General features: G+C 51.2%; 5 protein-coding genes across 20 annotated transcripts in view; 2 read left to right on the top strand and 3 right to left on the bottom strand.

Moving 5' to 3' along the window:
- Positions 1–21,559: 21,559 nt before the first annotated feature.
- LOC122386636 (zinc finger protein 287-like) lies at positions 21,560–64,704 on the bottom strand. The gene is made up of 8 exons (XM_043376014.1): positions 64,221–64,704; positions 53,882–54,020; positions 51,505–51,660; positions 47,631–47,918; positions 47,225–47,394; positions 38,695–38,860; positions 24,295–24,378; positions 21,560–22,367 (listed from the first exon to the last, which is right to left on the bottom strand). The coding sequence occupies exons 1-8, from the start codon at positions 64,416–64,418 to the stop codon at positions 22,213–22,215; spliced, it is 1,356 nt and encodes a 451-aa protein (XP_043231949.1). The 5' UTR covers positions 64,419–64,704; the 3' UTR covers positions 21,560–22,212.
- Positions 64,705–72,673: 7,969 nt separating this feature from the next.
- On the bottom strand, positions 72,674–82,718 carry LOC122386650 (exostosin-2-like). Of its 3 annotated transcripts, none has more exons than XM_043376047.1 (11): positions 82,580–82,718; positions 77,971–78,517; positions 77,421–77,618; positions 76,768–76,945; positions 76,198–76,393; positions 75,643–75,812; positions 75,206–75,389; positions 74,747–74,913; positions 74,041–74,184; positions 73,722–73,850; positions 72,674–73,573 (listed from the first exon to the last, which is right to left on the bottom strand). In XM_043376047.1, exons 2-11 carry the CDS (start codon positions 78,510–78,512, stop codon positions 73,349–73,351), a joined length of 2,133 nt encoding a protein of 710 aa, XP_043231982.1. In that variant the 5' UTR covers positions 78,513–78,517; positions 82,580–82,718; the 3' UTR covers positions 72,674–73,348. The 3 variants fall into 3 exon arrangements, with proteins under 3 accessions (XP_043231982.1, XP_043231981.1, XP_043231980.1); XM_043376046.1 differs by lacking the exon at positions 82,580–82,718 and adding an exon at positions 80,363–80,470; XM_043376045.1 differs by lacking the exon at positions 82,580–82,718 and adding an exon at positions 79,351–79,570.
- Positions 82,719–83,427: 709 nt separating this feature from the next.
- LOC122386651 (CDAN1-interacting nuclease 1-like) lies at positions 83,428–89,985 on the bottom strand. 4 transcript variants are annotated; one of them, XM_043376051.1, is made up of 7 exons: positions 89,946–89,985; positions 88,404–88,432; positions 87,959–88,179; positions 86,708–86,989; positions 86,302–86,435; positions 84,307–84,412; positions 83,428–84,014 (listed from the first exon to the last, which is right to left on the bottom strand). In XM_043376051.1, the coding sequence occupies exons 3-7, from the start codon at positions 88,153–88,155 to the stop codon at positions 83,804–83,806; spliced, it is 930 nt and encodes a 309-aa protein (XP_043231986.1). In that variant the 5' UTR covers positions 88,156–88,179; positions 88,404–88,432; positions 89,946–89,985; the 3' UTR covers positions 83,428–83,803. The 4 variants fall into 4 exon arrangements, with proteins under 4 accessions (XP_043231986.1, XP_043231985.1, XP_043231988.1 ...); XM_043376050.1 differs by having other exon boundaries at positions 87,959–88,176; positions 89,946–89,962; XM_043376053.1 differs by lacking the exon at positions 89,946–89,985 and having other exon boundaries at positions 87,959–88,176; positions 88,389–88,433.
- Positions 89,986–103,154: 13,169 nt separating this feature from the next.
- LOC122386649 (calcium permeable stress-gated cation channel 1-like) lies at positions 103,155–124,189 on the top strand. 10 transcript variants are annotated; one of them, XM_043376034.1, is made up of 19 exons: positions 104,565–104,604; positions 109,478–109,864; positions 110,637–110,719; positions 113,272–113,310; positions 114,103–114,243; positions 114,497–114,688; positions 115,722–115,910; positions 116,543–116,750; positions 117,072–117,263; positions 117,531–117,653; positions 117,978–118,120; positions 118,675–118,825; positions 119,151–119,344; positions 119,676–119,864; positions 120,228–120,364; positions 120,760–121,040; positions 121,299–121,428; positions 121,695–121,852; positions 122,546–124,189. In XM_043376034.1, exons 2-19 carry the CDS (start codon positions 109,649–109,651, stop codon positions 122,606–122,608), a joined length of 2,829 nt encoding a protein of 942 aa, XP_043231969.1. In that variant the 5' UTR covers positions 104,565–104,604; positions 109,478–109,648; the 3' UTR covers positions 122,609–124,189. The 10 variants fall into 10 exon arrangements, with proteins under 10 accessions (XP_043231972.1, XP_043231978.1, XP_043231979.1 ...); XM_043376037.1 differs by lacking the exons at positions 104,565–104,604; positions 113,272–113,310 and adding an exon at positions 103,155–103,324; XM_043376036.1 differs by lacking the exon at positions 113,272–113,310 and having other exon boundaries at positions 104,555–104,604.
- A 9,026-nt stretch (positions 124,190–133,215) lies between these two features.
- The window catches only part of LOC122386652, a 30,601-nt gene continuing 26,013 nt past the window's right edge, over positions 133,216–137,803 (top strand). For both annotated transcript variants that reach the window (XM_043376055.1, XM_043376054.1), the window contains exon 1: positions 133,216–133,433. In XM_043376055.1, coding sequence (XP_043231990.1) covers positions 133,423–133,433 — 11 coding nt within the window. In that variant the 5' untranslated portion in view covers positions 133,216–133,422. The remainder of the gene's footprint in view (positions 133,434–137,803) is intronic.

Genomic DNA, 137,803 nt, shown 5'->3' with positions numbered 1-137,803 from the left:
AGTGTGCCCCCCCCCCTCCCCAGCAGGACACGGAAAACTCAGACCACCAGCACGGCACGGGTTAAAAGTCGTAGATGGGCACCGCTACCCTAGCAAAAGATATTAGGAAAAAGGTGACCTCCATTAACTGGTGCAGTCCTCCTTCTCCCGGTGATTCCCCCTCCTTTTTCTGGAAGCGTCTCACTTATGCTGGTATGCCTCACTTCCCGGGGGCGCCCAACCTCTGCTTGGATCGCCTAATCCATTATGGAGAGACCCACTTTGCTTAAGTCGCCTCATTTCTTCCTTCTAAGAACAACCAATTTGCTGTGGGCGGCCCACTTATCTGGGACGCCCATCTTCTGCTAGAAGTGCCCCTCTTCTTCCTGATGCGTCCCACTTCTACTACGAGTGCACCTTTTCTGTTAGGGCGCCCCTTTGCTGCTGAGGAGTCTTTTCTACTGTGAATAGGATGGCCCTCTCCTGTTTGGCGACCCCAAATTCTGCTGGAGGCGCCCCACTTCTGCCCAAATTTTGGTGGGGTGCCCCTCTCTTACAGGGGGCACTTCTCTTTTGCTGGAGACGCCACTCTTGTGGGGGCGCCCTTCCACTGCGGGGAACGTCTCTCTTCTGCCAGAGGCACCCCTTTTCTTCTTATGGGGCTCCTGTTTTTTTTTTCTGGGGCGAGGCGACCCTCTGCTGCTCGGAACGGGGCACACCTCTCCTTTTACTGGGGCACCGCCCCTCTGCTGGGGTTGCCCTTCCGCTGTCGTCAGTGGCGCCCCTCTTGGTAGAATATACTCCTTTTCTTTTTGTAATGGGGCGCCCCTCTTCTACCGGGGGCGCCCATCTGCTGCTGGGGCGTCTGACTTCTGCCGGATATTGTCAATGGGGCGCCCATATCCTGTTTGGCGGGCCCAACCTCTGCTGGAGGCTGCCTATTTTTGATTAACTTTTGCTGTGGCGCCTCTCTTCTGCTGGGGCGCCCCTCTTCTGCTTGGGGCGCCCGTCTCCTACTGGAGACCCCTCTCTTCTGCTGGGGCGCCCCTCTTCTGCCAGTGGCACCCATTTTCTTATTATGGGGGTCCTTTTTTGCTGGGGCGCCCAGCTGCTGTCAGGGCGCCCCTCTTCTCGGAATGGGGGCGCCTCTCTCCTTTTGCTGGGGCGTCGCTCCTCTTCAGGGGGACACGTCTCCTGCTAAGGGTGCCCTTCCGCTGCCAGGGGCGCCCCTCTTGAACAGAAGGTATTTTATATTCTTGTAACGAGACGCCCTCTTCTGCTGGGGGCGCCCATCTGCTGCTGGGGTGACTCTCATCTGCTGGGAATAGGCAATTGGGCGTCACTCTCCTGCTTGGTGAGCCCAACTTCTGCTGGAGGCGCCCTATTTCTGCTGAACCTTTGCTGTGTCGCCGCTCTTCTGCTCGGGGCGCCCTCTCTGCCGCGGGATATGGGCGCCTTTTTCGGATGGCGGGGGGGGGGGCGGCCGCCCCCGTCGCCCCCCCCTGGATCCGCGCCTGGTTGTGGAATAACAAGCAAAAAACTTTTGCGGAAAGGCCGCTGGCCTCTCGCTGGAGCGTTTCCGACCAGTGTGCGTTGGTGCGACAGATCCACGCGCGTGTTTGGCTGGTGTCACTGTGCATCAGCTGTTTGCAATTCGTTAACGAATTAAAGTGATCAGTCAGCCGAAGTGTGTAACGGATGGTATTGTTTTTCTGAGTGTTACGCTAAATTTACGCAAACACATTTTGGTGATTTTTTGCATTTTCGCCTGCCAAGCGGGTCGTTTTCTTTACACAGTCCTTCCCATCCAGCCACTGTAAGTTGTAACATTCCATTTCTTTCTCTCCTCCGGGCCTCTCCATTCCAGCCTCTCCGCTCTCCACCGTTGCCGACCTCCCTCCCCTCGTTCACGTGCGTCCGAGCGTGGCGTCTGGCGACCTCCCCGGCCGGGTGGAGTCGCGTGTTGTCGGCGTGTACGCACTGTTTTTGCGCCGCCGCCCGTAATGTGACTTGTTTTATAATGAGCCCGAATTAGAGCAAACACTCGCTGTGGCCCTCTTCAAGCATGCAGAGGAGCGAGGCGGCAAAACAGGCGGCGTTCGCGGCCGGCACTCGATACGACAAAAATGGACAACAACCTGAGAGGGGGTCACATGAATCCGGTCACGAAACTGCATTTCTGTGCTCAAAAGACTGCGTCGAATGATGCTAAAAGTTGGTAATTTTTCGAATCACATATTTGAAATTAGCTAGAAGAGCTGAACATGACTGCCATGGTATTCATGCACATTTTCCAGAGCTGTTCAACGAGTTTCTTTGTTTGTTTTTAATTCTCTCCCACCCGGGAATGACAGGCGGGCGGGGTGTGACCCATCGACTGCGGGCGGTCCCCGTGGCATTAAGGACATTGTTTGATTGGTGATACCTTAAGGTGTGAAAACACCTCGAGGACAGCCGTTAATGGGGTGTAAAAACAACAGCGCTGGGACCAAATTGCAAAGTCGTGTACACTCAGCAATTGCATTTAAACTGTTTGTGTTATAGGTAGGTACTGAATGAATGAATCGCTACACGTCCGCAACGGTTGTTTATTTTCCCATTAAACAATAGTCAGCAACAGTATAGTGCCAGCCAACAACAGAACAGACATTGCTGCATTCCTGCAACTTTGCTTGCTTGAACCTGTAATGGTTCAGATCCTTACAGATGGTTTAGAATCCAGATTCATTGGCCTTCTCAAACGAGCTGAAAGCCAACGGTTGCGGTAATCGCCAGTTGCGATTTGGCGATTACCGCAACCGTTGCGTAGTGCTTATTTTAATAGTGTAATTGTTTGAGTTATTTTGATCTTGAATAGTGGTAAGCGTTGATTGCGAATGTTCCTCACTGTTTTGAAATGGTCGCTCATCTTTGCAAGCCAAGCTTCTCCTTTGTATGGGTGCGCTACAAATAAAACAATTAATATTTGTTAGCTACAACCAAGGCCGTATATAGGGGTACAACACCTAGTTTGGATTTTAAACGTGTTCTTTTGGGATACTATTCAACTAAATGTGCCTACTATGAGCATACGTGAACGGCTTGCTGAGTTGCGGTTTTGTTATTCCAGTTTTACAGCATCATAAGTTACATCCTTTTCACATGCACATTAGTTATTGCAAGATAGACTATAATTTATCGGTAGTAGGTACAGTTCCACCGGTTTTCTCGTAAAACAAAATCTCTTTTCAAGAGGTATTGTTCTTTCTGATAACCATATGCGCAGGTAACACCCAGGCCATTCCAAATGGCCCCCGAGATTTATGCTGTGGGAACATTGTCGGGAACAAGCGGCAGCCCTATTTTGTGGTGGCGCGCATTGAACCATTGCCCGTAGGTAAGTGAAAGCAGCCATTAACCCATCACCGGGCAATTGTTAACCAATCGCCATGAATCGTCCGGCCACGCGTGCATCGATTGGATGACGTCACCGAGGGTATCGGCCGATCAGACTTATGACGTAATCAGGGGTGCGTAAACAGTGATAAAAGAATCACCATCTCACTTTTTGTCTCAACTTTAGCGACTGAGTAAGCAAACAAAGAGCTGATTAGTTCAGTGGTATTGAACACATCTTGTCTTCCTTGTCTCCGATTATTGCCATCCCAGAATGGGCTTCTAAGCCTATTTAATTCAAGCATTTTGCTTCTAATTGAAGCGTTGCTTTTCCCTATCTTAGGTATGTTTTACGTCACAGCCCAAACCTCATTCTTCTTCGTTTCAGGGATTTGGGGCAGAGGATCAAGAATATTGTGACTTGAATCGACATACAGTCCCTCCTTTTCATTGGTGGTCGCTCTCCTTGTAATTACAGTAGTGCTCATCGACAATGAGTTTGCTGAATGAAAGCTAAAACAAATATAACAACACCGGTTTTTAACAGGCTTTTGGAATTCCGAATACCAAAAACTCAGATAAAGACGCCTCCCGGTCCTGAGGCTGTATTTCTGCGATCGGCCCACCCGTCTATCTTCATTCAGGATTCGTCTCAGGACGCTTCCGTTCGTGGTCGGACGTCGTTCTTCTCACCATGAGGCGGCCATCTCGGCTACCGCTGGCCTCTAAGGTCACGATCCCACATCCATCGGCCGGCCCATCGGACTTCCGCGAACCTCAGAGCCTCGCCAACGCAGCTCTGCACACCAAGAAAACCGATATACCTTCCACACAAACAATTATTCACAATTAGCTGGCATTAAAGGCGCAGCCGAATAATCGCGCTCGGAAATTGGAACCAATCCCCGTCCAATTAACGAGCGAGCCGTGCTCGGCGGGGAGGGACGCCCGCGGCCGTGTCTCCGGTGCACGGCGGGTCTGGTCGGCCGTACCCGGCCCGGGCCCCCGGGCGAGCCTTCTCCGCAGCTGATTGCAGAGTGCCGAACTCACAACGAGCCGCTCTCAATGGCCGTTTCTGTAATTGATGTGCTCGGGTCCGCCGGTCGCTCCGTTCATGGTTGGTTTCACGGGTGCGCGAGCGTTACAACACACTGGAGAAAACCCGGGTAAGTGGAACTAACTGTGGGGAAAATTGGGCACATATTGGTGAGAGGAATTAGTGATGCGTAGGGTCATTGGATTATATGGTGCATGAACAGGTCAGGTCAGTGGACATTTTCATTAAGTTTTGACTGCACACTTTTCGGTAGTTAGGCATGCTTGACATGTTAGGGGCGAGCCCATACTTTCACGGGTGGTGGTTTGGAGTGTGCCTACCTAGTACCTAGTCTAAACAAAGTCCGTTTCTTCTGATGATATTCAGCATTGCAAATGTCTGACCGAGAGGCCATGGAGCTGGATGCCGCATTCCATTTTAACTATAGAAACGCAGAGGTCAGCTGTTACGGTGTTTTTGCTGACACCTTTGCGTGTAAAAAGTTCATGTTCCTTTTTTTCTTGTTAAAGCGTTAAAGTCACATCATTTATCATTTGGTCTTGTCTGGATAATGGCATGCTGAACATAGTTTTTACCTGCCATGTTTTTTTTTATTTATTTCTGCAGTCCTTGCATCCTGTGACCTGTTTCCTCATACTCGTATTTCAAATTATAATTAGCATGTAACCAGAATTTGAGGAAATCATATTGATGGCTCATCCATGTGGGTGAATGTTGTCTATTTCTGCTCTTTATCACAGCCAAACTTCTGTCGGTTTTTCAATTCAAACATTTTGCACACTTTCCCGATGTTTCCTTGCATTATCATTCTTAAAAAAAAAACTCCGAAGGAAGTAGCATATTGCCGTCTCTCCAATCCTCCCACCCGGCCGATCTACGCTCTCTGCAGCGCTCCGCATCCCTTCCGTCCAGCCGTGTGGTCTCATCCCGGGGGCCTCCAGTGCCGTCCGCCGCCTTGCTGACACCAGTAACACCACCTCCGGCGGTTGCTGGGCAGCCACGGTATCATCACCGCCGGCGGTCTCTGTCTAATGGAAACGTGCCGCCGCGCCGATGACGGTCGTCTGCCGGTCGCGGACGGGCGACGGCGCGCGTCCGACCGCGCCTCCCGACGACATGAGCTTCATTGAGAGCGCCGCCCCCCGGCGCGGCGGCGACGAGCGCGGCTTTGTGCGCGCCGCCCCCGGCCGGGTGGTCGGGCCACTCTGCCGGCACGGCCAATCAGCCTGTGGACCGACCCTTTCACGCGGGAGGCGCGCGAATGTGACCGCTGGTGGCGGTCGGCGCGGCGGCACAGCGGTAATGGCGCCGGGAAATGGGCCGGAACGCGGCCCGGTTCTGCATGGAGCGCCGCGCTGCCGCCGTGATTCGGCCACGGGACGCTCCACTGAGCGCGGGACAGGTGGATTTTTCAGCGGCGGCACACCCACGTTGCTGGTGATACGGGGTCATGGTTCATGGGTGGCGGCCATTGATCCGAATTGTGCGCTGCAATGCTGAGCTGATCGGACGTGCGTGGGGTCTGAAAGGCTGGTCAGGGACAGCTCTCAGTGACAAAAGGTTGATGGATGAATCTGTCGAGCAAACGCATTCTGGAGCAACGCTGTCAAATAAGAAACCGTAGACGCGGCCCTCTGTCTCTAAAAAATACGGACATTGCCTAATGTGTAAACACCAAACACAGCACCACCTGTGTAGTTTTAGCACTGAGACGTGTGCACTCGACAGACCATCACCGACTGTCTAGTGTCCACCTCATCCCCGCACTTCTCCAGTCTCCAGCCCTGCTTTAAAGTGTCTCTCCGTCACCGCTCAGCCGCCCGCCGGGTCACGTCGTCGGCGGCCCGGTCACGCTCCTCTCTCGGCCGGTGGTCATTACATCCCGCGACAAATCACCGGCCGTGTCATCTAATGTGCGGCCCGCCGGTGTCGCCGCCGTGCCCATTACGGTGGCCGAGAGCAGGGCAGCCCGGGGCCGGCCGCTGGCGCCGCTCCGAGCCGGTACCGGTGCCGGTGGTGCCGTTGGTGATGCTGGTGCTGCTGGTGCTGCTGGTGGTGAGATCAGTGTAATGTCCGCGCCGGTGGTGATCCCGGCGCCGGTGCCCGCGGCCCGCCGCCGGCCTGTTCGGGTGCGGCTCCCGGCTGCCGGCGGCGGCTCCATTCATTCGCTGCTGCGCGGCACGCCGGTCGCCGGTCTGAGCAGCGGGGTCGCCGGGTCGGTCGGCGCTGCCCGGTCCGAGCGTCCAGCCTCAGCGCGGCCGGCTGGCGCCGTAATTGGCCGCGCTAATAGTGAATGATAGCGGTGGCGGCCGGCACCTCTCCGCGCGGCGCTGCAGAGAGGCGCCGCCGGATTCCGGCGCTGCAGCGTCGCCGGGCCCTCTCCCACGGTAGCGGGCCGGCCGGCTGCTGCTGCTGCGCCGGGAACAGCCCCCGCCGGGTCACCGGGGTCACCGATTGATCCAGCAGCCGGCGAATTAGGCGCGGCCGCCGGCGCCCACCTCATGGCCCGCCGCTGCAGAGCTGTCGGAAACACTCGTTAGGCGACAGACAGCCGACGAGGGGTCACGTACGTCCCCCCCCCCCGCCGAGGGGGTGAGGGGGCGCCGACAGCTGGTCAGCACGCGCCGGACGGTCCAACGCGCAGCCGCCTCTAACGCACGGCTAATTCGTGGATTTATGGGGCTGCTAGACCAAATTGGTCCAATTTTGGTCAGACATGTTTCGTGATATCAAACTATGCGCAGGAGATTTAGGTGCGAAAGTGAATCGGTTATTGAGTGAGCTGGGGCGCCCCCTGTGATGGATTGCGATGACTTCCTGAATGGAAGTGGCCCCTGCATTTTAAGTGGGATTAATTGACCTCAAGTTTGTATAGCAAAATGAGATATCAGACAAACTGCTATCTAATTATATGCAAAGCGAGTAAACGTGTACTGACGGCTAATTTTGTTCAACATTTAGGCAATAAACTAATATAAAAGTGTCACGAATCAACATCTATTGCTTGTTGCTTAAACATTGTGTAAATTGAGTATCCGGTGTAGACACGTGCTGCTTCAAGGTTCCCTGGTCAAACGTGTACGGGTATGGCTCGTAATACTCTCTATCTTCATAGATCTTTGTATGATGTTCCCTGAAAGAAATATCATTTGAAATACGTCAAATAAGCTTGTCAATTTTCTTGAGCCAGACGAGTGCTTGAAAATTTTTAAGAATGTCTTGCATCATTAGACATTAATGCATTAAGCTGTGGGTGTAACAGATGAACAGTGGGTGGTTAAGTGGCAACCAAGTCAGAAGTCGTACAGAAACGGGTCGAAATGAGACGTTCGGTAAAAACATCCATCCACTCACACGCTTGAGTAAGGCCTCGTTTTTCGATGAAGCTGAACTCTGGGGAATAGAGCCTAGCGTCCTCGGATGGACGACCGGTTCATGTGGCTATGAGCCCTCCATTCAATCTGCCCTGCACGTGGCGTCAAAACTAGCCCGGTCCGTTCTCGGCAGCGGGCGCCGTCGGCCGCGGCTCACACCATCCCCGGGCCATTCGATGCGCGATTACATCTCGGCGCCGGGATTGGTTTCGATACCCAGCGGGGTAGCAGCGCTACCGACTGAGATGTTACACAGCTCACCACAGATGTTATCGTGTTGATGGTTTCCGGCGCCGTGGAAATGCGTAACTGGGCGGCCACGAACGGTGCGTGATTCCCAGAGCTCATTTAGTAGTGGGGTGTTGTTGATTGGTGTCATCTTTCTTCCATCGAATAACAACGCTGCGGAACAATATTTCAATGTGGGGTTATCAGAGTGTTTTCTTTTTGATAATAGTTACTGCTATCATTTCAGTAATTGTCTTGTTTAGATGGCCGAAAATGTACTAAGCCATTGCAGAAACTGGATATGAAATCGGAGTTGGCACTGAATCGAATTGATCTTTTTAAAAGGATTGCCATCCCGGACTCTCACGTTTCGATAACCGACGCCCGCGCCGGACCCGTGGGAAGGTGCCTGTCCGATGACGGCCGGTTGTGCCGCTTGACTGGCCGGCGGTGACCGGTCGGCGGGCCCGTCAGCGGTCAGCGGACCGTGCTGGGGTCAGCGGGGTCAGCGCAGTCTCCGATCGGTCACAGTTGGGTGCCGCCCCCGTCCCAGCCGCTGCCCGCCGCCCCCGGCCGCCGCCCCCGGCCGCTGCCCGCCGCCCCCGGCCGCCGTCCGCCGCCCCCGGCCGCTGCCCGCCGCCCCCGGCCGCTGCCCGCCGCCACCGGCCGCTGCCCGCCGCCCCCGGCCGCTGCCCGCCGCTCCCGGCCGCTGCCCGCCGCCCCCGGCCTCTCAGTCCACCGTCAGCGCCGAGACGCCGATTTGGCCGCGACCGATGGCTCATTTGGCAGGTTTGATGGCTCATTCGAGGCGATGATGGGTGTCTCCTGCGTCCCACTTCCTGACATGATGCTGAGATGATATGGATGCGCATGAAATATACGCTCATCTTTGCTGAGGGAAGATTTTTGGGTGTTGCTGACATGCGGGAGTTCTTGATCATTCAGGTCACATGTGCGCTTCGTTGATGCTATCTTATGTAATGCATAGCAAACGTCTTTCGGATGGGACGCGACTTAGATATAAAATTGTGTAGATGAGCTTACCTAGAAAGACGAATCGACCGATGGACAATTATAATACCCTTTGTTTTGGCGGCTGGCTATGCTGGCATTGAACCGCGTTTTTTTACAATCAAGTTTTATAACGCAACCTTGGACCTCTATATACAGAGGTCTATGGCTCGACGTTTTTATCAAAATGAAAACACAAAAGCAAAATTTTACAACAGAATCGAAATGTGAAACATGGACGTTTTAAATTTGTCTGTGAATAAACGTAATTAAACGTTAATTACGTTTATGCCATAGACCTCTGCCTATATGTTCATGCTGTTTTTGATCGGCTTGCTTCTTGCGGTGAAATTGCTTATTCTAATTGAATTTGACCCACGACAGCACACATGCTTTATACTCGCTATTTATTTCACTGATTTTATTCTTCAGAATAACGTTTCATGAAGAAATAAGTACCACTAAAGTGTTGTTTTTCTTTTTCCAAAATTCCGATCGCTAAATATATCTTACTGCAACCCAACACAGCCGGAAATAAATTGGTGTGGAACCGGACCGATCGCACTTTTTGGTCAGTGCCGACCGCCGGCACGGCATTAGCTAATGAATGAATGGGTTGGATGATTAAATGAGTGAATGGATTCCCCATACCCGTGCTGCTTTTAAGCGTATGATTACCATCAAAGAGATATGTCGGTTTGCTTTAATGTTTTATACGTTTTCGCACCGTTTCCAATCCCTAACTACATATGACATCTGCATAGTGTGTATCCTTGGGCATGTGTTTATTCTTTCATTTACTCCACTACTGCCAGTAATTCATGATTGCCCAGCCATAAATCTATCCGTTAATATAATGTAATGTAACATTAGCGTCGTGGGTTAGGCGGGAAAGCGAGTTATTGTCAAATCATTCACGGAGTGTCACACATATGAAGTTTCTGTCCCCTATCCATTATTGTCGGCTTGTTCACAGTAATTTATAACGGCATAATTGTAGAGTAATGGGTAAGATAACGCAAGAGATATCAGAAGCGATGAAGTACGTACCTGCGCTATGTTATTTAAGAGGCTTGTCAAGCCAGGAAAATTATTAATATCCATATTTATGAGCACAGCGGTAGTCTGTCTTGATGTTTGTGTTTCGGTACTTTGATGAAGACAGGCTGAGCTGAAAGCATCCATCAAATTTGAGGTGATTCACTTTCCGGTCCACAATGCCTAATTTATTATTTTTTCGGGAGGAAATAGACCTGTCGTATGGTATTTGAAAGTTTTTTATTTATTTAATAACTGAGTTGGTTAGTCGACTCATCTCACTTCTACATATCCACTTTTCGAGGCGCCTCGGCCCTCACTTTTAAACTACGTGTCACCAGAGTTCTTATCTCACGCTTATCGTGTTAATAGAATGGTTCACCCTCATCTGTTTCTCAGCGTCAAAGGCAGCAATAGCAAACGAGTGTTATGGATGAAATCCGACTAGTCACAGCTGAGTTACTTTCTATTGGCAAACAGCGGGAGGCTCGCTGTATGCGTTTCGCATTGGTTCGAATTTTGTATGCCTTTTGGCAATGAATTTTTCACTTTGTCCAGCTCTCCTACGTTTTGCCAGCTATCCTTCTTCCCTCCCTTTTCCTCGCTCTCCCTCACACTCTGTCTTCCCATTCGTCTTCCCATTCCTTCCTCTCTCCTTCCCTCGTCTCTCCCGCGGCGTCTCCGGCGCCGGCGGCCCGTCCTTGCCGTTGGCAGGTGGCGCCCTCCTCTGCACCACCAGCCTCCACCGTCCGTCCGGCGCTCCCCAGCCGTCCGCCCGCCTCTCCGCCCGCTGCAGAGCCGCATGAATGGAGCCGGGATCCCCGTTACGAGTCGACCTCCGGCAGAATGATTGTCGCCGGGCCTCGGGCGCCGGCACTGCCGCCGGGTGTGCCAGCAGAGAACGGCGTTAAATGCGGCCTCTGCACGCACCGGCTACCGAGGCGCTGCCGAAAAACAGCGGCCTCTGACCGACCTCGGCATACCGCGAGATGGGAGGAGGGCTGGAGGCGAGGTGGACGGAGACGGCGACAGTAAGAGGATGAAGATGGTGACAGGAAAGGACAGAGGCGACAGGGTGAAGTGAAAGTCAGGAATGGATACCGGAAAGTACAGGGCAAGGAGGGACAGTGGATACTTTTCTCAAGTATCCGAAGGTTGGGACTTTTTAATTAAGACAATCACTATTCTTTAGAATTGTGATTTTGTATTGAAAATACCATGCAGAGCGATGGTCAGTGGTCTGTGACATGTGGATTGGCTAGTGGGTTGTGGAGTTTCCAAGTGAGTTATTTTATTTTCTGTCGTGTGAAGCTCGCTGGAAGTATGGTGACTCCTTACATATGCTGGTGCAAATGCACTTAGTGCTTGCGGTACAATTCGTATGTAATGTGCAATGAAATCTTGCACCCTGAAAAATGGTGATAGCTTGGCGTCGTCTAAGTAATAATGAAGCGATATGTTGGTTCTTTGTTCTGCCCGTCATTTGTAGTTGGTTTTATCACGGAAGGTGAAGTTCGGCTCTTTTTCTTCCCACCTGTCTTTTTGGAGAACGCATGATAACCGTAAAAACCAAACGGAAAAATCCACGACAGTCAGTGGAGGCACACTACTGAGGTGGACTTTTGTATACGTGGACAACACTTCCAGAAAGAGGCACCGACGTGCCACTGATATTCGCGGAACACAGGCTGGTACTCGCCGGGCCCGAGCTCGATACAAACCAAACCAGTGTGGCATACGGATGAATGGGGAAACTTAGTCGGCCTGCCTTGCAAGACACTGAGTTTTGGGGGTTTCCATCATAGTGCTTAGGAATTATCCGTGACCCTTGTATCTTACGGTTCCCTCTCACACGTCTGTTCAATACGGTAAGATGAGCGAAAAATGGCAAAACTTGCATGAGTGGGTGGTTTGGTGTTTTTCAAAGTCGAACTTGACCTGTCTGGCAACTTTCCATGGAAATTAATGCAATGTTTAAAGGGACCCTCTCACCCTAACAAAAGGTAATGAATTGGCCTAAAAGTGATGTACTTCCGTGGTTCAGAAAGAGTGAAAATGAATATTGATTAAATTTATCCAAAAAAAAATATTCACTAGCTTTTAAGATATTAGACTTTTATTATTGATTATCTTTTTAGTGCCTCCGCTGTTCCTATGACGTTATTTGGAAGCAATAATTTGTATTTTAAAGTGCGGCAGATGTTGCGCGCAAGGCAGTATATGCCACCGTAGAAACAATTGTCTTTTACCAAGGTTTTAGTGTAAGATTTAAAAGTCGCTTGATCTGCGCTGACGTCAGAAAGTCCAGTGGGGCATTCAAATGCATTAACCCCAAAGAATCCGAAAACTGCAGACTTTGAAATTCCGAGTTAAAGCATTTCTCGATGTTGTGAGTGTCCAAAACGGTGATTGCAAGCCAAGTAATTGCAAACGGTAATTGCCGGCCAATTTAGCTATATAAACTCGAAACTAATGTTGAGGTGGAATGGTCACTTTAATCGTCATTGAATAGGCACCGAAAGGTTAGCAAATGGACTTGGACAGCAATCGTATCATCATACACCATGTTGTGCTGTTTACTAAGCAGCGATGCTAGATTCTGACTTAGCAAACCCTCCGACTGGTTAAATATTTTCTATGATTGACATTTTTTAGCCGGAATGTACTTTAAAATTCTAATTTTAATTCACGTTTCCTGTATAAGCCACATCTATATTACTACTTGGGGTGGGTGCGTCCGTCTATAGCCGAGGTCCCGACATGGTGACCGCGGGTTTCAGGCCGGAACGTTGGGCCTAGTTTGTGCCATACAAATCACAACTATGCAAAAAAATATACAAGAACTGAAATTGAGTCGTATTTCATTCATCGTCAAACGAATGTGATTTGATGAATTAATTTACAAAAAGCAGACTTGCGTAACTAATGAATATAGATTGACGAAGATTATGACGGCTTCATGCGCATTATGGTTTGGACACATGAAACAGCTTTTGTACTAAATGAACTGTTCAGACCAAGCAGACCACTTGACAACTCGTGCTTACTTATAACTTAATGCGCTCCTTCACCACGTATTTTTTTTTTAGTTTTTGCTTGGAATAATGCAATTTTTAGCTCAATTGCGGAATAAATGCCCGATTGCGTTTCAAAGAAACGCCGCTGTCATCTTTTGTCTGAAAAGCATAATTTGTACATACATAATACATACGGGTGTTCAGTATTTTCGCCGATTAGTAGACATTATCGATTGTGTTTTATAAATGCCGAATGTAACCTTGTCCTAGACAAACCACAGAAATACCTTTTTGTTCCGATAATGATCGAATGAATGGGTGAAACCGTAGCGATAATAATACACCCTTCCTGTCCATTTTGGCAAATAAACACAGGCCGTGCTAATATCCCGAAGAGACGGGGGTACATAAAGGTGGTAGATTCTGACATTCTTATTACTACCTGACCAGAAGCATTCCAGTCGGAGTTTTTTCCCAGGATTTCCTTCCACCCTAAATTCTATGGCAACTGCAATCATTACACGATAGCCGGCCAACTTGTGTCCGTTCCGTAATGGAGCCGGGAATTTATAAACACCCGGACAGTAAAGAAGCGACCCTAATGAAAGGGTAGCGTGAACCGTATGACAGCCAGGCGCCGCCGATCCCGGGGTAATCGCCGCGCCCTCAATGGCCAATAGTTAATAATCGCACTCAAATGTGTATAATCAGGCGGGGGGAGAGCGGCCGAGACTGGCGCCGGATGCTGGCAGCTTCGTCTGGGGAGGCGGGACGGACCCGTGCGACCGCGGCCCGGCCCGGCCCGGTCCTCTGCGGCGGCAGCGGGGGCCAAAAACGGACTCCACGGGAGCGACGGCGAGAGAGAGGCGGCATTTAGACCTCGGACTGGTTAGAGGGATAGTTAGAGGGGCGGGAGAGAGGATTTTGACCAGTTAGTAGGGCCTACTGGGCCTGACCCGAGTGATGTCCACAAATAATGTTGCAGCAAAAACTCGCCGCACGAAAGGCAGTGGGTACCAATACACTGTACCTACAGTTTTAATTTTTGAAATAACCAATTATGTAATGCTGATCACGAGCTGATTAATAATAAGTTGAAGCTTTACGACTCTTCATTTTGATAAGATAGGTAACGCGATGGATCTCAGCCGCGTTCTCAACTTGAATGTTCTTATGGGCATCACAATTCTCAGGTATATGAATAAGTCAGAATTTTAACTTGCCGTACCACGCACGGTATTTTTGAGAGCCAATTTGTTCGAAAGGTCCCGATCGAACCGAGCTAGATGTTGAATGTGATCGACATATTTTTATCTTCCTACTTAATTTCGATCCCTGGAATGATTTGCAAATTGCAGTTAATCATTTTTTAACGATGAGAACAAACTCAAAGGTGGTCACACTTGCATGATTTAACTAGAGACGTCCTAGCTTTTAATCACCCTGATTAATATCATCATACCATTACCTACCGGTGTTCCTGCGCTGCTGCAGCCCTACGATCCCCAAAATGCACCCACCGGGTCACGGTCCCGTTATTTTCGCTCCTGTCCACCGGTGACCACTGCTCCCGGTTGGTGTTTACCGTCATTATCCACCGGCGGTATGCGTGTCCCTCTAACGGCGTGGCTGTCATCACGTGTCCATCTCGGGTCAGCGCGCCGGGCCCTGTCGCGTTCCCGGGTCAGCGCGCCGGCGCCGCGCTGTCGTCACCTCCCCGGGTCACGGGTCACGTGCGCCGCCAGTTAGGGTCGGGTCAGAGGTCACACGCCAGCGGGCCTGTCGGCGCCCGGGGCGAGCGCGACCCGAATTAACCTCTGCGAGCGGCGGCCGGCCGGCGGCGGAAGCCGGGCACGCACTCTGTTTACTCGATAATCGGTGGAGACTGGGAAGGGTCGGGTTGGATACACTGGGAATGCACAGAAAAACGGGAGCTAGAATTAGGTCGGAGATGTTAGAACGTTTTTCTTCTTTGTGTGATGGAATAACAGCAGGACTGCACCTTATAATTAAGTGTTCGGTGCCGTTGCTATATGTAGGTATCGTAAGTTCCGTCATCCGTGTTTCTAGTGCGGTCTCGTCCTGCTGCCGTTGGTCACTCCGGTATCATCGGTAGGCACTGGTCACTTATCCCAGCATCAGGCATCAGTACCTAGCAATGCGTATCCCAGCATCAGGCATCAGTACCTAGCAACGCCCCATAAACGGAACCAAATATAATAATTTGTGTTACATAGGTGCACTGGATGAAATGAATAGTAAAAGTGTCTTCGAATTCACTTTCGCACCGTCTTTGCTAGCGCGTAGGAGCATTGGAAAATGTTATATTCCTCTAAGGATTCCAGGTCATCATAAGCGCAAAACTTGGACACTTTGATTTTACACTTAACTGGTCGGCCTCCACCCAAGCTGTCTCCACAGGAGCTCCTCGTCTTTCGACGCATACAGCGGCGCGTCTGCGGAGACTGGAGACGGCGCGCGTCACCTCCATTGGATCCATGGCGGCCGCTAGCTCCTCAGCCATGCCCATCAGTTGCTTCAGTGTGGTCGAGGCAATGCCGGGAGTGAGAAGGTTTGCCTCGACCACACTGAAGCAACTGATGGGCATGGCTGAGGAGCTAGCGGCCGCCATGGATCCAATGGAGGTGACGCGCGCCGTCTCCAGTCTCCGCATACGCGCCGCAGTATGCGTCGAAAGACAAGGAGCTCCTGTGGAGACAGCTTGGGTGGAGGCCGACCAGTTAAATGTAAAATCGAAATGTCCAAGTTTTGCGCTTATGATGACCTAGAATGCTTACAGGAATATAACATTTTTAGACGTTTCTCAGGTCTTTCAAAAAGCACATTCGGCGAGAAAGACCCTGTATCTAGCAATGCGGCTCGCAACGAAGAAACAGGAACGTGCTTAAAACTTAAAGCCATCGCGTGGACTTCGCTGACGAAACTCAGGTCATGCATGGATCACTGATGTGATTAAACTGTGCGAAACTTATGTGTTCGAAGTGAATGGAAATTGGACATTTAATTGTTTCTAACAAAAGTATGTATCACCATAATGCAACCGCTTTTTGCCTTCACAGTGCATTCAATTCACGATGGATTTGAATTGGTCCTTTGGTACATTTTCTCCCATTTATTTACATTTTAATACTGAATTGACATGCATCTACGCCACTGTCTACGTTTATACGTTTTCCCGTCCCGTAGTGCGTATGATAATTGGACTTCCTGGGTGACGAGAGACCGAGCCTGAGTCGCTATGTTACAGGCCGTATGAAAACTCAGTCCGTTTGCAAACGGCCTGGCCCGATTCAGGCCGTTTGCAAACGGCCTGGACAGCCCAGTCAGTATGCAAACGGACTGAAAAGTCAGGCCGTTTGAATACGGGCTGAAATTCCAAGCTGTATGCAAACCGCCTGGAATTTTAGGCCGTTTGCAAACCGTCTAGGCCGTATGACAACTTCCCAGACACCAGGCCGTTTGCAAACGGTCTAGGCATTTTGAAAACAATCTGGTCTGCATGAAGTTACAGCTGGACAATGTTGAGTTCGTTGAAGCACGACCGTTTCATGACATTACATGGCACCATGAAATCCTGAGGTGCATTCGGCATCCGGAAACATATTGTCACACGGATATTCTCCGGCGGAAAATTATTGTTGAGCGCCTATATTCAGCATGTCTCGTTATCGCGATACCGTTCGTGATCCCCGATGATTCTCGCTAGTTCCTGAAAATTCTCCCTGATTTTCCCGATGACGAATTCAGGCCTGGTCAGGAAGAGATTAGCAGAACTGAGACCCGGCCCGTATAGCGCCCGGTCGACCCGGGCTTCCCCCGGACTTCAAAATTTCGCCTTCCACCGCATTGGTCAAGTATTGCCGGCGTACGCCACCGGCCAGCCGCCGGCGGTCGACCGGGCGCGGTGAGGACTTAATGTGAACCAGTGGCGCGGGGAACTTCTTCCAGACTGGGGGGGGGGGGGGCTGAACCATAATAGAGATCAACCTAGGGTACCTCCAAATCCAGTTTTCTCACCGGTTTTAGGCCACTTATTTTTCAGACCTTGGCCTTTTAAAAAAAACGAAAATATTTGCAAGAAAGTCAGGTATTCCGTCTCAGTTGAGTGAAGAAGCTACCACTTTGACAACCTGGAATAAAGGTCTTAATCTGCCAAATGAGTTGCCGAGCCAGTGAAAGAGGTCGATTTTTCACTTACATGCTTTCTTCCTTAATGACCCACAACCCCTAATTTGGGCAGGACAAGCTGCCCCGACGGTTCCTGACCAGGCGCGTAACCACGAGTCTGAAGTTACTGGGGACCACATGGAGGGCCGCGAAGACAAAATATGATATTTCAGGATCAGCCTTCGCCGGAGTGTGTGTGTGGGGGGGAGGGTGGGGGGGGGGGGGCGTTTTTGGCCACACCTGCCAGTTTTTTTTTTTGCGCGTGTGAGGAAAACCGCGGCGCGCACCGCCGTGAAACTTGGTATAGCTTATAATACCTCAATTTCGCATCGTGTGTGAAAAAAATTGACCCCAGGTCACCTAAGGTCAGGTCACCAGGGCAAGTTATGTAACCATGCCTCTAAAAACTTTGTGACTTTGTCATTCCTATAGTTTACATCCCAGAAGTTTGAAACTCGAGCTTTTACTTGAAGAAATCAGTATCACAAATTCCCGTATACCTATCTCAAAGTTTTCACATCGGTGACCTAATGTCAGGTCAATTTTACGACCTCTTCATTATAGGTCATTGGAAGAAAATTGAAATGCTTTTCTTTGGCCGAAAGAAAACACATTCAAACACCGTGACACAGGTAAACATGACACACTGAACTGGAAAATTGCACCTGTGACCGCTCTATGCCCCCCAGCTCATCTTAGGTCATGAAACATCTCCAACAGTTTTTTACCACAACTTTAGGTAGAACCATGCTAGAGCGCTGAAAACATGAATGTGTTCAGCTCAACAATACCAATCAAATGACATGCAATATGACCTAGGGGCCAAATTTTGAAGTTGACACAGTTCATTCGACGCGTCTCGACGAGACAAATGCGATGCCGGTAAAATCAGCGTCGTACAAGTTTGAAGTCCAAAGCTATGATGCAAAACCCTTTTCCGCAAAAACGCCAGCCTGGAAGCTAAAAAGTTGACCGTAGGTCAAATCTGATAGTATTACTCAGAAAGTCCTTTAAAAGCGCTATCGAATGCGCTTTTTTCCGCAGCATTGCAGCTCTACTGGTTCCTGACTTATGCGACGACTTGTGAAAAGTTCACAAAATTAGGAACAAAATTTCGTGAAAAGCTTACATTTGGTGACCTGTAGTGACCTCAGCGATGACCTGATCAAAAAATGATGAAGGTAATTCGGAAAGATACTGTAGCGAGCTATCTGTTGCTTTTTACCTCGTCTTTCTAGCTTGCTTACTTTCCGAGATAACCTGGTGTGGCCAAAAAGCCCCCCCCCCCATGGCGAAGTTGGTTGAGAGGCCGGGCGCTGGTTAAACAAAACATCCATGGTTATGTCTTACATTGGCTACATAATTACTTACTCTTCACGTCGATTTAGAGACAATATTTCACTATTTAAGCAAATTGAGGTCGTCAGTTTTACTGGGGACGGTCCCCAGTAACCCAAAAGTTACTGGGGACCGGTCCCCAGTGTCCCCAGTGGTGGTTACGCGCCTGTTCCTGACCTCATGAAAAGTTGTGGGGCACCGCCGCCACGGCCCCAGAGCTGTGGGGGCAAGCTTCCCCCACTGCCCCCTCCCCCGGTTCCCGCGCCTATGTATGAATCTATGATATTATGTTGGTGGATTTCCGATTTCGATTCCTCCAGCTGAGGGGGCTCAAATACATTACGAGCCCCCCAGCCGAAAAGTTGAAGGGGCTCATCCCCCGCTAGCCCCCCCCCCCCCGGCTCCCGCGCCACTGATGTGAACTCAGATGTCCATTGCGCGCTCCTGCGTTTTACACCGCAAAATAATCGGTGAGTCTTGTAGTGATACGTTTCACCAGACTTCACCAGTAGTGGCTTCACCAGGCTCCATCAACTGGATGGCCGTACACAGGCGGACCGTGGACTTGTAATTTGTATCAGTAGTAATATTGTCGAAAAACGGCCGGGCCGAGCACCAGCACAGTAAGAAAATGTTCGACGTATGTAGACGAGTCATTCGGCATGGAATGCGCAAGCATTCAAATGGATGCAACCTGATCATCGACCAACCTGGATCCTCATCCATTAAGTTCAATCTTCAGAGGCTGTTGTACTTCGCCAGACCGTTTGAAAACTGACTAGGCCGTTTTCAAACTGTCTAGGCCGTTTCAAACTGCCTAGGCCGTTTTCATGCGGCCTGATATTTCAGGCGGTTTGCAAACGGCCGGCTTTTTCAGGCCGTTTTCAAACGGCCTGACTGGGCCAGGCCGTTTGCAAACGGACTGGGTTTTCATACGGTCTGTAACAGCTATACGGCGCTCGATATGAGGATGGGGAGTGGGGATGATCTGCGATTGGTGAGAGCAGCTGCAGCAGTTGAAGTCAGCTGAGTGGATGGGCCGTGTCTCGCTTTGATAGGCACGTCAAACTTTGGCAGCTAAATTCTCCCGTTACCTGGAATCGCACGATCGGACGGTAGAGGTCGGGGTCTGTGCACCAAGCTGTGCTTAGCGAAGGCTCCGGCTCTGTCAATCAGTTCATTCAAACATGACGAAACTTATTTCACTCATTCCTTCACTCAGCCCTTCAATCATTTCATGCATAACTATGAAAACAAGGTGTGTATATGAATGCATGCGCTATGCATGTGTTACCATCATGGACAATCCTCACGTGGCGTGGCGATTACAGATGAACTGCATCGAATGGCAACAACCCGAAGCGACAGTTATGTGTGCCTTCATTATCTTAGCATCTTTGCCATGAACTTGAAATTTTCCGTTTACGTATCTATGACAGAATTCGCTTTACACTCGCTCGTAATCATTGACTTACTCGTAAGCCTCGATTTCTAGCAGAGTGACAGTCAAATGTTCATGGCAGCCTGGTCTGGCTCTCCTTTCAATATATTTATGAAAATAATGTCTTTGAGGCGAGCATCAGCGATAGCCTCGACTTTCAACGTCACCACTCGTTCGAGGCATCCATTAGGTGCGGTTGATACCCTATCCATGAGTTTGTTATGGGTATGCTGACCAGCAGCTCATGACAGCACACCTCTGACATGTCTGTCTCCGAACATGCCCGTGTGAACAATGAGCGGCGTTCGGCGCCGTGTCCGTCGCCTGACTCCTCTGTGGTGACCTCTGACCCATCGCCTGACCCTGTCCGGTGACCTGTGACCCACACAGAGTGCTCCCCGCCGGGCCTGCCCGGTGGGCGGGGGCAGTCGGAGGCGGGGGCGGAGTCAGCTCCACGCTCCGCCCACTTCCTATGTGAGCTGTGCCCTTCAACTGCAGCCGGCTGTGGCTCTGCTGCCATATTGTAATAGAGCGCCGGGCTATCTGCAGACCAGCCCCCGGCCGGCATCTTTATGGGTGGGCTCATTAGCATGTGGAGTCGGTGTGCGACTCGGAATGGATAGACGTGGTTAGATGCTTCCGAGTAGCGCCATGGATACAGTGCAGTGAAGTAGTCTTCTCGAAGGTGGTAAAATTAATACGACATTGTATTTGTTAGAATTCTGGAAAAGCCATGAATTAAGTTCATGCAAAGCTTCTGGTTCCATCAACAGAACAACTCTTGATGGTTGTTTAACAGCGATCTCAGTATCATATTGGGATGATATTAACATCTGTGTTCCTTTTTTTTCACCAGACCAGTGGTGCTGACATTTCTCTCTAATGTGCGGTCCATGTGCGGTCGCCAGTATTTACCTACACGTACACAATCTGCTTAATACCCATTCATACACCCAAAGATAAACAATGAATATCGCTGCCTTCACCAGATTCGTTATGCTAAATTAGTACAAACAACGTTTTTTGCCGTTTTGTTTTACATGTTTTTGCCGTAGTGTACACAATACACTGTAAGACAGCTGCTAACACGAGAGTTCCTTAGCTCCTACATCACAAGAGCTTTCGACTTAGGCAATGGATTTTACCGACATGTTCTCGTCTGCCTATTCTGCTGTCGATTTCTTTATTATCCTATCGACCTGTTTGAAAGCTCACGGTTTGATCATAAACGAACAATTGATGTGGTTGCCAAATGTTCATGACGAGCCCAACGAATCCAGCTATTGGAAACACGAAATGAGCCTCACGTGAAACTGGAACGTGCTAATGGCCAGATGATCCTATGTAATAAATCTGATGGGAGATTACGGCTTATACGTGCGTGCTGGAGTAAAAGAGCTGTTTAGTCCGATTACGCTTTCATTCATACGCAATGCAGCTGGCGTCTCTCATATATCGTGTGTTTTTCTTGTAAGAGTTCGACCGACCTACCGACTTATTGACAAACTCTGTACTTTGTCTGATATTTATTTACACGGACACATGCGTGAAGCGACCTATTGACTAGACAGGGCAAACACATTATTACTCCCACGACTTCAACCAGCAGAGTGATTGAACTATCCTCGCTATCCGATTTAAAACAGTGACTATGTCAGTATCACGCATATCAATATCGCTACAATTACACAACAGCGCAATAGAACCTCAAACTAACAACATGTCATCACTGTTATGGCCGCCGTGGAATTGTACAACAGCTTCAGCAACTACAGCAGCCAGAGCAGCTTTAGCAGCTACAGCAGCTTCAGCACTGTGACGCCCCGGATGGTGTCCAAACTTGGCCAACTGTTATTGCACAACATCTCGGGAATGTCACTGGATTGAACACGAGCAAAACGCGTCACGAAATAACGCCGAATCGCGCTGGCGTCGGACAAATACGAGCCCAGCCCGACGCTCTGCGCCGCGCCACTTGAGTCTAGTTCATTTGCCACCCCGCTTGCGAAGGGATGAAGTGAGCCTTCGTGGGCCTTTTGAGTTTCCGCGGCTCAGAGTTGCTTTTGAGTGGCGTTTGGCACACTATTGGCGTGTGAATGGTGTCAGTCTGGCGACCAGTCTGACCCGCCGGAGGTCAGTCCCTGCCCGGGGCGGTCTCCCGGTGTCTCAGACGACGCTGATATCGTCGCAGGGCGCCGGTTCGGGGGTGGGCGCGGAGGCGGGCCCGGCGGGGCTCTGGAGACAGCCGGAACAGACGCCGCCGCCTGTCAGCGGGCCGCAGGCGGCGCCGCACTGGAGACATTCCTCGCCGGTGGTCTCACCTGCGGAGAGGGAGCACGACATGGTCAGACGCAGGTCACACGAGGTCACATACGAGTCACACGAGGTCACACAGGACAAACATGATCACAAACGCAGGTGTCACATAGAGCGACCATCGCCAGTCGCGTGATGGACTACAGAGCGAGTAACAAGGCAATTGAGACACGATCGGACGTGTTAGTTTGTGGGCAGGTGCTTCCCTTTGCGACACCAACAAATCGATTTAGATTGGCTCGGTAAATGTCCCAGTTTGGTTAGTGATCTCTGCGTTGACCGCTACCGTTCTGTATCCGCCCTCCCCGCGGCGGCTGCGGTAGCCGTGTTTCGCCGCATCCCCATACCCTGCAGTCTGCACCACGATCATCCCCACCCGGTGATCTTGCACCGTTCCGACCACAGACGAGCGACACCGGCCGACCGCAGAGCACCACCGCGTCCTCTCATTACCCGCTCTCTCCCTCCTCCCTCTCCCCCCTCCATCAGCGGCGGCGGAGGCAGGGCCCGCCTCCCGGCCGCCTCCTCAGCAGCGCCGCCCGCTCGGCCCGGTAATTCCAGGCGGCCATCCAAGGCCGCTCTCGGCCGGCCCGGTACGTGTCCAATTGAGCGCCGCTGCACACGAGCCGGCGCTGATTTTACCAGGCCATCAGCCGGCCTGTTTAATATTCGACGGCAGCAGCAGCAGCGCCGCCGCCGGCGCTCCCGCTGCTGGCTTCACTGATTTATTGAGATTTTAACCGATCCCAGATCCCGGCCCAGGGCGCTTTCTCACGGAGCCCAGTTGCATAATTACGCTCAAATACGGTTTCATTCATTCACTTAAATCATTAAAGATCCAATGGCCGTCAGTGGTGTATCGGCGGTCGGTGAAGCGGCGCCCGGCCGGCCGCCCGGGCCGTGCTCGGGGTAATTACTGCCTGGCCGGCGCCGTGCCCGCCGCTGCCGAGCGCTCCCGTAACGACCGGCGGCCACGCCACGGCGCGCCGCCCTGGTCGCCGGCGGCGGTTCCGGCGCACTGCCGCTGATCAGCTGAGCGCCGCCGGTCAGCTCATCGGTAGCGACGCCCGGGGGTTGGACAGAGTGCCACTGCACTGTACTGCCCCCCGGCCACCCGCCCCGCCCCGCCGCGGCGGCCGGCGCCGGGTCTTTTACTGCCCGTCTGTGATTATTGTGGCTCTTGGAGCACCGGTTGGTGACCTTGCCGATAAGATGGAGATCGGAGAGGCAGCGGTCGGCCTGAGCTGCAGAACATGATAGTGTCGTATGTGCTCTGTGCAATGGAGCATATGTTTCTAGTCAACAACAGACGTAACGGTTTATCAGTTAGAGAAACGCGGTGTTGCCTTGTGCGTCGCTGGGTAAGGTGATCATCTACGTTTGTGAGCTTGTTTGACGTTTGTGAGAAAAGGTTGTCCCAAGCTAAAGTCAAATTTCGTTAGGTGCATCTAGCGACATTCAGAAGACAAAAAAGAAAAGTGATTGTTTTCCATCCCCGTTTTAATTCGTATAGTTAGGTGTGTCTCACGACATTCCGAATGTCCCAAAGTTTCGTATAGGTATACTCTGAGAGCCGATGGCCTGATAATGGTTCAGCGGAATATGAACAGCCGTCTGGGACGTGTGACCGATAACGCTGGGCACGCCAGCAGCGGGAGCAGTCGGGAGCGGACCTCGGCTGCCGCCCTCTGCTGGGTGGAGCTGCCATCGTCACGCACCCATCTGGAGGCGTCAGGAGGCCGACAGCGACCCAGGTGTCGACGGCGGCACGCGCGGCGCCTCACGACACGGGCGGACCACCGGTGGTGAAACGGCAGAGCATTTTAAACAGTCTGCAATAATCGCTGCCACCAGCTCGACTGTTTCCAAGGGATACCGAGGGTGGCTTTCTTAGTAGCGTATAGCTGCTGAGTTGCCGTTTATAGGACTTACCATCGTGTGTTTTCAGATGAGCACGCAGGTTGCAGGCGAGCGCGAACTTTTTGTTGCAGAGGTTGCAGCTGTGCGGCTTGTCTCCTGTGAAGAGAGGAAAGTTGGGTCAGTATTGATAGTCGATGCCACAAGTTGCTTTGACTGCATGGTGACTATGTCTGTTGCATCTCAGAATAACCGTTTCCGCAACACGGAATCATCTCTTACAACCTGTACTGGCCAGTTGCCACTCTCTGCCGATTTTGATGTGTGGTCTACGAGTTGCGCCTGTCTGCACTAAGCTGCAGGGCTGCCGGGACCCACCGTCTCTGATTCAGGTTTTGCTCAATCCGGAATCCACCCTTACCACAACATGGCTAATTCAATTCGTCCCTGCCCCTCACCAGCCGACCTAAGCCGTTCGGGAGCGTGTTGACGCTCGTTCGCTGCGACTCTCATCACTATTACTGCACGCCCTATTGAATTATTTCACGCGTTACGGCGATAGCGGCCTTTAACGGCGCTGTTTAATGGTCTGGAAAGGTGGGGGCGCAGGCTTTATGGAGCTGCCAACGATAAGACGAACCTCAAGTGCGTGACCATTAACTCATACCTCGTATCTCAACGGAGGTGGGCCATCCCTGCAAACGTAGAAAGTGGGCTGCTTGGGGTTTAAAGTTGCTGCTACATTCAAGTGAGATTTTGAATGGAAAGAAATCAATTGGAAAGTATCATTTTAAAATAATTGGACCACACGCCTTTTTTGTGAAAAGTTGCTCAGTAGGCGGAATTTTACTCACTCTGACCTTATTTTTTATCAATGGATGATAAGTTTAGGCATATCCAAAATGCATAAATTTCCACTCGAACTTTGGATAGCGATTACAGCAATCGATGCATATTGCGCCACCCTTGCTGGGAACAGTCTGTTAGCTATTGTTGGGCCCAATGACCAGCCTCTCTCCTGACGGCCGGAGGAGCGTCCGGGTCAGATGCGCCGGACGTATCTAATACCTCTGGGCTCTGAGCAGATTTGAACACCTAACGAACCATCGGCCCATTGGGATATCTCCATCGCATTGAGCAAATACCACTCCCGTCCCACCATCCCGAATTCGCCTAATTATTTTCGAGCAGCTGGAATCCTCATGGGAACTGAGCGCGCGGACTGGGCGCTGCCCTGAGGATCGCCTTTTTATCTCGGTGGCTCGCTCGGCGCTACCAGGCTCCCAATTAAAGTATGACACAGACGGCTCTGAATCTGGTCGGTGGACAGAGACAAAAAGCCGGCCGGGTGCGTAGCGCGGTAATTATCCGCAGCTGATCTAATGGAGAAGCTGTGCTCGCTTTGGACGGACGGCCAGATACGGACGGACAACGACGGACTGATACGGGATGGATGCGGACGCCAGACAGATTCGGACAGAGGACTGATATGGAAACAGGACCAGATGCAGTAGCCAAGGATGGAGGATGTATGCTGGCAGCTGACGCGCGGGTGCATCGGAGATGGCGGCATGAAGATTTCATGAGAGTTCCGAAGAAGAACGTTTTTTTGAAGCATTAGTACAATCGCTTCCGGACCCTTCACGGCTTAATCGTGACAGTCCTTCATCTCTTCTGGCGTGTGGAAACCTCCCATTGATTTAGAAGTCCGTGCATCCTATCGCCTATCGCTTTCGCCCATTATGAATGTGTCGTTCCCGACTCCGTTTTGAGTCCTCGGGTCCCGCTACCGTCACGAGTCGGCCGATCATGCCTCGCTGCTGTCTCTTGGACTATTCCAAAACGACCCCGCCGCCTGTGAACTACCATGCCCTAATGGTCGCTCTGTCAGTTCATTAAAGTTCCGTCGTGCGCGATGCCGAGCGCTCCTCCATCGTCTGCCCTCCGATTCATTAGTGCATCCGCCGGCCTTCTACGGTCGCCGCCAGCGCGTGCATTTAGCGGCGCGGAGGTGCGTGCTCGGCGTACCGAGATGCCCGAACGGTCCCGGTGCTGCGCGCGACGCTCCCAGACTGCTCGTCAGGCGACCCGCCATACGCCACTATCCGCCCACCTTATCGGCACACTCTTAAAACACGAGAATATAATTATCTGGGCCAAATGTTATGGATTTCTGATGTATTTCGGTGGCAGCTAGACCGATAAGACATTCCAGGGTTTGTTCGGGCTTTATAATTGGGAGCAGAAGCAGTGATAAATTGGACGATTGGGGCGCTATCGGTCGCCGGGGCTCTCTGATTGGAGGTCATGAGACGTGTCGACCACCGGCGTCCCGGTCGGGATCTGATGGCCCGGTCACCGGCCGGCACTTACCGGGAGACGGGTCACTCTGAGGAGCGGGACCAGAGGACCCGGCCGGCCCCTATCGGCCGTCATTAAAGGGGGCAGACCGAGACCCTCCGAAACACTGCTGTGGCATTTGGATTTGGTTACACAACCGCATGATTGATTAATGATTGTGTCTGTTTAATTTATCTAATCTGATGGATATTCAAAGTGATTGAATTTAGTTTTAAAGTGCAGCGAATTCTTTTCATATCCACAACGATACTGCTCTATTTAGGTTCTATGACTTTTTAACTAGAGGTCTGGTGACGTTTTGGTTATACTTTATCTGTTTTTAGGTTCATGTATCATGAATGAATGTCGTCTACAATCAGATGCAAGATCTTGCGCTCCTAGCCAGACGCCGGACGCCGGGCGGTGCGTCTCAAACCGGCTGTGCCGACGCGGCACTGAACCTAAACAGACCCAGTTTTTGTGCAAACTCAGCATGTAATGACCGCTCATAGCGCATGGTGACTCAGGTATTATTATTGGCTTTGGTCATAGCCGGTTATTGCTATGCATGTCTAGTTGTGCGCGCGACTTTGAATGTTACGCATGTCTTCAAACGTCATAAACCAAGCACAGGGGTTTGTTAATGTGGCGCTTGAATTGAATTTGTGAGTGTTTTACTTAGAATGTGTGACATCAAGAAAGAAAGGCTATGATTAGTTTTCTTGCGGCGTTTAAAGCGATGTCTCGGCTATGTTTCTCTGAGCATTTGAATCTGTGCTCTAGTTGTTTGGCGTTTGAAGTATTGCTCCAGTTTCGTCTTGTGCCCGCCGCCGTCTGTCGCAGAGTCCCGATGGTCACTGATGACGCGGTCATGTTGACCCATTACCAAACTATGCGAGAAGAATTGTTGACCGTCGGTCACACCGTCCTGCCTCTGTGGACGGTGACCGAATGACACGCCACTGACCGTCACCATTCGTCACGGCGTCACGGCGTCACACGGCCACGTCACGGCGTCACACGTCCACGTCAACACGGTCCGTGGCGTCACGCGGTCGGCAGGAGCTCCTTCCGCAGTCATGTTCGAGCGGCCGGTCGAGATTTATGGCCGGGCCACTATCGTTAATTGGCGGCGAGGAATGCCCAAAACAGAAGAAAAACACACTTGTCAATTAGCTGGGTGATCAGGGCAGGAGCGGAGCGGAGATCGGCCGGCGGATAGGCCACCGACACGTGAGGGGACGTGACGATACCGAGAGACGGGACTGGGCGGGACAGGGTACTGGGAAACGGGACAGGAGGTAGAACGGAGACGGGACAGGGTGGGTGAGGGTGGGTACTGGAATCGGGAGACGGGTCGGAGACAACAGGGTGACTGCTGATAACAGGATACTAAACGCACGGCACAGGACCTGACCTCCTCTCTGTTTGGTGTCTTTTAGGAGAGTTTCTTATTGCGGGCATTCAAGAACGCTGCGCTATTGCAAGCGATTGGGAGGAGTTCAGTGGTTTTGGGAAGAAGTATGTAGTACTTTCTCCATTGGTGCATCTGAAGTGTGTGTAATTTAATAAACCTTTGCTACACCGAGAGGCATTGAAGTACGTGTTGGCTGTTGAGCCCGTCAGCCACGCCGTGATGCTTGTTCCAGCTCGGAGCGGTTTATTTACGGCAGGGTTATTGTTAATTGACGCGATGACATTGATTCGCCTGCAGTGATGCATAGCCTGCATGTTTCGCTGCACAACACGCGGCAAATGAGGGAACTGCTTCGGAGCGGCTGAGAATAACAGCACTATATCCAAGATGCATGTGTTCATTATCTTTGATATCGTGCCATCATCGGGAAGCATGAAGGTGTATTAATGAACTATCTATCTGCAACAGACGTCCGGCCAAAGGATTTCGCCAAAGTGTTGCAAGCAACATAATCGAAATAACCGAAACGTGTTCAATTAGCCCTTCCTGTTAACTCTAGCAAACGCTCATGAATCTAGCGTCTGGGGAATGGAAATGAACGAGTCGTGATCACAGTTGGCGCTTGCTTCCAATTACTCAACCCTGCATTTTACTGATCGTATTTCGTCCATAATTTTTACCGACTAGGCTCTGGCAGCGGTCCTGGATTAAATAAACTTGCATTACGGCCTTGGCTCGCGGAGTGTGACCGTGACACTTTGGCCGTCGGACGCCCTTTGACGGGCGATAGAAATTGCCGCGTGTTCGAGCTAATCGTCACCATTAGCCGAGGCCTCCGCGCACACGGACCACGGCACCGCGCCGGGCGGTGGCCGAGCTCAATTAACCGGCCGCCGCGCGACTGATTAAGCGAGGGGACGGTGGTAATTTACCGGTTCATTTGTCAGCCATTATGAGCGGCGGCCGCAGTCGGCCGGCCGGCCATTAGACGCGACGTGACGCGCGGCGCCGATCGCCGCCGACGCGCCGAGATGGCCGCATAACGAGACCTCGTTTCGGCGCACCGCTGGCGGAGGTGGACCGACATGGCGGACGCTAGGACTGACTGAGGTCACATCAGGTCAGCTCGGGTCGGCTCAAGCTGGGCTATTGAGAACCCACAGGACCGAAGAAATGTTCACAAAAGGATTGTTAACTGAGTGTGTCTGGTAATGCATTGCTGAAATGATTGTAGGCAGCTGCAACTAACCACACATAGACCACATATGCCGCTGCGTCCTGCCTAGCTCTATCCGATGACCTGTGCTGTCGGCTCCGTGCAGCCCTCATCAGCTCGGCGTGGTCCGCCCATATCCTCCCGTCGGCCCCAATATCCACTGAGCGGGGAGTGGCGCCGGCCGGTGGCAGGCCTCGGTCAATCAATTAACCGGCGGCTGCTGAGTTCTAATGCAGCTCGGTGGCGCCGCCCGTGCCCCGCCCTGCCGCGGACGCCCACACCCGCATCTGTTATGATTGGTATTTGTCGGTCGATTTATCAAGCGGTATTACCACCATATGGCTCGGTCTGGCTCGGCCGCCGCTCCGTCGGTCATTACGAGCCACTTCTCTCTGGATCTGCACGCTCGAGCTACCGAGACCGGTCCGGCCCCGCGCCGGCTGGTAGCTCTCAGCCGTGATATATGGTCGCCCAACATGAGAGCCAGTAGTCAGCAACGTGCCGCCCGCTACAAAAGCGGCGCATTAACCGCCGTGAGGCGATGGCGGCGCGTTCGTCTCGCGCCGGTCGTCTGCGTCAGATAAATCAGGGCTTATCTGTGGCGTCGGCCGGCGCGGGGCGCCACGCACCCGCACATATCAATGAGCGGGGAGGGGAGGGGAGGGGAGGAGGTGGGCCACCGCCCCTGCCCGTGTCCGCCGGGGGCCCGCGGCTGCCGGGAGGGGACCCGAGGCATGTAAAGCTGAATCCCTGTCTTTACTGCTGATCGCGGATCATCTCCTTATCTCCGTTACAGTTAAGAAGTGATCGTGTTGTCCCCTCTGCCGTTGACGGCCCACCCGGTTTCCCCGCTCGTCTCAGTGCAATGTTGTGCGCAGCTGCAGCGATCCGCTGTGACCGATGCTCCCGTCTGAGCGCTCCGCTCCGCTGTCGGCACTCAGCGGCGCCGCCCGGTCCGCCGAGGATCCGCGCTCTCACACGCCACGCTCATTGAGTGCCCAGAGCAGCAATGGAAGCCGACAGCACCAAAGCGGCCGGTCCGGGCGCCGGCCGATATTTTTACGTCGGCTAACGCCTCCTGATGAATGGTTCCAGCCCATTTCAGGCTAGGTGGTGATTAGCAGCAATATTCCTCCCAGTAATGATGGCTCAGAGCAAACATCCAACTTTTTTATAGGCTCATGAGCAAATAAATGAGTGCCACTAGCTTCTGACCGGTGCACTACGCGGTGTAAGCTCCTCCTTGCCTTCCTCTCCGAACATCGGAGATAGCCCAACGACTGGGGCGCACTCGTAAAATCGCACTAAGTGTTGTTTACCCCACAGAGCTGGAAACAACGACAACGATAATAGTTCGGTAATGATCTGGCTCGCGCTCGGACCTCCCGGGCTACACGTGCGATTACGATACGATTACGATACGATTACGATCCGCTAACGCCGCTGTTTGTTTAGTGGAGGGTGCGCGGCTGGTGGACCAGCGTCGGCTGCGGTCCGCGCGCGGGGTCTGCCCGCCCCTCTGATAGCCGGGCCGCCCCTATGATCGGGATTCGGCCGGCCTCGGTGGCTATTTCGCTGTCGGCCGGCCGTGCCGCTGTGCTGTCGCCCGGCCGTGTAACCCCTTCATTACGGAGAGCACCGCGGTCGGGCGCGCGTGCATTTTTGTCCTCCATTAGGCCGCTGTCGGGGACGTGGTGCCACATGTAATGACGGTGGACATTGTCAGAAGTCATGGAACCGACCAGAGCCGGCTGGCCGACTTATAGGTCTGACTTTGGCGCTGACTCTCAGGGTTGTCGCTTTGTCTTATTTCGACACTTAGCGCTGTTATTTCATGATGTTTGAAAACAACGCGCTGTTGTTGTTGGTATGTGCACGCGTGCGCTTCTGTTTTTGCTCCCGGGAGTTTGTGAGAGTCAGTTTCCGGTCAGCCACCACTTGGCGTCTAAAAAGCGCCGACTCGTCTGCATCTCGGCCGTAATTGGCGGCTAGAATCCGCACTTATTTGGCACAGAGTCGGCGCATTCATTACCATACATCTCGGTAACTGGTCTCATTAATTGGCTCTGCGCCGGCGGTGTTATTAGTTGCGGGGATTTGCCGGGCAGATACGGCTCCGAGCACGGCCTGATGAACTCTGTAAATCGTGCTGCACACAGCGTGCCGGATAGCTGTCTTGATTATAAACTATTTACGAGCGGGCCGCGCATCGGCGCTACTCTCGGAAACATACATCCTTGGAGATGCTAATTTGGGGTCATGGAGTGATCCCAATTACTGAAACATAACGAGAAGTTCTCTCGTGTGCCCCGACAGATATGAGCAGTTTGTTTGACCGAAATGTTTCGTGAATGGCAGTCACGTACCTAATCAAGTGATTCTCTGAATGGAGATAGTGCGTGCCAGTGTGCGTCATCATTTACCTGCAACCAGAATCGTCCCCCAAGGGAAACGAATTTTACCTGCGGATGGCGTGACCGAATAGAAATTAAAGGCGACAACGGACATTTTTAATGGCATCGACAGGTGATTTCACCTTTTGTTTTGCATCCTTGACACCAAACTACCCGTACGACCGGCCGACCGCCTTATATCTCCAGGTCGGCGGAAACCCTGCGGCGCTTCTGCACGTGTCCATTCATTAAACTGCCTGCTTTATGGGCCGTCTCTGTCTCCTCTGCCCTGGGGGCGGCCCTCGACCGTTCGACCGTAGAGGGGCTATCAGCGGTGGGTCCGAACCGCCGGGGTTCGGCTGGCACCGGGTCTTGGAGTCCAACCATCAGTCCACTGTCTGTGGGAAGACAGTTGACAACACTTGGCTGAGTGTCAACTCGCCCAACCCTCTCAGCAGCTTCGTGCCGTCTCTCTGTGCAGACCTGATGACCAGTCCGCGTCTGTCAGTGACCGACTCTGCTATGGACGCCGCTGAGTAGCTGGGCCCGCCCGGTGGCTGCCCCGGTCTGCCCCGGGCCCGGGCCGCTCCGTCGTCCCGTCCGGGCCGTCTGGCCTCTGATTGCGGCCGGCGCCGCCGCCGGCTGCCGTGCCGGCGCAGCGGCCCGCCGGCCACTGATGAATGGCCGCACTGCAGCCGAATACGACACTCGGAAGGGCCGTCGGCGGCAGCGACCGGCCGGCGGCTGCACCACGCGTGCTGCGCGGACGAGCCGAGCGGGGCGGCGGCTGATGGCGGCGGAAATGCTGAGGTTGCTGCTGCTGCTGCTGCTGCTGCTGCTGCTGCTGAGACTCCCGCTGCTGCTTTTGCGACTGCTGCTTCTGCGGAGGCGGCGGCTGCTGCTACGGAGGCTGCAACTCGTAGCAGTGCATAGGCTGCAAGTAGAGGCTACTGCTACTGAAGGCATTCTGTCCATTGTTAGTGCTGTTGCTGCCGGTAATACGCTATTGAGACGGGTAATGATCCTTGCTGCTGCGCAGGCCTCAAACAAGCGCTGATGGTTTTCATTTGATGCAAGGAACATTCTGATGAACAACTGTGGTGTTTGCCGCATCGTCACGTACAATATGAAAGCCAAATTGACTTTTCTTGCTGTGTTGTCATTCATTAAAACGTGCAAACACTCGTATTAGTCGGATGTTTGCCCGCTGCTGTGGAATTTTCATTCATAAATCAACATTAGCTGCAAGGCTGCTCTTCTTGCTACTATAATTACAGGCAAGTGACCTCATGCTCCTGATACATCCTGCAGAGGGGCCCAGAGGCCATGTTTCAGCTCCTTTTCATACCATAAATCATTGCGTTTCATTCATTCATTCGCTCATTCATTTCGACGGTCAGTTGCGTAATGGGTATATTGACTTGCTTTGGCGTGGGTGGGTTCTATGAAACGCACTTCTCGGCGTATTCTAAATTCACGGAACTAATATATCTCATCATTTTCCTGGCTTCCTGGCACACACTGCACACCCGTGCGGTGCTGCTGCTGACTGATTCGGTCTCTCCGTAGATCCGCAGTCCGCCGCGGGGCCGGGCGTTTCACCGATGTGCCGCCCCGCTCCGCCGGCGCACACTGGGCCGATCGCCAGGTCTAGCACGACATGGGTAAAAAAATCGAACTTTGTGGATGTGCAATGAAACCTATACCAATTTGTTCAAAAATGATCATACTACATTGCTGTGGTCTTTGTTTTCCAACACAATTGCTATTTCATGGCGAAAACTCAGCTTAAACACGAACTTCGGAATCGTTTGGACCGAACTCGTCCCCCGCACTCTTCGACAACGTATCTTTGATCCACGAAAACAACCACAATTTGAGGAGGAATTCCATATTTATATACATCAAACGATAGCTCCGGGTCTGCAGAACACACATAACCACATGAAAATGGCGAACTCTTACTTGGTTATGATGTATTGGCACCGCAAAGATTTAAAGACGAAAATATAATTTCACATAATTGATGTCACACAAAAATAGACTTTTAAAAAAAGTACCGCAGAGTACCGCTTCGAAAATCTCGCTACACGTCAATGATTCATTGCACTACAAGATCCAACAGTCATTTTTTGAGACTTTTTGCGACTTTGGATGTAGCAGCCAAACATCAACCCGCGCCGGACCGGTGCTCGGCGTCAAACGCGCCGGGCCGGGAGGTGTTGATTGAACACTCCCCTTCTAACTCGGCTCTTGGGCCACATAGCGACACGTAGTAAGTGGCATTCGAAAGAGCGCCCGAAATTCCAGATGGAGTAATTAGTCATTTCTAGGTCAGGTCAAAGGTCACGTCACCAGAGGTCATCAAAGGTAAAATGTTGCATATATCAACATTTCTCGAAAACCGGCCCTTACCTCGGGGACCAATAGAGCTACACCGTTGCGGAAAAGTGCATTGAATTGCTCTTTTAGCGGTCTTTCTGAAATAAGCCCTCAGATTTGCTTAACCCTCGCCCCTAGTGGTGTTTTTCCAGCCGCGAACGTATACCGCCCCCCGCCGTTTCGCCCCTGATCGAGCTAGAGCTTCGCGGAAAAGACGAGCGTGTTGCCCGTGACAAGAGGAAGCTGATAGTACCCAATTGTAAGGTCCTAGGTCATCGGTTGACCTTCCAGGTCAGGTCAATGACCCAAAAGTCGGGAAAATCGGGACCTGTTAGAACGTCGTAAAGGGTGGCTGCTATGGGTTTTTGGGTGCTGATCAGGAATATAATGTTATTTACGATCATAGATGATGTCTTCATACATTTAAGCCAGGTCGGGTCAGGTCAGGTCAGGTCAACCAGTAAGGGTTTTGCCGGGTATTTGCAGTAGGTGGCAACCGCCTCTGACAGCTTTGTAGCATGTTACGAAGGTACCAAAGCTACATAATAAATGTTCAATTGGTTGCTAGATTCGAATTCAGCTCCAAAAACTAGCCTACAAACATGTAAAACCCGAAAAAGTGAACCAAGGTCATCAAAGGTCAATGACCTGACCTGACCTTCTGGTGATCTTGACACCCACCCTAATGCATGGGAGCAACATAATATCCCATGTTTGAACGCTTTAAACCAAGAAAAGACTGCAAACCCGCGGCTAATGCGAGCCGACATACGCTGAATCGCGATTCCGGCCAAACATGGTCTCGAAAGAAGGTCACAGGTCAAAGATCATTAAGGTCAGGGTCATGAAATTTTCAGGTTAGCTGTAAAAGTAGTTATCGCGAGGGTACTGAAAGTTTCGTTGCGATCGGCCGCTTTTTACGCGAATTACTCGCGAAAAAACCAAGGGTTCCGTTCGAAGATTCAGGCCCTGTCGCGCTAGAATGGCATATCGGCCCACTGTGCGGCGGCCGCCGCGGACCGTCCACCACCACGGGAGCCCTGTTCGGCCCCCGAGCCGCCGTCAGCACGCCGCCGACGCATAAACAAATGCATCATCTCCAGCGGCGATCCCATTTGCTTTGTTCCGATTGATTGTAATTGGCCGGCCGATTGGAGGGCGCCCCGTTTTCTCGACGTAAGTGTGCATCATGCTGTGTCCTCATAAACAGACGCCTACTTCAGAAGGACGGTGCCGCGGGCCGGCCCCGCGGATGTGATAGAGGCCCTCTCTCCTCACTCACCCACTCTGTCCGGCCGCTATCAATGGCGAGGAGAGATCAATGGGGTCGCGGGAGATTGCTGCGGTCTGCACTTATTCACGACGGTGGATTGGATGGCTAACTAAATTCTATGGGATGCAGTGTTCAGTGCCTTTGGACTGCTGCAGTTTGAATGATGAAGTCACAAAAATAAGTGTTTTAGTTACTAACCATGTGTCGATAGTTAAGTCGGCGCTTGCTCTAGGCGATTTGGACATATGTAAAGTGCTACGTTTCTGTGCTGTTCTGCAGTCTCCAGTTCGCATTATGTACTGAAATGCAGTCACCAGCTAGGTTTACGTGCTGAAGCGCAGTCTCTCGCTGGACGTTGGCTGCCCCCGCCAAATCGTCATTGAATAGATTCCAGTCTGTAAACTGGTGATCCATTGGTAATCACTGGTGACACGTTTTCTGGTTTTAACAGCTAAAATTGGTATCATTACTAAATTAAATGATTAATGGTGTTTCAAAATCGTAATGATCTTATGTGGCAAAATTTACAATTTGCAAATCAAGGAATGGCAATTGGCTAACCACCAGCCTTGCTACCGAGTCCCGCCCCTCTGCTGACCCAAGCTGCCCCACTTCTTTCCTCTGTTGACCCTAGGAGCCCGCCACTGCACTGTCCGCTGCTGTCCTAGTGTCCTACGTAGCTCCGCCGCCGCCTCCTGTGACCCCCAAACGTCCCTTGCCCGCCTCCTGTGACCCCCCACCCGTCCCGTGCCCGCGTCCATTATCACCCCGGTCAGCCTGTCACATCCCATCAGCGGACCGGCCGACCGAGAGAGATGGTCCACGGGCGCCCTCAGCAGCCCTCTCCCACGAGAGAAGTCGCTCATCTATCACAGCGCAGGGCGCGATAGGGGCGTGTGCACAAACAAAATCAGTCCCCCGACCGTGGGAACCGACCGGGGTAATTAGTTTTTCGCCGCATTGTAACGGGAAGGCGGCGCGATCCCGTGTTTCGCCGGCGACTGTCGTGGGGTGATGTATGGAGGCGATGGTGTGATAATTGTCGGTGGCGGGTGGCGGCTGCTCCCGGGGAGACGGGTTACTGTCGCGGTCAGAGATCTGTCACGGGAGATCGGACGGGAGCTGATAGGGATGGCACTGACCACCGGGTGTCGCTCGGGTCACATCATCAGCGAATAGGTCGCAGTGCCACCGATGTATGTGTCTTTATTAGCTCTATGATGTCACCGCTCCCTGGAGCCAAATCCCTGAAAAGTGTTTTGTAGGCGCAACTGATTTCTCATTTCCGCAAATTGCGTTTATCTTCTTCTGTCTATCGAGTTCCTACTTCTTTCCCACTTAAGACAATTTCATTTCACCTACCGGTGCGGAAATTCCATCTCGCACCTCCGACAGATCCACTGATTAAGGATCAATGACTGTCTCCTGCGCACCTCATCTTCTTCAATGACGCCGCCGGCCCCCTGAACGGTACCGAAATCGTTTTATGGTCTTACCCCTGACCGTGCCGGCGAGCGCCACCCAGTCTCGATTCAGCCGGGCCGTACATCAATTTTCCACCACATCACAGAGTGCTGAATCAATTCGAGCGCCGCGGGCCGGGAGGCTGCGCTCCGGGACCGTCTCGGCGGGCCCCTGCCGTCCGGACGCCGCTCTTGCTCGCCGCCACCGGGCCGTCATTTCTCTCATATCCAGCTCCGATTAATCACGGCTGCCGACGGCATCTGTTTGCCTGTGAGTGTGACTAAGTAATCTATATTCACCGCGTGATATTGGAGAGAACAAAACGGCCCGGTGAGTGCGCAGTTTGGAGCATTGTGTTCTCCAGCGAACCGTCGGCAGCCGCGACGCTTTTGTTTTCGGCGCCAGAAAATTGATATTGTACTCGGTGAGGTCTTTTCTCAATCACGTTTTTAGAGCGCTTTTTGTGATATATACGCACCATTGTTCATTGTGGACGTCATGAATCAAATGCCTAACGCCTGTAATAACATTGTCTCTCGCGACACCATCCGAGCCTGGGAAATAATTAGTGCCGGAGAGTTTACATAGTTGTCTGATACGATGAGACGAAAATATCCCGAGCAGCGTCGTTTCAAATCTACTATACGATTTCAAGAAGTTGCCCTGGAATTGAATCACCCAGTTTTCCTTACTCTCTCACACTATCACATCCACATTCATTGTTCGACTTTCTTGACATAATTCCCATTTTGGAGAACTCATCTTCTAAGGCTTAAGAATCAATAATCTAGTTTTCCTTAATTGAATTCATTACACCTATCGCACCAGATCTCAGTAATCCCTTCACACCCCACGGCTCATGACGTGGTAGTGACAGCGCGTCTCTCGGACCCTACCCTCATCAGTCGCCCCCCGCCGTCTCCGGTACGGTACAAAAAGACTGCCGCCCCGCCGCCGGGCCGCCCCGTCACCTAATGGTAGTGACCGCCGCCGCCGCCTGGGCCGTGTCGTACCGGCCTAATGGAGCCGGCCGACACGACCCCCGCCGGGACCACCGCCGGGGAGGCGGTCGGAGAGACCGCCGGGGGACAGCCGGGGAGGGTCTCAAGGAGGCCGGGCCCACCGCCGGGGAGGAGGCCGGGAAGGGTGATGAGACGACCTCCTTGCTTGAGTGGAAGGATGGGGACTAGGACGGATCGGCCACAGTCGCTGAAGGACCGGCTTTCTAAAGATCTTTGGAAGACGATTCTGGTTTTTGACTGTGAATACATTGATAGAAAAATTTGAGTTAGCCCGACAGCAGTTGAGTAAATATAAAAAAGCGATTGTTGTTTCCAATGCGCACTGGAATGCAGCACACAAGAACAGTTATGTAATAGCTAGATTTTTCATTGTATTCTTCATTTCTTGCCATCTTTATCGTCTCACATGCTTGTTCTGTCTATAAATAAATTTCAGAGTAACTTCGTGTCCCGCGGTGATCGCCGATACGCCACCATCCATTCGAGGGGGCGGGGACCCGGAGTGAGGTGCCCCCTGACGTAACACTCCAGACGGCGGGTCTGATCCGCCCAAACGGTGGCCGGGTGCAGCTATGTCGGCGATGATATCGTCAGCTCGCCACTGCCACCGGAGTGGCGATGGCGGCAGATACTGCAGCCGTCCACCGCCGCGCCCCAGCCAAACATGCAATTCCAGTTGTTCTAAACGCTCAGAAGAACTAAGCTAAAGTGGCCTCTAATTTAGCTGTCCCACCAATTATGAGCGCAGATGGCGACATTAAGACGTTTTCGTGGCAAATGCCGGCTTAGGCGGTGGTATGTTGCCGCTGGCTTGGCATTCATTCTGCAGAGCTTCTCATAGTTAATGATGGACAATGGCCCGGCGTTATATATCATAATGGACAGATCTTAGGGACACAATAATTAATTTTGTGGAAAATCTCATGCAGTATAACCCTATGGCCAGTATTCTGACAAGGCCCGCTCACCTGTGTGCAGAAATAGGTGGTTCTTGAGGTTGGTCTGCTTGGAGAAGCCGCGGCTGCAGACGTGGCACTTGAAGGGCCAGGAGCCGTTATGGACATACATGTGGCTCTTCAGGTCACCCGGAGTCGGGAAGGACTTGGAGCACAGCTGGCACTTGTGCGGCTTCTCCTGTAACACAAACGTCACCAGATTCAGCATATAAACCACACTCTTGCACTGCAGACATTACGAGCACGGCCCCAAACCACAAAAGGCGGCGTGGTGCTCTCAATAATCAGATCAGTATCGTATTTCAGGCTGTGTGGTGTAAGTCTGCGTGCGCCGGTGCAGCCGCTGACACTGGCTCGGCGGGTTGGCCCGTGAATTACCCGGCGGGTCGCGGCGCCGGCTGAGCTGAACTGCAGCGACCACCCGTCGGTGATTCAGCCGAGGACAGGCGGTGTCACCGCCGAGACCTGTCGCGCTGCTTATGGGGCGGTCGGTGGTCACCGGATGACAAGGTCGTCCATTCGACAGAAGACGAGCAGCCGGATGGCCCATCCCAGTTCGCCATCTCCCACATTGCTGTAGCCACAGCTGCTGCAGGTGATCCTGGACATTTTGCCTGTTCCTGTGTGTAAACCTGTGCTTTAGTTGTGGTAGGTTCATTTCCAACATTGTCCCATCCCTTCATACTATGCCTCGTATCATCCCTTTCCATTCCTTCCCGTCCCATCCTAGTCCCTCTCCCATCTAATCCCATCGCGGCGTGCAGTGGGGCCATCAGGTGTGCAGTATGGCAGACAGAGCCCGGTCAGCTGATATATTGACCGGCGCTGGCCGGCCCCGCCACCTGGTCTTTAGCTGCCGTCCGCGGGCGGAGGGAGGGGGCGCGGGCAGACCGCCGCTGGGTGGCCGCTGCCTCCACAGAACGGCAGGACACGGCGGTCAGACGGTCACTCATTAGACCACCTAACGCCGACAGCGCACGAACGCAGGTGCTGCGGGGAGCGGCACTGGTAATCGGAGACGATCACCCCGCCGCGCGGCTCATGCGAGAGGAGCTGTCGGTGCGGCCGATGATTTACGCAGTGTCGAACACGATGTCATTGCAGTGTTCTTCCTCTGATAATAGAGCACCGAGTGTAGCGCGCGTGTATTCCGTTTACCGGAGATGACTTGCTCTGGGGCGCAGCGCTCGGCGGGCCGGATCGACCATTCATTCGGCGTTGTCCGCCTGCGGTCAGTCCCGAGGGACCCGGTACACGCAGTAATTACACTGCCGGTGATGTGTAACAAGAATCAGCCGGCCGTTATGCAGCCGCCGCCGGTCTTGCGCAACCATTCAGGACAACAGGAAGGGCAGGGAGGGACGGTTGCGAGGCTGGGTCTCTATGGGTCCGATGTTTGAAATAAGCCTGGATAGTTCTTGACTTATTCAGAGGGATTTATGATGTAGGGATTTGTAATCTGGCTCACAGCTCGTCTGATCTCTTTGTGCAGGGCGTGCCCCTGTTCTGAGATCTCAGTGTGGTCAGTTGATCGGCGCCGGCCGGCCCTACCCTGCCGCGCCGCGCCGCTCCGCACTGCCCTCCGCACCACGCCGCGTGACACCGCGCGGCGTGGCGCGGCGCGGTGTTTATCGGCGCGCTGCGGTTTTTACTGCGGCGCCGCTGTAGCATATGGGTCATTAATGGGCCGGGCGGAGCCGCACCACGGCCGGCCCTATCGGCAGCGGCATCGCGCGCCGCCCGGCCGGGGCCGCGCACCAGAACAAATTGAGACTTCTTCCGATAGGATATCATTAGTTTTTCTGCGGCCGAGCGGCCGATGAATATGGATTGTGGCGCGGCTGCAGGCTCTTTGGCATTGGCCGCGCCACCGCCCGGCCCATACCCGCCGCCGGCGGAGTGGAGCTGCGCACGCACCGACACAGGCTGGGCTACCACTGGCCTCTGCTGGCCAGGGCGGCGGATAAAATGGTGATGTGATTTATCCCAGCGTCTGTCAAATGTAATGTGTCATTATCAATATTTTTGCGCCAGATTGAAGCTCGATTTCTAGCAGCAAAGCTACGAAACTGTAAATCATTTTAGCGCATTGATTGCGTCACCAGTATCAGACCCGGGTCTGATTCACCACAACTCTGTCCGACAAAAACAAAGGTGCCCGCTCGGTATTAATAACGTTTCGCCACCCGCCGCCGCCCTCACCTGGCCCGACGCCGGGCGATGCGGGCGCGTTGCGTCGTACCGGCTCTGTTGTCGCCTCCCTCGGGAGGGAGGGGAACAGGGGGCAGCTGCCACCGTGATGTACCGATACCCAGGTGTGTGTCGGCTCCGGAAGGCCCGGGGCGCCTGCATGGGCGCGATATGCGGGCGGGGCGCACCGCTGATAGCACGACACCCGATCCCAATCGACCGTTCACGGAGCGCCCTGGCCAGACCGCGAGGCGCTGGCCGCCCGCCGCCGATCGGCGGATAGCCGACAAAGCTCCTTTGGGGTAGGCTGTCTGTCGTCTGAGCTCCTCCGATGAGCCAGCGCTCCTCTGAGGTACAAGTGGCTATATCCCTTCAGGATATGCATAGCTGGGAAAGCTCCTTCAACGACAGCTGGGGTAGAGCCCCTAAGAGATGGCAGACAAATCTCGTTCGCACCGAATGCTTAACTAATGTTTGTTTATTAGAGGTCGACGGCTTGTCGACGAATAATGATATTTTGTGTGTCTGAATTTTGTTGATTGTCGGCTGAGATGACGGATGCAGGCAATCCCACAGGTAGTGGTTAAGTCAGATAGACCACTTTGGCTGGACATTTCACAGTAAATTACCGGGGCTGCTGGTTCTGCACCACTAACCGCCCCTAACCGTGCCGACATCCGTGACCCGTCCTCTGGTTTGTCCGGGGTCGACCGTGACTAACCTAAACCGCAACTCGGACCGACGCCGACCGCAGCGGTCTCTGCTCGTCGCCACCGCGCCGTTTTCGCCGCGCACACGCCACTGTTTGCCGTCGTCGCTCGTGCACTTTCGCTCGGACATATGGCGACTGGCGAGTGCGGCCGGCCGGTGGCCGCGCGGACGCCAGTCATGCTCGCAATGACCGTTTGATTGCGTCGGGAGGCTGCGCCGAGATGCGGCGCGGCGCGGCGGCAGTGGCGCGCCTGTGATTAGCCGTGCAGCGCGGTGACAAGATCGAGAGAGGCCATTGTGGTGCGCCGCTATACGTGCCCGGCGCGCATACGGAGCGGCTGCCGGAGCGGCGGCTTACAGCTGGGTGTGTGTGATACGGTTACGAAATGCCGATCGGTGGCGAGACTCGGACGAGATCCTAAGCGGAAACTGATGATGAATGACGATGTCCTTATGAACAAATGATGATGCATCGTTCAAATAAATCAGATAATGATGTCTGATGTGCAGTGCACTGTCAACAATCAAGTACTTGGTATTGTTTTAAACACACCACTCGTGTACAAGAACAGTACCGCTTTAGATCTCGACCATTTGGCTTTGAAGTTGCTCGTTTTCTGGTCCGTTCAAGGGTTATTATTCGGCTGCGTCAGATGGTGCTCGCTGGTCTAGATCACATCAATAGCCCCCACCCCAATAGCCGGCCCCGGTTTTCAGCGCTGAACGTTTTATTGTCGTTTTATTGCCGCACTGGAAACGTCGGACAGAACAGAAGGGGTGACGAGCAGCCGATAGCGGCAGAATACTGGCAGGCGGTGATCTGTCCGCCGGGTGATCTGCAGATCTCCACTGCGACTAATTGGCGAAAGGGGTTCTATTGTTTCCGAAATCACTCAGGGCAGCGCGTCATCTCTAGATCTGGCCTTTGTTGCGCTCGCCACTAACTGCGAGTGTTTTCGGCATTGTTCAGACGTGAGCTTTAACTATACGCACGTGCGACGTTTGACCGGCGCTTGGAATCTTCGCCCACGTCAACTTTATCCATCCACCGATATACGAGTTCGCTGACAAAGTTACCTCCCGCGCCATCTGGCGCTGCCACTGTGCAGTGAATAAATACCCTTCATGACCAGCCAAGCCGTGCTGCTGAGCTCTGCCACCGAGCAGAGCCGGTAGCCAGTAGCCGGTCGCTGGTCATCTCCCGCAACCATCAGCCGTGCCCTGCGGCCGGCCCTCCGTCGTGACCCGGCTCCAGCGCCGCCGCTCGTCCTGACATTACCGGCTCAGCGAGCCGCCGCCGGCGGCAGTGCTCAGCCCACTGCCCTCCGGCCCAACACGCCTAAATGGACGTGATTTATCATAGAGCCAAACAATGGGCCTATTCCGGCTACTGTTGGCCCGATCCCATAGGCCATAATAAATTCCAGACAATAATTTCTCGGCGTGTCTCTCGCAGCCCGGAGACAACAGGGTGGCGTCCCATAAGCACCGTGCTATCACCGTAATACTGAATTCCGACCAGGGATCTTGTTTTCCTCGCTTTGTCTTCCTTCTCGATAGCACGTGCTCACTCACCCTCCTTTTCTTCTTTTGTTCTGATCGCTCGTTCTCTCTCTCTCTCTCTCTCTCTCTCTCTCTCTCTCTCTCTCTCTCTCTCTCTCTCTCTCTCTCTCTCTCTCTCTCTCTCTCTCTCATCTTTCTCTTTCCACTATTCTCTCCCCGGTCTTCGCTCTTCTTCTCATTCGCGCTGGCGATGTTATATATTCAGACGGGACACCCCTGAAATGAACATGGGAGAGACTGGTCGAAGATGGCGTTGAATGATGAAACTGGAAATGCAACTTTTCGGTTGCATCATTTAACGTGTTTCCTTGCTCTCGTTTCCATTTCATTTTCATCTCCTTGCTACACTTTCCTTCTTCACATCTTCGCTCTCTCATCCTCAGTCTTCTCTCTCCTCATCTCTGCGCTCGTCTTGTCTTCTCCTTCTCCCCTTGCATGCAGAGCGGACACGCAACATTGGTCGTGTCGCGGACAAAGCGGCCCTGCTCTGCGGGCGCTGTCAACCTCGCCCGGGGCCCCTCCCCTCCCGTCCCGGTTCAGGTTCTATTGGCAGTGACTGGTGTGGCATGCCGTGGTCGGCCGTGCTGTGCCTCCGGCTGCCGTTCGGCCTACTGTGGGGTGGTAGTGGTGGTGCAGATGGGGTGGAGGCAGTGACTCTGACTCTGCAGCTACTGTGGGGGTAGATGAGGGAGGGAGAGAGAGAGAGAGAGAGAGAGAGAGAGAGAGAGAGAGAGAGAGAGAGAGAGAGAGAGAGAGAGAGAGAGAGAGAGAGAGAGAGAGAGGATGGGAGACATACTGGCAAATGGGAAAGAAGGAAACAGACAAACGTACAGATAGAAAGCGAAAAAGAAATAGGAAACAGTTCGGCAAGCACCATCACTATCAGGGCAATGTCACCCTGTGGACAGACGGACAGTCGGACAGGCGTAGCGGAAAGAAGGGATGTGAAGCAGTACGGCAGGCATTACCAACAGGGCGCTGTAGCCAGCTGCCGGCTGCGGTCTCCTCGCTGCGGTACTGTCGTCGCCGCCCGCGGCCCCCGAGTCGCCGGGAGAGCAGAGCGGGAATGATTGGCCACATCTAGAGCAGCCGAGGGCGGCGGTCGAGGGCTAGCAGTCGAGGGCGGGCGACTATCGGACGGCCTGCAGCGCGGCCGGCGCGGCACGGAACCGCCCGCTGCTGACCGGCGGAGCACAGACAGCGGAGCACTGGCCCCATAGCACCGGAGCACAGTACCGTTCATCAGAACACCGGAGCACTGCACGGGAGCAGGATCACGTCATCGGAGCTCCGGCACTGCAGTTACAGGAGCACCGAAGCAGAGCACCAGTGGACTCGAAGAGCACCGTCTCACGATATCCGTCGAGGTATATCCGCTCCGTTACTTCATGACAGTTACCAACCTGCCGAGCTGCACCGCCCTCCATCCTTCCATCTCTGCAGGCCCGAGCCAGCGGAACGTGGACATACTGCAGCATCACCGCGTCCATCGGCCCGCGTCAGTTCCGGCGCAGGTGCTCCCAATCACCGCGCAGACTCGACCGCAGAAGACAGGCGATAACAGCCCCGCATCCAAACGGTAACATCTGGTCGCCAATCGGTTCCGCTGCAATGGGCCCGCTCGGCCGCCCAGAGTGGCATTTACAAGTCAGTTGTGCAGCTTCTGGTTAACGTATTGCGTGGGTTTGGGCAGTTCATATTGGGAGTGGTGAGGGGAATCGGAGGTGATATTTAGTGATTAGTGGAATTACAGTACGGGGAAGTGACCGATAATGGTTACACGAAAACTGTACAGATTGTACATTGTAATTGCATGCTTTGAGTGGAAAAATATTGTTCGGTGTCACTGTGTGGTTGATGGTGACTGGTTCATCGGCAAGATCTCATCGGCTGTGCTAGGTTAAAAAATAAAGATTGTTCCGATACCTAATCAGGAAAATCAACAAATGTAGCAATATTTTGCAACTTGTCTAAGCTCCATAGTCCTGTTATGACAATTGTCACAGTTCATTTATCACAGTCAAGAACTGTAAGAACTCTGCAAGGAAATATTTTCCTCGAACGCTACTTCTTAGCGCTACCTATCTACTCTCAGAAGCTGAAAGCCACAACAAAGGTACAGAAAAATCGCCGCGTACATTCCGGCTGTGAATGAACCGCGCTATATCTGATAACGCGACCCGATTGATTTCGCCACGCGTCTGATACTGTCAATCATACCCGAGAACAAAGTGCTGTCGGATCGGTCACAGACAGGCTGGAAAGAGCGGACTGAAACGAAGTTCAGAATTGTCCGCTTGTTTGAAGTCGGCGGCTGTTGGTCAATTCTGAATAGCGTCGTCATATAACGCCTTGATTGCTGTCCCTAAAACTTGCTACGATGCTTGCAAACCGATTACATTGTTTGCTTCTTCGTGCAGTGATTTGGATATTGCACCAGATGACTAGCAAACTGACTCGCTGCAATTCCTGACTGACTTGATTGCTTGACAACTTTTCGCTGCTTTCTCAACACCAGTTGCTTCTTCCTGCCAGCCCGGCTGCAGCAGTCATCTCCCCACCACCATCCCGGTTTACCCGTAACCATCCTAGTGTGACGACCAGTCGCGCTGCCATCTCAGCCCCTCCCGTCGCTCCGCCACGCACGGCAGCCCCCGGTCAGTGCCGCCCGGCCGGTCCGCTGCACACCGGCGACCGGCTATCTCCAGCCATCCGTGGCCGCGCGTCCACCGGAGAAAACCGACAGGCCAACAACAGGCGGCCGAGACGTGTCCGCTGTCTCCCGGCGACACAATGCGCCGCGCTGACGGAGAAACGAACGTGCAATCGGTGCGCGCGTGCACCATGCGACTGTAATTACAGACCGGCCGGCGGTGGCGGACGAAACGAGTGAGAGCCGGGAGACAGGCTCTCCAGGCCGGCTGACGGGTGGCGAAGTCAGTGGCGAATTCAGTGGCGAACTCTGCGGAGCTGCTCCCTGCCAGCTTATTTGATGCCAGCCTGACAAACTGATACTCATTGCTTTACCATTTCACCTCCCAGAAAGTTTGTTCCTCCCGGCTAGCTCCAGTCACTGCGCGATCGGCCGTCTCCCCAGTGGCTATGCATCCCTTCTGTTGCTGAGGAGGTCCCCAATGGTTAATTCAGACACCTTCTGACAGCCCCTGCTCCCTGCTGAGAGTCCCCACCCCACTCCTCCCACGGTTAAGCCCTCGTCGTCGGCTCTCACGACCGGTGAACCCTCCACCACCGCCACCGCCGCTGCACGTGCAATATTGCACCGGGTGCAGGAATGCGGTGTAGGAGCTTCCTGGGAGCGGCCCGCCGCGCCGGTGGGGTCGCCGGTGGCGCTTGTGCAGTACCGGGAGCACATTAGTCCCCGCCGCAGGAATGACTCGGTCATAGGGTGATCGGAGGAGGGCTGATCGGGTGAAGGAGTGGAGAAGGCCAGGCGGAGTGAAGTGGGAGTTGGAAGAAGTGAAGTTGGATGTATTTGTTGAGCTGGGAATGTTGCATTGACAAGGCAAATAGGGTACATGGGAAAAGTGCGGATTTATTAGCTCAACCATCGACTGGTTGAGCTAATAAACTTAGCTCAACCTGATGCAACTTTGATGCAGCTTAGATTACAAGCAACTTAGATGCAGCTTAGTCGAACTAAGCTGCATCCATTCATCTGCAAGGGAATTTCTTTTAATAGCTCCTCCATTTTTTCCGCAATATTGTTTTCATGTTACGTAACAAGGTGACCTATGCTTTGCGATATTTTATGTTTTCCTCCTTGTTGCGTCCTCTAACCCCTCCGTCTGGCCCGCTCCGAGCAGCACCGCCGCCCAGAGGCTCTACGCCGCACCATATTTCCCTTCTGCAGCGCCAACTAATCGGAAGCCAAAACCCATTAGCCCATCAACACTTACGACGCGGCCCGATGTGCTTACCGGCCGAAATTGCCGGCCAGTTGAGCCCCATTACTGGGCCGGTTAGCTGTTATTTTCTGGCGGCGTTCCGCGAACCCTGCGCCGCCGCGGGCCGCGCCGGCTGACCGGGCGGCGCCGCTGCCACCGTCCGGTCTCCTCACCTTGATGTGGGTCATCTTGTGGTAGTAGAGGTTACTGGAGGCGGTGAAGCGCTTGCCGCAGACACCGCACTGGTGCGGCTTCTCGCCGCTGTGGATGCGCCGGTGCGTGTTGAGGCTGGAGCTGGTGCTGAAGCCCTTGCCGCAGACATCACATACGTGCGGCTTCTCGCCTGTCGACGCAGAGAGGAAGAGGCATCAGTTTTGGCTGTCATGGTCTGCGGACATTGCTGAGCTCGCGGAGACTGCTGGCTTGCATTTACTAGAGATTCGTCCTCCTAGCTGAACGAAGTACACATGCACAATGTACAGCAGCCATGCATGGCTCCCGTTTATCTAGCCATCTTAAGAATTTCTTTGAATCCCGATAGCTATCGCCTCATCAGCCCCTCTGTGCTGCCCGTCTCACCTGTGTGCGTCCTCATGTGCCTCTTGAGCAGCGACGGCCGGTCGAACGTCTTGCCGCACACGCTGCACGGCAGCATGGTGCGCTCGCGCGGCCGGCGCGGCGCCGCCACCAGCCGCGTCGGCTCCGACTCGCACAGAGAGAGCGTTGACGCCGTCGACGTCGGCGACGCGACCGACTTGCGCTCCTCGGGCGCGGCGATGACGGGAGGTGGCGGCGGGGGACGGCGCGGACTGGCGGCCCGCTGCCGGTGCCGGGAGAGCAGGGAGACTGACAGGTCCAGAGGGCTGTCTGTGGAGGGAAGGGGTGGCATGTTAGAGTGACAGGGAGTCAACTGCACAGTTTTAGGGAGATGGGACAGCGTCAGCAGGGTGGCAGAAAGTCAGTGGAAGACGACCACTTCAAGCTGAACATGTCCTCGCTTTTCCTTTACTTTGACGAATTGTGAGAAATGAAAATGGTGTCTTGGAAAGCGTGTGACGTGTTATTGATCAGTGGCATTAAATCGACTGGTCAAGCTGTTCAATTATTCGAGAATAAGATTTTCGTATAGGTTTTTGTCAAGTTCAAGACTAAAAAAAAACTATGACGCAATTACCCGGAAGTTGTGCACTTATCAAGATAACTTATCATTTCTGTACGCTTCAATAGGTCCTTTGCTGACGCAAATTGAGGTCTTATCCGTCCTTAACAAAAAACGTAAGCTAAAATCTGAGTCGTCTCGAGTGGAATCATATCTACAGCACATGTTTTCCGATTAGGCACCGAATTCAATAGCATTGCAATGTGCTACCTCAAGGAAGAAACGCTTAGGTATGTCACTGATGAACAAAAATCCAATGTCATTTGCCTAGCGTATTGTTACCTTACGACATCCAATCGGTCAGTACGTCAAAGACGGGGATATTCCGGTCGGAGTCAGTGGTCACCCGGGGTCGGTGAGGTTCACTGCACGCCGATATCGGCCGGGGAGCACGTGGGAAGCGGGCCGCGGATAAGCCGTCCGTGGCATACCTCCGGCCGGTCTCATTACATCGGCAACGAAACAGCATTACCCGCCGAATAGCGAGCCTTTTTATCAATTAAACATATTGCACAACAAACGGTGGTTAGTTGGGATAACGTATACTTTTCCTACTGCTAATGCAGCTCGGATGTCCGGGATGTAACTGGTATCAGTGGAGTAGCGACGATAAACCATACTGAGCCCGGGTCCGCCCACCGACCCCTGCCCCCACCTTGACATTTGCCACTGCGGGGCCGTATTGCAGACGTGGAATTCTAATAACTCGCTGGGTTCCGTGGCTGGCTTCCTGTGTGGTGGCTGTGAGTGGCGCCGGTCGCTCGTTACCTGCATTCCGGGCGGCTGTTGGTGCCGATTTGCGCCGGCGACGCCCGCCGATGGTGACCCGACCGTGACCTTTGGGTGCGAGGGTACCGGCGAGCAGCCGGTGGCGGCAGTCGGACCCTCAGCAGCTCGCCGCCGGCGCCGCCACCGCCACTGCCAGCGCGCCGACCGGGCCGCTTTTTACCCGTGATTAATCTACCTTTTTACTCATTGTTAATTAATTCTGTGCCGACTTTGAACCCGACTGTGAATCTGAGCGTGTTTTTGCGCCGTGTGCCGGACGGGTGCGTCGGCGGTCGGCAGAAAACCGACGGCCAGCGCCGGCCGCCGACCGCTCCACACTGGGCCGTCGACAGGGCGGCGGACGCGGCGCGACGGGCGGCGCGGGTATCGCACGCGGGCGCCAACACACCGGCCAGAAAAACGACGGAGGGACCGCGGCGCGAGCGGCGCCGCCCGTGCCGGGGCCGGGGGAATGTAAATATTGGTGGGAGGGGTGGGGAGTGGGGCACCCGATGAAAGAGGTACTGGGAGCGGGACTTGATGGCGCTGACCACTGAAAGTTGTGGATGGTGTAATAAAAGATGCATGCATAATGCATTGATATAATGTTGAAATGTTTACTGACCGAGAAGAGGCTTCAAACAGCCTGCAGTCCGTGACATGCTCGCCCTTATTGATGTCACCTCTCGATGCGATTATACGACACTCACCAACGAATGAGCCCACTCGAGCATAAACCACGATTATAAATGAATGAATTTCAAAATGGAATGTGTTACCACCTCGTCCTGGGGCTCATGTGTCACGGCGGTGCATTAATCGGAGCGGCGATACGGCTGCAGTGGGCCGGGCGCCGGTGCAGGCGGACACCGGCCCAGCGCCCGTCACCTCTCTCCCCGCCGGTTTATAGCCGCGCGCCGGGGACCGCGCCGCTATCGTCACCGATCGTGCCGCATTAAACTCGCGTCACCGATAAATCGCGGCCTAAGCGGCGCGGACTCGCTGCTGCTTGCTCGCTGACGGCTGGTGCTCTCGGCGAGCTCTCGGTGAGCTCTCGCTGCTCGACTGATCTGCGCTGGGTTTGATCTGCAGCTCACTGATTCTTTTTCATTGAAAATAATATGTCTCATATTCTACTGATTATATTCTGACTTTCCCTCTTTCTCCCAGGATTTTTTTTTGCGGTACTCAAGAGTGCTCTGAATGACATGGCTCTGATTTGCCGCTCTCAGGTCAGTGTTCGGGTCATTGCTTTGGTCAGTCCGCTCAAGGCACCCAGCATCCCGCGCACCCGAGTTTACGACCCGTGCCGTACCATTGAGCTCGGGTGTAGCGCCCGGAGGAGCGGCCGGCGTCAGCTCGCATTGCAGCCTGCCTGTCGGTAGAGAGACCGCCGGACGGTATGGAGCAATGGAGGAGATGCGATGGCCGAGTTCAGTCGCAGTTTTCGCCGCTGAGTTATGATGGCGAGACTCGGCCAGCGTAGCGTGGGCGCTTGTGTTATTACTCATTTGTAATTGGGTCTAACGGTCGAAGAGTCTCAGTATCTGACTAGGCCGACCAGATGCAGCTAACCTGGCGCGTTCTCATAGTCCTCTCCACTCAAGATTGAGGAGGAGGCGGGCAGAACATTGCGAGTCCTTTCCATTCGCAGCTTTGGATCATCTCTCCACTCAAGTTACCTAAGCAAAATCGGAGCACCACCATACACTCTGCAGAGTCCATATCGATGGCCATTAATCAGCCTCGCGCCGGTATATTTCCTCCATTACAATGAATGACTGGTGTATCATCTCTTAGCCATCAACCTCTCGGTCTAACAAATCACCTACCGTTCCCGATCACACAGTCGATGATGGCGCGGCGGCCCGCCCACTCGGCCAGTGTGTGTGTTTTATGACGCCCTGCGCTGGAACATGAGCTCTGCTCTGGTAGCGCCCATCCATCACCGACCGTGGGGTCACGCCCAAAACGGTACAAATTGGCTCCATTGTCCGAGCTCTGGCGGTGGCCGGCACTCAGCGGGATCGGTCGGTGCACGGAGGGTAGAGAGACGGTACCGCCCGCTCCGCAGGGGCTGTTCACTAGAGGTAACCGGGCAGGGTGGCAACACCGAGTCACCGAGATCGGTCAGCGAGGTCAGACCGATCGGTCAGAGAGGCCAGACCGATCGGTCAGAGCGACTGGCGACGGTACCGCCCGCTCCTCAGGCTGTTCAGCGGACGGTGGTACCCGGGCTGAACGAACGAGAGAACGGTTCGAGTGACCGGCCGACCGATCTAACGCTGGAAGGGCCGCGAGACATAGGGACTCTGAGCAGAGCTTGAGCTATATGTTCGAATACACCGCGTTAGGAAACTGAAGGGACAGTTGTGCTTGTGTGTGTCAGACAAGTGGAGAGGAAAAGGAAGAAAAGGTTAAAATTACAGTTTAAAAGTTAGTGAGATTCCGGCCACTTCAGACATAAGACCATATTGAAAGATCCACATCCCCGAAAAACAACCATCCATTACCACAGTAACTTACCTTCAAGGATGGCATACATGGTCTTCTTGTAGAGCGAGTGTCTCAGGTAGGCGACTGCTGGCAGGACAAACTCCTCTTGTGGCGGCTCCGGAAGGTAGAACACCACGATCTCCGAGTGTGCGGCGATCGGTCGGATCACTTCGTAAATGGGCTCTCCTGCGGGGAGGTGGGGAGCGTCAGAGGAGGCGCGAGGGGCCCCCGCAGGCGGTCAGAGGCAGCGCGAGGGACCCCCGCGGGCGGTCAGAGGCAGCGCGAGGGATCCCGGTCAGAGGCAGCGAGAGGCACCCCCGCGGCCGGGGCGGGCGGCCCAGCGGTCGGTCAGTTCCGCCGGCGCCCGCCGCGGCAATCACAAACGTGCGGCTCATTGAAACGGCCATCAACCGGGGTGAGATATATGCTTTATCTATGCATGCATGATGTATGCACGTGTTAGCTATGGATCAATGGCTAGCCGTGTCATTAAAAATGATCAAAGTCATATCGGTGATCGGAGCGGGAGAGGGCGGGTTGATATGACTAATGAGCTCCACATGTGACCGCTGCTAGAGGGGCCGGACGCGGGGTGCACACTGGAAACGGTTTTATAAGTCATAGATAACGCGAACGCCCATTGTTCAATGCTCATGTTATCTACTAAACTGAGTGATTCCCTCCCCTAGCGGCGTCGTTTCTGAGAACGTGTTAATGAGCATCGCTCGCTCTCAAACCGCCAACCATCCCACAGCCATCATAACTCCAGTCTACTCCGAACCGAGCCGCGGCGGCCGCCGTTCTCGGTACGCTCTCGTGCTCCCATCGATCACAGAGAGGCGGCGGCGGCGGCAGTGACTCCTCGGCACACCGCTAACGGCCTTGGTCGGCCTCCGGTCCGGTACGGCCCCGCTGCAGCGCCGCCGCAGGAATCTCCGCCGCGGAAACCATTACCGCACCGACTGAGTCACGGCAGACGGTACTGAGCAGACCGGCGTGTGAGGTCCTGACCGGTGTGGCGGCGGGGCAGTTTGCCGCTGATGATTGGCGAGACGGGCAACACTCGCGACCTTTGCACAAAGCTGCTGGCAAATCGGTTCCAACACTTCCAACAGACGCGCTGGTGATCACTTTTGGTCTATATAGATACCGCTGTGAACCGATATGACATCTTGTGATCACTGACGCTCATTGGGAACTCCTGTTGGTCATCGATGACCCATGATGACCCCTGATGACCCCTGATAACCTATCGCGGCCTCTCGCCACCTGCGATGACTCCACAGGGAAAATCACCAATGACGCGTGCCCAGTGTGTCATCAATTCGCGTGTGCACTGATCGACCAATTCAGCGCACGTGCCCAGCATTGCTCGAGCTGTGCGCGAGCACCGAGCGTGGCTCTGCTTCCGATGCCTATCGCCGCCATTGTGGCCGCTATTTTTGCAGCGGCTCGGAGCTCGCTGACAGCCGTCGAGGCTCAATGGGTTGATTGGCGATCGGTTGCGCGGCTGCAGCTCTGTACAGTTCTCAGTCGGCTACCGGCCGCGGTCACTCTGCTCGCGGCGAACAAAAGCGGCGCGTCCAGACAATATTATCGTCGGATCGGCCGACGGCGACAAAGGCTTTCCGATACGACGGCGGGACGGCCGGGCCGCGCCCGACGGCCGGCCGGCAGCGGTGCGTCTTTTTGCTGCGCACCTCGAAGCGGCCGGTACGCGGAACCGCGGCGGCCGGAGAGAGACCGGTGCAGCGTAAACGGCCGGTGTGACAGGGAGGAGACAAGACTGCACCCGACAGACAGACCCGGCTGTCCGCGCCCGACAGCGAGTCGGCATTGTCCGAGCAGCCGCTATTGGCTGTCAAAGGCGCTGTCAGTGCTGGAAGCGCTGGTTAGAGGAATAATGCTCCACTTGTTGCAGTTGGAAGACCGCCGAGGCGAATGATATGTTGAGATGGTAGATAACTGGAGCGCACAATTGTAGTCAACAGTCAGCCACGTCGTGGTTGAGCAGTGGGCACGCGTTTAATTTATGGCTCCCATCGTTCTCATTATCAAACATATCATCTTGAGTAGCAGCACAACGCGATCGTATTTTCCTTATTCCTGTTTGTAAGTGTTCGGCAACAGCAGCTTCCGTTTTCATCATGCTAAGTAGCGTCTTCCTCTTGTTTTTCATTAGCCAGATAGCTCCTTTTCTACCAATGTTTAACTTTTAATTGCTACCCTTTTCCATGTTTTTCAAGCGTGTCAATTTCCCTAGAGCCTTTGAACCACAGCGCATTCCTGCTAGCATCTCCGTGCTAGCCCACCCACTTCCTTCCTTACCATAGGAGCTAGGTTACAAAAACAAAAACAAAATTAGGAAGGCATGCATGGTTTACTCCACACACCCTGTCGTCCTCACCTCTGAACCGGGACCCGACCAGGTTGACGTCTGGCGTGCACACGCTCGTGTGTCGGATGAAGCGCACCCAATTACAGTGGCGCACACGGCGGCCTTGTACCTCGGCGATCTCGTCATAGCAGCCGAACCGGTGGCGAATCTGAAATGGAATGACATAAGTGTCACGAGACTGATCGGCAGGCATCACACATTGCTTCACACGGAGGAATCAGAATGGACTGGGGTATGACGAGATTGTTTGGATGTGGGGGACACATCTTGCCAACATTTGTGACTGGTGATGCTGTGGTTTACAAAACATCCTCCGCAATCCGTGCCTATAAGATCACCAGTAATCACACATAATCACAAACCAGCTTACATCACACATCAACAAACCACGAGCCACACCAGTCTTCAGACATCACATCCGAATCAGCTGCGCCCGGCTCAGCCCTCCATCCAACCACCTGGCTGTGCGCGCTGTCAACGGGCGGGGCGCGGCCGCGCACTGCGGATGGCCGCCCCAACATGTTGATCAAGGTGATCTCTGCCAGCCTGCCGCGAGTAACGGGCCGTCGGCAGCCTTGAAGTAGCCGTCAGTGGTTGATCGCCGGTCGGCCGCATGCCGGCGACATCAGTATCGGCTCTGCTCCCGGGGCGTTATGTACGGCAGCGTCCGGGCACGTTTCGGCTATCAATGTCAACACTATCGCGGCGGCGCTGTTATATATGTCGAACACCAGCGGTGTTACGGTCGGCGCTGCGGCCGCGTCCGTTATTCGGTGACATACCTGCCACATAAGTCGGACGGCGGTCACTCGTAACTCGCTATCGGAGTGCGGAGGTGAGGGGCCGACAGCTGCGCGCGCTGGTGGGGGAGGGTGGGACCGCGCTGGACCACAATGGACCGTATCGGACCACAGGGGACCGTATCGGACCATAAAGACCAGGGACCGGCCAGGGTTGTCACTGCTCAGGCACTGGTGGTCAAAGAAAAGCCGCTTGTCTGATTAGTATCGTATAGTTTCTGCACCGATCATGGAGACCTTCCGATCCTGAATGTGCTTGTGTCGCCTCTACTGTGGTTTAATCTCTGGCCCCAGCTCCCATCCTGACTCTGACGGCAGCTCCGGCGCTTGTGTGCTAAGCATCGAATAGTTTCTGCACCGATCATTGAGATCCTCTGATCCTGAATGTGCTTCCGTCGCCTCAACTGTGGTGTCATCTCCGACCCCAGCTCCCTGACTTTGACGACAGCTCCTCCGGCGGTGGCCAGGCGGCGCCGTCCCGTCGGCTGCCCGGCGCGTCCCGACCGAGTACCGTGCACGAGCCGCGCCGGACCGCTCAGATAGCATCCAATTAGCGCACGGCCGCGCGATGATAATTGCTGTCGGCTCCAGGTCGGGCATACCAAGCAGTGCCACGGCGGCCGGCCGGCCGGACGGCCCTGCCCTGGTCAGAGGTAGCGCCGAGACACAACGGCGGTCGGTGCTGCGCTGGTCAGAGGTGTCTCAGTACCGCTGCCGCGCGGCCCAGGCAGAGACTCATGACTGGAGAGGTAGTGCCGTGAGCCGGTCTAGGTGTGTCAGGAGAGGAAGTTTTTCGGCGTGACGCAGCCCAGGTGCGAGTGGAGAGGTAGCGCTGCGACCCGGTTAAATCCAGGAATGACCAGTGTCGTATCGCTGCAGGTCAACGCACCGTAGGTGTAGTCGGCTACATGGAGCAGTCGCCCTACGACAGTCAAATTGTCGCACTTGCTGGCTACGAAAAGCAGACCAAAATTATCGCCCAGTCCCACTACTAGACTCCTTGTTCCTATTGTGAATCAACATGAGCCCCACTGAGCCCTAGCTCCCATTGAGCCCCAGCCACTGAGCCCACTGGCCCCATTGAGCCAGTGCGGTGCCGTAACCGGTACCCTCACCTCCTCACCGCTAATAGAGGGGACACCCGCCGCGTGATGGGTGTCGTCCTAACTCAGCTGCCCGCTGAGAACCCGGAAAACCAATTGGAACACTGAGTGGATTTAGGACTGAATAATGTCCCCGCAGATCGCACAGCTGACAGGCAATGTTAGCAGAGGGTGGGTGTATAAAGCAAACACAGCACGGTTGGGCCGGTGGGAGGGCGAACGTATGCTAATTTAGGGCGATACAAACTACATATGTAGATGTCGAACAGACTGATAACATGCATAGCGATTGTGAATGGTTGTGTGAGTAGCAACAGATTATAGATTGAAACATCGAGTTGATTCAGAAATGTTCTACAGTCCACACGACAGCTCAGCTGATCCAAAGTATTCTGTCCAATGCTCACTGCAAGATATTACTGATCCAGTATTGCATTAGAGCGCAGCAACTGAACATATTCGTGTTCACATACCAGGCATAGACCACGGTATCTGAACTGCTCACGCTCATACATCACACCCTAAAGCGGAGGATCAGACCCAGCGCCCTGTTAACCCTGCGACGGATGGCTCGGACCAGCACCTTTGTAAGCTGACCTGAGCGGTGGGCAGTGAGGGCCATTAGCTGGCCGATGAAGGGCCGATAGCCGACCGGTCGACTCCGGTTACACAGTGAATGGGACGGAGACGGTTAGCGGGAGTGGTGCCGTATAGCCACTGACCGCCATATACCTGCCCTGTGCAGGCATACACCCGCTGGACGGCGATATGGGGTAGGGCTAGGGAGGGCTGGGCTTTGGGTGCGCGATCCAGACACTGGGGCGATGTGGGACGCGGTCGGTCATGATGGGATGTGAGAGGGCATGGTGAGAAGCTGTGGGACATAGGCTGTTGTGTTGGAGTGGCGTGGTAGATTAGGTATATAGCCTCTTTTATTCAGAAATGGTGAGTCCATGGTTGAGTGGAATCTTGACCGGGCAATAATATCACGACTGAGCGGGGGTGAGAAAAAGAGACCGTGTGTCACGCTTGGAGCTGTCAATGGCGGCTGCATAGCCAAGGGATCTGATCATTGGGCTGTTTCGATTCATGAACTATAGCTGCTAGCTTGCAACCAGGTACTCACACGGTTCCCACACCACTCCAATGAAATCATCTCCTCGGTACAATAACCGGTGCCGTGAATGCAGCCGCACCGCCACCCTTTGACGGCTCCTCAGTGGAGCCACCTTCCCACCGGCAGGTCACAATGGCTCCCACCGAGCGGAGAGGCCGGCGGCGGCCGATCGCCGGCCGCCGCGCCACTGCAACCGGCGGCCGTCTGTGATTTAATCGAGTGACGCGGCCGTTTCGGCCCCATACTGTCCCGGTGCCGGCCGTAATAATGCACAGATGGTATCGGGCGCGGCGCGTCTGAAGTTGGCCGCCGCCGCCGCGCCCCCGCTCAATGCCGGGCCTGAAAAAGCCGACAGCGCCGGCCGCTGCCGACGCCGGCCCTTTATTGTAACAGCGCGCCATAATAGATTCCCAGTGTCGATTATCGTAAAAACCGGCTACCATCTCGCGTCTCGGGCGCTCGCAGCGGTGGGACGCCGGGAGGATAGACTGTGCCGCAGTGCCTCTCGGGCTGCCGACGCTGGGACCAGAGGACGACGCTCGACTCCGCCTGGTGACCCCCGGGTGACCTGCGAGCTCTGTCGAGATTATCCCAAACCCCGCTGAGGGCAGCCAGTCTGCCACGGCCTGACCCCCGGCGCCGCCGCACGCTCCTCTCAACTGACCATGGTAATTGGATAGCACCGGCGCTTAAAGGGCTGGGCCGCTTCGGGGGAATGAATCAAGAGAGGAGTTCAAAGAGCGCCGGTCTGCGCTACCGTGGGAACCTGGAATGGGGGCGGGACGCGTACAGCATGGAAGCGTGCCTTTTGTGCGCCCGGAAAATGAGATAGTTTCTTGTGGGGAAGATGGAAATGCCGAGCGGCCGAGGGAACACGCACAAAGCTTTGCTGTGGTGAAGAGAAGATCTTGTGATGATATACAAAGGAAGAGAGTATGGTTTATGTTCATTGCTCGCTGTTCTACCTGTTGCTCCCGCCGTCATAAATAAAAGACATGAAAGTGGCGCTGAAATATGGAATGGCACTGTATGTTTTTACAATGACATTTGTGATATCATATTTGATGTGCGACTGATTTTATGCGTTAAGAAACGCTGATCGGTGCGCGGTGTTGAAACTTTCATCATGCATAACAAGTGAGCTTACACAATTTGTATTATATCAACATGGAGCCCCAGGTGTTTGCACACGCACTTGAATGTGTTTGAGATAAGCTATTGCTTACGGTAATGGCCATTAGTGAAGGTGTGGCACTAAGGGCACGCCATTAACAGCTTCATTCCGTTTGTTTACCTCTCCGCCCACCGCTAACGGATGGTCCGATAAAACCGAGCGCCGCGGCCGGGCTCGATAATGCACCGGCCGAGAGAATTAGAGCCAATTAGATCATGCGCTGCGGAGATCAATGGTGGCGCCGCCGCGGTGTACCGCCCCGGTCGGCCGTCCTGGCGCCGTGTGTGGCCGGGCCGGGGATCGCGCGTGCGCCGGCAGCCCGTCTCAATGTCCACCTGCGGGCGCGATCCGATCAAATCGCGACGGAGAGGCGTTTGATGCGTGGCAATTTGGGGTTCCGCACGAGCCGCCCCAATGATGGCAGGTGGGTGGTTGGGTTGGAGCTGGTGGACGGAGCAGGATATGTAAGAGCAAAGTGGGTGCGTGAAGTGGCGCTGAGCCACGAAAGTGACCAGACGGAACAAGACAAACGGAGAAGTCGCAGTGAAGACACTGAGATGACATTTAGTGGAACCATGGCGTAAAGTCACTTGGCGAGGCGTTATCCCTCCAAGATGCTAGCTTCGAGCGTCAGTTTAGAGCACGGTATCTCTAGTGTTTTGGGGCGTCAGCTCCAGGGCGTCCCGGTACCGGGGCGTCAGGGCGTCATCCCCCGGGGGCGTCAGGGCGTCATCCCGGGGCGTCAGGGCGTTATCCCGGGGCGCCGGGGCGTCATCCCGGGGCGTCAGGGCGTTATTCCGGGGCGCCGGGGCGTCAGGGCGGGGCAGGCGATCGGCGCCCGATGCCGTCCGGCCGCTCCGATCCATCTGGCGCGGGCATCTGCCGTGAAATCGGGCTCTATTAGCGGTGTGTTTTGCTGACCGGCCGGCGCGGGCGCCGCCCCGGCCCGGCGCGCGGCCGCAAGGTCGCACCGTGACGTCACCGGTCGGCGGCGACAGCCCTGCTGCGTGGGCGTCCGCCTCGTGAGTGGTGACCGCCGCACCAGGTGTAAAGAGGCCACTGCCTCTGGAGTGCTAGGCGCGCCCGACGCGTGAAGGTTGTTAATGCCGGCTGAATGCTGTTTGTGGCCCGTATCTGTCGGTAGAAAATTGCTCTCCAACTTCGTTAGTTAATCGCTAACGGTATCAACGACTGTCGGCGGCGCGTCTTGTTTGAAATCGAAATGATCTTTCCGCTGTGATTGTGATTGGTGATATGTAGCGTTCGATTAATAACGCCGGACTGAGCGCTTATCGCTCATAGAAGTCATCAGCCGATCGAGTGGAATATTTGTTTTGCCGAAGGTCGGATGACGGCGGTCGCTCCCGTTTGTCAATGACCGGAGTGTCTGTGCCTGACAGATGACCGGTGGGCCAGATCAACTCTCATTGATCCGCCATTATCGAACAGGTGGCGGCGGACAAACAGTCTATCGGGACCCTCAGAGGAACCGCATGGGGTACAGATCCAGTGCAGAAGCTGCACGGAAGGTATCGCCCGAACGATAGGCATGCAACGGATTATAGCCAAATGTGCTACAATCCAATCATCCGTGAAACCGCGACACTATCGTTAAATCGGCTGTGGGCGGCTCAAACAGCCCTTCGCGGCCAAGAATTTCAACTGTTTACTGATATTGAGAGCAGATTCTGCACGTTTCGGGTTATTCGATGAGCTCATATTCCGCCGTACCCGATGCCCACTGTGCATGTAGTTTCAGAACGGGCCAGCCTTCGCATGGCCACCTGACTAAACTCACGAACTTCCCATCGTATAATAACTCAATCTGACACCCGTAGCGCCGTCAACAAAGCCCTATTTATTTTCGGCCGTCCATCTCCGCGGTGGGTGTGACTATCGTCACCCACAGCCACGCTGGGAGCCCCGCCCTGGCCTCGCACGCTATTCTGTCCGCCGCTCGGGCCTCCCCGTGTGAGACGGCGCGGGGCGTGGGTCTCCCTCCCTCCGCCTCCCGGCCGGAGTCTGCCCTGTGCTCTGTCCAGAGGCGAGGGCCGCGGTGACACGCGAAGGGCACGCCACAGGATGTCGTCTCTGTCATTGGAAATCACGCCATGTCGAATGTGACTGACGAGCTGAGTCTCACCAAGCCACTGCGTGAGCTCTGTACCAGAGATAACGCTCTCCAATTGTCCAGCTTGGCGTCTCTCTTTGGAGTCTTTCCCGAGTCTTTCCCGTGTTTTTTTTTTCTCAGTCTTGGCACTAAGAAACGTTGCAGTTCCGTGGCGGGGTTTCGCCCAGCTACCCACACTGAGCAGTATGGGGCAGCCCAGCGCGGAGTCAGTCACACACCCGGTTAATCACCGCGCCAGAGGAGAGCGGTAATCGACCGGCCATCTCCGGTTTTCCCGACGAGACCCGTCCGATCGGCACTGGCTCGATCGGAGACGCCCACCGCCCGCCCCCACTGTTAGACGAGCACGAGCGCGAGCTGGTTCCTTAGGTGTGGTAAGGCTTCTGAGAAACAGAGAGTAACTAACCAGTTGGGAGTATGAGTATTCACCCCACTGTAAAACAAGCCCACGAGCTATACCGGTGCGGTGGCTGTGGTAGAGCTACTGAGAGACTGAGACAGAGTAGCTGGTCATTGTTACTCTTTCAGTGCTCACAGTGCTCCTTTCAGGTGCTGAAAGTGTTCTGCTTTAAAGTGCAAAAAGTGAGTGGCCGACAGATGCAGAACAAACTAAAAACCAGTAATATTTCCTTGTCAGACGTCGGAGAAATGTCTGAAGACAACAAAAGACAATATTGAAGACAATATGAGGTTCTGAATAAATGATTCCAAAATTTTGTTAGCCATAAATGCATTGGAGAGTCAATGGATGAAATAAGCCCCCTTTTTGTTCGTTTTTAGTCTTTGTTAATTCAAGCCAGAACAATATTTTGTCTTCCATGGTTAGTGCCGATGAACCTGACGCCTGCACCGAATGATGGAGGAGTAAACCTCACAAATTATGTTATCGTTATCTCGTAGATAGATACAAAACATCTGAATATGATATGGTCCTGGATAAAGTAACCTTAGGCACATAAAATATGAATAGATTACGGTCTTCTTTTCTGTAATTTTGCCCAAAGCTTCCAGTTACACAGCCAACAAGGAGCTTGCAATGAGCTTGTGTTTACCATCCCTTAGTGTAATTGTGTCTATATGTAATGTGACATACCGAGATGCGTGCATATGTTCAGCTGTGATGTCGATCATTTGCGAATTTACATGGAAGCGGAAGCAGAAAGATGGTTTTCGACGCTGATTGGGGCATAAAATGGATGCTCGTACTCCCCCCAAAAGTCCCATATCCAAAAAATCTGGATTTCGCTTCTTTTTGCTGTGAATTAGTGCTTTTAAAGCTGATGTTGTTTAGATTTCTTTCTTTGCAAGGACTGTGACAAATTTTGTGTATATTTTGGAAGCTGCGGGAGTGACAGATACCCCAAATCTACCTTGGATCCCTTTCTACCAATATGCAATGTGTTCTACAAATATCTTACGATTTTAATCTGAATTTAAAGTAAGATGTGCTATTGGCACTTTTGGTGATAATCTAATCGAGGAAGGCATCAGGAATACGATTTGACAAATGTCATGATGGATTTATGAAGACACATATTGAAAATATATGACTTGTGTCATCATTTTTATATCTCCTCATAAAGGCTGAAGCTTCTATATTGTCCGATTTTCAGTTTTATCTTCGCTGCAGCAGCGCAGTCATATTATTGAACAAGATTATATATTTTGGAGAGCACCTGATTGAGTTGACATTTCTATATCCAGTTGTCACTTTAATTTTGACCTTTGACTCCTGGAATGAGATGTGTAATATTTTGATATAACTATTTCATATTTATTCAAAGTCGCAGAAGCATTTATGTACCACATTTATGTCCTCTCATTATTTGGTCGATTACTCACAGCAACTCATGCAACAGTGTTCGCTTGTCCATGCTGGACATTCGGCCTCGCATCCCTGTTTCCACAACTAGTATTATCTAATATCTATTATGATAACACCATGGAATAGCTGGAGACGAGCGTCATCGAAGGAAATATTGGCAAACTTACTATCGGACCTGGACACAGATTGAGACAAGAAGTGAGACAAATGAGTCTTGCAATATTGGAGTGTCCCAACTTTTACCTTTTGTAACGACAGATTGGCTTGATTATCTGATACAGTATAGGGAAAGTTCATTTGTTAACGTCTCACTTCTGCTTCAAGCTTCATCAGATACGATTGACGCGCAGTGCTTGATGTGGACCTATGCTCAGAGTGATGTACGGTCGATGACAAATCGATGAGCTTAGTTTCCTATCAAATGTTGGTGTTGGATTTCAATCAATACCTTAGCAAGCTGCCCATTGACCTCTGAAAATCGACAGACTGGGTGAACGCGAAGACATTGCTAAGACAACGCTAAGATCGCATTGCTTAACCCGGCAGTTGCTGGGGTATTTCGCCACCCACCGTTTGCTGGGGAGGGGGGGGGGGCGTTAAACGCCCCCAGTCGATAACTCGAGAACCAATAGGCGCAGCGAAACGCACGAGGCGGCAAACGAAAGAGCGCGACGAGACGCTTCAAATGAGTACTTTAAAGTTGAATTTTGAGGTCACAGGTCGGGTCAAGGTCAGGTCAAACACCTGAAATCGGGCTTTCAGTAGCATTGACTTTAGGACTTCGCAATGGGCGCCTCTCGTCATAAACTCTGTCAAAACGGTGCACAATCCATCATATAAGGCCTACAAGAGTGTCAGCTCCATGTAGGGGTCAGTCAAGCATAGGTCAGGGTCAAGGTCAGGTCAACCGGGTAGGCACATATCCCCAAAAATCAAAACTGATATTCGCAGCCTGTGACACATGTTTTATGGGTAATTTGGGGCGTAGAACACGATGGTGACATTCATTTTATCATATGTGTACGTGTTTGGCTCAAAATGTTCAATTTAATAAATTCATGTATCATGGTCGTGAAGTAGTCACGAGAAATTGCCAAGATTCAGTTCAAGATTTTGGAAATGCGGAACGATAATCAATAATCGAAGATAGCCATTTGATTGTTCATGGTATTGGCAGTCTAATGGCGTTTACGGCATGTCTGTATGTCTATTCTGTGATTTTATATGATTTTTTTAACATATGCCGTTTTTGGTCGAAAACTCAGAAATCATGACGTCACTAAAACCTCGATATCTCAAAAATTTTCCGACCGATTTTTTTGAAACTTTGTCACAATACACTTCATTCCATTCCCTACAGGTACCCAAAATTTGGCGCGCCTGCGGCGCGCCGTTTTTATGCTATGGCCCGGCGAAAAAAGTGGGGGCGTTTAACGCCCCCCCAGCAACTCGCGGGTTAAGATGAAATCAGTTCTAACTTTCAGCTGCTCAGGTTTTTGAAGAAATTGATTTGATAGGTACATATCCATAATATGGGACTTTCATACATCGCATGTAACCAACTAAAATAATTACTTAGCAGCATTTTTATATTTTATCATGAGATATTCAACTTTGGACGAGTGGCATCCAGGCAAGTCATCTTTCCTTTATGATATCTTCACCCTGCATGTTATTTGTTATGATAGGTACATAATTTTCGAGCGATTCTGAGAAAACCCAGTGTATCTTGAGCTGGCGCGAGTGACACTGCCTCAACAATCGAGCGATCCTCTTGGTCACATGCTCTGCATATTCATAAATCACGATAGAACTGCTACCCATAAAATCACAAGGGTGGCACATATTCAGACTACTCAGCTTTGCCATTACATCTGTATCACACTTACAGACTCTGTTACAAGCCAGACGGATGTGGATGGGGTCAGAATTTTTGACAGACGCGAATTGCTGCTAGAGGGGACCGCAACCAGCCGTCCTCCCAAGGAACTCAGACTTCATACACATCATATTTGTCAGCATCACAGCACCTCTGAGCTCTTATTTCAGGCCACAGAATCACCACGTCTTCTCATCAAACACTCCTCTGACCACAAACCATTGAGCGCTTAGTAGCCTGCATGAGATAAAGCACCAAAAACTTCAACATACAACCACAACTCAGTTCACCCTATCTTTCCCCTCTCCCTGGTACTCACATCAGTCGGGCTGAGGTAGCCGAGAACATCCAGCGTGTCCAGCCTCACGGTCCCCTGGAACGGGTACACGCGCACCCCCTGCGGTATCCGCGCGTTACTCCAGACCTGCACCTGGGTGTCCAGCGTCTTGGAGTCGCCGTCCGCCGGACTGGTCACCACCAGGGAGAACTCCTGGGGCAGCAGCACACACGTCTCCATCGCGCTGACCTCCGCGCGCGCTCCGAAAACCTTCAGCGAGTCCCGTGCGGAGCGACGGCGCGACGCAGCAGCCTCCTCGCGGCGAGCGTGACCACTGGCAAGGCGGGTAGCATACAGAAGTCACCGAGAGCCAATAGCTTACGGGCAAACGGGAGCAATCAGGGCAGCGCGCTATCTCGGCGCCGGCGGACAACAAGGGCCTAGGAGTGGAGGCGGTGGGTGGCGAGATGTGCCCTTGTTGCTCGCGGAGACATCTCCGCCGCCGGAAGGCCGTCTTTGATAAATCACCGTGCTCTGTGGCTAATCAGGTGTAAGGCACGCCAGCCGCCGGCCAATGGGAGCCGACCGGGAGCGGGCGGTTGACCAATCAGCGCGCTGCTCGGCGGCCGGCCGGCCGGCTCGGTGGCGGAGGGCCGGACTGCGAGTGAGCGCCGCTCGCCGGTCCGCGGCGGCCGGCCGGCGCTGTACCGCACCGGGACAAAGTGCTGGCATGATCGGGCACTTCTGGTCCGCCGCGCTTTGTGTGCCAACAACGGGCGGCGATCGAGAGGACGCGGCCCGAGGACCGCCATCGCGGCTCTCTGTCGCCGGTGGCGTGCCGGCATGCTAATCTTATCAGCTTTGTTTCATTCCATAATCAGCTTGGCGAGTATTAGTCACACTTGGAGAGGTGATTGGAGTTATAGAGAGCTAATACCTGCCTGAATAGCCAGGAGCCTTGAACCTGTCGTCAAGCAGCGCGTCTTCGGAGATAAATAGAGGAAGCTGGTGATAAGATTGAACGGAAAATAGGGATCCACGCGATCTGGGAACACTGTAGAACTTGTTTAAATACTGCTGATGAGAATGAAAGCTACAATATCTATTACGATGATGCTTCAAAATAAAATGCAAGCATGACGTGCGATTTAAAGTGATCACGATATTCAAACTGACGATATCTTGTCACATACATCGACGTAGTTATAGTTATAGATATCGACGCAGCATAAATATTTCAAAGCGTGCCTAATAGTTTCGTAAAAATAGAACATTTAAAAGAATTAGACGACGTAATGCTTACCTACGCCTCTCGCATAGTGGTTTAGCCTCCCTATTGATGAGGGACATTGCTGGTATCTTTTCTGAAAACCTATATGATTATTCAAAGCGACATTATTATACCAAGCTAATCCACGAGAAAAGAGAATGCAATATCTCATTCCAAGCGAAACCATTCCTGGGAAATCAGTAAGCCATGAGCCCGCTCAAATAGCAACCCGATCAGACCGGTTCGTTAACGTTTCAAATCCTTCCCATCCCTCCGTCCACCGTGCGATTACGCGGCATCATTAGGCGAGCAGTCATTACATCTGCGAACGGGCTCTGCCTCCTTTGCATACTGACCGCCTGGCCGGCTGGCTGACACGGGGAGAGGTCTGGATACCCGCCCTGGTACCGGGTGGGCACCGTGGACAGATTTAGAGCTGGGGATAGGAGCACTATAAACGCCAGATGAAGGCAGATCGACACAGCGCCCTGGTTCGTTTACCAATACGGGAGGATGTGATAGCTGGTCGATTGGGCCGAGGTGGGTCGGTTCGGGTCTGCCGCTGACACGTGGGGTCGACTCTGGGTGGGTGGGTGAAAGGAGGTGATGGGTGCGGGTCGGTGGGATGACGGTGGGTTTCAAACGTGGTTCAGCCTGGCGGAGGGATGGTGGCGGGTCCTACTTCGGGGACGAGTCGAACCCTGGACCTGTGTAGCGCCGGTGGAGAACCAGTGGCAAGACAGGTAGAGCCTGATCCACCGGACTGGGACTGATGAAGAGCCGATGGAGGACAGATGGAGACCCAGGTAGAGCCGGCTGAGGATCACGCCACTCGGTGGACCGGACGGTGGAGTGACCGTGATTGGTCCGACCCCGGTCCGATGTTGGACCGTTCGGTGGAGAGACCCTGATTGGTCCGACCCCGGTCCGGTGTTGGGATGGGATGGGATAAGTGGGATACACGATACCAGATCCACGCTATACAGACTGGTGGTCGTATATCGTGTAACCGACACGCGATCCCCGACCTACGGATGAACAACGGCGCGGGCCTGGCCGAGGTCACGACACGCGAGTAAACGAGACACCTCGGACTTCCGTATAGGAACGACGCCATTTTGTTCACGGCGGTTTGAACAAGAAAAGGATGAGAAAAGAATCCTGATTCAATACAAAAAAGACGAGTTGCTGAGGTACGTACATACCTGAGGCTGACTGAAGCTCTAATGCTTCCACTGAATTGCCGCGACCTACGCTCTGTGCACTGTGTTGTGACTTGTGCGGCGATTCATGCCTCCATTCAAATAAATTGCTGCGATTTCTCGATTAGCTGATCACTGCTGCAATTAGCGGTGAATAACTTCATCGTTGAGCAAGCTACCACAACATTTTGTACTGACGACATGCTAAGGTGCAAGCCATTGATGCGATAGATTATCAAAGAGAAGAGTCTTCAAGTTCTATGCTGTACTTCGTCGCGTTCTGTACCGATATGGGTTAAGTAATCACGCCCGATTTTGACCTGTCCGAACTATTTCATCAATACAGTTGCAGTGTACCTAAGTATATAAAATCGCATTTTAATAAAGTATGGGGATAGTACCTATTTGTAGGAAACATCTGATGTCCAGCAACCATATCAAAAGCCATCCTCTTTTTGCCCCCAGTAACCAAACTCAAATATCGCTGACACGAGCTCGATTGCGGTTGAAACACTTCCAAATGAGCTGCACCGAGTCTTGCAGGTCTTATCGCGTCATCTGAGGATGGTGCGTCCTGCCCGGCTCATTGAGCGGTGGTAAGTGCCGCTAAATTATATCGCAGAGGGAGCCCTCGTTATCACGATCTATGGGTGATGTAAAGGACTGCAGTCTGCAGGGAAGTATGGCACCCGTACCCGCACCCATGCTTGTAAGCAATACCTACTTCAACTGTGGCAAACACTGATAAGAACCCTTTTTCACAATGATAAAATTTTGCAGCTATCACTAGCGATATCATCGTTATCGTCCCTGTGATGCACTGGCATGTCATGAAATATTATATCTCATCACGCATAAAAGTGCGCCAAAATGGCACCTCAACTCTCAGCTCCGCCGCGCCGCCCGTGTTTCCGCAAGATCTGGAGACCGCAGCTGCTCACAAGAACATATCACTCGCTGTCACAGTCATTGGTGCTCCTTTTCTGTGCGTAAATGGAGTCTCCGCTCGAATTGGTGCTGCGCTCTTATGTAATAATGCAGTCTCCGTGCGTTATGGGACCCCTTGTTTTATCGCGCCTGAATGGGTATACTGTGCCGCATGATTGATATGTTCTGCGGCACAGTATGCGTAAAAGTAATAAAACGACGAGACTGCATGGCTTCACAGCAGGGTATCACCACCCATTGTCCATGAAGATTGAAGGTTTCGACGTCGCTTTGTGAAGTGATATTGTGCACGGTATATGCATTGCCGTACTCTATGCGTTAGTTAACTATATACATAATTGATGAAAGGGCTACTTATTTCGAGACCACCAGTAGAGCCCACTTCTTCAATAAGTGGTGATTTTACCCCAATAATGATGTGAACAAGTACGAGTAGGTAGAACAATAAAATTAGCATCTCTACCTTCTTTTCCCTTTATACGCTTCCACTTGAAACGCTTTTTTTTTTTGCATAAAACATTTCCTCTATTTTGACTAAAGCAGCACAAAGAAGTTCAAAACAATGACAATACCAGCCCACATTTCCTCGCACATTACCCTAGATCCCCTGTCGGCCCCTCCAATCCCAGTCACGTCTCTATTGGGCTCAAATCCGCCGCCCCGCCGGGGCTGCGTCCCGCCGCGGGCCGAGGCACGTGCAGGCGCGTCTCGTGGCCACCGCAAACGACTTGATGACACTCGGGGCGGCGGCGCGCCGGTGTTGTCCGTCCGCGCGGCGACACACGGCGCGGTCGGCACCAATCTGGCGCACCAGTCACCGTGCCGCGCCCTCAGCGCCGGCTAAATGCCAACCGTAAAACGAGTCGCGGCCGGGCCGGCCTATTGGACGGCAATCCAGGTGAGTTTTGTGTTTTATGGCGGATGTTTGCCTGGTGGCGCGATAGAGAGGCGTTTTGTTTAGTTTAGGGCCGATAAATTACCAAACATGGCAACTGGAGGCGGCCGGGGGCCGGCCCATGTCGGCGCCGCGCCGGGCCGGCCGGTCGGCTGTCTCTGAGAGGCGTCCTCGCCGGGACAGGAGCGGCGCACGCTCCAACTAATGGCCTCTCTGAGGGCGCAGGCCTCTCTGAGGGACCGCAGCGCGGGCAGCGTGGGCTGGAACACGGTTTGAATGTGTCTAAACACAGCCCGGAGCCGAGAAGCGTGCTAGCGAATCCATCCACAGCACTAAGCTCTGGTGTGAAGAGTTATCGTGAAGACAATATATGACTGTAATTTTGTGTGCGATACGTGCCTGCGATTGTCAGAAGCGTCAGTAAAACACGATTTTTAAAAGCAATTTTCGTTGTCGATACCTTCATTTCATAGTATAAATAACATGCCATTTTATGGAAACATGTCTCTTCTAGAATCTGATATTTGTCAATCGAGGGAAAAAGGGAAAGTCTTTTATCATGATAAAAATAAGCAATTGCAGTCCACGGAAATGTAGCAGTCCACGCCAACCCCGACTAACCCCGTTAGTATGAAACGCTCTTGATAATATTTTGCATTCAAAACGCCATACGTTTGATAAGTTTTCGAGTGACTCGTTCCTCTGCCATCAGGTCTAACCCGCGCATGACTGAGGGAGACGGCTGTACGGAGCTTCCTCCCATTTTCTTCAATATCTTCTAAAACTCTGACCATATCAGCACGGACTTTCAGGAATTTCGGCTGCACACTTTGACACCTTGTGCCTATGACGGAATGTCGTAGCTACATAGGTATAGTAGGTCAGCTGTAAATGATGTCAGAGTGACGTCATGTTCAGTCGATAATAGCCGTTCTCACGACTGGCTATCCGGCGATTGCACCTGATTTGACCAAATCTGCACCTAATTTCTTTTACAGCAAATATCTTCATTTTATGAATTTATTTCAGTGTTTTAATCGATGATGCCCTTTGATAATATGACAAAACAGGCATATAAGCAATTAGTGCAACCCTAGCTGATAGCTGCTAAGAGACACACTGAACCTGATTTGACCAAATCTGCACCTAATCTGTACCAGATGTGCACCAAATGTGTACGAGATGGCCATCGTGAAAACGGCTATTGTTGCGAAACATGGTTCTTCCGCCTCTTCGGCAATCACTCTCAAGAGCACCTTTTTAAAGTTAGCACCGATTTCTTTGCACGAGATGACAAACGTCACAGCACTTCCAAACTGCTTTGTTTGATTTTCAAATTTTGGAAATAACCTTAACCTTCCAGGCGGTGGGGGGGGGGGCATTTTTTGCCCCCCCCCCCGAGTTTTTTCGATAGGTATATCTCCAGAGCCACTGCGCTGATCGTTACCAAACTTTCAGTACCCTCCCGTCAATAGCTATTGCACATTGTGACCAAAAATTTTCTCCAAAGGCTATGATAGGTTGGCCGCTAATGACGTCAGAGTGACGTCATTTCTGCCATTTTCGGCCCAAAAAAAGGTTTCGCGGGAAGAGCTGTCAGGTCTACAGCTTTAGAGATACAGGTGTTTCACCATAAAAGGTGTAGAATTAAGAGGGCTACAAAACTGCTATTTCGGTTTTTCGAATTTTTTGGATTTTGACCCAAAAAAATCAAAAAATAGATTTTTTAAATATAATAGCCGAAAAAAAATGAATTTCGAAAAAACGGAATATATGTAATAGCCCCTACCGCCTTCTATCTACATACCAAATTTGAGATCGATACCTCCTTTTTTAGCCAAGTTATAGCAAAAAACTGTTCAAAATTGTTGACATCAAATTTTCAAACTCAATTTTTAGCAATTCTATACCTCGTAGCGCAAAACAAAAGACACCACTAGACTCCCCGTGACGAGTTGCATCGAATCAATACCCATTTTATGCAAAACTATCAACGGTGAAATTTGACTTTTTTACCTGACCTTGACTTGACCTCCACCAGAAAGTGACCTAAACCGTATCTGATGGTCTTATTACCAACACCATTGAGTTGGAAATGAAAAATTGCCCATAAAACATGCATCGCACAACCTTAGTAAAGTTGGGTTCATGTGGTGACCCTTGGTGACCTGACCTGTGACTGACTTGGTATGACCAGTGACCTCTAATAGCAACATATGTACTAGACAACTGACGCCCTATCGCTGATTTTCGACAAAATGCGTTTTACTCGGTGTTATAGCGCTTTCCCTAGAAGACCCGTGAACGGTGAAACATTTTATCTTTGACCTGACCTGTGACGTCATCGGTGACCCTGAGTTCAATGAAATTTGGTTTCGCTGGACAAATTTGACAGGGCTATCAAACGCCGTTTGAATTTTCCGGATCCGTTCCGTAGTTTCGGAGATACGGGGAGGGGGGGCAAAAAAAATGCACCCCCCCCCCCCCACCGCGCCGCGCGGAAGGTGGCCGGGAGGCCCACCGCCTGCCAGGTTAATAATACAGTGCCTAATAACTTTTGATAAATCGTGCAAGTTTTTTAGACTCATGTCTTATCGGACTAAGTGCCGCCGCCACTAATGAAAAGTCATTTGCCGTGCTTGTTTCATTATTACAAACGCAAAGCAGCCAGTTTTTCTACGTCAATTACTGTAACCGATGACACTTAAACACGACAATAAATAAGCCAGAATACAAGCCACAAAAACCATTCGTATGACCCCATCGCTACAAACTGATGGAAAAACCTGCCCATAGTTGTTGAACGTTACGTGACACTCATGCACCTAGGAACCGAATTACACATAAGGTATCCTAGCCCTCTATGCCACCAACCCGATCGTGGGATAAATAATATCAAGGAAGCGTCAGTGACTCGACTGACAGCTCACAGAAGACCGTATCCGGATGAATTTAAATTGTCAATTTAAATTCTTAAAACTATTTAATATAGGCTCAAACAAATAAAAAGAGCCGCACGAAAATTTTCCGGAAAAAATTGTCCGGGGATTTACCGAGACAGCAACGCATTAGTGAGGATGCAGTCGTAACATTATTGGAGACAAAATGCTCGTAAGGATGCGACACCCTATCTGGAAAACTTTTAGACCGCAAAGCTCAACCAAAAAAAAGTTATATTTACATATTATCCACCGAAAGTCCCCTGAATCACTATGCTGCTGGTTCGATACGAGGAATCCGGTTCGAGACCCGGCATGCTCGTCTGCGCTTTCACCTTTACCTCAGGTGCTGTTTCTCATAGACGTAATATGGGAATATGCATGCTAAATCGATTTCAGGTAGTCAGTAATCTAACAGTTTCAGGACCATGGGATGCGAGAATGGGAGTTTATCGACCACCGTTTGGCGTTGTTGCGCCGAAGTAGCTGAGCTTGTACCATTTGGACGGGATTATTCCAATGGGACGTGTCACCCAGCCACGAGTAGGTCCCCAGGGTGGAGAGGGCGGACAGAGTAGGTAAGCTATCAAACCGTCGAGCTTGTTTGATCTATTCTGTAGAAATCAAGCAATGTCCTTCTAATCAGGCCTTTTCAGAGCCGAACGACACTCGCTCGAAGCGTTTGAGGAGCAAGGCACAGTGGCATCGAAACACCGGTACTTTATAATCACTTCCATGAGCTCTTGATTTCCGGCATTGCCTTACGCTAGAAACTTTACATAGTATATCAGTTTTTGCGACGCTCTCGCCTCTCATTCGTTGATGCCACCTCCATGATTCGACTTTGTGGATATGGACATGCATATAGCCATATATTGCATATTACAGTGCTGCTACCGCCACCTGGAGGACAGCTTTGCTAGCTAGTTAAACTGAAACCGAGGCCAGAGGACAGCACCAACTGCGATGCCGTGACGAACATTCATGCATGTAGCATGCAGCGTGACATGATCACTGGCTGTGAATGACGTTCGTTTTCTATGTTGAGTGGTGTCTATATCATCAAATGCCTGTCGTCCTGGAGTCAGAGTCTCCACTCCGTCCGATATGCGCGAAAGTCAGTGTTTAGAGAACGTGAAGCATTCTCGCATTTCATTTTTTTATATCTCTTTGTTACCTTGTCGCAGTTTACGTTGGTCGGTTTCTCAACACCGTAATGTCTTATGTGACAAACGAATATAATATTACTAATTATATTTCAATGTCAAATTTACATCACAGAGGGTTATGGCGCCACATCAACAGATAATGGCACACGGTGCTGATAAAACGCCGACCAATTATAAAACATCAATAGGCGATATAAAACAATCATAAGCTCATGTTGACTCTAGTCGGCGCACACAACAGGTCAGCGGTTAGCAAAACTCTTCTACAAACACCAAACTTTGAGTCGCGATCTCCAGTTATCAGATGCGCTGATACAACGCCCGTCCAAAAGCACGAACACTATTGCGAATCTGGCTTAGCCCACACACATCGGTGGTTTTAATTGCGCCCGGACTGCAGTGATTCCATACAAACAGCAACTGTCGTCGAGATCTGCCACTGGGCTCCCACGATCACAGGAATCCTACTGGGTATATACAGGGTTTAGAAGCATACACTATTTCTGTTGGAAGCCAGTCGTCAAAATATCACTCAATTAACTTAGCACACACGTTTTCAAAGATCGTCACACCCACTTAAGAACTATCAACACACACAAGTAACATCTCATAAAACGGTCATGTGATAACAGTACAGCCCTACCTATCCAACACTCAATCCCTGGCGCCACGCTAGTGCCTGACTTCTCCGGGCTTCGCTGCGGACTAAGCGTCAATCTCCAGCATTCGCTGTAGCACCGTCACGGCTCACAGACTTCCCACGTCGTTATAGCGTTTGAGTTTGGCCGGGAAGTCATCCCTGTAGAGTACGGGGTCCGCGCGGAACTGGGCGGAACGGAGCGGCATTCCGCCGAACGCGGACACAAACTGCTGGATGCAGACGGAGCGCTCGATGAAGTGGCTCTGGTTGGCCGACAGGTCGCCGCCGCTGCAGTCGGCAGAGGTGCACTTGAACTTCTTACGGGCCGCCACCTGAGGGGGGGGGGGGAAGTAGGGGGCTCAGAAGGCTGCTGAGACCAGCCGGTGAGGGGTGTACAGAGAATGTCAATGCTGCATTGCAGAAGACATCTGCTAAAAAAAAAATGTATCAGACACTCAACCCCCGTTCTATCATCGCTACCTTGATGGGCGCCTTTCCGGTGATGTTGGCCACCAGGAAGTTCATGGCGATGTCCTCACAGTTCATGTTGTCGTCCACCCAGTCTTTGACGCCGGCAGGCAGCGAATTCGTGTACCGGTAGTTCCAGTACTGAGAAAGGACACACCGCAACTCAATTTTATTACCAATGAACCAGCATTGGAGGAGCATCATAAACGAATTAATCCAACTTTGTCTATATTGTGGTAGAATACCGTATCTTGTGGTAGATAGCCCAGCCCTTGTAGAATATCTTTCCATGTGGTAGATTACCCTACCTTACGGCGGAATTATACCCTACCTTGTGGTAGAACGCGGCGCCGGTGAGCACCATGGAGAGCTCGCTCGTCCACTCGGAGTCGTACCCCCAGCGGCCGGTGACGTTGTTCCACACGTGGTTCCGGGATGGGAAGCCCACGATCCGGTCCGGGTACTCGCGCCACACCTGCCACAAAACGCACAGAACCGAGCGTGAAGCGCGGTCTAACACGTAAAAGAGCCACTGTTGCACGGTGAAAAGGAATACATGGGCACAATGTTATCACATTTGCCCCTGCATAGTTGCTACTGTAAGTCGTACACAGAAAATTCGAAATAAATTGCTCGAAGAACGCAATAGGCATTCAGTAACGCAGTTCTCTTTGAAATAACACATTTCATCAAAATAGGTGTTAGGAAGTGTTTATCCTGCTGTGCATTTGGCACCTTCCCCCTCGACGCGCTGCTGAGCGCGCCTCTTCGGGCCGCCTCCCACTGAACGCGCCGCTGCGACCGACGGCGCGGGGTCACGGCCGCTGCCGGGGGCAGCGGGCATAGGGAGCCAGGGAGCCGCTACGCGCGAGTGCTGCTGCTGCTGCTGCTGCTGCTGCTGCTGCTGCTTGTGGAAGCTCCAATACATACCAAATGGAGACGCTGCCTTTGGCCTAACATAGGGGCTTTGTGGTCCCAAGGGGTATCCAAGGAGGTATTAGCGGTGGGAAGGGGAGCTCCATGGGGTGCCGGCTCACCTGGTAGCCGAACTCGAGCTCGTCCACGGTCAGCATGGTGATGTCGTCGTCCAGCGCCAGCACGCACTCGGTCTCGATCTCGGCGTACGGGTAGAACCGGTTACTGAGACGGTTGGCCGCCGTCCGGATCACCTTCAGCGGCTTGGTGATGGTCGGCCATAGCGACGCTGTGACAGCCGAAACATAATGTAATTAGCAGGTGCAACTAAATGTGATTCATCAAACATTATTGATCAGAGTCCTCAGTCCCAGATGGGTGTTCCCAGTTGCCAACCATCAATAACCAACTATGCTATTGACGCAAGTGCATTTGATAAGCACGAGGATTCGTTTCACCAAAGCAAGGTGATTATGGTCTATGGAAAATGCAATGTAGAGAGAATATTCTGACAGACCACTTGTCGAAATATGTATTGCTGGTATTCAATTAAAAGAAGTAAAGTCTTTTTGGGAACGTACCCGGCGGCGGTTCCTTTTTCTGGTTGTTCCACACGACCAGCACCTTGGTGAGAGAGGGCGCCAGCGCCACCTTCTCTATGATCTGGTACAGGCTGTCCAGTCGGTCATACGTTAAAATCACCGCTGTGAATCCCTGCATTCGTGGCGAGGTGTAGGGAACCGTCAGCGGGTACCCTGGCGACACCTGTCGTCGGAAAAACAAACTGTTAGTTCAGACCGGCTACACAGGGTACAAGATACAACGGCAGTCGACTGTCAAATCTAACGACGTTGCATAACCTAAATGATACAATGCCCAAAAACTATTCTATTATTTTCGCTTTACATGAGCACATGTCTCAGCTCGCATACTCATTATGCCCTCTTCCGTCATCCCTCGTAAAACATCCCTTCACCCGCGTCCCTCCAGACCCGTCACCCCATCCGCTCGGACCCACCATGTGCGGCGGGTCGTTCCACTGCTCGTAGGATCGCGCCGCGTGCGCCAGGATCCGGTCGTTGACGATCTGCAGAGTGGTGAGCGCCATCTGTCCGAAGGTGCTGAAGTACTGTTCGTACACCCAGCGGGCCTGGGCGCGCATCTCAGAGCGCCGCTGCGGGGACATCTCTGCGGGAGTGACGGGACGAGTTAGAGTTAGAGAGGGAGTAGGTGTCAGGCACACAATGATGGAGGCCCGATGCCAAAGGGGCATGGGTTTACAGTTGAAATACGTGAGAAAAAAAAATCCGCATGCCTAGCTACCTCAGGGTACATCACACACAACACAAACAAGCGTTAATGTATAATAGCGTGAGTGCAGCTTTTCTAACTCCCGTCCTAGATGATGACGCTTATGGCAAGAAAAGAAACGGCAATGAAGAAGCATAAAAAGTCAGCTGAATACAAACGCTCACTCTGTTCACTCCTCAGCAATACATCTATAGTCCTCAAAAGCATCCTAACCAGAATCCCTCCAACCCAGCTCGTCCCCGGTCCCTCGTGTCGCTCTCACCTTTGATAATGCCGGCCAGCTCTGTCAGGTCCTGTTCGTAGACGTGCAGCCCGACCCGGGTCCAGTCAATGACCTCGGAGAATGGCAGTACGTACAGATCTGCGGCCACCACGGGCACACAGCCGACCCGCAGCGCGTCCAACAGCTCCGGGGGGCCCAGCTGGGCGCGACGGAGCAGGATACAGAACTCTGCGGACTGGGGGAGAGGGGGGAGTTAGTACAGCGGCTCCGGCGGGCCCAGCTGGGCGCGGCGGAGCAGGATACATAACTCTGCGGACTGGGGGAGAGGGGGGCGGTTAGTACAGCGGCTCCGGGGGGGGGGGGACTGCAGCTCGGCGCGACGGAGCAGCACACAGAACTCTGCGGACTGGGGGAGGAGGGGGGGGGGCTGCTGGGCGCGACGGAACAGGATACAGAACTCTGCGGACTGGGGGTAGAGGGGGAGGGGCTAGTACAGCAGCTCCGGGGGCGGGGGGGGGGGGGGCAGCTGGGCGCGACGGTGCTCCACGCATAACTCGGAAAACTGGGGAAGAGGGAGGGAGATCTCCCAGTAGTCACCCCGTCCCTGACCTGCATCGTCTCCCAGTAGTCGTGCTGCCGACCCTCCGCGTCACACAGTTGGTCTGTGTCCTCCGCACACCTCTCCAACACCAGAGTCCGCCCGGAGACGTCCGCTGCGGCCAGGGAGCGCAGCGAGCGCCGGTACTCGACGTGCAGGTCCGGCTGGGCAGACACCAGCAGGTACCGGCTGAAAGTGAGGGAGGGGGAGGGGGCCAGGGTCATACACGGCGAGCGGTGATACTCGGGGTGTAGGTCCGGCTGGGCGGATACCAGCAGGTACCGGCTGGGGAGGGAGGGGGTGGTCAGGTGCCGCGATCGGCAGTACTCGGGGTGCAGGTCCGGCTGGGCTGATACCAGCAGATACCAGCTGAATTAGTGAGGGCGGCAGGGTCAGAGCGGGATCGGATGCGGACAACAAATGAGACACCAGAGACATCAACTTGCGCCAGCTGGAGAGTCGAAAAATAAAAGGTCAAATGATAATCAAGCATGGGGTGGCAAATCGCGAATACTGCAATTAATTAAATCGCGAAATAATTGAAGTATGATTCCAAGCAGACAGCAAGAAAGTTACGAAGATTCCCATGCACAGAGTACTTGCTCCTGCAGTTTATCCGTGCCTCCCCTACCTCCACCCGAGCTCCACTCTCCTCCCCACTGACCGCGGCCTCTCGGGAGCCGGTGTGTGCGTGTCGTCCGGCTCGTCCTCCCTCTCGCTGGGTGTCGGCAGCGACACGTCGTACTTGTGTCGGTGGACCAGACTGGAGAGCCCGGCGCCGGCCAGCAGCGCCCGACCCAGCCGCTCCTGGCCAGAGGCCGGCCACACGCTAAATACCAGGTGGTTCTCGCCGTCATTCCAGCTGCGGGTGAGAGTGAAACACGCTGGGTGAGACGTTAAGGTTAGGGTGTTAGGTGCTAGGGAAGTTTCAAAATATTGGTGGGCAGCTGTGAGAAGTTGGTTTGATTCATTGGTATGAGGCCTCCCAAGACCCAAGTTGTTGGAAACAAGACTGAAAGGCCCAAATAGTGGCACGACACTGGATGCCTAAACAGAATTCGACGATACATTTCTCGACTGGCTGATTTAGACTGACGACTAACAATGACAATGCTTACTAGCTCTTTGAAGCTGTTATGTTACAAGAAAACCAGAGGCATAGCGCGGAGTTCGGACCCGGCGCTGGTCGGGCGTGTCACCCCGCTCAGACTCACTGCGGCAGCGAGGCCAGCGCTCTGACCGTCATCTCCTCACTGATCCTGTTGGAGAGCGTATCGACAGCGGGCAGCAGCAGGCACGCCTCCTCCGGGTCCTCCGTGAAGAACTCGCTCTCCCGCACGGCGCGCAGCATGTCGTAGTACTCGCGGGAGAGGGGCGCCAGCTCGCTGTGGCGGGTCTCGCCGGCGTACCGGGCGTACGGGTACACGTACACGGCCACGCGGCGCCGGTGCGGCCCGCCGCAGCGGTACACGTTCAGACAGGTGAAGTGGGAGCAGTTGGCCTGGCCGGCCGCCGGCGGCGGGTCGGAGGCGGTGAGACGGACCAAGGGAGCTGCGCTCAGGGTGTCTGCGGTCAGCTGCAGGGCGGCCGGCGTGGCCGGCTGCAGCAGCCCCCGCACCAGCAGCGCCAGCTCCAGCACGGCCAGCGCGATCAGCGTCAGCGCTGCCAGCGCAAAGTAGTGCCGCGCCGGCCAGCGCTGGCGGCGGCCGCCGGCGCACGACCGCTGCCAGGTGGGCAGGCCGCGCGACGACGCCATCACGGCTGAGGGAGAGGGCAGAGGAGGTCAGGGAGTGGCAGAAGGAATTCTATGGCTTTAGGGTTGATACTCAAAGTTCAAACATTCTGATGTATTCATAGAGACTTTGTGTCTTATGCTAGTTATTAGTTCTATAGCAGGGGTGCAGATGAATTCAAGATAACAGGAAGCATTGGCAGTGGTAAGCAATAGAAGCTCCTTACCAAAATAATGCTCTGATTTTCAGTACCTAGGCAGTACCAGCTAGGGCTGATAATCATAAATCTTCTGTCATACCATTAAGTATTAAAATTTTTCACAAAGGCATATACGAGACTATGATAAGTAAGGTGTCTTCCAAGCCATGGTGCACATGACCACAATTCGGAAAGCTAAGCTACGTTAAGTGTAAACTGTAAACTCTCACTCAATTATCAGTTCTAAAAAATGTGGAAGCGAAACAACCAATTCAGTTGGGTGTATTAAAGTGACATGTCCAAAAATTGTGTTTTAAGTGAAATTATTGTCTTTATAGATAGGTGTTGACTTGTTGAGTGCTCTCGCAAGGAACATATTGTTATAATGACATTCATTCATTCGATGACATTCAGTTTATTGACTCTGATACGGTTTCTAATTTGGACGACCTAAAACGGCGTATGGAGTGTACTTTGGAGGTGGCTCTCCGATGGTACACCCAGAACAGGCTAAAAATCAACCCAACTAAGACTGAACTTTTGCTAGTAAAGCCGCAGAGAAAAATATGTAGTGCAAATTTTACTATTGACTTTGGCATTTGCGAAATTAAACCTAGTCACGAGATCAAAATTTTAGGCGTGTTCTTTGACTCTTCACTGACCTGGGAGAAGCAGGTGTCGTTGGTGACCCGCCGCTGCTACCATGTACTAGTCGGCCTATCTAAGTTGAGACATAAGCTACCGTATGAAGTAAAAAAGATGCTTATCGAGGCCCTTGTATTCCCCCACATAATGTACTGTTGTACCGTCTGGGGAGGCTGCTGCGCAACCCAGAGGCGACGTGTGCAGAAGGCCATTAACTTCGCGGCGCGCATTGTAACGGGACTGTCTAAACGCGACCACATTAGCGCAGCTCTGGAAGCTCTCGAATGGCCGAAGTTTGACAAGATGTTGGAGGACCGAGACATAGCGATGCTGCGTAGGATTCTCTCGTCGGATGCGCCGCCATCTCTAGCTGGACTCGTGATGCGTCGCTCTGATGTGAATAGGAGGCTCACTCGCGGCACATGTGGGGATCAGCTGGACCTGCCTAAAATTAGAACAGAGCGAGCCAGGCGTACTTTTCATTTTAGAGCAGTAAAATCGTGGAACGGTCTCCATCGTTAGCTTTCTGGCAAACAAGCTGTGATGTATTTTGTGATGATTTTTTTTTTTGCGCTGCTCACTTTTATTTACTTTGTCTACTTTTTACCCGCGTATTTTGCATTCTTAACTTCACATTTTGCCATCTGAGTATCTTATTGGTACAGACGATTCTCTTTACTTTTATACTGTGCGTCATTCTTATTGATGTGTGTTTTATACCCACTTGTAGTTTTATAGATTGTGAATGATTGTATGACGAGAGCACTGAAAAACCATTCACATGGAGGACTCAATACATGATTGATTGATTGATTGATTGATAATATCTCAGAATGAATGACCTTTTCCTCGAATATTGAAAAGGTCATTCACTCTGAGATATTGATTGTCATAGCATTTATTACTCCTAAATTATAGGCCATCATAACCAAGCGTTTTCATTGTAGTTAATTCAATCTGATTAGTGTCATGCCATCTTACAAAACACTTACTCTTCACATTTACACCAAGTTTCCTGCAAAATCTTACCTTGAAACACTAGAAAATCGATGCAAAAACGCCTCCCTCAGACCACACGAATCCGCGCCATTACCATCACGGTTGTCAGGTGGTAAGCCTCCGCCATGTGGACAAATGCTGCGCAGCAAATACAAAATGTAGTGATGGGTGGGGACCACGAAATAAAAAAAAATGTTCAGATTAAATATTTCGACATTTGATGTAGTTTTCGAGGTTCATGACGCATTGCTTTTAAATGAGTTGTATATTATATGAAAGGGCATCATATTACCTTAAACCTAACCTAACCTGATTTTCGCCTACCGAGCATAATGAAACCTAACATAACCTAACCTAACCTAACCTACTGATTTTTGCCTACCGGGCATAAAGAAACCTAACCTAACCTAACCTAACCTACTGATTTTCGCCTACCGGACATAATGAAACCTAACATAACCTAACCTAACCTAACCTACTGATTTTCGCCTACCGGACATAATGAAACCTAACCTATCCTAACCTAACCTAACCTACTGATTTTCGCCTACCGGGCATAATGAAACCTAACCTAACCTAACCTAACCTAACCTAACCTACTGATTTTTGCCTACCGGGCATAAATAAACCTAACCTAACCTAACCTAACCTACTGATTTTGCCTACCGGGCATAAAGAAACCTAACCCAACCTACCCTACTGATTTTCGCCTACCGGACATAATGAAACCTAACCTAACCTAACCTAACCTAACCTACTGATTTTTGCCTACCGGGCATAAATAAACCTAACCTAACCTAACCTAACCTAACATACTGATATTTGCCTACCGGCCATAAATAAACCTAACCTAACCTAACCTAACCTAACCTACTGATTTTTGCCTACCGGACATAAATAAACCTAACCTAACCTAACCTAACCTAACCTACTGATTTTTGCCTACCGGGCATAAAGAAACCTAACCTAACCTAACCTAACCTACTGACTTTTGCCTTCTGGGGAGAGAGAAAGTTACTTGCAGGAATAGATTGCAAGCAATAGTAAATCAAATATTTTCAGGTTAAGTGGTTATGCATCAGGCTTCAGGCCTTCGGCCTGAAGCCAGATACACAACCACTTAACCTAAAAATATTTGATTTGCTATTGCCTGTAATCTCTCCTAAGGCATTGCCTACGGCAATGCACTGCTTCGCTCCGAGCACGAGGCAACACTTAACCCTACAGGTTGCGTTAGAACACCATTTTCCTCCAAAAATGTTACATTCAGACATTATATATCCGATAGTCTACAACCTTTACCACTGTGTTCTTCCTACCACGGAATATTGAAGGCTGAAGTAGCATAATATAACCAGAAATCCACTGTGTTCTTCCTACCACGGAATATTGAAGGCTGAAGTAGCATAATATAACCAGAAATGCCACTTAGGTGCGAACTGAGCAAATTTAGTACAAAAGCAGACATTTAAGGAACTGGAAAAATCCCGACCAGCACTACCAGAAACTACCAGTACTTGACCAGTACTACCTCATTAAATGCAAAAGTTGAATCATTGTTTATATTAATTCTTTTTCAAATATTACTGTCATGTGAAAATAATCCCCCCTCCCCCACCCAAAACCCCGATTCCCCACATTTCCCCTAGTGTGTTGGGCTAAAAAACAGTACCAGTACTATCAGTACTGCCAGTACTTGACTACCTCATGAAATGCAAAAGTTGAATTGTTGTTTATAACAAAAATATTTTTTTTTTTTCAAATATCACCGTCATGTGAAAATATTCCCCTCTCCCCCACCCAAAACCCCGATTCCCCACATTTCCCCTAGTGTGTTGGGCTAAAAAAAGGGTACTATATTTCTGCGTAGATGTTTCGCAACAGCTGACTGCAGGTTCTCACGACAGCTGACATGTTGAAAACAAACTGCGGCTGGAAATCGTGGTGAGATCACGGTAAGTTAGTTATAGCTGGAAATTGTTGGTCAGATTAACTGCATGACACAGTATTGTTACTAAACGCGAGTTTCTCTATAGAATGATGTCTATATTATAGGAATTAACTAATGTCTGAACCGGGACGGGTGGCCGGTATGACCTAAATTATTGGTAAAATCGATTCATTACTAACCTACCTGGCTAAAATGCCCCGATCAGCAGCTTGGCCATCAATTCAAATTATGCTGGCTGCCACGTTTTGCAGACTGGCAATTATACCTCCATGCTGCTCATACAGCAGCCCCCTTACCGTTAGAAGTCTCCTTCTTATAGGAAAAATGGTAAAAATCGTCTAAAATACTGGTCACGACTCACGACGAGTCAGTTAGGTGAGAAAGAGAGAATAAATAAAACACAACACAGAAGACAACACAGAAGCCCTATTTCTCGCCCCAATATATTTCAGTCTGTTCAGTACTACTATTTCCATCCGAAGAACCTTACAATTTGCTAAGCAACGCGCTGTTATCCGCGATTGTTGGAATTGGTTGCTACGCAACTAGCGCCGATGTGTGCTCGAGACGTGTGTAATCGAACAAAAACAAGAGAATCCCTTTGTCGCTGTCGCGTCAAATGTGTATTCTTTATTTTAGTAGTATCGTCCAAATGGAATTTCCGCCCATCTACCCAGGGTAAAAGAACAACCATCTAGCAGCTATCTGCTCGATCCAGCGATGCTTATTGCTTTTCAGGGCCTTGGGCTTGATATTCGCGAATCTGCTGCTAGGTTGACGAACATGGTGGTTTTCTATGCTAAGTGCAGTCAAAATGGCCTTTGTCAAAACACTGAACGTCTATCTTGATCCCATTCGAAGCAGTTTTTTTGTGAGCGTCTTTTGTCTCCGAGCTCAGTGAGAACGATTGGGGTGCGAAAAGGTGCCCGCTAGGCTTAGCTTGGCTCAATCTCACTGAAGAGTGAAGTGGCCTCATCGCGGACCAAAGCAGGTCACTACATTCGAACATCGACGTTCATCGGCATTGAGCTAGACGGTTGTTTACCATTCTCATCCGAATCCACTGGCATGACATCGTTGCATGGATAGTAGATACAGCCGCTGCGGGCTAGGGTCGCCACTTGACAGGCAGAAACCACACAAGTCATGGACCCTTTTTTCATTTACAAAAGATACGCTACATAATACAGGTTCGATGATCATGAGATGACATTTGGCATAACTTATGGCAATTGTGACAAAACACGGACACAAATCAACAACGATGAAGATGTAGGTGAACCATGGGTTCATATTGCCGTACCGCTATTCCGGCGCCTTGGAGTCCGGCATATCGGCCCGCGATAACTCAGCTCCCGAAAGACGGTCCCATGGCAACTGTAAGGCACCCAAGCGTCTCCTCGCCGACAAGTATTTTCCATCGCATCCCATATTCGCTCTCCCTAAGGCAAGCCACACGCACGTTTTACATCGCTCTCGCGCCCCTGTCGGGCACATTTCCACGGTTTCTCCCAGTTTCACTAATCACTATCGTCCGAGTCGAACAGAGGCCCCATCTGGAGGTCCGAGTCGGCTCCGGCCGCGTCCACGGGCGTGACGCCCAGCTCTGGCTCCATGAACTCGACCAGCTCCTCGGGCAGGTGGTCCTGCAGCAGCACGTGCCGCGCCGACGCCGCCGGCAGCAGGTCCTCGATAAAGCCGAACCAGTAGATCACCATGCCCGGCCCGAACCTGCGGCGGATCGGCAGCGGGTCTGTCAGCGGCGCTCGGAGAAATTCGCAACACCGAACGAAATGTGACATTAAAGGGTTGGATCCAACAATTACCATCTCCAATAACGACCACGCGTTGACAGATTCACAACTTGTCAGAACAGGGTTCACACTTCACACTGCAACGCATGCGGAAATGCTCTGCATTGTGGCCGCTGCGTCCCACCAAACGGCAGTCACTTGTAGTCGCCGTCCGGTAGCGCCTTCGGTAGTGACTCGGCAGACGTGTCGTCAAAGGAACTATAGCTCACCTGTTCCAGTATTTCTCGTACTGGTCGCGCATGTAGCCCTCGTGGGTCTCGTCATCTCCGAACGACGCCTTGCTCTCGATCCAGTTCACTACACAGCCGGACACCGCTGTAACGTGCAGTATGGGTTAGACAGGCAATATTCAACGAATATACATCGTTACAAAGCTTATTGTCTTGTTTGTAGTTCCCGAGTAGGTAAACCCGCGATAAAACGTCATTAACTCATATTATCACACATACCTACAGGGTGTCTCAAAAGTTCGTTCACAGGTACTAGCCATGCTTTTTTGTCAATAATTCTGAATCAACAATTAATTAACCGTCGAACTTTTGCATGGGCATTCGTAACAACCTTCCTCAAGCAGTCTCATTGTTTTCAAGCGCATTCGACCCTTCATGAGCTCACAAAAAGGGTTCATCTCTGACCATGGGTCAGGCATGAAAATAGAGGTCGCAAAATCGTGTCGGCTGAGAAACTCTCTATTTCAGGAGTAATGGGAATGGTTAAGTCGGAAATGACCCATGGCAAACTGTCGGCGAGGATGAGTACAACATGATGATCATCTAATAAAAACGGTGGCTAAAATTTTTGAAGGACAAAACCATGCGAGACTAACAGTGTTTTGAACGACCCTCGTACGACAGCAGACTCGTGCTCCGGAAAGCAGCTTAAAATGAAGTTATAACTATTGAAAACTGACAAGAAGCTCACAGACAGAGGTTACCCAGTTTCAAAAATTGCAGGTCATCGTAAAATAATGACAAAGTATCATTTTAAATTGTTTATTATATCTATAACGCTAAATTTTGGGGAAAAATAACACGAAAATCGTCAATGCCAAGGACAACTGACCCTCCAAAAGTGTCAATTAATGTAAATTTTTATCTTACGAAGTTTCAAGAGGCAGATCTGGAGCGAATAGCTTTCTTTTAGACACAAAATCCCGACAAAACCGCACGATGGACAGGTTTTGGCCGTTTACCAAGCAGAACCTCTCCTGAGGAAAACACTCCGCAACCCAGTGAAGATTTTGTCATGGGGAATGATGAGCGTTTGGGATTTGCAAAATTTGCACAACGTGTCTAAGAAACAGATGGCCGACACATTCTTCTACGATATGCTGCGAAAAATTTGCCCCTGGAACTTCCCATTTGTTCAGGAATGGGGTTGTTTTGAAAAGGAAAATGGTGCTTGGGAGGTCGGCGCCAGTCATTCATGAAGGAGTTAGCGCCAGAGAAGACCTACAAAATACTCACGGATGGTGTCGATGCAAGCTGACGGCTTTCAGGGAGAAGCGGATGTTGCCGGGGAGCTCGTCAAACCTAAATCCGACGCAGAAACTGCAGGGGATTCCCCTACAAGAGCTTGAAAGCTGGTAACCTTTTATCAGCCTCCGGCAGCTGACGGAGCGACGAAAATCGGTATGGACAAATATTTTTGGAGATACAGCAAATAGTTTGATTTCCAACCTTCCGAATCAGTTGTCAAAGCATGCATATTTGTCTAGTGTGCACACAGACACCAAAACCTTTGATTTTTGGCCGGTTCTTATATGTTTTATGGGCATGGGAAATGTGTGAACGAACTTTTGAGACACCCTGTACATTTGACACCAACAATCTTCTTTGACAAGAAATAGCTTTATTTTCTAAAAGGCCGTTTGTGTGACGGTAATATACGCCAAACATGGCCAAACCTTACCTCTGACTGATTTACATTTCACGCATCTTACAATTATCCATTTTGTGCACCTTAGTTGGAGCAGCTGACCAGTGGCGGCGGAACACCTTTAATTAAGGGGGGCACTGCCGACTTTTGGTCCCATTCTTTCCATGCAACGCCCATAGGGCTAATGTTGAAATGCCAAAATCAAGGGGGGGGGGCACGGTGCCCCGGTGCCCTCCCCGTTCCGCCGCCTATGCAGCGGGCCAAGCTGACATCCCCTCTAGCTGCCTTTCCACACAGTTTCTCCTCTCTACCACCTCTTAACTCACCAATGGGGACGTCAAGCAGCACGTCGGGCGTCTTGTCCTGGCCGCGCCGCCGCAGATCCTCCTCGTCCAGGAACGGCACCCCCATCAGAGTGAGCTGCTTCTTCAGACGCAGCTCGTACTCCAGACCCACCGTGCTGCAGACAGAGGGCGGGCGGGCGGCGTCACGTACCGCGACCGGGCGGACTTTGAACGAACGAAGCGGCGACTTCACGGTAAAAGGCGGTAAATTGCCGATAATATTACCAGAAGTGGGCATTGGCCATTCATGGGAAATGTAAAGCACTGACTTCATTTTATACTTGACATCTCTTCCGCAAGAACCGTTACCGTCTCTAATTTAGTAGGTTCACCGGACCCGGTGGGCGGTGCCGAGAGCACAAATCAATTTCCCTCGCCCCTCACTCACAGTTTGATCATCTCGGCCATGGGTCCGTAGCCGTTGTCACTGAGCACGCAGAGTCGCACCTCGGCCGAGACGCGCGGGTCGCGCAGCCCGTCCGGCTCGCGCACCAGCTGCGCCAGGCGCTGCCGCTTGCCGCGGTCGGCCAGCTCGCGGTACTCGTCATCCGTGTCGTTGGCGTAGCAGTTGAGGACGAACTTGGCGAGCAGCGCGGGCGCCACCTGCAGCCGGCTGGCCATCCGCAGCAGCACGCCCGCCGGCTCGCCGGCGGACAGGCCGTCCATGAACCTGGCCGGTGGGGATGCTAAGTTAAACTTTCATTTCATGACATTACATTTTACCTACCCACTTTACTACCTTTTATCTTTCATTTTCACTCAGAGCCAAAATAACCTCTGTAACTGGTCATGGATTGGGGATGCCTGCCCATTAAAGGGACTATCCCACCTTTAACATGGGGTTTGAGTTGAGATAGCCAAGTTTGCGGCGAGGTTCAGAAACCACTATCTATCTAGGTTGCAACCCCCGCGGCCTCTTCGTGTTGAAGAAATTCGTTCCCTTCATTTGAAAATGGGCCTTGTACAAGGCCCTATCTTCAACATGGAGCGACCGTTAGTGTGACGTCACCTCGTTTAGTCATTCTGATTTAAATGGGTTTGTTCGTTGAAAAATCGCTTAAAACTTGGTCTGAACTTTGTTGTGGTGCCTACAGAGTAAAAAGAATCAGCTATATGACAGTAATGTGGCCTGGGGAAGGAGGTAATTTTGGGCTGTGACGTCACATATTTGAAAGTTTGTGTTTCGAATATGGGAAACCTAAGATGTTTAATGAAAAATAAATGCCAGAACCGTGTTCCTGGTCATCCAATCTATAAAGTCGGGCACAATTTAACTGGTTTTAACAACATTTTAGAAGGTGGGATAGTCCCTTTAAAAGGTAAATAAATAAGCAAATAAGATGGTGTTGGTCTGAGACAGGCCACTGTTCAGCCTCCACAGCTGAAATGGGCTTAATTCATTCACAGCGTGAGCACTCTTCAATGGAAGTCTTGCCTATAGATATTAAAACTTATATAACAGGAAACATGAAGATAAACTCTGCTGAATTTGGTTACGTAAAAATGTGCAGAAATATATTAGTTCAGTACCTTTAAAAGATTGTTCAAAAAATAAAGACAAACAACAAAAAAGGATGCACAAAACTCTTAACAAAAAAATGTGACTTCTTCAGAGCTCTAATAGGTACCTAAGACTTACTGTTTATAATATTTGGCGATGATGTGTGGCTTGTTGTGCTGGTAAATGGTGCGCTTGGTGTGCCTGACATACTCATGGCAAGCAATGCTCCCCAAGGTGTTGCGGTCCACGTTGCAGAACACAAGCTCTTCATTGTTCACTGGGAAGCTGAGCCGCGAGATCCAGCGCACGATGGCATTGTACTCCTGACGATCCATTCCTGCTCACAGTCCACAGACCTGCTGGTACAGACAGACCATATCTGAAGACAACAGCTGGAGGTATAATGCCTTCATATCTAACTCAACCTATGCGTGCAACATCAACATACTGATACCTGGCGAATTATTCATGAAATTAAAGATTTTCACAACACCGCACCAATTTCGGCAGTGATCAACAACAATAAACAAAAACAATTACACAAAAAATAAGGAGAAATAATTCGTACATTTGCAGCACCGACCTTTAATTTTCGCACCTCACCCCCTAAACCAGGGGGGTACGCTCCGGCTGTTTAGCATTATGAAAAATGGTGACAGACGTTTGTGGAGGATTGTCGACGAACTCTTGTTCCGTGAGCAGTACTTACACGCTAGCGGAAAATTCACCAATCAGCGCTCGGCGGTACTCGACGCTGATTGGTCCGACGCTCGTGACGAAATTGCGGGGGACCGCAGTTATTCTCTATGGACCCGAATAGGCTTTTGGATTTCGGAGGGGTTTCTTTAAAATTATATGCTGTTTCGAGCTGTTTTCGAGTTGAAATATATTTCTTATGACTGTTACCTATATAATGGCACCATAAAATCATGATTTTGATAAATATTACCCATGAAATATCGGCCGAAAAGACATGCTGTCATGGTACGGACTGCCCTGCGGCTGATGTGGGGTCCCTAATGCCAGCGTATGGTAATAATGGGGTGACGAAGGGTTATTGGAGACTCTTAGAGCCCCATCAGCATTCAGCATAGGGTCATCAGAGGCCGGGAACGTCCATCAGGGGTCTGAGTAGGCCTGTCATAGGGGCATACATGACACATCATGGCCCATGGGTCAATGTAGATCCATGGGGCCGTTGAAGGGCCATCATTGTTCAGCGTGGGCTCGCAATTACCTCTGATGGGCATATGCCGTGCCCCGATGGACTAACGCTGGCCCCTGATGAACCATCACCAGCCCCTGATAGGTCTACAAAGCCCACTGCTGGGTCTAAATTGGTCACTGATATGCCCAAATGGGCCACTGAGAAACCCGTACAACATCCCCTGACTGCACCTGCTGGACCAGTGCCGTCCTCTCATGGGCCCACCACAGCTCTTGAATGACCTTTTCAAGTCCCTTGAAGTGCCTTTATTGGCCTAAATGGCCCCTGATTGGCTTATGTGGTCCCTATTGGTCCTATATGGCCCCCATGAGCCCTCAACGTCCCTAGACGGCCTTACATTATATGTCACTGGGCCCTGTTGGGTCAGCACCGGCCCCTGATAGGCTTGCACTGGACCCACCGGGCCTATACCGACCCATGAAGGGCCTATGTCGAGCCCTCATGGGCCTCCGATGACCACACGCCGGCATGTGTGGCCCCATCAGCAGTGGTCCGTCTATCCCATGTACTTACGGTCTTTTTGGTCGATGTGACACCGGTAGTATATAGAAATGTTATGATTAAATGTCGTTATTACACAGTCAAAAGTCACAGAAAGAATATCCAAGCTCAAAAATGGCCTCAAACCCAACAAAAACTGGTATAAATCCCCTTCAAAAGCCGTAAGTCTATTAAACGCCATAGGGGAATAGCTGCAGTCCCCCGCAATTTCGTCACGAGCATCGGGCCAATCAGCGTTGAGTATTGCCGAACGCCGATTGGTCGATTTCCGCTAGCCTGTAAATGCTGCTTGCGGATATAGTTTTGAACAAAAGAGGGTCGCGGCTACTAATTATCGCTTGTCACCACTTTTTCGTCGGGAGCGTTCTACCTGGTTTATATAGCCTTGCCCTAAACCATGCATGAAAAATAGGGTGAGTATTGAAGCATCCAAGAGCGCAGCATCCAAGGGACGCAACATCCAAAACCTTAGCATCCAGCGATCAAAACGTCCAAATAACATCCAAAACCGACCCCTTAGGGATGATTCAGAGCATCCAAGAGCGAAACATCCAAAACTGCAACATCCAGGACCACAGCATCCAAAATCGTATCATCCAAATTGGCAGCAACCAAGGATGAAGAATTGCAGCATCCAAGAGTGAAACATCCAAGGGTGCAAGCATCCAAAACCGTTTCATCCAAAAAACATTTCTGGCACCGCAGCATCCAAGACCGTATCATCCAAAATAGTGACATCTGTTGTACAAGCTGCAAACTATTAGTTCAATGGCTGTCCGATAGGTGGTGGCACGTACGGTTCCTAAGTGACGGACATAGGTGGGCACGATCCGTTCCTCCGTTCCTCCGTTCCGGAACGCCGTTACAATTTTTAGGAACGGAGGAACGGACTCGTTACATTTTAAAAAGGGTAACGGACCAAGTAACTTCCGTTACATTGGTTTTTCGTTCCTCCGTTACAAGTTAACAGTTTAGTCCGTTCCTTCGTTCCTCCGTTACTTTTCGTTGTCCGAGCGGGTTGATCTTTCAGCTAACCCACAGACATTAATGCAGCAGCGGAATAGTGGATTATTGAGCAGCCCTGACTTGAAGACGGAAGATGGCCTCAGTGTACAGTGTACTGGCCTTCCGCAATGAGCCGGCGTTGCAGTATGTGTTCGCAAAGTTCAACACGGGCGTCCCTTCAAGCGCCTCAGTAGAGCGCATGTTCTCAATGGGAAAAGATGTGCTACGTGCAAAAAGGGCTACCTTTTTGGAGGTAGCCCTTTTTACCAAATACCTTTTTGGAGGTATTTGAAGTTGCTACTCAAGATAGAACGAGGGGTCATTGCTTCAAATTGAAGAAGAGGAGGTCAGCACGCTTGTTCAGGACCAAATTTTTCAGCAACAGAGTAGTGAATGTTTGGAATGGCTTGCCAGAAGAAACAGTCAAAGCTGCATCAACAAACTTGTTTAAAAATCAGCTAGATCACCTTTTTGCCTCTGAGACTCCCCCATGCTACTAATAATGGTCAATGGTCATGATCTGGTCATCATCAAGATTGCTAATTATATGACGTTAAATGTGTAATGTGAAAAGTACATAGATGCTAGAAAACCGGCTCCCACACCCCTGCGCAAACAAGCATTCTATACCCTGGCTTAGTGCTTAGTATCCCACGCTCCCTCTCGTCTGCATATGCTCGAGTCATTGAAGACCCAAGATGAAGACTTGATACAAGACAATGAAATGGACGCAAGAATAGACCTAGTCTAATGACAGTCCATTAATCTAAACTTAAACTTAAACTACCCTCTCAGAAAGTGGCAGCGGAACATCTTCAATTAAGGGAGAGGGGGGGGGGGGCACTGCCGACTTTTTGTCCCATTCTTTCCATGCAACGCACATAGGGCTAATGTTAAAATGCCAAAATCAAAGGGGGCACGGTGCGCCGGTGCCCCCCCCCCCCGTTCCGCCGCCTATGCTCTCAGATGCCAACCTGGAACGTCTAGTGTTCGTGAAGTGCAACCGGCATCTGGCAGGGAACAAGTGATGCGCATCAGTACCACCAGACGTTTCAAGGTTTAGTGTCCAATCAGTGCCCACTGTCTTGGTAGATTTGGTGGGCATTCCGCTTTCTCGGGGTTTAGTTTGTGTCAGAATGGTCTCAAAAATGTTTGAAATACCCAACATTTTAACGTTTTTTATTTTGCTGTAACGGAGTAACGGACTAAAAGAACTTCCGTTACATTATATACAGAGGAACGGAGGAACGAGTAACGGAAGTCACGTTTTGAGGGAACGGAGGAACGAGTAACGAAGTTACAATTTTGGGGAACGGTGCCCACCTATGGTGACGGAATTGTATGACATCACTGAGTCTCTATACAGTGGCATCCCTATAATGACCTTACCTTACATCCTCAAGACGGAGGTGCGTAGCTGCTGGTAGCGACATCGCTGCGATGCCACTACAAACCTGACAGATGACATGAAGACGCATTGCAGCGTATCCAAGCGCGGCGCTATGTAGGTAGGCTGAAGTGTCGATAATGGAGACCGATACCGAAAGTGGGTTTATTAATTGTCCTTTCAGTTTTCACACCAGAAGTGCCTAATAAGTCGTGTAGTGTCCACTGTCCCCGTAACCAAGCCTCCGCAAGGATCTTCATCTCACCGTCAGATCGCGCTTATCATCGTCAGCTCCTCCCGTTCCTTCACAGTTACCTTTTTCCTGTCCTATGTGATATATTCCATGTTCCAGAGGGCAAAAAAATATAAAAATAGCCGTTTATACCAGGGGTGCGGAGCCGGAGCCGGAGCAGCCGGAGCCGGCATATTTTGCCCAGAGCCGGAGCCGGAGCCGTGATACAATATAGCCCGTAGCCGGAACCAGAGCCGGAGTCGTCAAAAAAGGGGGCGACTCCGGCTCTTTTTTTAAGAGGAAAAAATTATTGACCTAGTTCGGTTTGACAATACAGGGCCATGTGGTATTCACTATTCAAATTAGCTTTGTTATGCAAATACAGAGGCAACGTGTACCTACCAATCCAATTTCAATCGCCCTTTCTCTTCCACCCGTAGGTATTTAATTAATCGCATAGGGGATGTACTGAGAAGGAGCCGGAGCCGCCGGAGCCGGACCATTTTACTCGGAGCCGGAGCCGGAGCCGGACCGTCTGAAATGTCCATGGCTCTGCATCCCTGGTTTATACGAAAAAAAAAGTTTTAGGTAACAGATTTTGACTGAAGGGAGCCACGACATTACTTTTGCCAGCAACGTGTTCCCCTCGTCGAGTCGCGTCGAATGAAATTCGGACTTTTAAGGTCATTTGGAAAATTTGACCTCGGGTCAGGGCATGGCCTGACCGGAAAGGGCCATGCTGCATATCAGTCGATCCGTATCACCGAGTTAAACACATCTGACATGTTTTTACCGCTCTAGCACGTCTGTCGTCTCTTATATCAATTCAAAAGAAATAGTTTTAAAAAACTGCTGGTGACCCTTCATGACCTGAGATAACCTCAGGGTCATTCAGAGGAGTAACGAGTGCAATATTCGGGTGTGTCATGTTTTCCAGTAAACCGATGTTTGAGAGCAGGGATGCGGAGTCGGAGTCGGAGTCGGAGTCGCCCGGAGTCGTGGTAGCGAGCCCGGAGTCGGAGTCGGAGTCGGAGTCGACCAGGCTGCCTTGATTCCGACTCCGGGAAGCTTATCAAAATTTGTGGCGTTGCTTGCTGGAAATAAATTTATCTGGAGATCTGGGGAGGTATCCCACAGATCTCCCCGGTTGGGGAGGTATCCCCCAGCTCTCCCCGGGGTCGGGTGGTGTTTGCCGGGATTAGGGCGCCGCCCGACTTGGCCAGGTGGGCCGCACAGGGCAATTTTAAATGTTTTGTTTGTTTCTTATAAGGTGTGATGAATGTGGATGAGTGACTATGTATCAAAAAAGATTATGAAAAAAAACTGTGATCAATGATTGGACAGTGTTAATGATTGCGTCGTATTTCGCATCAGACCCGGAGTCGGAGTCGGAGTCGGAGTCGGAAATCGCTACCACGACTCCGCATCCCTGGAAATGTTTAGGTAGCATGGGCGTCGAAAGCGGGGGGACGGGGGGATCCGCAGTCGAGGAATCCGGGGGGGGGGACATCCCCTCCAAAAAATCGCCCATAAAGCATTTCAAAAGTGACTATGTATTTGCAACGGTCATTCACAATGGAGTCATGTAAACAGAAATAAACCATTTTTAAAAGAATACTGGTGCTGGTCAGTTCGACGGTACAACTGAGAACTCAGACACTTCAGCGGCTCAGGTACACCCACAAAAGACTGAAGTTCGGTCCTCTGGGTGGGGTGACAGCTGCATAAGCCACACATTCGAGTATTCACAATCCTCAAGCAAGACCCCCACTTTTAAACGGCCATTCTCCCGTGCTAGGTAAAACGACAGCCGAAGGGGCTCACCAGTTCACTATGACCGAGTACCTGATGCTGGTGTGAGAGGTCAGATGACCTCGCCACGGTCTGGGATTTTTTTATTGGGTTAGGCCTTTTCGGTCTGACGAGACCATTTCAGAGATGGAAGGAGATAGGAATTAGGGGGAGGGGGAGGGGGGACATTTGGTCTGGGCGAGCACCCTGGTGAGTCGCCGAGGCTGAGCCCGTCCAGAGGGCAGGCCGACCAGCACCCCAAGCACTCACCAATCACCGCACCCGGTTATGGGCGTGCTCTTATCGGGGGTTCGCGCATGGGATAAAGTTGCCCGTCCAGCCCGGAACAAGGGGTTGAGGCGTGGAGGAGAGGGATTTGAGTTTGACTGTCCTGAGGATAGAAATGACGGAACGGTGTGTGGTATGAGATGGTCCAGGAGGTTTGAATACTCAGTGTATAGGCCTATATTGGTCTGAACCCTTTACTGATACAACCACCGTCCACCAGTCACAACGGCCAACAGAACCTCTAGCTCTTATCCCCCCCGTCCTTTGGAAACCGCTAATTTTTATTGTCATCCACGAATTCCACGCGTACCGTAAACGACCGTCTAAAACGGCTTCATAAATTTCGACTAACCAGTTAAAGAGCAATGAGCATGACTTCAAGCCAGAGAATGTCGACTCTGACTTCGGAGTCGAAGTACAAACGACTTCGGTGACTCCAGCTCCGACTCTAGCCAGAGCTGTCAAGTCAAGCTGACGAGTTGCCAAGGTCTGGCTCCGATCCCGCAGTCCTGCAGTTGCACTACACAAAACTTCAAACTTCTAAGAAATGAGTTATACGGTTAAAAGGACCACATTTTTTTAGAGGCAGGGCTACTTGACTTGGTGAGTGGTGACCAGACCTTAGTTAGGTGTTCTGGCATCAAACTTGTTACACGGGCTGCAAAATTAAGGTGTTTTGGAAGTGATTCATACACGAGTCAAACAGAAATTGTGAGTAGTGATTAATAAAGCATCCCCCAATGCAGGTATGTATGCATTACCTATCCGACTGGTGGGCGGTGGTGGGCATTTCGATAACTCCCATCGATAACGATTATCGAATTCGTTATCGACGATACCGTTTTTTTTGTGTTTATCGTTATTGATTATCGTTATCGAAGTAATGTTATCGAAGTCCCCGTTTCGGTCAATCGATAACGATAACTTCATCAAATAGACGCGAGCGTATTAAAGAGAATAGCTCACCTTCAACATGGGGTTATGAACTGAGATAGCAGTTCTGTAGATTGAACACTGAAAAAATGCTATTAGGAATGTCTTTTCGCCCAACAAGCTCTGTCGCCAAAGATATTCAAGTTTTTGTTTGTATGTTTGTTTGCTTGTTTGTACAAGAAAAATGACATTTTCACTGTTCTAAACACTCCTTTTTGTGTAAGCAGCTGGGTAATAATGGTGTTGTATGAGCAAATGGGTTAAATACTGATAAGAAGCGTATTCCTTTCAAATGTTTTATCCCTTCGATTCCTCTCTTTTTTGAAGTTATCGTTATCGTTATCGCGTTATCGAAGTGACCGATTTGGTTCTCGAGTTATCGTTATCGAAGTCGCTGACTTCGAAAGAGGTTATCGAATTATCGTTATCGAAGCCCGCTCAAGTTACAAGTGCTCACCACTGCTGGTGGCATAGGAACAATTACCTAGGTATATCCTGATAGAAGACCAGAGGCGTTGTCCTTAACAGTGTCAAAATGAATCTGACTTCAAACGTGTGCTGTGTATGAATTCGGTCTATTACCAATAGAGTGATAACGCATCGGCCCGAAAAAGTACGGTAACAATACCTAATATTGGGTTTTTAGCCGGACGATCCGTCCCCCCTGTCGAAAATCCGTGGCGACGCCCCTGATAGGTAGGTAAACGACATTCGTCCAAAAGAGGCGCATTTCCATTTTCTCACGTTGATTTATGATGGAGAGGTCGCAAAATTGACCTGACCTCAGGACACATATACCTATAAATATTCCGAGAAGTAAACATTTATTATAAGGTATACCAAAGATAAACAGAGGTCAGCGAGGGGCCTCCCAAAGGCCGGTATGGGCCCCCAGAGGCCAATGACGGCCCGGGCCTGTGCGTGACGCTCAAAGGTCAGTCTTGGGCCCCCTGAAACCATAATAGGGCCATCAGTGGCCGGTGTAGAGACCACGTAGGCCGGCTGGGGGCCCATAGAGGCCAGTTTGGGGCCCTCAGAGGCCAGTGTGGGTCCTTTGAATGAGACGAAATGACCAACAACCTTAAAAATGGGCAACAGCGGCTTCCTATAGTCACGGGTACGGGGTAGCACGCTCGTCTTTTTATGCACAGCTCCATTTCAGAGCCCGAGAGGCCGCGGGGGTCCGATCGACTCCTCCCCCTTACGTTAGCGGCTGTGGAAGGAAACGCCAACAGACGGGCGACGGCTAAAAATTGCAGCTGCTTTTGTACGACTGTACGGAGGCAGTGAGATTATGAGGCGAACAGCTACGTGAAATTGGTATCTTATCAATGTGTGCTGTGCCTTTTGGCATGGGCTAATCTTTGAATCCCGGGATGCAACAGTTACGATGGTTCCATCAATGGAGCCCCTATCTCTAAAAAGATGGGCCTTCTCAGAATCTCTCATTACCCCTACCGAAAGGGCTCCGTTACCCCAAAGGAGGCATGCCCCACCATTTGCCGACCCCTGATTTAGACGTTGCCCAGGAGAATAAAAGCCGATCTAACCACATTCCAAGGTCATTTTAGGGTGTGCGACATTGCCGCGCGCTGATTTTGAGTCTTACCGCTGGAGGGGCGACAGTGGTCAGTGAGTATCGGCGTATCTCATCAGCTTCGTTGTCTGATCTTAATGAGTGGTTTTCACAGAGGACAGAGGGTATGGCAACTTAATCCTCGCCCGTAGGTATATAGTGAGGTCGAACGGACCCCCTCGGTTTTTGGCGAATAACTCGCATAAAAAAGCGGCCGATCGCGACGAAACTTTCAGTACCCTCGCGTTAATCAATTCTACTCCGACCCTAAAAATTCATGACCCTGACCCAAATGACCTTTGACCGGTGTCCTACTTTTCGAGACCATGTTTGGCCGGAATCGCGATTCGGCGTATGTCTGCTCGCATTAGCTGCCCGTTGGCAGTCTTTTCGTGGTTCCAAGCGTTCGAGCATGTTCAATGATGTTGGTCCCATGCATAAGGATGGGTGTCAAGGTCACCTGAAGGTCAGGTCAGGTCATTGACCTTTGATGACCACTGTTCACTTTTTCGAGTTTATATTTTTCTAGGCTAGTTTTTGGCGCTGAATTTAAATTTAGCAGCCATTTGAACATTTACGAAGTAGTTTTCGTGCCTTCGTAACATGTTACAAAGCTGTCAGAGGCGGTTGACACCTGATACGAATACCCGGCTGGAAGTGGACCCCTACTGGTTGACCTGACCTGACCTGACCCGACCTGGCCTAAATGCATGACGACATCATCTTTGATCAAAACCCACATGACATTCGTGATCAGCATCCCGGAAAATCCTATAGAAGCCACGCTTTACGACGTTCTAACAGGTCCCGATTTTCCAGACTTTTGGGTCATTGACCTGACCTGGAAGGTAAACCAATGACACAGGACCTTAAAATCGGGTATCATTGGCTTCGTCTCGTCATGGGCAGCACGCTCGTTTTTTCCGAAGCTCTAGTTCGATCAGGGGTGAAACGCAAGGGGGTCCAAGTCGGACCCCCCCCCCCCCCCCTATACGTTTGCGGCTGGCAAAACACCAATACGGGCGAGGGTTGATTCTGAAAATGTTATAAACGCACTGACTTCATGATTGATTTCTAATTGGTGTAATTTTAGTATATAATGTAACGAATACTAAAATTCCCCTGCAAACGTGTGAGCCGTGGGCACTGCAAATGTGTAAACAGCGGACGAATGTGCATCGCCCATAGGGCTAATGTTATAATGCCAAAATCAAAGGGGGGCACGGTGCCCCAGTGCCCTCCCCGTTCCGCCGCCTATGGCTCAAGCGGCCACAATAAGCGGCTGGATTTATTATCCCAGGATTTATTAAGCAGATTCCACTGTACAGCATTAAAAAATAAGTCCACTGCAGACCTACGTTGCTAATGGATAGGTACATCGAATAGTGACTAGTTATTTGCTTAGTTTTGATATGGCCCGAGTTTTGATATACTACCGTGAGGAAAACAGTGGGTTGTATTAATACCGCCCGGTCGGTATTAGAACTGCCCAGCCGTTATTGATACCGGCCGATTACCTACTGACCGGCCCGAATTTATACGGGCCGGCCTTCCGGCCATTATTGATACGGGCCGGGCAGTACGAGCATTAAAGGAAAAGGGCCACCTTCGTGAAATATGAAGATATCGTTGTTTTTCATTTTGACATTATTATTTTTAATTTTCTTTTTAAAACTGGTGCCAGAAGTGCACAATTCGCGAAAAAGTATTTAAAACTATTTAACATATTGGTACTATGTTGATACTCTCTACGGCACCTACTGTATGATGGCATAGTGATGACGTCACACTCAAGCCAATCAGCGTTCAGAAGACAGACTCGTCGGATTGTGTCAGATAAGCTGATTGGTTAATGCTGAGCTGGTTGGAGCTGATTGGTAAAAAACCAAAGCCTCGCCGCGGGTGGCTGTATTGTCGGATAAGAACGCATTCCTGGGATAAGGACGCATTCCTGGCGTATTTTCTTTTAAAATTGCCGATAACTACGAATGGAGGCCGAAATCGGCCGTAAGGAGGTAGACAGACAGGTTTTCGGACACGGGCTACAAGATGGCTATCTCAGTTTCAATCCCCATGTTAAAGGTGGCCCTTTTCCTTTAATACGGGCCGAGTTTTCAAACGGACCGTAACGTTAAACATACCTAAGTGTTTTATAAAAAGCAAGGCTGTAGAGTTTTTGCGTGTAGCTGTAGAGCTTTTGCGCTAATGTTGATATTTTATTATACATAAAAATTATATTTTTAAAAACACTTTGGATTATGGGGCCATGCGGATTCCGGCAAGGGGGGGGGGGGGCAGGGCATGTGCAATTGCAGACGGTGCAAATCCCTAGGTTTGCAAACTGCAAACACTAATTTTTGCACATCCACATTTCATTGCGGGGCTCATGCGGGCTAATAAGGCCTCTCACAGGCGCTTGCTTGTCTCAGCCCGATGCTGGAGAGTCGAGGGCCCAGCCCGAGCCTGATGGCCCCGCACTGGAACTTTAAGTCCTAAACAGGTACGTGCGGGTGTTATCTAGCAGGTTATCTCAGGGCCCCATGCCAGTATCTAAAGGCTCTCGCCGGCTCTTAAGGGCCCCAGCCCCCTTAGGTCTCTTGGGGCCGAAGTCTGAGGGCCCCGCACCGGTACCTAAAAGCCCAGTTATCCCAGCTGGCCCCACGCCAGTTTCTAAGGGCCCTCACCGGCTCTGGAGTGGTGAGGATGACCCGGATATCATTTACTGAAATGGATAGGTCATCTGAGGTCAAATAACTTAAAAAGTAGTTTTTCCAGGATGTAATGGTGCTTAAAACTAGTAAATAGTGTGGTACCAAACTGTCATGACATGTCGATCGCTAGGTGAAAAAAGACCTGATTGGGTCAAGACAAGACCTGACCTTGACCTGGGTCGAATAGTGAAAGTGACCTACCGACTACCGAGGTCTATCAAATACATATTTCGAACCATCTCGACGGAAAAAGGATGGTAAAAATTTTATGTCTAACGAGTTCAAAACGAGCTAAAACGGTCGGAGTTTGGGCGGAGAAGCTACTTATTGGAAATAACGTCAGAGTGACGTCATGTTCGGCCAATTTTCATGCAAAACATTAAGCTACGGTAATCGCTCCCAATAGCTTAGTTTTTTAAATAAATCATTTTTCTTAGATGAGAGAACTCAGAATACATACGGATCTGTACAGTGGGGGAAGCCGGGGGAAGCCCGACATGTTTTGCATCGAAATTGGCCGAACATGACGTCACCCTGACGTTATTTCCGATAAGTAGCTTCTCCGCCCAAACTCCGACCGTTTTAGCTCGTTTTGAACTCGTTAGACATAAAATTTGTACCATCCTTTTCCCATCGAGATGGTTCGAAATATGTATTTGATAGACCTCGGTAGTCGGTAGGTCACTTTCACTATTCGACCCAGGTCAGGGTCAGGTCTTGTCTTGACCCAAGCAGGTCTTTTTGCACCTAGCAATCGACATGAAGCACAATTATATCGTGGAAAAACTACTTTTTACCTTATTTGACCTCAGATGACCTATCCATTTCAGTAAATGATATCCGGGTCATCCTCGCCACTCCAGAGCCGGTGAGGGCCCTTAGAAACTGGCGTGGGGCCAGCTGGGATAACTGGGCTTTTTAGGTACCGGTGCGGGGCCCTCCGACTTCGGCCCCAAGAGACCTAAGGGGGCTGGGGCCCTTAAGAGCCGGCGAGAGCCTTTAGATACTGGCATGGGGCCCTGAGATAACCTGCAAGATAACACCCGCACGTACCTGTTTAGGACTTAAAGTTCCAGTGCGGGGCCATCAGGCTCGGGCTGGGGCCCTCGACTCTCGAGCATCGGGCTGAGACAAGCAAGCGCCTGTGAGAGCCCTTATTAGCCCGCATGAGCCCCGCAATGAAATGTGGATGTGCAAAAATTAGTGTTTGCAGTTTGCAAACCTTGGGATTTTCACCGTCTGCAATTGCACATGCCCTGCCCTCCCCCCCTTGCCGGAATCCGTATGGCCCCATAATCCAAAGTGTTTTTAAAAATATAATTTTTATGTATAATAAAATATCAACATCAGCGCAAAAGCTCTACACGCAAAAACTCTACAGCCTTGCTTTTTATAGAACACTACTCGTACTGCCCGGCCCGTATCAATAATGGCCGGAAGGCCGGCCCGTATAAATTCGGGCCGGTCAGTAGGTAATCGGCCGGTATTGATAACGGCTGGGCAGTTCTAATACCGACAGGGCGGTATTAATACAACCCACTGTTTTCCTCACGGCAGTATATCAAAACTCGGCCCATATCAAAACTAAGCAAATAACTAGTCACTATTCGATGTACCTATCCATTAGCAACGTAGGTCTGCAGTGGACTTATTTTTTAATGCTGTACAGTGGAATCTGCTTAATAAATCCTCGGATAATAAATCCAGCCGCTTATTGTGGCCGCTTGAGCCATAGGCAGCGGAACGGGGAGGGCACCGGGGCACCGTGCCCCCCTTTGATTTTGGCATTTTAACATTAGCCCTATGGGCGATGCACATTCGTCCGCTGTTTACACATTTGCAGTGCCCACGGCTCACACGTTTGCAGGGGAATTTTAGTATTCGTTACATCATATACTAAAATTACATCAATTAGAAATCAATCATGAAGTCAGTGCGTTTATAACATTTATAACGTTTAATCTATAAACGTTATAACGTAATTAATAAACGTTATAACGTAATCAATAAACGTTATAACGTATAACGTTTATTAATGTATAACGTTTATAACACAGTGGTTCAGTGGCATTGCTCTCGGTTGGGGGTAAGCTCGCTCACTCGCCCGGGGTTACCCCAATGTGCTAATTTTATTTTAGAACAGCGATCTTTGGAAAATATGCCAGCCGGCCTCGTCACCCCTCACTACAAGCACTTAGATGATCCTTTCATAACATTCGTATAAATATTAGGGATGTATGGTATAACATTAACAGTGCAACATATCTCAGTTTTTAGCTAAAAACCCTTAAAATATCATTTTTGCTCTTTAACTTTAACAATATGCCTACAATTTTTGTTAGCGTTAACTTTTACGCTGGCGTTACCTCAGCTGCCACGCTGAAGGGACAAGCACTTCAGCATTTTATTATGAATAATTTAGCCGGAAACGGGGTGGCCGGGCTTCCCCCGCGCCCGGGGTTACCCCGGCTTCCCCTGGTACAGCCCTGTGTATTTTCCTAGCCCAATGTACCCCCCTGTCCCCTCAGGCAGTCACGTTATGAAAAGTCAGGCGCGGGTTTAACATGTGATGCAGCGATTTTGAAAAGAAAGCGGAGAGCAGTATTTATCTGTTCTTTTTTTAGATTTCACGTCTGTCGATCGTCCCCCCCCAGTCAAAAATCCGTGGCGACGCCCCTGCCTACAACCTCAACGAATATCAATAACTTACCTAGTTATCAATCAAACCAAATACCATCGACCTCCTAACCTTTCGATAATGCCACCAGGCGCCAACAGCTAACAGCTCTGTTCGCAATTCATTGCTTTGTTAAGTGCTAGTGCATCTGTACCGGCCGAGCAACGAGTTGCCAGGTGGCGCGCAGCCGGCGCCAAGTTCAGCTGCACCTAGCGAGCGAAGAGCTAGCACGCGGCGCGCCGATTTGGCGCGCTATTGGTTCCCGCGCTTTCCAGCTATTTGGCGGGAGACAGAGTGGCGGGCGGCGGCGGCGGAGAGAGCACAGAGCAGCCACCGGCAGTCGGCTCCGGTTGTATATGAATATCATGGGGATCCACTGTAGAATACCTAGTGGCGTCATATTACCTAGTGACGTCATATTGTGACGATGTGCCGCTAAACACGACGCATTCGCCACCTATCAAGCAAGCCTAAAGCTAATAGTTTATAATACATATGCTAGGTGGCGCTACTGAGTCTCTTGAGTGGCTCCATCTTTTCTGTATTGTTTTGGATGATACGATTCTGGATGTTGCATGCTTGGATGTTTCGCTTTTGGATGAGCCGTCCTTGGATGATACGGTTCTCAGGTATTCTCGTGCTGCCATTTTGGATGATACGGTTTTGGATTCTGCATCCTTGGATGTTTCACTCTTGGATGCTCTGAATGCACCCAAAAGGGCCGATTTTGGATGTTATTTGGAGGTTTTGATCGCTGGATGCTGCGGTTTAGGATGTTGCGTATTTTGGATGCTGCGCTCTTGGATGCTTTAATAGTCCCCCGAAAAATAAGCAAATGATTCAAGGCCCATTTGCGCGGAGGCGCGGAGCATCGAATCTTGTGCACCTTGTGCACGTGAAACTTATAGAGTTATGACGTCATAGTGAACATATTTTAAATTGTTACAATTTAATTCGATTTCCATAAAAAAACTATATGAATAATACATCATATATGTTATTGTTATGTACTAATTAGTTTCAAACAGAACATAACGTGTACAAAATAGCTAGAAAGATGATTAAAACGTCATTCAAAAAATAATAGCCTTCTGGTTGATAAATGTAACCGATGCGCATTATTCGTAAAAGATTCTGAAGCAAGCAATTTCTTGTTCATTTTATGCATGCAATTAGTGAGTCCTTGAAAAACTGGTTCTATGATTCGTTGTTTTTTCACGCGCAGGTAGCCAATTGGCTGATTTTCATTACAATCGCTTACTCAGTTGCTCTTTGAATATGTTTTTACCAATACGGGTATTTTCGGTAAATAACATCGCACCGAACGCAGTGCTGCCGCTATGGTACGATTGTACCAGATCTGGTACATTTCAACACTTTCTGGTACGCTGGTACACTGAGGCCCAAATCTGGTACATTTCACGGTTTCGCGCAAGCATTTCTTTTTTGCGTTAAATTTATATAATTCTGCCACCAAAAATCAATCAGAATCAATATGAAAACGAATATGCTGTAACAGGAAGACCACTTATATAAGCATCTTCCTAAGCATATTCCTATAGTTCGTTTTTTTTCAAAACCGGTTTGAATCCAAATACATTTTTCGACTAAGCACGCGTTTTACCCAGCGAAACGACCAAAAACTGAGCTTGAGAAAATCGAACGTCGCCTTTCCATGCATACCTTTTAGAACTAAACATTGGAACAGTGATGCTGTCGAACTTGCATTGCAATGTAATGTATAACTCAAGATTCCTTTACTACGTATAACCAGTACCTATTACTATTTACTACCATGGACAGAATTGTTTACTCCGTTCTGACCTCGGTAACAATGAAACTGAAATTTTCATTAATTCGTCGACACCGTAGGAATATTAGCTGCCAGCTGCCACCAGTGACGTCATCATAATGTGATAATTTTTGAAGATACAATTTGCATGTATTTGACGAGCATAATTTGAAATTGAATATTTTACCGGTAATAAATTATAATTGGCCAGACGCTGAGGTTGCCAAAACTAACGTGAAAGCTTCGATAATGAACTTGGAATCAAACCGGTGTTGAAAAAAAAGAACTATAACTATATTCCTTAGCAATATATATAGTAGGTATGAGAAGTAACAATTATTGTTAGCCTGATTTACGTAACATCAATGCGGTTAAAGCAAATCATATTATGAAGTGGATACGGACAGCAGATGTCACATATATCCAAATATGAGCACCAAACACAGGAATTGACCGGAATTGATGTACCTAGAATCTTGCTCATCTATGACGTTTTGGTGTATTTTATACAATGGTACATAACTTGGTACATTGGCATACCCCATATGGTACGAAATAGGTCCGTTTTGGTACATTTTCACTCAGAATCTGGTACGTATCGAAAATTCCCAACGGCAACACTGACCGAACGTCAGCGAGCGCGCTGTGTCGTGGCGTGTCTAGGTGGGTTGGATGTGAAATTTCGGTATTTTTCGGTAAATGGATCCGTGGAATTTTTTGTCTATTTTTTACACTCAGCTGTTGGTGTTGGATGTTATTATAAATTAGTTATATTTTCCACTTCAGCGGTTGTCTGTTGACTGTTGTCGTTAGTTTTGGTTTTGTCTCTGATTTCCAATTTGTGGGTTTTAGTAACCCCTGGTTACAGGCATTAGGTACTAAAACCCCTGTAGTCGTGCATATGTGCTTTCCACTGCGATTCTGATTATCCTAGGAAGGAGACATAGGTGGCGGAAGGGGGGCACCACACCAACACCCCCTTGATTTTGCCATTTTAACATTGGCCCTATGGGCACTGCATGGAAAGAATGGGACCAAAAGTCAGCAGTGCTCCCCCTTAATTGAAGGTGTTCTGCCACTACTGGTAGGAGGGATTTCAATCTTGCATTGGATTCAAGTGAGACTGACACCAGGTTACAAACTGAAAGATGTCGGGTGTGCCCACCTATCGGAGAATCAGGAGCGGGCCAGGGCAGTGTGGTTGGCTGGTGGGCCTGTGATCAGTGTGGTGCTCCACAGAAAACTTCAGCCCAACTGGAATGTTACTGGCCAGTAGCCACCCATTTGGCCATTCAGCCTTAACATCGAAAATGAAAACAGTAACTGCAGTTAGTCAATTCTGAGGCATCATTTCAGGTTACATGATGGCATTCCCTGTTCCCATCTGGTACCTACCTAGTGCAAGTGATGTAGATTTTGATGGTGATGAAAACAATTATTTTTGATGGTGTGGATTTTGTTTGCTGCAACTTCTAAATTCAAAATTCCAATGAATAATAAGACAAAATGCAGAGTATAAATGAAAAGCCCTGACTGTAGGATCAGTTTATGAGGGCCAAAAGATGGTGGTTTTAGGTTATAACAGGCCACTGCTGGAGTAAGGATTCAAAATATTGTTTTTGTGATTTACCTAGAATCTAGGTAGAGCTATTAGCCATTACAATTGCACAGCTCTTCTCAGAAAACTACCCATTTTATACTCCAAAATATAAAAGCTCCCCTAAATTGTTCAGTTGGGGCAAGCTGCTTCTCTTGAATCCTCCCCCTTGGTAGCAAGTAGCAACACTGTCTACCATTGACCCAGTGATGTTAATGTTATCTGAAACAGACTGAAGTAAGTGTCAAATGCTACATGGATGCAATATTTGGGTGCTTCTGGTTATGTTTAAACAGCAGGGCTGTGTCTTGTGTTGATGTTTTGAATTTGCATGTGCTGCACCACATACCTATTAGAATCTTTGAATGCCAGAGAGAATCAGCATGCCAGCTTGTATCTGAGCTGGAATATGAGAAAGGGCTGTTATACTTTTGGGATGAAAATGGTGATGGTAAGGGAATGGGACTGGGTTGGCTCTCATTGAACCATCAACAACTCATTTCCCTCATCAGTCATCTAGCTTACTGGAGTGTGGTTACAATAAGATCAGTGATAAAGTGAAGATAGCAGCATGTTTCAGCTCACAATGCAAGGTCATGGCTGTAACACTGAGTAATCATGTCAGTGATAAAAAATAATATGCCCATGACCCTTAGAAACCTAAACCATCCCAAGTTTTAATATAAGAAAATGTGTCAAATGCAATGCTTAATGATTGATTTTACACCAAACGTGACGCCTGTCTTTGAATAGGTATGGCGCGGACTTTCGCTGGTCAATGGTCATGGGGCATGCCTTGCCGTCACGATATTCGCTCGTGTTTTCACGCTCCAGCACCTATCAGATTTCGTGAGGGTGGACAATGATTTGTCGGACTCGGGGACTTCATATGAACCGAGCAGTAGCCATGCTGGTGGGGCGGTTATGTAATTCGGCGAGTCTGGCCTCGGTTGCCGTCCGCCGACTAACGGCGAATGCTGTGAGCTGGTCTGCAGCAAAATGGTGTCGATAGATAAAGCGGAAAATTGAGATGGCTCACGATGAGAAACGGCGACTTTGAAGGTTGAAGTCTGAACGATAGAGACATCAGACGATGAAATCGAACCAGGGTTGGCAGGGGATGGCAAAAACTGGTTTCTGCCAGTGGTTTTAACCGGTTTAAACCGGCTGGCAGAAACCCCGGTGGCAAAAACTGGCAAAAACTGGATAAAACTCAGGTGGCCCAAACCACAACTTTTCTAATTAGGAATGGATCTGAAATGTACAAATACATTTCAGGATGTTATAGAGATGCACCAAACATTCTGAAGTTTGCCTCATTACTTATTCCTGCTTAAAATGTCTATGCATGTCCTCGTTCGCTCTACGGGTCGTGAACGACTGAAACCGACTCCCGGCTGAGGTGGTCTGCGCCCCATCGCTCAGCTGCTTCAAGGCGAGGCTGAATGCACACTGGTCCCACTTACAATACACCCTTCCCGATTCCGATTGATCCTGGACAAGCCAAATACCAGGAGCTCGATGAGATCGGGTACGACAGGCTATAAGCCTAAAAATCCCGATACCGTAAGGTAAGGTAAGGTAAGGTAAGGTAAGGTAGACATCCACCACAGAATGCATTTCCATGTAGGGGAGAGTGGGGCAAAGCTGCCACGGTAGGGTGCCGTGCGCATATCAGTGACAGATACACCTTCGCACTTCTGATTGTGATTTGTGCAGGACTCACTCTTGCACTGGCTCATTTGTCAACCCCAAAAGGCGTCTTACTGGTCCCTCATGGAAAGCCAATGAAAGTGTTTTTGAGTTATAGAACACTCCAACGGTCAATGTCACTTCTGGTTGAAAGCATAAAGCTTTCACCGAATTCTCCTCAAAATGTTTCATGTTTAACTCCATGTCTAGGCATATCATTGTGATGGTTTTTAGTTTTTGCCAGTTTTTGCCACTTTTTGCCGGTTAAAACCGGTTTAAACCGGCAAATGGCATAAACTAGTTTTTGCCGGCAAAAATGCCAACCCTGACGATTGCAAATGATTCAGAGGCTTTCGTGGAAACACTAACTTTTTCACATTGACATATGGCTGATAATATGGTGCGCCCGCCCTGTGTGCGTCTGTAACTTGGCTAGGCACGCAGTCCGCCGAAAATCTATCCGTCTTTAGCGGCTGTTCCGTCCGCCGGCTCCCCGAGCCTCCGTCGACTGTCGTAATCACGCTGTTTATGCTATCGGCGTGAGTCACAGTCACTGAGCGCAGACCGCAGTGTCTAGTCAAAACACGCGGGTGCACCCATCCCGACTCGCTTTTGCTTTCGCTAGGATGTGAGGCTGGCCAATGATGCTCTAATTCGGAGGCATTGTCATTCTCGATGGGAGAGAAGTATGATTATAACTTGACGCGGTGCCATAGCTAATTCGTAGCTTATATAAGGGACCGATTGGCACTTCCACATAATTTTAAATGTCATAACCGGCTGGCATACGTACCGGCTGGCCCAATTCAGCCACCTCTACCGCTAGAGCTGTCAAGCTAAAAGTGTGGGTCGTTGTGTGAGCTTTTGCGAATGTAACGCTGAGTGCGTAGTCGCAGCCGGCAAATGACCATTATCTCCCTTCGCTATCGGGCAGTTTTATGACGACTGTGGGCTGTGCGCCCATGGTATACCTCACTTCTTATTGACCCACAGTATTCCATACTTATCGGACCGGATGCATAGTCCGTAGTTTTCCGTTCGCTCTTCTCTAAAACCGGTAGCGACTGTCCGTGCCACGTGAACAGCGGAAATGTGGGAGCCGCGCACCGCTTTGTGCGTTCTGTTGCAATGTCACCGTTTCGGCCCGCCGGGCAGCGACCTTCGCTCTGTGGTCGCTGCACCTGTCTGTATGTGTGTGTGTCGCACCCTGCGGCAGCGTGCGGACACCGCCGCGGGGGCTGAATATAACCAGAATGGACCGGCTGAATCAACAGCCACCAGCTGGTGGTCAGGTCGGGGGAAAGGCGAGGGGAGGGGAGGGAGGTGTCTACTACGCGGAACATCGATCCGGCCAGCACGGCGGGCCGTTTGTGAACTAGGACTGGTTAGTTGTCGGAAATGTTTCGTGTGGACTGTGGAGGTTGCCGGCTGGGGCACTTGCTAACCGTGTTTGTATTCGGAAGGGTTCTGAAGTGATGATAGTGGAATGTATAGCGAGTTATGCGGCTCTATTCAGTACCTAATAGTCTCCATCTTGTAAGTATTTTAGCGATTATTAGTTACGACCTCTGTAAAAAATCGCTATTGTATCAAGCTAATGCTTTTTCTGTCCATGTGTTTGGCTGTCTGTCAGTGTTTTGGCGCCTGATGACGGCCAGCCGACTGTACGATTTCCTACGCTCATATAGTATATTTTTTAGATTGTAGTGTGTCTTCCAGTATGAGTTGTCTGCGCCTTCTGTTTGCCGTCTGTGACCACGTGCCCCCCCCCCCCCCCCCGTCGGTATACTGACTAGAGGTGGCAAAATGTGGACCCGAGGACCCGGTCCAAAGAACCAGTCTGGACCCATATGGGTCCAGACCGGTTCCTGGAAATTTTCTGACGGGTCCAACCGGGTCCTACCATAAACCATACATCTTGCACATTACACATGATTGCAAAATATGAAGTAAATGGAAAGAAAACATTTGTTCGTGTATGCTTCCTTGCACACTGTAGCTCATGAGTATTCCCAGTGGGAAAAAGATGTTTTACATGATGCAACTAATGATACCTACAAATAGTTTGTATTATTTGACTATTGGGGAACGGGTCCAACTGGTTCCGATTCCAATTTAGACCGGGTCCGACTGGTTCTAAAATTGTCCAGTCGGGTCTGGTTCGAGTCTGGTTCCAAAAATTCTCACCTTTTGCCACCTCTAATACTGACTGTCTGAGCTTACCCTGTCTTCCCGTTCCGCTGACAGACATACAAACGACACTGAGACACCGAAGCCGATACTGAGGGATCACCCTCACCGAGACTGAAGACCTGTAGGTCACCTTGACCACGAGGCCGACACCTTCACGCCGCCCGCGTCCGGACTCTAGCCGACAGCAGCGGCGCGGTCCCTGTGAGCCGCCGAAGGTGCGCCGCGATGGCCACCGTCCCGCCGCCGACCACCCCGGCCGGACTGGACCCGTTCGTAGTCTGGGACGGCAACGGCACTGAGCCGCCGCCCGACTACCCCAGCGACGACCCCAACGAGAACATCACCTGTAACCAGTACATCAAGCACAACACCACGTTCATCATCTACGGAGGATACGAGGGCGTGCCGCTGAACCTGGGAGCCAACGTCGTCCTCTGGCTGGTAAGTGACATGGGGTCAGATCAGGGTGACAGAGGTCCATTGGCCGGAGTCAGGGGTCAGAGGTCAAATGTCAGTTACTTGTAAGAGTTTGGTAGGTCACGGGCGGTACTCAAAATTCAATCTGAGGGCTAAGAGGAGCTCAGCAATGGCTGGCTCGCCGGAGTTTGTTGTTTGTCGGCGAACAGAATAAAACTGCGCGTGAACATAAAACCTGAAGGATAGTCTAAAGCAGGGATGCGGAGCCGGAGCCGCCGGAGCCGGCATATTTTGGCCGGAGCCGGAGCCGGAGCCGGAGCCGTGAAACAGTATAGCCCGGAGCCGGAGCCGGAGCCGTCCAAAAAGGGGGCGACTCCGGCTCCTTTTCTTAAGAGGAAACAATTATTTAGCTAGTTCGGTTTGACAGTACAAGGCGTTAAACAATGTGGTATTCAAAATAGTCTTGTTATACAAATACAGAAGCAACGTGTACCAATCCCATCGCCTTTTTACTTCCACCCGTATTTAATTGATCGCATAGGGGATGTACTGAGTAGAAGCCGGAGCCGGAGCCGCCGGAGCCGGATCATTTTACTCGGAGCCGGAGCCGGAGCCGGAGCCGCCATGACATTTCACCCGGAGCCGGAGCCGTCTGAAATTTCCACGGCTCCGCATCCCTGGTCTAAAGTGATCGTCGTTCGAGTGGGCGATAAATTGGTATTGTTGGTATTGTGGCAAGCGACCGTCTCCCACACTTCTCCAATTGACGTGTATCATTTTCCACTGTTGCTGGCAGGCGCTGATATTTCTCTTCTCACTGTTACGGAAGAGCGCGTGGAACTACGGCCGACTGGCGCTGGTCCACAAGAACGAGCGCAGGTGAGTGTTTGTACCGGCCACTGCCGCTCCACACGGTCTGTGTGTATCTCACGGGTACCGAGAGCGTACCGGGCCGGTACCGAGACTGGGACGTGGAGATGGCTCTCTGTGTAGGTACGCTGTACAGTGTGTGGGCCACTGACACCGCCAGGCTTCTGTCACCCGCACAGTGATTAGAAATGATCGGTGTACAGAGGGAGTTGGTTGGAATTTCGTATCACGGGATAGCATAACCCCTCGCATAGCCGACGAAGTGCGTGTGTGTTTTTGTGGTTGTGTAAATGGGGTGCCTCGTGGAGCCCCGCGCTGTTTATTGCTGCACATAGCCGAGGGCGAAACTGGTGTTTTATTGGTGGTAAACTCATAATACGTTTCCTTTTATTCTGACGTTCCCTAGCCTTTCTAAATTAAGGTTTCTTACGTCATCGGCCCGGCTATTTGACGCATTGTCGGCTCAACTTTACACGATCCTTTTGCAGTTATGAATAACAATCAGTTTATAGCTACGGCATGCATGTTTGTTAAATGTTTATACCCTATAACTTTCATTCGAGCCGGCCGAAAGGCAGTCTTATTTTACAGCTGCCTCTGCCTCTGTCGTTGTGTGTCTGTCTGTCTGCGTATGTTCGGCGTGGTGTGAGTATCGGAACATGTGTGTGTAGTCGGGGCACCCTGTGTGGTGGTGTTTGGGCGAGCATCCGTCTCCCCCCCCCCAGCCCTCCGCCCGCCCCGTCCCCATCCCAGCTGTGGGTGGGGTGAGAAGTGCGACTCTGTCGTCTGAACGTCAGCTGTAAACACAAACACTGAGTGTGGCCGACCGGCCGCGGAACATTGGTCACCGCATTTCCGGGCAGGTTTCGTTCTGAGACGGATTAAGCTTTTGGGTGAAATATGTTCAAGCTGGTTGGCTGACTATTTGTCTCATTCTGCTCTCTTGACCATCGACCAGTCGCAGGTTTTCTTAAATCAGGGCGATCAAAATTCATATGGGTGTGTTAAGTTCACTGGATCCGAAGATCACGCACCTTCTTCGTTACATTACTTCCGCCATGGCTCACCGCTGCTGCTTTGTCGGGGTTTTAGATTTCATCGCGTGTTTAGCTCGAGCGGTAACTGAGAAACAGCTATTGGATTGCATATTTATGTGAACGTTCATGAGATTTTCCACGTCTACAGCGTCCCATGCCCGAAGGCTGGCTCTATACGCCACCATTAGCCGCTCTGGCAACCTTGCTCAGTGTAACTTTCCAGTGAGGTGGCGTGCTTTCTCTCAGTGCACCGTAAATTTTGTGAATGCTGAAAATATTCAAACAAAAAATACTTGGCTTGTTTTATGATCAAAAGCTGGCATACCTTACATAAGCATTCATTTTTATTCATGATTGGCTACAACCCAAACAATAGAACCGGGACAGTATGATACAACATGTCATATTATCATCACAGCTGACATTTTTTCTATCAGTCGTTGGTTTGTTTGTATTTTTAACACGACAAGAAACAGGCGTGTGATAAGTAGACAGAAAGGAAAGTGTACCTTTTATATACGGCCACGAAGTTTATAAACGCTTCCTTGTTGTCTGACATATGATCAGGGAGCGGTGGGGTGTCTGGACACAGAGACCCGCCCCGCACATTTCATTGGATGTGTTTCTCAATGGCGCGAGCTGCCCGGGAATGTTTTGTCCACACTCCACTATTTATAGGGGCGCAGGGTACCGGCGGCTGACAGTTCGACCGGCCAGTATGACTGACTGGATCGGTAAACCGGAGTATTTGTCTTTGTTCTAAATCAAGAGTCACTGTCCTGTGTGTCGGAGTCGTTATCTATTGGGCCGGGTCAATGTCCGGCGCGGTGGATGGGAGTCGCTGTTCTCCCACTCCCAGCCCGACCAGCCACTTGTCCGACTCAGTCCGTCAGTCGCCTCACGGGTACGGCCCGAGCGGTCCTCTGTCGCCTCTGTCGCCCGGGGCGCGGCTGGGGGGGGGGGGGGTGACGGGGAACTGGGCCCGGGGCGCGGCGCGGATGATATCAAGGCCGCCTCCGCCTCTGACGTAACCGTGAGATGTGAGCGGGCCGCGACTCATTGCGAGCCAGATATGACAGCCGGCTCCATCAACACGGGGCGAGCGGAGTCTGCGCACAGCTTTTACAGACACCGATCTGAGATAAAATACCAGTTATTTGGGTTAGTTTAGGTGTTTACACTTTCAGATTATCGCGAGTGCACTGTTGTTTCTCTCGAATTGGGGCTACTGATAGCTCAGATCGTCAAGTGTACACTCAAGACGTGATCACCTGCGCACTTACTAGATTGTAGTAAACACAGATATATCCGTGCAGACGTTCATTTATTTCTTCATGCTACATAAACACTTGATCATAATGAGGAAGGGCGTTTAGTTGTGTCGGGTGTTCTTTGTCTTTGTTGGAAGATATGTATTTGACTAACACACGTCTCTGTTTACTACTTTGCCAACAAGTTCCCGGGAGGATCCACACTCCACGCGCATCAGCAGTCGCCCTAACGCTTCTCTAACCGTGTTCGCAGACTGCTGCTTAACCCGTTCTACAGGGGGACGTACAACATGTAGGTAGCTGATATCGCGCGTCCGCCGGCGCCCGGCAGCCTGCCTGTGGTGGTGGTCGGTGGGCGGGGTGTTTAACTTGTGCCTGTGTTTGTGCTACGGTGGTGGATCCTCTATACTTATCTGTCCTTATGTTTGTGGTTATGGTGGCGTTCTGAAAACTGTCAGTACCACACCAGTCATGGTAGTGGATGGGCGAATGGTAAAGCTACACCGGAAACACCTTTTACATACTAACTGGTGATGGCTATGCTTACACACAACTCACATATGCCAGAGCGAGACCTGCGGCTTCGTGAAAAGGCCGTGACTGTTCGGGACGAGACTCACGGCCGAAGGGGTGGCTGTTGGCTGAGACTCACGGTCACCCGTGCGGTGGGACCGAAGGTTGCTTTGGTGATAGCTTCTGGTGGAGGTCGGCTTTGCGGTGTTGCGGTGTAGGCATTATGCTCTTGTTTTCCTCTAAGTTGTACAAAGCTGCTGCCGTGTGATATTTTAGGCCACGGAGACGCTGTGGGGAAATAATGGGGGCTTGTGGTTGGTGGAGAGGTGTTGATGCATGAACTTATGTCATCGATCGATATGCAAACACAACCTTCAAGGAAAAGACCGATGCCAACCTTGTGAAGCCCGACTTTATTAACAGCTTTTGCCGTTAGCTTAACTGACAGCCTGTAAATGTAATAAACTAAACCCAGCTTTTCTCGGCCACAAATACGTTATTCGAACATGACACGCCGATATTGACCCCGGCCCCTGACTCCCGACCTCTGACGTCACCGCCGTACCCGCAGATGGACCCAGCTGTTCTACGGTAACGAGGAGACGATGGGCCGACTGCGCATGCGCGATCAGGAGTCGTTCCAGAACATGGAGCACAGCATTCTGGTGGACCGGGGCCTCTTCTCGTGGATAGTCGCCATCTTCAAAATCGGGTGAGAACCGACACTCGGCGCCGTCATAAGTGTGAAGATGTTATTGTTTTGTTGAGCGTCGTTGGCTGGCTGGTTACAGTGGTTAGTCGCATGAGGTCATCCCATCGCCAATTCAGTGGAAAAAATAACGAACAAAAAACTAGTTTTGAACTGGATAGTTTTTTTTCGCCATCCCACCATTGCAAAGCAGATGTTTTGGGGGCTTTGGACTATAAGCGTGTTGTTGACCATCCTCCTCGCTCCGCTCCGCCAGCGATGACGACATACTGCGCAAGTGCGGCACGGACGCTGTGCAGTACCTGTCCTTCCAGCGGCACATCATGGTCTACCTGACCATCGTCACCGTGGCCGCCATCGGCATCGTGCTACCCGTCAACTTTCAGGGAGAGCTCGAGGGAAAGGGCAAGGACTTCGGGCACACCACCATCTCCAACCTGGACCCCAGGTAGGAACGCTAATTCGAATGTATCGCCACTTTCACCAGCGACATGTAAGAACAGCAACTGATTATAAACAGTTAATAATTATCAACGATGATGTCATTTATTGGTCGAGGTATGATCAGTGATTCAATACCGCTAGATGCGGTATTCCATGCAATGTAATGACTCCTGCACGCGTCTAAGTCGCTGTTCTTGGTGTTTGTAACTGACCGGTAGCCCTCGGCTTTCGTGGGTCTATCAACTGACCGTATCCTCTCCCCGTCTCTCCCGTCAGCTCGTCGTGGCTGTGTCTGACCTGTAACCCCCCCCCCCTGTCAGTCTCTCGGTGCTGTGTCTGACCTGTACCGTCCCCCCCCCCCTGTCTCTCTTTCAGCTCGTCGTGGCTGTGGCTGCACATCAGTCTGTCTATACTGTGTCTGACCTGTACCCCCCCCCCCTGTCTCTCTATCAGCTCGTCGTGGCTGTGGCTGCACGTCAGTCTGTCTATACTGTGTCTGACCTGTACCGTCCCCTCCCCCCCCCCTGTCTCTCTTTCAGCTCGTCGTGGCTGTGGCTGCACGTCAGTCTGTCTATACTGTGTCTGACCTGTACCCTCCCCCCTGTCTCTCTATCAGCTCGTCGTGGCTGTGGCTGCACGTCAGTCTGTCGGTGCTGTTCCTGACCTGTACCCCCCCCCCCTCCCCCTGTCTCTCTATCAGCTCTTCGTGGCTGTGGCTGCACGTCAGTCTGTCGGTGCTGTGTCTGACCTGTACCGTCCCCCCCCCCCCCCTGTCTCTCCCGTCAGCTCGTCGTGGCTGTGGCTGCACGTCAGTCTGTCGGTGCTGTTCCTGACCTGTACCCCCCCCCCCCCCCCCTGTCTCCGTCAGCTCGTCGTGGCTGTGGCTGCACGTCAGTCTGTCGTGCTGTTCCTGACGTGTCTCCCCCCCCCCTCGTCTCTCCCGTCAGCTCGTCGTGGCTGTGGCTGCACGTCAGTCTGTCGGTGCTGTGTCTGACCTGTACCGACGTACCGTCCCCCCCCCCCTGTTTCTCTTTCAGCTCGTCGTGGCTGTGGCTGCACGTCAGTCTGTCGGTGCTGTTCCTGCCTCTCGGCGTCTACATCATGCGCCGGTTCTCCTCTCAGCTTCATCTCAGCGGAGAGGACGGCTCGCCCGTCTCACGGACCATCATGATCACGAACGTGCCGCGCGCCGCCTGTAACCGAAACAGCCTCCTCAAACACTTCCAGTGAGCACGCTCTGCCCGCCGGGGATGGACCGCGGAGCAGGGGAGGGGGGTCTAGCCACGGGGAGGGTGAAGGGTAGGAGCAACGGAGTGCCATTCAGTGCGATACGTCCCTTCCTCCCCCAGGAAGCTGGGATTTGCGCTCCGACTTGTTTATTTTTCCAACGGCGCGCGTGTGTTTATTCAGCTGAACCACGCGAGGAGGGAATGTCGTTAGAGGGCTGCCGGGGTGTGGTGGGGCAATCATGGACTCGGCTCGGCCGCCTCATACACGGATGCGGAACTTTTGTGATAATCCTGAAGACCATAAACAAATTTGTTGTAATATTTCCCAGCTTTAACCGATTCTTTCTCGCCACTCACTGAAGAGTGAAGACATGTTGGAGGGCAGGACCTCGGTGTGTAGAGGTTTATGGCGAGTCAAAGTTCAAACCTTCCAAGATTAGAGACGCCAGATCTTTAATGATTGTTAACCGCTATTCATGTGCTGTTATTTAATTTCATGTACGAATAGTCCATAGTGTCACGATTATGGTGTTACCGATAGCTTATTTTCCCTTGCGGTTTACCTCCACCGACCCCTCCACGCGGCAGCACGCCTCTCTCACCTCCCCCCCCCCTCACCCGTCCCCCAGGGAGGCGTACCCGTCGATCGGCCTTCAGGACATCCAGTTCTCGTACAACATCAGCCGTCTGATGGAGCTGGACCGGGAGCGGGACGCCATGTTCCAGGCGAGGCTGTACGCCGACGAGTACCTGGCCAACACTGGCGAGAGGCTGGCCATCCGGCCCTATATCTGTGGGAACATCTGCTGCTGCTGCGCCCGCTGCGGCTGCGTCGAGGTACGGAGAGAGGGAGGGGAGATACGGCGATGTTAGAGGATTGAAAGGCAGGGCAGGGGACAGCTTTATTATTTAGGTCAGGCCGTTAGGGGCTACCAGCCATTGCTTTGGAAGCTCGACATTATGTTCAGAGGAAGATTTTGATGTGCTTGCTGTCGTGAGCATTGCTGGCATTGTTACGTTTTGTTTGTTTCATTCCTCGTTCATGTTTAGCGTAAGTGCCCTTTTCCTGTCTGGCCAACGCCCTGTATGACCGGTATCCATCCAGCACTATCCCTATCCTGCTTCCTTGAGTCAGACCGCTCCCACTGCGGTTCCCAGGAGGTACCAATGCGCCCGGAGAGAGCGGCCCGCTACCTCCCACACTCTCCCGATCCTGGGGACGTGGGAGCGGCTCCTGGACCCGCTCCTGATCCTCCGGACAGCAGGACTCCGCTCCTGAACGGACTCCGCCCTCCTGAGGATCCTTCCTATCCCGCCGTCCTACCCGGATCCTTGGAGTCGGGGCTGGAGGTGAGAGGAACGAATGGATAACCGCTGCCTTACGAAGGGCCGCTTAGTGACACTGAAATCATCGGTGTTTACTAAATACGATGACTTTGTTTCAAAGTGGTTCTCATCATAGTTGCATTTCATCTCCGCGACACGTATTTGGCTTATGCTATTTCACTGAATGGGGCCGCATTTTCCCAGTCAGACATAGAACTAACGCTTCACATGTTGGTTCTGTGTATCACTTGCCAATCGTGCAAGTGCTCACGTAGCGTGTGTGGTTTGTAGGTGGACGCCATTCAGCACTACAGTCGCGAGGAGAGCCGACTAAGTCGCCAGGTGGAGATCGAGAAGGCGGCCGCGCTCAACCAGCCGCTCGGCATTGCCTTCATCACGTTCAGGAGCAGAGAGGTCAGTTCAGGGCGACACGTTCGGAGAGACGTCACTGAAGAGCGATGTGTCTAAAATTATGTAAGGGTGAAGAGCAGCCTGGGCTACGTTAATACCTACCGCCTGCTTCATTTAGGTTTTGAGTGTAAACTTTGTTTTTCGGAGTATTGCGCAGTCTGAAAACTAAGGGATGCTCTTTAAGTCGAATATTGTTACCCGTCTCCTGACTTCCTTTTCGGTCCCCTGCTCTCAGATGGCGGCCCGGGTGCTGAACGAGCACGCGCTGCTGATGGGATGCCCATGACGTCTGATACTCTGTCTAATGTCCCTGTCTAATCTCCTTAGATGGCGGCCCGCGTGTTGAACGAGCACGCGCTGCTGATGGGGTGCCGGTGCCGCCAGAACCCGCCCTCGTCCAGCCTCAGCTCGGTACTGAAACCGCACCGGTGGCAGGTGCAGGTGGCGCCGCCGCCCGAGGACATTTACTGGTGAGTATATACAAGGGGTTCTGGTGGGATCAGGTGGTAGTGGAGGGGTGGATAAGATGGCGCCGCCGCCTGAGGATATCTACTGGTGAGTATAGCTAGCGGGATCTTGTACGGCGTACTCGGGATTCCGGGGCAGGGTTGCGTGTTAGGTTAGGGATAGGTCAAGTAGGTTGGATTGGGTTTGGAGAGTGTGCTGCGGATAGTGTGTGATTGCTGACTGCTGAGGCCTCGCGTTTGATTGGTGGGACTTGTTTACGTAATGGATGGCCGATGGGATATTTGGTAACTGATTTAAAGCTTTGGACTGATTCAGCTGATATCGGACAGTTGATCTCAGTTTGGCGCAATCTAAGATACTGCTCCATTTATTTCAGAACGTCGCTTATATCCACAATTTCCAACCGTCAACACTAAAATAATTCGTCCTGGATAAGAGCAATATTTCATTCGCGTTATTGGTAATTTCACACAAGACGGAATCTCATTCGGTCATCTCTGGCTGAATTTCTCCGCTGTTCTGACCTCCCCCGTTCCCCACGCCTGCCCGCCCACAGGCAGAACCTGAGCCACTCGTCGCTCTGGTGGTACGTGCGCTCCTTCTTCGTGAACCTGGTGCTGTTTCTGGTGCTGTTCTTCCTGACTACGCCCGTCATCGTCGTCAACTCGATCGACGTCGTGTCGCTCACCGACCGAGTCAAGGCCACGGTACGGCGATACAGGGGGTCATCTGAGGTCGCGGTGGGTCATTTAGGGTCATGGAGCTCCCGCTGAGGTCGCCTTGAGGTCCCGGTTAGGCACCTCAGATGACTTTTTTTCCTTTTCTTTTTTGTTTTAGGGTTTCGACGCGTATGAATTTCACATGAAAATTTCATCATATGTTTTGATTTTTTTTTTTTTTTGCTGTGCTCCATCGATTGCTAACAGCATTCCAGTTCTAAATTAATATGCGTACAGTAATATGTGTAGTTAGGCGATGGTTTACTACAAACATGACGATAACATTTCCCGATTTATCTCCGTCCACCCCCAGAGCCGGCTGGTGTCCGAGTTTCTGCCGACGCTGCTGCTCTGGACGATCGCCGCTCTGATGCCCGTACTGGTGGCCTTCACCGATCGTTTCCTGTTCCACTGGACGCGGTCCTCGGAGAACTACTCCGTCATGGTGAAGACGTTCATCTTCCTGCTCTTCATGGTGCTCATCCTGCCGTCGCTAGGACTGACCAGGTGCGGACGCGGTGTGACTGGATTAATTGTGTACCTATCTGTTGATAGTCGCAATCGCAAACTGTTAGGTACTAGCTGCAGTCAACGCGCCCTAAGCGAAATCTACCTATGTCATAGTTACTCGTACATGGAAGCTGGAGCTTGTGACTTTTGACAGCACTTGGCTCGTGTAATGTCTATGTTTAGTCCTCTGAGCTGTGACATGACGGGCCATGTTTTTAAGTATTTCGCTTCGCCGGAAACTGGACAGGCCTGCTTCGATAGTTGACGCCATGATTAGACTACCGCCCCACATTATCTGACCTCCTCCATCCCCATCTTTCGCCCTCAGCGCTCGTGCGTTCGTGGAGTGGGCGGTGCAGACCAAGGATCAGACCTACCGCTGGAGTTGCATCTTCCTGCCCGACAACGGTGCCTTCTTCGTCAACTACGTCATCACATCTGCCTTCATCGGCACCGGCCTGGAGATCATCCGCTTCCCCGAGCTGTTCGTCTACGCCTTTCGCATGTGCATGGCCAGGTGGGAGACGTGGAGGCAGACGCTGGGGCAGGCCTTGTGGGAGCTGTCTTAAAGTCAACGTGCTGGCTGTCTTAGATTTGTCGTTTCAAATATTAATCGAGCCGGAATAACTATTTTAACGGGTAGTCATGCTGCCTTGTATACTCTCAGAGTATTGATAAATCTTCGCCGGAGATTAGCAATGGCCGAAATAGCGACGTGTGTGACTGTGGACGAAACCCTGTGGTGTCAACAGTAGCCCCATTAGCGATATCGTTTTTCACACTGTTCGTAACCGCTCTGTGCGTTCATGTCGGTCAGGTCCCAGACGGATATTGTCGCTTGTTTTACTTCACGGCCCTCCCTCCCATTTTCTGTCCTCAGGTCTCAGGCGGAGATAGCCAGTGTGCGGGCCGCCGTGCTCTGGGAGTTTCCGTTCGGAATTCAGTACGCCTGGATGCTGCTCATTTTCGCCATGACCACCGTCTACTCGCTGCTCTGTCCGCTCATCACGCCGTTCGGTGAGAGCTCGCGGCGTCCTGTTGTCAACCTTCATGAAATCTACTCTACGAAAGTCTACGCCACTCATGATAGTCCGACTTGATATCGTATTGAACTCTCTATGGTGTCTAAAGCGAGAGAGTTTGGTTGTTGTTCCATAGGTGTAACTTCTCAATACTTGTGTCGAGTTAGCGCATGCATTTTCTTACCGCGCGCCTATGACGGTTCTTCATTGGCGTCTTACTGACTAGGTAGTCAGATGACCAATGCTGCTGTGTTGGAAGAAGTAGTCTGACTACAACATATTTACTTGTCGATCTGTTGTCCAGGCGTTTTTGTTCTGACTAACAATTTATTTCTCTCGCGTGTCGTCTTATCGGCGCTCACTCACCTCCCCCCCCCCCCCCTCCCGCAGGCCTCATCTACATGGTCCTTAAGCACCTGGTCGACAAGCACAACATCTACTTCGCCTACGGAGCGTCCCGCATCAAGAAGCGCATCCACGTCACAGCCATCAACTTCGTCATCTTGTCCATCGTGCTGACGCAGCTGTGTCTGTGCTTCTTCGCTTACATTCGGCGGGGTCTGCGGGACATAGCCATCTACTCGCTGGTGGGCCTGAGCGGCACACTGCTGCTGCTCATGTCACACGTGCTGTTCCACTGGTTCCAGCTCTGCAGCCCGATCCGATACGAGGTAGGTGGAGGGGGTGGAGGCTGGGTGGAGGGGCTACATGATGAGGGTTGGATGGTGACGGAGGAACAGAACTGCGGGATTGCTGATAATCGATGGGGTTGGAATATGTCGGAGTGATTATGCGTCTAGACTGTGGTGTTAGCTCGTAAGGCCGGAACTAGTTTTGATGCACGGAAACCATAATTTGATATTGACCTCTCACTAGCCGCAGTGTCAGTTATGTAGTCTGATGGCGCTAAATGTCTGTGTCTCTTACAGACTATCGACTCGTCTCAGCTGGAGGACGCGGCCGGCGGCGGAGCCAGCAGTGGTGACGAGTCTCCGCCGCAGCAGCCGTTTGTACCGAGCGTGCTGCAGCGGGCGCCCCAGGTCCGCGTCAGGGACACAGGTCAGTCATCTTGTCCCTCCCCTCCAGTGTACCTTTTGGGGGTTTTTGTTTCTTATTTTTATATTTGGGGATGTATATAAGTGTAAGATGATTTTGAAGTGGTTGCAGTTTGACGTGACTGAACTCCTGTGTCATTTAGAACTCGATCACGTTATGTGTGGTGTTAATGAGGGATGCAGAGGTTTGGACGGACGAGCATGACGTATTGGGGGACTCTCCGACACTTCGGTACCTCTGAGTACTTCTCTGACACCGGCGCCCGTCAGGTGACGTGTACTCGTACCCGACGGCGGCTGCGGAGACCGAGACGGTCCGGCGCCGCTCGTACGGCTCGAACCAGGAGCCGGCTTCCAACGGCAGCACCCCGCCCACCGGGGCCGGCGCGGGGGATGAGGAACACCAGCTTTACCAGAACTATAACCAGGTGAGGCAACAGATATACCAGAATTACTACCAGGTGAGGCAGGAGATAAACCAGAATTACTGCCGGGTGAGACAAGAGATATACCAGAATTACTGCCGGGTGAGACAGGAGATATGCTAGAATTACTACCAGGTGAGACAGGAGATATACTAGACTTACTACCGGGTGAGACAGGAGATATACTAGATTTATAGTCTAGTGAGGAACGGGCTACAAGCTCTCTTTGCGAAGCTGACTGCTTTGATCAGGTAAGATTCTCAGTCTGTATCAGTGCCAACCTGTCTCGTCTGGTCATGACAACCATAGACGGTCGATATTAACCTTCATCGGCCCTCATCATATCGGTATCCTTCTGAGCTCAATGTCTGGATGGTTTTATGCTTGTTACAAGTTTTCACTGGATGTGCTCGTTCATTGTCACTTTATGTTCAGTTATGTTTCGTTTCAAACTTGCACTGGCATGTGACGATTCATATTTTGCTGCTTTAGATGTGCTTATTACGAATGTCATGAACGATCATTTTACGTTCAATTATCTCAGTTCAAAAGTTTCATTCTCGGTAATGCACGTCTATAAAGGTTCACCCGCTCTTTGCGTATTGCGCGTCGCCTGTTCTGCCGCCCGGCGCCACTTACTGGATAGTCGAGGCTCTACCTCAGCCCCCTGACGGACGGACGTGGCGACTTTCCCAGGAGGGCGCCGGTGAGCAGCTGCCTATGGCAGAACGGTCGGCGGGAGGCGACCAGCAGGTGTGATCAGCGCCGCGACGCCCCGGACTGGGCGCCCGACGCCCCCAGGGCGCCAGTGACTGAGGTCTCGGCGCTCTGAGCCCTGCTCTGAGGTGCCCCAGGCTTGGCTCCCCGGCCTGCGGCATCACTAAAGGCGTCACTTTGTAAGCGGGTCCACGGTATCACAAGACTGAGTGGCAAGTTGGACACGGATCGGCATCTCCAAGTTTGCCTGCCGTAGACGAGCGGATGGGCTGCTGGACTGATCTATATCACCGTGACTTCCTCTGTCATGACCGTTATCTAGCTTGGCTGGATAGGACGAGATATGACATCACACTACCTGACGTCATAGTGGCGGAATTGCGGTAGAGTGGCTCATACACGTGTGCCTTCTGTATGGGTGGAGACCTACACTGTGTTCGGGTGCGTATTGATTCCACCAAACCGCGGCATCGCAGTCCGCTGAGGCCTGCAGTGTGTAACGATCCCCGTCTGCGTCTTGTGTTCATCTTTTACTTACTTTAATCGGAGTTAAGACCATACTTGGATCGTAAGACTGTGTCAATGCAATTCTCTTCTCGTGTCACTTCGTTTGTACTTCAAACTCTATTTTTTTTAATGGATATTTTTCCCGTATTCTGGAAAGCTAAACAAATAGCGGGTCTTTTCGTTAAATTTAATGATCCCAAAACTAAGCAGTTTACGTACGAAGTGCCTCATACCGATTCACTTATTTTCTCATTATTCGTAAAATAATCCACATCGTAACGCCTGTATGAAGGTCAATATTGTATGACATATTGCATGTTAAAGCTCATATATTATTTATTTGTGTTGAGTTGTACAGAGGCTACTCTATGCGGCTTCAGAAGCTGCTTCTCCATACTTCAAATCGCGTCTTCATGTGTGATCGGGTTATCCTAATTACTTCTAAATTGGCGTCTACTTAAATACCGCGGGTTTACCTCAGACAACAGCTTCGGAAAGGTGCATATTGGGGTGATGGATTCGCTTTGGTGCTGATAAATGTGATATAGATAGCATTCATATATTCGCGTGTATCGTGCGTGGTGGGTCCCGCTGCTGGCGTAGGATTTAGGTCCGTCTGAATGTCTGCGTTATCGTGTGTATTAATTCGCCATGTAGATGTGCCCATAGATTCTACCGGGTACCTCTGGTGGCTGCTGGTGCCTTGCGCGATATAAGACGGTCGTTCATGACGCCTAGTACAGTGTTCCCAATAGCGCGTATGGTGGTCGGAGGGCATCTAGTCATCGGTCTCTGTCTCGTCTCTTCGCGGACATCTGCGGTCTCTGGTTGAGTTGTAACGGTGTTCGTGCAACGAGCTGAGCATAAATCGGCCGATTTTGTCACTGGGGCAGCAATGTGGATGAGAGCGTCCTCAGCAAACAGGCATAATAAACACATTAATTCCGTCACGGTGTGGTGCGACTCGCCTGCCGCTTCGTTCGACCCGCGACCGTAACGCGAGCTACCGGTGTCGGTGTGACGCTCTATAACAGTGTCGCAGTCTTAAATGGTCAGCTCGCTAGATGGGGCTGGCGCAGTCATTGTGGGTGTTCAGAAATATATCATCTCGTTCGATATACGCGTATATTTTGAGTGAAAATTATAGTTTTATACGTTGTGGTGAGTTTCTCTACCGACGCTACTGCTCTACATGATGGAGAGCTGCGCCACTCATGTAACTCTCTTCCAAGACTTTCACGTAATCTACCAAGATATCTTATTCCTCCTTGGCTCGTCTCCGCGCCTTCCCTATTCCGTATTTGGCCGTGCCTGGCCTAGTCCGTGACCCCCTGTGCATCACCCGTGCCCGTGTTGTGCCCTTCATGCGCTGCATGCTGTGTTGTTTGCATGTTTCGGTCTCCCTGATCAAGTCGGAGTGCTGTAGGGGTTCCCCGCACGTGGCGGTGAATCAGCGGAGTGTCAACCTTGCAGGTGAGTTCTCCTGTATCACATCTGCACTTGAGACCGCCGGATGTATTTTTGAACTCGGGTCAGTACGGTCCTTGTTACCATGGTTGGGTGGCAGCTACAAATTCCCGGTTTTCGATTACTGCACGCGTTCAGGTATACGTTCTCATGGTCATTTATTTTGCCGATTTATTTCACTCATTCCTTTTATCGTTTATGTTCACCTCCAGTCCCCGGTTCCCCTCTCGTTGGTTCTAACACAGACTGTTCCGTTTTCAGGTGCCCAGCGTGGCGGTTTTGGCTGGTTCGGAGACCAGAGTTGACCTGTTCGTGGCCTCGGACGACGTGTGAGCCGGCTCCCGTGGCTGTCCTGACCTGTTCATAGAGCGTGTCTGCTCTCCGGCACCACGGCGGGAGACGAGCTGTATTCGGTACGGCATGGGAAGGTCCTGTGAGATCCGACGGGCAGAGTGTGGGAATGGATGAGAAGGGTGTTTCGAAGGGGGTCTTTTCTGACTTCTAAACCGGTTCCGGTCTGGGGGTCGAATACGGTGCTGGTACTGCGATAAGGTGGTGACTGGTGGGTCTTACGTCATATTGCGCTGGTTAAGTGCTGTCGGGAGGCCGATGTTACCGTGAAATGACACTATGTTGTTTGTTGGAGTGGGTTGGTATGTTAATTGTTCGGCAAAAAGTAGATGTCGGTGGAAGGATTCCATCAGAGTAGTGGATAGCGCCAGTTGACTGATTTTCGTCTATTTTTGTGATTATTTATGTAGCTTAGATGATTGGTTCATTGTTGATTATGCCGCCGGTTTCTTTCACTTCCATACATAGTCTCCTTACTCCGTTTCTTGCCGCCCACTGGCGGCGTCTCTCGTGGAACCACGTTGCTCGCCTCTCAGCGCTGGTTTGCTGGTTTGCAAGAGCGCTGTGCTTCGATATCGACCCCTACTACGTCTGCTGCCGCAGCCCGCCTCACTTCGCCTCAGCGTGTTTTCACTGCGTCGTCTGCCGCTGTCCGCCTTACCCTTCGGGGTGGTTTTGTGGATCAGGAGTTGCAGATCAGTAGGCATGGTCTGAAATTTGAGCTTAGGGATTTAGATCAGCTTGATGCTTCATCCTTTCAGCTTGATGCTTGAAAGGGAAGATCTTACGAGTGTTCTTAAATGTGTGTGTACCTAGTGAATTTCAACTGTTATTTTTTGGTAGTTTGGAAATGATTTGGGCGCCGTATGTCTGGAACGGATGCCCAATCATGCGAGAACAGAAATCAATGTTCCTGCCTCCTGGAGTTTGTATATTCTGCGCTTACCTGGCTCTGTAAACGTTAGATGTTGAGTTTGCTTTCTTTTCCGCTCGAACGCATGCGGTATAGTCTCGATTGCGTCCGACTCGTGTTCGGGAATGTGCGTTGTTGATCGATATGATGTATGGCTTATGTGTATGCAATGTGCTGCCTTTCAAGAAGCGTGCTGCTTTCTGGGATTCGGTTTGCTCTTGTTCTGCCGGCTTTGCAGGGTGTTTTTGTCTTCCGTGAGTGTCAGTCATTCCTACGTGTGTTTTGTTTGAAGTCCGAGTAAGCGCTCTGATAAATCGTTAAGAATTAATATTCTCCAGATGCAGTCATGGAACGGATGGGACGCCATCGCTACGAATTACGATGCTGGTTATGTTTGGAAGACGATTGAGCTTAAATGTTGCGGCTTTCCGTTCGCTGGGTATTGCACGTTTGCAGTGATGTTTATGAGGCAGTTCTTGGAAAAGCTGTATCTAACTAAAACCATGGGCACAGTCTGTGTAAGGCCTTCAATGAATTGAGCAGCCGGCCGTCTATACAGCGTTCTATTGCGATCGTCGATAAGAAGCAGTGACTGCCAACCTTAAGCAGCCAATTGTTTGTGAACTTTACAAATTGGCTCTTTTCGTTATTTGGCTAACTCGGTAATGCTTGCTACTTCTCAGACAGCTGTTGCATTTATCGTACTCTTACGGTGACTGTTGCATTCATCGTACCCGTACGTCCCGCTTACGGTAACTTGCCAGCTATGCCCACGCTTTTAGGGGGCAACAGCGCTATCGCTTACTACTCAGTGCCTCATGAAATAGTTTAGCAACGTAACGCTGCACTCTGATAGTGAAATATTTTAGCGGGGGTTGTGAAAGATAAAGACGCCGCAGAGATGACACGTAGACGGAACTAGTGAAATATGGTTACACTATACCGTGTCAGGAGTAGTTTTCACTCGATGTCGAGAGCTTTCGTCTGTTCCTGCAAATGTTATCAGTTGTGTGAATACACGGAGAAGAAAGGTGTGTGTGCTATGTGTGCTAACATGGTGAAATGATGTCAGTCCTATCAAGCACCGTTTGCCACTGCCAAGCTGCATCGTCCTTAATGGGGCGACTGTGTTGCTAGGAGTAGGTGCGGTCGAAATAGACGGTCGAGCTTTGAATTGTGGTCAGCAGATGGCGATGCACTGACTAGAAACGTCCACCTATGAACGACGGTGTTTCAGGGCAGGTGGTAACGATGTTACGATATTGAAGCAACGCCGAAACAGGCGGGTCCTCACATCTGGATCAGCAAAGGGTGCAGTGACCGTCATCGAACAGCTCGAAATGTTCGGCAAGGCTGGATACGACTTATTTGGAGGACTTATTGTCCTGTGCATCCTCTACAGGCCAGATATGTATCCACATGGTGGCTTGTAGCCAGTTCTGGCCTCCTGGTCTGTGAATGTTGACCGGTGTCCAGTAGCCGTTCAATATCCGTCGGTTAGCTGTTCACCGGTCTACCGGTCTGTAAAGGGTCGCTTCGGGGCAACCGACCAACCGCCCGGCTGACAGGTCTGCCAAGTGCCAACTGAGCTGACCGACCAACCGACGGCGGCGGTGACTGGACCGCCAATGTATGTAGGCCAGACAGTACACCAGACACGTGGCGAGCCGCCAACAGCGCACGGCGCTCGGTGAACCGGGCTGTGCCGAGCAGAGGGTGGGGACGGGACGGTAGAGGGAACATGACCGGTAGAGGATGAGGGGGGGGGACGGTAGAGGATAGGGAACGGGACGGTAGAGGGTAGGGAACGGGACGGTAGAGGGAATATGACCGGTAGAGGATGGGGAGAGGGACGGTTAAGAGGGCGAGGAAGGACGGTAGAGGGTAGTGAAGCGCACGGTGTGAGGATATGGGAGTTTGAGGACTATGAATTTTAGTGTTTGCTGGACCGAAAACTGATGGAACGATGGCCAAGATGTGAGGGGAGGAATAGTGGGATAAGGGGCAGGAAAAGATCGTAAAGCATGAAAAGCGGAGGCTAGAGGGAAATGGGCAGAATGATATAAGGATAAGGAGCGCACTTCTACAGTAGCTCGAGTCTGTAATGTGTTATATACAGCTGTGCCGTATTGCATTCTTCGTGTGGTGTTATGCTACACTGGGCTTCTGCAGTCTCCCGCAGCGCTACGCATTTGTGCCTTATTGCAGTCTCTGGTGTTACACTGCACTGCTTCAATGCAGTCTCCCAAATTTGTGTTTGGCACTGGACAGTATCGTCTCAATTAATCCCCCGTTTGTATTCTGTTGACATTTAAGCTAATTCATTTATGTCTAGCAAGAATGTTATCTGATGTGTGTACGATACGAATGCCCGTCTGCCAATGTCATTCGTCATATATGTGTGGTTTAGAAAGCACCTGTCATACTTCAATGAAACCCAACAGAAATTGTGTGCTAAATTAAGTCATTTGGGACATAATATGACTATAATGGTTTTTAATGAGTCCACAAAATGCGCTCATTTGTGACCGTACCGACTACCGTTTACCTTCACTTCTGCATGATATTAGAAATGCTTACGAGACGTCCGTTTACCTCAATAAGTTTTTTTTGTATATTTGCATTGTTTGTTCATGGCGGAGTCTTTGCTGAAGTGTAACAAAGCAACTCGAATAAAGCACAAAATGTTTACTGTTCCAAGTCCAATACATAGAACACCATAAACATCCAGTGTTAAACATGACTCAAAGTACCGACTCAGCCGTTCCACTGCGGGTGGTAGACTATTCAGTGTCTGCGGTCACGACTTCAGGCTCGACTGCTGCCGAATAGCGGCAGACGCCGTGATGCTCCCAGCACGGCTCGTGATTCACCAGCGCGGCGAGCCACTCGGGATTTAGAGCGTGTGCCTCCGCGGCCCGACCGACCCAGCCGGGGCGGGTGGGGAGCAGACGAGGTGACGATGCTCGGGGGTTGGCTGGTATTGGGGTTGTGGTGACTAAGATGGCTGTTACTCTAGTGATATTGAGATAAAACTTGCTGTCTAACCATGATAGAGAAGCGGTTTTATGATGCCAGGCTGGTCAGGGGAACCAATTCGAAACATTTTTGACGGATGAGCTGGTATACATTCACCGGAGAAAGATTGCAGTTGCAGGAAGAAAAGTGTCCGTCTGCTCGTCCGTATGCTTTCCATTCCTGACGTTTCCCCACCCATCACCGATCCAACCGCCCGTATATCTCCCATCCCTGCAGTCTCCCTGCCCGTCCGTCCATCCGTAGTTGCAGTACCGTACTCACCACCACCCATCCATTCGTGCATTCATACCTACATTCCGTCTATATATGCAGTTCCGTACCCGCCGCCCGCCGGTCTGGGACGGCGGCGACCGATGGAGCCTGTCTAACGGTCTCCGTCGGGCCGTCGGTGGCCGCTGAACTGGTTCTCACGTGCGCCGGGCGGCCGAAACGGGTCACCGCCGGGGTCGCCACTGGGTCAGCCGGCCGGCCGAGTGGAGAGACTGAGACGCTAACCGGACCCGGTGGGAGGGGGAGGGCGCTGTTCAAACAGACCGACCAGTGAGGCGGAGACGCGCCGCTGGCCGGTGCGGTACGGTGGGGAGAGGGATGGGTGGTTGACCGGGCGTGCGGTGGCTTGGCTTGGTCGACCGTGCATGTGTCCCACAATTCATGATACATAGGTACTCAAAAATCTTAGCGTTTTGAGGTTCGACAAAGTTAAATGTGGTCTATATTTAAAGATGCTTTCGAAATATACTGAAGTGCCAAAACTACCTTCGCTGATTTAAATAAGTCAACAAATTGCGTATCTCCGGCTGAAGCCACCACATGATATATTTTAACCCGCGCCCCGTAGGGGGGCCGAAACGGCCCCCCTGTCCTTTTCGGTCGATATCTCCTAAACGGCTGGAGATATCGCCACCAAACTTTCAGGACCCCTCCGGGCATCAATTTTACACATTGTGACCAAAAATTTTTCCAGAGGCTGTGATAGGTTGGCCACAAATGACGTCAGAGTGACGTCATGTTCTGTCATTTTCGACCGAAAAAAGACCTTCTCGAGAAGACCTGTCAGGCCTACAGCTTTGAAGATACAGAAAAATAATCAAGACATAAAAGGTGTAGAATTGACAGGGCTACAAAAATGCTATCTCGGATTTTTGAAATTTTTGAGTTTTGATCCACAAAAATCAAAAAAGCATTTTTTTTATATATTAGCCAAAAAATCCAAAAAAAATTTTGAGTTTCGAAAAAACCGGAATATATGTGATAGTACCTACCGTCTTCTATCTACATACCAAATTTCAGATCGATACCTCGTTTTTTGGCCAAGTTATAGCGAAAAAAAAACTGTTCAAAAATGATGACGTCAAATTTTCAAACTCAATTTTTAGCAATTCTAGAACTCGTAGAGCAAAACAAAGACCACCATTAGACTCCCCGTGACGAGCGGCATCGAATGGATACCCATTTTATGCAAAAATATCTACTTTGAAATTTGACCTAATTTGACCTGACCTTGACCTGACCTTCACCAAAACGTGACCTAGGCTGGCCCCAAAGGCTGCCTAACCCACATAATCGCATTTGTCATGTAAAATGGACCATAAAACATGTATCACACGACACATTCATATTGTGACCCCCGGTGACCTGACCTCGCTGTGACCTGACCTGGTATCAGTGACCTCAGATAGCAAAGTATGTGTTTGACGAACAATATACCATCGATGGTTTTCAATAAATTACCAATTTACTCGATTTCACAGCACATTTCTTGAATTGCCTGTGAACGGTGACAATCTGACCTTTGACCTGACCTGTGACGTCATCGGTTTGACCTAGGTCAATGAAATTTGGTCACAAGGTAGTTCCCGGGTAGGGCTATCAAACGCCGTTTGAATTTTGAAAATCGGCCGGTAACTTTCCGAGATCTTAGGGGGGGGCGGCCGAAACGGCCCCCCCCTACGGGTGGTAGGGTCCGCCGGTAGCCCTACGGGGCGCGGGTTAAGCTGCCAGCTGGCATCGACCGTCTTTTCACTATAACCCATTTTTATCCTTCTTAAATAGCCTACCCATCCTGTGGTTCCGGAACCGGACACATACCTACCGCTGAAAGCAGAACAAAAAATCAATTGCTCCTCGAAAGTTTGACGATCTGAGAACGAAACTGGTCCCGATGCACGCGCTTCGAGATAGCGCTAAACTGGTTCACTGGAGGGAAACTTTAAATGCATCATGTCATCCACTGGAGCCTATTTTTGCTGTGCCTGGTAAAAAAACGAGTGACACGTAAAATGTCAGCATAAATATCAAGTGATATGATATAAAATACTGGAGCATGCTTAATTAACTTGCTGAACTTGCCATGCTCATTGCTCATCCCCTTGCTCAATCACAAAGCACGCTTACGAAGCTAAACGATAAATAGTCCCATCTATACGTCTTCAATAGACCGTGGCGACGCAGAAAGAGATCCGTATACGTCATCCATTGCGCTCGCAGGCCAACCGGCTCGGCCCACCACCGTGACTCATTAGACGCATCCTGGTTGTCGGCGGTGCTACCTCATGAAAAACAGCTCGACCCGCTTGTTTACCATCGTACCGGAGTGGTCATCTCTCTGGGAGTTACGTTGGCTCGCGGGTGGATTCCGGCCGTGCCGGGCAGGGGTCAGGGCGAGCCGGGCGGGCCTTGACCCTGTGCTCCCGGACACGATCGATGGGGAGAACCTCCCCTCCCCTAACTCCGGAACCCCTCTGTCCGTGCCCCTCCTATCCTCTCTGTCCACCGGATGGCCTGTCCGGGACCGGGAGGACAGCCGACACGGGGACGGAAACGGATACACGACGCGCAGTTCCGGCCGGGACGGACTGCCGCGGTCTTGTTTGGTATCCGCCCGGCGAGTATAGGCATTCGTAGGTAATTAGTGGACTTGTGAGACAATTTATATTGCGTACAACTAACTATGTATAGTGAAACTTACAACGTTTCATGGCTATGATAGGTAAGTACGTAAACCACATTTTAGGCCATGAGATCAACGCATGAAAGTTGAAACTCGCTTTCGACTCACATGCAGCTCGGTCTCCTGACACGACAAACTCACACTCATTGGTCAGCGTCTTGGATCTCCACCTAGGACTCAGCGGCACTAATCGGAGAATGATTGATTCCCGTTATAGCTCCGATTCGGGTCAGGGCATGGTTCAGTGACGCTCTGACTGTCGACGTTTGGTCCGACGACACCTAAAGCGACTCTGGTTTAGTTACTGGTACAGTGAAATGTTTGGGTCAGCAATAGTTGGTAAAGTGACGGTATTTAGTCCAGTGATTGCATAGTAATGTTTTCCCGGCCATAGTGATGTGGCCGGTGGTGTGCCTTCTAACTTCTTTGTGAATGTCCATATTATCCGCTGATAATCATTGCTGAAAGAAAATATTCAAGCATTTGCAGAGACATATTTCTGTGTGACATGACACGACAATTATGCAAGTATGCAGCGGGGAAAAGCACTTACGTATTACGTAAGAGCAGTGACTTCATAGTATTAAGCGTTGCTCAAGTTTTGAGTTTCTGAGCTATGCCTGTCAACTGGTGAAATGAGTTCAGTTGAGCCGCCGTAAAATTTATGAATACCATTGGGACTGCGTAGTGCACCACGGTTTTGCAAAGTCGTCTTCGTTGACTTTCCTTGTAACGATGAAAAATAACCGCCAACGCCATGGGAAAGGATTCGCTAGGTGTTCAACATGCAATGCGCGTGACGCTGAAATCTGCAGTAGCTGACTGCACTAGGTAAATTATAATTTTCATAATAGGTGTGGTGGACATGGTGCCTATATTTCTGGTGATAATACATCGCTTTAGCATAGTCCTGTACATAATGTTAAGGTAATTGATCAATCAAGAGACGTTCGTTTGTCAAAATTTGATCGAGTCGAGTCCTTGGCCTGATATCGCGACCATCGACTCAAGATTCAATGAATTCAGGAATAGATCTCGGGGTCTAATTTACATTTATGGGTGCAGAAATGCTTAAAACTAGAATGTATGTAAGACGTCGTTATACACACGCTGATTTTTATAAATATTCAGCATATCTTTATCAACATTTTTAATCAATTCACTTAAATAAAACTTGAATCAGCTATCCCTCGTCATTGAGTCAAAGCACATGTGCGCCCAATTGGGCCACTGGATCGCTCACATCCGTCTTCCGCCTGGTTGCCGTGGAGATGTTCCGGGACCCGGGTCAGCTGGACGGTCACGTGACACGCTCACCCATCACGTGACACCTCTCTCTCCGTGTGACGCACCTGTGACGTCAGAGCGGCGGAGTGACGCGGCGGCGGGGCGGCGGCGGCGGCGGTTGGGCAGTCATCGCCGCTCCGCCGTGGCCGAGGGTTGGGAGCCGCGTCGCGCGCCGCACCGCCTGTTGTTCTCAGCGGCTTGTTGAAGGAGTGAGAGGGGTGTGTGGACGTCAGCTGTGACATCAGGCTCTCCACACAGAGCGACAAAGGAGCGCGGACCAGCAGAGGACCGTCTCAGCGCTCACAGGGACCTGGTCCCATTGATACCGTCACAGCCCGCATCATGGGCCCCAGGTGAGTTATTAAGATACGTCGGCCTTTCAAAGTCGCTATATTTCTGGGATATGTAGCACTCGAAGGATGAGATAAAGAGCAGGTGACAATAAGGTACCCATCTTTCACTGCTTGCATTCGAATAAGCTTCAAACAGTAAGCATCAAAGCCATAGATCTCGTCTCGGTAACTCTGTGATTGTTACAAAATTTAATCCGTTTTTTATTTCAAATGCTGGTTAGCACCTATCAGATGTGCGACCCATTGTTTTATTACTCAAGTGCGAACCTGAGTCTGGCAGCAGATCACGAACCATCCCACGGACTCTGCCACCTTAAAGCCAGGGAATCCTAGCTGTTCATGGAACTTCAAAGCATCCCATCTTCCATCCTTCCCTCTCCCTCTGTCTCGTCCTCTTCCTATCATTCTCTACCCTCCCCTCTTTCTCTCCCCCTCTGTCCTTATAGACACTCAAGGAAGAAGATATTGTCTGTTCCTCTACTACAATCGATTTCGAAGATATGCAATAAAATTACAGAAGCATCCCTGCATGCTGCAAACAGATCCGTGGGCGTTGTAAAAACCACGCCGATGAGAGCCATTTTAGTACGGACGCTGTATCCTCCATACAGAGACGCTCAGTGAGAGAGAGAGAGAGACAGAGGCGCCCAGTGAGAGTGGACAGAGGGCGGGAGGCGGGAGAGAGAGAGGGGGAGGGCGCAGCTCCGGTGAAACCGGGCCGGGCTGGTGGCCGCGGCGGGCTGGCGGCTCCCATTGTAGGCCGCCAGCAGGCGCTGCCCGCGCCGGATCACAAACAATGGTGACGGCAGTCGGCCGGGACACGCACATCACACAGCCGCGCGCAGGATACGCAGGATGGTCCTCCAGAGAGAGCCGTGAGCGCTGAGCTCCGAGCGGCTAACGGGGGCCGGCCGAGCCCCGAGAAAAGGGGAGAGTTTCTAAACGGGGCCGCCCGGTGCAGGTGCGTCACTGTGCGGGGGTGCAGGGTGTCTGGCCCCATTGCATAGCGAGCGGCAGTTTCGATGTGCCTTAACGGGGCGGCCGTGAGCCTTTCTGCATAGCCAATGAACGTCTTGAGTCGGGCTGGACGGATCACACACACACGGCGGGTTTTAATGGCTTCAGCTGCACGTCAAAACGAGGTCGATAAGGAAGTTAAAATTGCGTGTTAAGAGACAGAAAATGACACCTCGGGTCTGTACAGAGGCCGCCGCGCCGCAGAGTCGGCCGGTCCAGTTCCGTGTCGTGAACGGACAATATCACCTCGCCGCAGCCTTGTTGAACCAAGGACGGCGTTACGCATGAGCTCTCACGCACAGAGGTGGGCATACATGGACTGAATTCCAGAGGACGATAACAGGCCGCTCGTTTTCCTTAAAAAAAAAAAAAAATCCACCAATGTCAGCAGTCAGCACGTATTGTGTTAGAGTGGCACCATCGTCCTGTTGAAATTACTGCACAGAGTAATACCCCATTTAGCTCCACTCTTTGGGATGTTTGCGATCTCTGAGATATAATTTTTATCGTCATTTCTCCTTCCATTCTCCCCATCCCACTCTTCTCCTCCGTTACGTGGCCGACCGCGGTGGTCAGCCGTCCGTCCGTCTTGAGCCGCCCTCACCGCCGCCGCCGGGCAAGAGAAACGTCTCCCCTCCTCTCTCCTGCTCCTCCCGTCTCCCCCACTCTCTCCTGCGACTCGTGCGGAGGCCGGTCAGTCCAGACCAGACCAGACCTGGCCACGAGCGAACTGAGCTACGCAGTGGGTCGGTGCGGCGGAAACCAGTTCAGCTGGTAATTCCTGTCCAATATAACATACGGTGGACAGTTTCGAAGGGACAGTCGGGTTAGAGGGAGAGACAGATAAAGAGAGAAAGAGAGAGAGAGAGAGAGAGAGAGAGAGAGAGAGAGAGAGAGAGAGAGAGAGAGAAAGAGCGTAAAGTGAAAGAAAGAGTGACGGGTATGAGTTGGAAATGTGCATTTAGCCAAAACGTGCCAACATGATTGACAACATAGCGCGCACCAAAGCTGATCAGTAGTGAAGCAAATAAAGTGAGCACAACAGCAGCTAATCGCACCACTAGATATCATTATAAGATTCCGGCTATGTATATCTAATCTTTCTCAGAAAGGAAGCACGGTTGACAGGCTAATCACTGCACGCACGGGAGCCCCTCTGATTGCACGTGCCGTCTCTGCAATGTCTCACTGACTGTCGCAATGCCGATATTTTCGTGGCTCGACTGACAATGGCTCCTTTCTGACTGCCGGACAATGCAGCTGCGTTTTGTAACTGTGTGTGCAGCTGGCATGGCGGTTTTGTGAGCACGTGAAGGGACGCAGAGTGGGCTGGGATCGCCGGCAAGGTCGACACGTCAGAAAGGGTACTTACAGAGACGGGGAATCGTGGGACAGGGCCACACTCTGCTGGGCCACTGGAGTCTTGTAGCTGTCGCATATTTGAGAAAATGCTTAGTAAGTGTGTGAGAGAGCTGCTACCGGGAAAATTCTGGACAGTGAGAATGGCGTCAAGTTGAGGTTTCTACAATCCGTCACATTGCGCTCCAGTGGAAGGAAATGTTTTAAGGACTTTCAAAAATGCTGAAGTAAAATGAAGAGCTAGTAAGTCATACCTACCACTTTTTTTAGCAAAGCTAGGGTAGACGTATGTAAGTACCTAAGTGTCTCTGAGCCCAACAAGGAAAGCTACACACCAACATCATCCATCCTTCACCGTCACCGCTACCGTCACCGCCAGTCACCGCTACCGTCACCGCCAGTCACCTGGTAATTATTCACCGGACATTTGACGACATCCGGTCTCGCAATACAAAGGTCCCGGCCGCGGACATCCGGTTAGGGGCGTGCCGATAACGAAAACGGCCCACGTCAGACGCCTTACGCAAAGACTTCGCCAAATCCCTTCCACCAGCCTCGCTACTGTGGGGCAGCTACTGTAACGTTTTCGCCTAGGTTAAGCGGTGACAACATTAGTGACTCGGTTGAGATTAGCCAAGCTGAGATAATAATTCAAAAGGAAAATATTTAATGGCAGGATACATATGTCTTGCCCCAACCCAGTCAAAATGCCTCGTCGGAGTGCCGTTCCAAAAACTTCTCGTCCCTGTACGTTTTTGCCTCCTGTCTTGTGAAATTTGATAGCAAAATTAGCAACTAACTGGCGTTCAGTACATGCATAAGCATGAACGATACGTCCCTGATCATTCAGTTTGCACAGATGCAGAGGTGTGACACTGTCGAGAGTTGTTAAACGCTCTATTTTTTATACAGCCTTAACCCGTTTTCCACGCTGTGGAGCCGCTGCGGTCGCTTCTGATTCGCATCGCTGAATAAATTGCTTTCGTTCTGACGCGTCTAGATTTAACGACCGCAGACTCCTCTGGTGGTCTGCACTCCGCAGAGCTGGTTTCATGTTGACTTACTTGTCCGTTTTGTTGATGCGGGGCTAGTGCTAGGGTTTGAATTCCGTGAAGGTTTTGGCATCTTAGTTTTGAGCTGTACTTGTGAAGCTGGAGCTTAGATCAACCCATTCCTTTGCCTGTGTCGTGTGCCGTGAGATATTTGACCCAGTACTGCCATGTTGGCATTCCTACCGCGTGCCGTGCCCCGACCCGCTGTTCTGGTCCGCTAATCCGTCTACTGGGGGATCTCGGTCATTTTTGGCACGCTGCTGTCACCATGGAGCTGTGTCACCGGACCAGTGTCACCAGTGGTGTCATCACTGGTGTCATCACTGGTGTCATCGCTGACCTGATTCTGACCGCAACAGCTCCCGCACGGTCCACATGCTGTCATTAGGCGCTTGGCCGCGCAGCTATTGTCTGAGCTCGCTATGAATAGAGGCCGCTCGTCGGCGGCAGTCATTTCGCCAGTCAGTGAATATTACAGCCCAGAGCGGACGCCAGTAAATACCGGGCCTAAGGCCGCCGTATCGCCACATGCGAAGGTATTAACGGGGCGAAATGCCGTGATGAAGGCCATCGTGATTACTTTTTAGGGAATATAAACGCTCCGCAATGCTTTTTCACAAATGTTTTATGACGGTTTTTAGCTCAGTTTTAACGGATGTCACCTGATGTCGATAAGCCATTCAAGCTTAGCTTGACGATAATGTTTGATATCCGTAAATAGAGCCTGGATAAAATGCCAGCGCCACTAGTTTGTTCCCTATTGCGCTAAAAAAGCGTTCGTAGGTATTGGAGGTCACCTCTAACCGCGCTGGTGGGCCGTTGGGACCGGCGACGGCGGCTGTTGGCGGACCGGCGGCCCTGCCGTGGAGCGTGACTTCAGGGCTAAAGGGCCCCGCCCGCCGCGTGTGGCGCCGGTCCGCTCCATCCAGGAGTCACGAGCAA

Source organism: Amphibalanus amphitrite, unplaced genomic scaffold (genome assembly GCF_019059575.1).
Source record: "Amphibalanus amphitrite isolate SeventyFive unplaced genomic scaffold, NRLGWU_Aamphi_draft 000258F_arrow, whole genome shotgun sequence".
Lineage (NCBI taxonomy): Eukaryota > Metazoa > Arthropoda > Thecostraca > Balanomorpha > Balanidae > Amphibalanus > Amphibalanus amphitrite.
The sequence above is the reverse complement of the archived record's forward strand: the minus strand, read 5'-3'. Positions and strand labels throughout refer to the sequence as shown.

Bases quoted from the DNA above. Each gene is read 5' to 3' on its own strand.
- LOC122386651 (XM_043376051.1), bottom strand. From the start codon at position 88,155: ATGGATCGTCAGGAGTACAATGCCATCGTGCGCTGGATCTCGCGGCTC. The intron at 86,990-87,958 runs GTAAGTCTTAGG...CCCACCGGCCAG, and splicing joins ATCGCCAAATATTATAAACA to GTTCATGGACGGCCTGTCCG. The intron at 84,413-86,301 runs GTGAGTTAAGAG...TGCACGTTACAG, and splicing joins GCTGCTTGACGTCCCCATTG to CGGTGTCCGGCTGTGTAGTG.
- LOC122386636 (XM_043376014.1), bottom strand. From the start codon at position 64,418: ATGGAGACGTGTGTGCTGCTGCCCCAGGAGTTCTCCCTGGTGGTGACC. The intron at 24,379-38,694 runs GTGAGCGGGCCT...CTCTCTTCACAG, and splicing joins CCACCTATTTCTGCACACAG to GAGACAAGCCGCACAGCTGC. The intron at 22,368-24,294 runs GTAAGTCCTATA...CCCTCTCCGCAG, and splicing joins TCATCTGAAAACACACGATG to GTGAGACCACCGGCGAGGAA.
- LOC122386649 (XM_043376034.1), top strand. From the start codon at position 109,649: ATGGCCACCGTCCCGCCGCCGACCACCCCGGCCGGACTGGACCCGTTC. The intron at 118,121-118,674 runs GTGAGTATATAC...GCCCGCCCACAG, and splicing joins CCGCCCGAGGACATTTACTG to GCAGAACCTGAGCCACTCGT. The intron at 121,429-121,694 runs GTCAGTCATCTT...GGCGCCCGTCAG, and splicing joins GGTCCGCGTCAGGGACACAG to GTGACGTGTACTCGTACCCG.
- LOC122386650 (XM_043376045.1), bottom strand. From the start codon at position 79,393: ATGGTAGCAGCGGCGGGTCACCAACGACACCTGCTTCTCCCAG. The intron at 76,946-77,420 runs GTCAGTGGGGAG...CCTCACTTTCAG, and splicing joins CCGGCTCCCGAGAGGCCGCG to CCGGTACCTGCTGGTGTCTG. The intron at 75,390-75,642 runs GTGGGTCCGAGC...TTCCGACGACAG, and splicing joins GGAACGACCCGCCGCACATG to GTGTCGCCAGGGTACCCGCT.